This window comes from Mytilus trossulus, chromosome 2 (assembly GCF_036588685.1).
Source record: "Mytilus trossulus isolate FHL-02 chromosome 2, PNRI_Mtr1.1.1.hap1, whole genome shotgun sequence".
Taxonomy (NCBI): domain Eukaryota; kingdom Metazoa; phylum Mollusca; class Bivalvia; order Mytilida; family Mytilidae; genus Mytilus; species Mytilus trossulus.
The window spans coordinates 24,145,917-24,286,663 of record NC_086374.1 but is presented as its reverse complement, the minus strand read 5'-3'; the positions used below and the strand labels follow the sequence as shown (position 1 = coordinate 24,286,663).

Here is a 140,747-nt window from a genome sequence, read left to right as displayed (position 1 = left end):
TCTTCCTCTCTCCAAAGTTAGAAATGTTAAGTGATTATGACCACAGCTGTATGGTTCTGTGGGCCAGGTAGTGTTTATGCTCTAAATTTTCCATCAGAATGTAATAAAAAAAAAATATTACCAAGATTAAAATTATAAAGTTTTAATTTTATATTTGATAGAAGACAATACCAGTTGTGCATGTGGTTTTCATATTGAACCTATTAGTTGCATTAGGAATAAAATATCAATAATGTATGCCGCCAGTCGTCCAAATTACATACTTTGTGATTGATTATTAATAAAAACGTAGATATTGTAATTTCTCAATGGAGCTACTGTTATTTTTCTATATATAACGTAGTTAATAAGTGAATGATCTACTTATTAATTATACATCCTGAAAACATAGTAACACGAGAGTTTCTGTGGGAGAAATCATTCACATACATTAAAAAACAATATGGAATCAAAACATGATAATTTGAGTTGTTATTGCAAAAAATAGATTAGATAGTGTATTACAAAATGTTACTGGCTATTTAATTGTGAATGACGACATGCTTCTTTTTATTACGAATTCAATATTCTTTTCTATCGAAAAAAAAACAAGCGACAACTACTTGAGTATATGTTTTCTTGTTATAGGCACAGAATGAAGTGACTAGGTTATACATATCTGAAAACGCTCATTATCCTTTAACACTGGACAGTGGTGCTTTTGTTGTTGATGTTTTGTTATGTTTTTTTTCTTTTTCTCATGCATACAAAGATTAAGAAACTAAGTAAAGTTTCAAACCGGTCAAACTATAACCGTTAAAGAAAACTATGTTTCCTTCAAGTTTATTCATCATCAAACTATTTTTTTGAAAGATCTTAACCCTTCCCTTAAAATAAAATCGCAACGGAAAAAAATACTTATGAAACACCAGTCATAATCATTCCTGAATATCATTGCTTAACAAAATAAATACTATAACAAAGAGGAGACAAAGTGATTACTTGGTGTTACCGACCACTGACTGATAGATTAATTCAGAAGACCACTTTTTAGCTCACCTGGCCCAAAGGGCCAAGTGAGCTTTTCTTATCACTTGGCGTCCGTTGTCCGTCGTCGTTAACTTTTACAAAAATCTTCTCCTCTGAAACTACTTGGCCAATTTAACCAAACTTGGCCACAATCATCATTTTGCTATTTAGTTTTATAATTGTATCCAGTGACCCAGCCAATCAACCAAGATGGCCGTCATTTCTAAAAATAGAACATAGAGGTAAAATGTATATTCTGGCTTACATCTCTAAAACCAAAGCATAAAGAGCAAATCTGACATATGTAAAACTGTTTATTAGGTCAAGATTTATCTGCCCTGAAATTTTCAGATGAATCGGACATACCGTTATTAGGTTGCTGTCCCTGAATTGGACATTTTGAAGAAATTTTGCAGTTTTTGGTTATTATCTTGAATATTTTATAGAAAGAAATAAACTGTTAACATCAATAATGTTCAGCAAAGTAAGATCTACAAATAAGTCAACATGACCAAAATGGTCAGTTGACCCATTAAGGAGTTATTGCCCTTTGTCAATTTTTATTAATTTTCGTAAATTTTTGTAATCTTTTACAAAAATCTCCTTCTCTGAAACTAGACACTTAGACAAATTTAACCAAACTTGTCCACAATCATCATTAGGGTATCTTGTTTAAAAAAGGTATCCGATGACCTCGCCCGCGAACCATGATGGCCGATATGGCTAAAAGTAGCACAAAGGGGGAAATGCGGTTTTTGGCTCATATGTCTAAAACCAAAGTATTTAGAGCAAATCTGACGTAGATAACATTGTTCATTAGGTCAAATATATCTGAAATTATCAGACCAATCAGACAACCCGTTGTTGGGTTGCTACCTCTGAATTGGTAATTTTGATAAAATTGTGCAGCTTTAGGTTATTATCTTGAATATTATTATAAATAGAGAGAAACTTTAGACAGCAATAATGTACAGCAAAGTAAGACCTACAAAAAAGTCTACTGACCTAAATGGTCAATTTACACCTTAAGGAGTTATTTCCCTTTATACTCAATTTTAAACAATTTTCATAAATTTTGTACATTTTTGTAAATTTTTACAAATCATTTTCCACTGTAGCTACTGAGCCAAGTTCATTATAGATAGAGATAATTGTAAGCAACAATAATATTCAGTAAAGTAAGATCTACAAACCTATCACATCACCAAAACACAATTTTGTCATGAAACCATCTGTGTCCTTTGTTTAATATGCACATAGGCCAATGTAAGCGACATAGGCTCTTTAGAGCCTCTAGTTTTTTAATCCAGATATTATATTTTGTATTTTTGAGAGGTTTGGGACTTTGCAGGATCATAACTGTTTTGGTTTATATTCCCTTTTTTTAATGATCGACAGTTTGCTCACAATACATCAATTTCTACAATAATAATACGAGACTTGTTTTAAGACACTATACAGGCTGTCCTGCCAGTAAATGGACTCACTTCTGTGATGAAGATCAACAAATTCGTAATGAAACAATTCATTCAAATTATCAACCTTAATCCTCGGTCACACCTTAACGGATAGCTCGAACGGATGCATATTGGATAACTTTTTTTTCAATCCGTTCATGTTCGTTAGACGTCCGTCCATATACGCTGCATGTCCGTTTTGTCCTGTGGAAAATTTTGAGCGTTTTTAAAACTTTAAACGGACGTCCAACGGGTGAAATTTCAGTTGAACGTCAGGTAGGCGTCCGTTTTGTACGGTACTTGTTCGTTTCCGTTTTGTATCCGCTACGTGACCGTTATACATCCGTTGGAGGTCTGGCAGATAAATTCACCAACGGACTTCTAACGGACGTCTTACGGATACAACGGACGTTGAACGAATGTGAAACGGACTTCTACCAGACGTATAAAGGATAAAACGGATGATGAACGGATCTGAACCGATAATACCAAATAAATAATTTCGCGTCAGAAATACCAATTAGAATTTTTAAGGTTCATGAATTCTTATTACTCATAATCGTTCTTAGAGTAATGGCTAGTCTTCACAATCAAGCAGCTCTTATTCAGGTCAGACACTGCCATATAGCGGCATTTTGAAGACCAGACGAAAACCAGTTACACAGAAACATTTTGAACATTTATACGATTTACATGTATTATTCTTGTCGCCTTTAATATTTCCGTATATCTTATTCATCCGTTTTGTCCGGTACGCTTCCGTTATGTGTCTGTTTTATGCGGTACTCGTCCGTTGGATGTTCTTCAACATCCGTTCTGTCCGTTACGTTTCTGTTTCTCGTACGTTTCATAGCTGGTGTGCGTCCGTTGTGCATTTGTTACGCGTCCGTTTTATTTTCAGGCTTTAGTATCGAAATGAAATGACAATGATAATGCTAAGGTGAATTTATTAACAAAGAAAAATTGCTGGCCATCAAAAAAAATATTTATCTTATAAAAATAAGATACTTATAAGACAGCTAAAACTAAATAGCTCCTTTATCAATATGATCATCTGTATGTATTGATTCGGAAAAGATGGGAGCTTCAGTAATGATATTGTAAAGAACATATAGAGCCGCCTCTATCTTGTGGATCCATTTGAAATTTCGATGCCAACTACTTGCTAACATAATGCTGATGTTCTCTGTATCTTCATAGGGCAATAGTTTATTTTGATTCACACAGTCTTGTATTGTACTGTTTAAGTAAGTTATACGCAATAACGTCCAATGTATTATAAAAAGTCAAAGTATATTGGATTTTCAGAATACAATGCAAGAGGACGAAATATACCAGAGAGACAGTCAAACTCATAAATCGAAAATAAACCGACAACGGCATGGCTAAAAATGAAACGGACTAACAGACAAAAAAGAGTACACATAACACAACATTGAAAACTAAAGAATAAACAACACGAACCCCATCAAAAACTAGGGGTAATATCAGGTGCTCCGGAAGGGTAAGCAGATCCTGCTCCACATGTGGCACCCGTCGTGTTGCATATGTGATTACAAATCCGATTAATAGTCTAATTCGGTAGGTCTAATTCATGAAAGGGTAGGGGATTGTAGTTACGACGAAAGTAACATATCCGATATCATTTGTAAAACGGTTATTCCATAACAGTCAACCAACTCGTGATGGCGTCCGTAAAATTTACGAAGGGATGATTTCAACTTCGCCATTTGGAACTCTTGATTTAATAGCTTCCTTGTGAGCAACAACCCTCTATAAAGAAAATCATGAGAGAAAATGCAAGCACGGGCATATCGTTTCATTTGAGAGATATATACTCCGTATACAGTTGCTGCTGAATGTTGCTATTTAGAAATGGAAAGTTTACAATTGGAAAGCTGAAATCATCGCTTTTGTCATAAAGTTTTGTTTTCAATCGACCCCCATTGTCAATTTCTAGATGTAAGTCAAGATATGAGGCCGATTTAACTGTATCTGTTGTATTCTGTATATCTGGTTCAATGAGATAGATGCGTTTGACATAGTCACCAAATTTTGACCTATCTAGTGAAAGAACACCATCTAGAGGGGAAAGTAGAGTTAAAGGATATTGCTAACCTCTTAATGATAAAAAAAAAACAAGTCGGCAAGAAGAGAGGCACAATGCGTTCCAATAGGATTGCCAATAGTTTATTGAAATACACGTCCATTTTATATAGATTTCAGCCAAAATCTAAGTACTACGTCAAAAAGAGGAGGATTGACCACCGGCTGTAAAGAGGTCACTTGGAATAACACTACCACAACATGTTCTTATATTTTAAATTAAATCAGGGAAAGGCTTTGTCACTTTTTAATACCTTTATCCCTTTGATAAAAAGTATTTTTTGTTAATGAATATATTGCATTCAATGAAATATGAAATATATCTGTAAACACCTTAAGGATGTTCACCTCTGAGGAGTCAAACATTTCTAGAATTAAACCTTTTTTCAAACCTGATTTTGGGGTTTATAAGACTGTAAAAAAATGATTGGTGAAGAAAAAATCATATGGTGGTGCACTCTTTATTTCCATACTTTCAATAAAGATGAAGAGGACTAATCTGAATAAATCTAACTTAACAAAAACTATAAGTGGGTGTTAATATACGAATGTTTTATCATATTTGATGCCTTTTTTTTGTGTCAAATTTACCATGTTGCCAATTTTGTAAGTTTGTGATTTTTCCACAGTTTCTAGAACAAAATGCATATTATTTCAACTTTTTTGTTATAAATGATTAAAAAAAATCATATCTAAGAAATTTCAAAAGACGGAAATGATATGGGATGTAAATGATTCTTGTAAAATGTGTACCCCTCGCCATTGTTTTTTTAATTTTGGCTTAAAAGACTAACTTGATTGGTCGTAAAATTTGAAAACTGGATTACTCAAAAACTATTCAAAAAAAGACATTGTAAATACACATTTTTTTCACAGAGTTTTATTTGCTAATAATATTTTAAAAATTTATTGATCTTTTGCACTGTATCGTTTTGTAAATAATTCCAGAACGAGATTTCAACAAGACTGAATCGTTAAAAGAATACATCCTTACGAGAAGACAACAGAAAAGCACATCAAGGGAAGATGACAAAGAGGAAGAAAATTTCGTTCAGTTTTATAAGACAAATAGACTTTGTACAACTTTGTGAGGAAAAAATATACTGATTGGTATATTTCTAAAATATGAATCAATTTACGCTTTTAGCTGATCCTTCAATTTTGATTATCTGATTGATTGTTGCTTGCTTAATTGACAATAATGACCACGTGCGATAGTAAAAGTTGTCGAATTGCAAGACCTGAATTTTCAACGGAATCGAAGTTAAACATTTTTAATAACCCTTTCCAGTGAAAAACATACATAATATAAAAAAAATTAGCATGAACAAAAATAATTTCTTGCATTTTCAATCATTTAATCAACTATTATGTACAATTTGTATTATTTTAGTTTAAAACTGTTAATCTGTTCAAACTTCTAATGCGATACAATTTATTGACATTAGCTGCGTTCGTCACAGATACCCAAACTTTATCTGAAACAGCAAGTCTGCAAACATCGATCGTCAAGACATACCTTTTTAAAGACCGTAAACCAATTATATCATAAATGTGTATACTAATTCGGGAATACAAAGTAAAACAAAGAGTTAATATATACAAGAAGACAATGACTCAGTCACAAAAGGTTCACATAAAAGTATTTATTTTTCGTGCAACGTTTATTGCAGAAATTATTTCACGTTCAACGTGAAATCATGTTTTATTTCACGTTTTTTTCGTGCAAGCATCCCCCTTTACAACCCTCGATGTAGTATCGAATGGGTTATAAATTATGCAGACTCAATTTATAAAACTCCGATAGAGGTTAGATTTAATTCATCTAAATATGATCGGAACAGGTAAACACGTTGATTTATCAATTAGATTTTCATTACATTTTAGCGTAAAAGAGTCTGTTGTCTGAGTGGGTCTAATACTCACGTCAACTGAGCTGTCCACTAAACACACCTACATATATGGGCATATGGTTCTAACAAATGTTAAGGCGTTTTGAAAGCGACTTAGAGAATCAAAATGAAAATATTCATTAAACGAACAGTTAAATCCAGTTGTGAAATATATATTGATTAGGATCACCGTCGCCAATCCTCAAACATCACTATAGCTCATCCTAGAGCTTTATAGTGGAATATAGATACTGAGTTGTCAAAGGGATCAGAAACGGGTTAGTGTTACATGCCACTCCTTTTTTCTGTCCTATCATATTTATTATTTGTATTGTTAATGATAAACGTTAAATGAGAGTTTATGTTTCAATAACAGTTTTTAAAAGTAGGTATAGTTTCTTCTGAACAACAAAGAAAGGAAATCACATGTAAACTATTTTGAAAAAATAACTATTGAACTGTGATAAGCTTTGACTTTGTGAGTGTTCAGACATATTGTTACAAGCAAACTGAATTGCCATTATGTTCTATTTCGTAACCTCAACCGAACATAAAACATTAAGGTTTATGTACCCTTCTGTAGCCATTTTTGTACAATTTTTTCAAACCTCAATTGTATCAAAACTAAAGATAAAATGAATAATAGAAATGTGCCATTTAGTACATATTCCAAGGGGAAACTTGATGCAAAGCATTATTTTTTACTGTTTCATTGCATTTGATAGAAAAAGAGGACTTTGTGGCAAATAAATCACGATTTTTATAGAAAATCCACAGCCTTTAATACAGAGATTTTTGTTTTAAAATTTAAAACATAAATTACTCACTTGATTTTCTATGATGTGCTAGTGTTTATTTTTTACAAAAAGTTCTAAGAAACCTGTACACTCCAAAACACCTCGTACTGAGTCACTAAGGTCGAGCGCACCCTAAAAGGTGTACTTGATTTTGGCCATATTTATACTTGTCTTAACCAATAACTACATTTATAAACTTAAGCCAGTCGGTGGTCCCCCACTTATGAAAATTTCTAGATCCGCCAGTGCATTGACGACCTATTGGTGACCTTCTACTGTTGTCTGTTCTATGATCGGGCCGTTGTCTCTTTGACAAATTCCTCATTTCCATTCTCAATTGTATGTAGTGTTGTACACATGAGTGAATTGACAACAAATTCATTACGCCTATGGAGCTGTGTCAAGTGTATATAATGAGACATGTCAACAGGAGTGGATGTTACTAATTATTGACTAAGCAATAGAGGTTAAAATATACAAATGAAAAGAATATTATTAAATGTAAAATGTAATTCACATAATGACTTGTCTTCCATTCTCCAAAACTAGAATTGCCAATATTAGTTATTATAACCACAGCTGTTTTTTTCTGTGGACACAGTTGTGTTTTTGTTCTAAATTTTCCTTCAGAAAGTATTTCATAATGTAATAAAACAATTTTTACCCAAATCAAAATTAAAAAGTTGAGTTTTTTGTACTTGATAGAAGACAATACCAGTTTTGCGAGTGATTTTTATATTGAATGTAATAGTTGCATTAGGAAAAAACACATCAATAATGTATATGCCGCCAGTCGTCAAAATTACATACTTTGTGATCGATTATTCATTAAAACGTGGATATTCTTATTTCTCAATGGAGCTGCCGTTTATTTTTAATATATCTTATATAGTAAACTAGTAAATTGATATACTGATTAATAATACATTCTATAAAACACAGTAAAACGAGAGTTTCTGCAGGAGAAATCATCCACAAACTTTAAAAGAGCAATATGGGAATCAAAACATGATAGTTTGACTTGCCATTGCAGAAAATAGACAAGACAGTGCATTAACAAAATGTCTATTTAATTGTGAATGACGACATACTTCTTTTTATTACGAATGCATAATTCTATCGTTAAGAATAAAAGCTACCAGCGACAACCACTTCAGTATAGGGTTTTGATTGTTACTGGCACAGACGAAAGTGACGAGGTTTGCCATGTTTGTAAACGCTCAACATAACTCTTACACTGGACAGTGGTGTTTTTGTTGGTGATGTTCCCCCCTTTTTCTAACCACTTATGTATAAAAGGAAAAGGAAAAAAGGAAAACCACAATCCGGTAAACAAAACCCTGTTGAATACTATATGTAATCCATATTCATCCTCAAACTATTTTGAAAGATCTCAACCCTTCCCTTAAAACAATAGTGCAGCACAAATAAAAGCTTATGAAACACCAGTAATAATCATAACTGAATATCAGTGAAACCATACATGTAAATATCATACTTAAACAAATAAACAAAAATAAAGACTATAATAATATAGCAAAAAACAGGTAAACTGAGAACGCGGTGTAACCGACAACTTACTGATAGAAAAATTAAGTGGACCATTTATTTTTTTTGAGATTTTGGACTTTGCAGGATCAATTCATTCTTTTTATGGACTCTTTACAAAAAAAAATGATCGATAGTTTGCTTACTGTACATCAGTTTTAACGATAAAACTACAGACATTAAACGGGCTGACCCGTGGATAACGGACAGTAAATGGATCTTACCATAAGATTTACTTTTGTCATGAAGTCAACAAATTGGTTATGAAACAATTCATTTAAATTTGTAATTACCCTTTTGTGGTAAAATACATACATAATTTAGAAAATTAGCATCAACAAAAATAATGTCTTGCATTTTCAATCATTTAATCAACTATTATGTACAACTTGTTTTATTTTAGTTTTAAAACTGTTAATCTGTTCAAACTTCTACTGCGATACAATTTATTGGCATTAGCTGCGTTCGTCACAGATACCCAAACTTTATCTGAAACAGCAAGTCTGCAAACATCCTGCACCTGTATTGGGATTTTATTACCTGATGTTAGAATTGTCTGTATACATTTCTCCCTTGGTTCTTCCATTTGGTGATTAAAATGTATACACACTAATGATTGTTGTAAATTATTTCTAGGGATATCTAAATCTGTATAAAGAATTAATGATAACATTATGACGTAAATTCCATTTTTTTGAACGGTCAGTTCATGATGGTCCTTTGAATAGTCTATAAGTTCATTCTTCAGTGATATCCAGGATAAATTGGTAGATCCTTTGTAAGAAGTGTCTAATCTAAAATCTACAAAATCGGATTCTTCGTTATCATTGACAGTCGTTAATAATTTTCTCGCCGATTCATTAAAAATCCAAATCAAAGTGGCTACTACAGCTGTAGATATCAGAACTAAAATAATAGAAGTATGATATTTCCATTTAGAACGACAATTCGTAGTTTTTGAAGTTTCAGTTTTCTGTTTTTCAGAATGGGTTTCCTCTGCTAAATTATTTCTGACAGTCAATTCTACTGTTTCCATATAAACTGGACAGTCAAAGTTATTTCTCTCACTACTCACAGAATTTGACAATCCTTTTGTCTCTGCTATAATCTCAAACTTTTGCTGATCAACAATCATTTTCTCAAATTGTCGTTGTTCATCTGTCATTGGTGCCACTAAATATACTTTTGTCTTTCAAATTCAATGTCCCATGTGTTTTGCTTGTTGGAAAAGACTTGTCTGATAAAGTTCATCATTTCTCTTTATATAAACTATACAACTCTAAGCTACAATGCGCAAATGTCATCGATGTGTGGAGTATGTTATTCTTATTTCACATATAAAAATAGGATGGGTTATAAATTATGCAGACTCAATATATTTTAAAACTCCGATAGCAGTTAGATTTAATACATCTAAATATGATTGGAACAGGTAAACACGTTAATTTATCAATTAAATATTCATTACATTTTAGCGTAATAGATTCTGCTGCCTGAGTGGGTCTAATACTCACGTCATCTGAGCTATCCACTGACCACACGTACATATATGGGCATACAGTTCTAAAAAATGTTAAGACGTTTTGAAAGTGGCTTTAAAATGATATTAACAATCAATAGTTTAGAGAACAATTGAAGGTCTTTCCATCCATAAGGATCTATTTTGATATGAAAATAATAAAAATTGGTTTCAAATGTCATTTCAGCCTCAAATGACAGCTTACTATACGCTGATTCCAAAAATGTATGGTTTTATGCGAAAAGATATAGATAAGGGATTAAATCATTTACTTCCGGTTCAAACGATGTTTTTTCCGGTAAAGTTTGATAGTTTAATTGACACTGATTCCAAAAATATATAGTTCTAGGTACTTTTACATTAATTTATAAAAAAATAGCTACTTCCGGTGAACAAAAGGTCACTTCTGTTGGCTTTTGAAGGTCACATTGCTTCCAACCTTTTGCAAAAAGTCCAATGTCTATATCATCTATACATATGAGGTAAAAGCAAAGGTCAAAATTTAGAACGAATCTTTATTTTACCTATGACCTTGAGCTCAATTTCAAGGTCAGCAACCAAGGACCTCAAAATCAAAAGACTCTATGCCTCTACTTTATTTTGCTTAAGAGTTATATATCCATACAACTAATATAAGATATAAAAGGGGGAAAACTTGCATCAAATGTTTACATACCCTTTTTACTAAAATTTACGTGTTACAACATGTCGTAACTCACAATTGTGTGAAAATATTTTGTCGATATCTTATATGATTTCTGAAAATAATAGAATTAATTTTTTTTTGGGACCTAGGACCTTAAATCAAAAGACCCTAGGCCTCTATCACTTATGTTTTTTTTAGTTGGAAATACATTTCACTAATATCAAATATAAAAGGGGAAATAACTCTCATATCGAGTCTTCGTAAAGCTTCGGTCAAAATGAAACCTAACATCCGGAGGATATAAGGAGCAATTTAAAAAAATAAATTTGGCGCATTCTTTTACGGTTGCGGAGGAGATCTCATAACTAGAAAACAGAGTTTGGGGAGATAACTCTTACAAAGAAAAGTGTTCGGTCAAACAGGGTCAGTTTCAAAATCGTATAGGCTATGATATCATAAACCAAAAAACTAAAAAACATGTTTTGAAACATTTTTAAACCGCAAGAAAGAAATTAGGCGGAAGAAGAAAAAAAAAAAAAAAAAATTCACAGAACAATTGAAAGTCTTTCCACCTCGATAATTCGAACGAAATTTTATAAAAAAAACGATGTTAGAAAAAGTCACTCATTGTAGATGTAATTTGGTACGTCAAATCGATATAAAACAAATCAGATAAATAGGTACATGTATATGCAGAAGACTGAATTGTTTTATAATGAAATGGAAAGAATTTTTATCAAAGGTCAAAATCTAGAACGTCCAATTGACCTTTAACCTTGACCTAAATTTCAAGGTAATAGGTCAACTACTTGTATGGTTGTGAAGTAATACCGATTTCAAATACAAACGGGGAGAAAACTCATATAACAGTTGACCAAACAATTCAACTTAAATGGGTTGAAGTTGCGCCTGATCGTAAACAGTTATTTGGAAAACACATCATATCATTGACTGTTACGGTTTCTTTTGAATAAAGATAACAAGCAAACTTCAAAATTTAGAACATGACCTTGATCTTTGACTTTGACCTCAATTTCCGCCAAATGGACCAACGACTTTATATCAAAAGTCTTTAAGCCTCTATGACATAAAATGTGTGAAAGTATTCAACATATCGCCTATCTAAATTTTTCATAGGGGAATAACTCCCATAAGATGTCATTCGATCACTCCAGTCAAAATTGACAAAATCATTCCTAAGAGTAGACAAACAAGTTTGTGCAAACAGTTTGTTCAAATCTTTTACGGTTTTAGAAATATAGCAATAAAAAGAAAAAGGGGACGCAGGGAGATAACTCCAATAAGAATAATTGTTTGGTCACACAGGGTGAGTTTTGAAACCCCCATTACTGTACAACATCATCAGCCAAAAATCCATTCGATATTTTGTAAAACAAAAAAACATCTCAAACGACAGATAAAAGAAGAAAAATCAGAAGAAAAACAAAAGGTCTTTCCACGAAAAGTGGAAAGACCTAATAATCAGAGAAAAATCCAATAGGGTTTTCCACGGAGAGGTGGAAAGACCTAAATATTCATTAAACGAAAAGTTAAATCCAGTTGCGATATATATTTCGACTTAGATCACCGCCGCCAATCCTCAAACATCACTATCGCTAATCCTAGAGCTTAATAGTGGGGTATAGATATTGAGTGGTCAAACGGATCCAGAAACAGGTTACATGTCCCTCCTTTTTTCTATCTTGTCATATTTATTATCTGTATTGTTAATGTTAAACGTTAAATGAGAGTTTATGTTTCAATAACATGAAACACATGTTAACTATTTTGAAAAAAAATAACCATGGAAGTGTGATAAGCTTTGACTTTGTGAGTGTTCTGACATATTGGTACAAGCAAACCAAATTGCGAATATACTTACCAAATGATAGAGACCCCAAAACAAACGTACCTGATGCCTAATATTCACATGATGAAGACATAATCTTTCAATCAGTTTAATTGAGGTCTGGAGCTGGCATGTCAGTAAACTGCTAGAAGTCTGTTGTTATTTGCGTATTATTGTCATTTTGTTTATTTTCTTTTGTTACATCTTCTGACATCGGACTCGGACGTCTCTTGAACTGAATTCTAAGGTGCGTATTGTTATGCGCTTACTTTTCTGCATTAGCTAGAGGCATAGGGGGAAGGTTGAGATCTCATACACATTTTTGCGCCTGTCCCAAGTCAGGAGCCTTTGTTAGTCTTGTATTATTTTTATCTTTAGTGTCTTGTTTATAATTTAGAGTGTAGTTTGACGTTCCTTATCACTGAACTAGTATATATATTAATTTAGGGGAATACTGAAGGACGCCTCCAGGGCGTGAATTTCTCGCTTCATTGAAGACCTGTTGGTGACCTTCTGCTGTTGTCTGTTCTATGGTCGGGTTGTTGTCTTTTTGAACATTCCCCATTTCCATTTTCAATTTATTGTAGCGTTGTACACGTGAATTGACAATAATTCATTACGCCTGTGGAGCTGTGTTAAGCGTATATACCGAAACATGTCAACAGGAATGGATGTTACCAAATATTGACTAAACAATAAAGGTTAAAAATATACAAATGAAAAGGACACTATAAAATGTAAAATATAATTCACATAAGGTCTCGTCTTCCAGTCTCCAAAATTAGAATTGGCATAATAAATTATTATAACCACAGCTGTATTGTTCCTTAGACAAAGCAGTGTTTTTGTTCAGAAAGTATTTCATAATATAATTCAAAACATTTTTACCCAAATTAAAATTATAAAGTTGGGTGTTTTGTATTTGATAGAAGACAATACACGTTTTGCAAGTGGTTTTTATATTGAATCTAATAGTTAAAGAAAAAAACATCAATAATGTATGTGCCGCCAGTCGTCAAAATTACATACTTTGTGATCGATTATTCAGAAAAACGTAAATATTCTAACTTCTCAATGGAGCTGCCGTTAGTTTTACTAAATATAACATGGTAAATTAGTTAATTGCTATCCTGATTAATAATACATTCTGAAAAACACAGTAAAACGAGAGTTTCTGCTTTAAAAGAGCAACATAATTATAGGAATCAAAATATGATATTTTGACTTGCCATTGCAGAAAATAGATAAGACAGTGTTTTTAATTGTGAATGACGACATACTTCTTTTTATTACGAATGCATTATTCTATCTTTAAGAATAAAAGCTACCAGCGACAAACACTTGAATAAAGGGTTTTAACTTGTTACTGGCACAGACGAAAGTGACGAGGTTTGCCATGTCTGTAAACGCTCACATCCTCTTACACTGGACAGTTGTGCTGTTGTTGTTGATGTTTTCCCCTTTTTTCTAACCACCTGTGTATAAAAGGAAAAAAAAACTACAATCCGGTCATAATAAAAACTGTTAAAAACTATATGTTATCCATATTTATCCTCAAAACTATTTTGAAAGATCTCAACCCTTCCCTTGAAACAATATAGCAGCAGAAATAAAAGCTTATAAAACACCAGATATAATCGTTACTGAATATCATTAACACCATAAATATCATACTTAAACAGATAAACAAATTTAAAGACTATATAGCACAAAAAAAATGTAAATTGAGTACTCGGTGTGACGGACAACTTACTGATAGATTAATTCAGAGGACCAATTTGTTTTTGGACTTTTTGGACTTTTCAGGATCAAACTGTTCTTTTAAAGGACTCTTTATAAAAAAAAAAAGATCAATAGTTTGCTAACTGTACATCAATTTTAACGATAATACTATAGACATAATACGGGCTGTCCTGTGGATAACGGACAATAAATGGATCTTACCATAAGACTAACTTTTGTCATGAAAGTCAAACAATTGGTTATGAATCAATGCATTCAAATTATCAACCTTAGAATCGAAAATGAAAAGACAATAATAACACAAAGGTGATTCTGTTACCAAAAGAACAATTTGCTGGCCATAAAAAAAAATTTGTATCTCATAAAAATACGAAAAACATTTTTTTTATGAAACAGGAGTAATTAACAATGAAAAATAAAAAAAGCCTTTGTTCGAAAAGCCAATGGACTTCGTACAAATTGTAAACAACAACTTTGCCAGGAATGAAAGATACTGATTAGTATATTTATCAAAAAAAAATCAGTCTAAGCTGATCCTACAATTACGATTAACTAATTGGTTGATTTTTGCTTAACGGTCAATGTTGACAACATGTGGTAGTTATGATGACAGAGAAGTCAATTTAAGAATTTAATTTCAACAACAACGAAATTAAACTTTTTCAAGTCTATGCATCGACATCAAATTACAAAATTTCAAATTACCCTTTGTGGTAAAATACATACATAATTTTAAAGACATTAACATGAACAAAAATAGATAACTTGCATTTTCAATCATTTAATCAACTATTATGTATAATTTGTATTATTTCAGTTTTAAAACTGTTAATCTGTTCAAACTTCTACTGCGATACAATTTATTCGCATTAGCTGCGTTCGTCACAGATACCCAAACTTTATCTGAAACAGCAAGTCTGCAAACATCCTGCACCTGTATTGGGATTTTATTACCTGAGGTTAGAATTGTCTGTATACATTTCTCCCTTGGTTCTTCCATTTGGTGATTATAATGTATACACACTAATGATTGTTGTAAATTATTTGTAGGGATATCTAAATCTGTATAAAGAATTAATGATAACATTATGACGTAAATTCCATGTTTTTGAACGGTCAGTTCATGATGGTCCTTTGAATAGTCTATAAGTTCATTCTTAATTGATATCCAGGATAAATTGGTAGATCCATGGTATGTAGTGTCTAATCTAAAATCTACAAAATCGGATTCTTCGGTATCATTGACAGTCGTTAATAATCTTCTCGCTGATTCATTAAAAACCCAAATCAAAGTGGCTATTAAAGCTGTAGATATCAGAACTAAAATAATAGAAGTATGATATTTCCATTTCAAACAACAATTCGTAGTTTTTGAAGTTTCACTTTTCTGTTTAGAATGTGTTTCTTCTGCTAAATTATTTCTGACAGTCAGTTCTTCTGTTTCTATATAAACTGGACAGTCATAGTTATTTCTCTCATTACTTACAGAATTTGACGATCGCTTTGTTTCTGCCATAATCTCAAACTTTTGTTGTTCATCAATCATTTTCACAAATTGTTGTTGTTCATCTGTCATTGGTGCCATTATATATACTTTTGTCTTTCAAGTTTAATGTCCCATATGTATCGCTTATTCGAAAAAAACTTGTGTAATAAAGTTCATCATCTCTCTTTATATAAACTATACAACTTTAAGCTACAATGCGCAAATGTCTTCGATGTGTGGAGTATGTTACTCTTATTTCACATATACAAATAGGATGTAGTATCCAATGGGTTATAAATTATGCAGACTCAATATATTTTAAAACTCCGATAGAGGTTAGATTTAATTCATCTAAATATGATCGAAACAGGTAAACACGTTAAATTATCAATTAAATATTCATTACATTTTAGTGTAATAGAGTCTGTTGTCTGGGTGGGTCTAATACTCACGTAATCTGAGCTGTCCACTGACCACACGTACATATATGGGCATACAGTTCTAACAAATATTAAGGCGTTTTGAAAATGACTAGAAGAATTAAAATGATAATCTATACTATTAAACGAGAAGACCTCATTTTTGGTGTCGCTTCTCTTCTTTCTACAATAAATTAATCAACACGCCTCTGTGTCCTATAGGTACAGTGCATAGTGGCATTTGGCATCCATTCATATGATTATTCAGATTGAGTTATTTTTGAAGAAAAACGAGAAAAAGGCATCCGGATATGGTTCCGTCATTGGACGAAATTTTAAGTAAGGGTTCCGGTTTGCGTTTTTCTGTATACTTTGAACATACATATACAAAGAATAAAGTGTGTTTTCAAAATTCTATCTGCTATCATTTTCAAGTTAACTATCAACGGCATTCACAGAGTTTATTAAATAGAGAGGGTCTGTATACTTTATCAATGACCACTATGGATCGATTTGTAAACTTCGAATATACAAAGAATAAAGTGTATTTTGAAAATTCTATCTGCTATCATTTTCAAGTTAACTATCCACGGCAGTCACATAGTTTATTAAATAGAGAGGGTCTGTATACTTTTCTGTATACTTTGAACATACATATACAAAGAATAAAGTGTATTTTCAAAATTCTATCTGCTATCATTTTCAAGTTAACTATCCACGGCATTCACAGAGTTTATAAAAATAGAGAGGGTCTGTATACTTTATCAATGACCACTATGGATCGATTAGTAAACTTCGAATTGAAAGTAAATACACTATATTTATATAGTAATGAATGTTCATAATATACAGATAAGCGCTACAATTATTTATGTGAACTTTTGATACCTTTTCTGAAAATTTTACAAAATTCATTGATTACAAAAAAAAAGAAGATGTGGTATGATTGCCATGTTGAGACAACTCTCCACAAGAGACCAATATGACACAGATATTAACAACTATAGGCTACCGTACGACCTTCAACAACGAGCAAAGCCCATACCGCATACTCAGTTTTAAAAGGCCCGAACTGACAATGTAAAACAATTCAAACCAGAAAACAAGCGGCCTTATTTATGTACAAAAAAATGAACGAAAAACAAATATGTAACACATAAAAAAACAACAACCACTGAATTACAGGCTCCTTACTTGAATGTTCATAACATACTAAATGTATGTTCATATTAAAATTGATAGAGAACCAAAAAATGGGAATATTGGAAATAAAGGAGGAGGGATAAAAAAAAAAAAGCATTTTCCTGTCCCCAATAACCTATGACTTATACTTTTGCTGAAATTTTCCAGTCATTCAATGTTTTACAAAATTCTTCCAACAACACTTTACATACTTTAAACTACGCTCTGAATGACCGCGATTTCGCGGGTGTGTTCTAGTATTCATTAAACGAAAAGTTAAATCCAGTTGCGAAATATATTTCGACTTAGATTACGGTCGCCAATCCTCAAACATCACTATCGCTAGTTCTAGAGCTTTATAGTGGGATATAGATACTGAGTGGTCAAAGGGATCAAGACACAGTTTAGTTTTACATGCCACTCCTTTTTCTGATTTATTATCTTCTGTATTGTTAATGGTTGGTAAATGTTAAATGAGAGTATGTTTCAATAACAGTTTTTATAAGTAGGTATAGTTTCTTTTCACGGATTTGGCTATACTTTTTGGACCTTTTGGATTATAGCTCTTCATCATTTATATAAGCTTTGGATTTCAAATATTTTGGCCACGAGCATCACTGAAGAGACATGAATTGTCGAAATGCGCATCTGGTGCAAGAAAATTGGTACCGTTAATTTTATTCTTTTGAGCAACAGAGAAAGGAAATCACATGTTAACTATTTTGAAAAATAACCATGGAAGTGTGATAAGCTTTGACTTTATGAGTGTTCTGACATAGTGTTACAAGCAAACCGATTACGATTATACTTGCCAAATAATACAGATCCCTAAAAAACAAACGTACATGATGCCTGATATTCATATCATGAAGACATAATGTTTCAATCACTTTATTTGAGGGGTTGATCTGGTATATCAGTTAACTGCTAGTAGTCTATTGTTAATAATGTATTATTGTCATTTTGTTTTTTTTTCTCTTTTGTTACATCTTCTGACAACGGACTTGGACATCTCTTGAACTGAATTTTATTGTGAGTATTGTTATGCGTTTACTTTTCTACCTCAGCTTGAGGCATAGGGTGAAGGTTGAGATATCATAAACATGTTAAACACCGACGCATTTTTGCGCCTGTCCCAAGTGAGGAGCCTCTGGCCTTTGTTAGTCTTGTATTATTTTTATGTTTAGTTTCTTGTGTATAATTTAGAGTTGAATATGACGTCCATTATCACTGAACTAGTATATATATTTGTGTGGGGGCCAACTGAAGGACGCCTCCGGTTGCGGGAATTTCTCACTGCATTGAAAACCTGTTGGTGACCTCCTGCTGTTGTCTGTTCTATGGTCGGGTTGTTGTCACTTTGAACATTCCACATTTCCATTCTCAATTTTATGTAGTGTTGAACACGTGAATTGACAATAAATTCATTACGTATGTGGAGCTGTGTTAAGTGTATATACCGCGACATATTAACAGGAGTGGATGTTACCAAATATTGACTAAACAATAAAGGTTAAAAATAAACAAATGAAAAAAACACTATAACATGTAAAATATAATTCACATAAGTCTCCAAAATTAGAATTGGAAATATTAATTGTAATAACCACAGCTGTATTGTTCTGTGGACAAAGCAGTGTTTTTGTTCTAAATTTTCCTTAAGAAAGTATTACATAATATTATAAAACCATTTTTACCCAAATTAAAATTATAAAGTTGGGTGTTTTGTACTTGATAAAATAGTTTTTTTGCAAGTGGTTTTTATATTAAATCAAATAGTTATAAAAAAAACATCAATAATTTTTATGCCGCCTGTCGTCAAAATTACATACTTTGTGATCGATTATTCATAAAAACTTAAATATTCTAATTTTCAATGGAGCTGCCGTTAGTTTAACTATTTATAACATAGTAAATTAGTTTATTGATCTACTGATTAATAATACATTCTGAAAAACACACTAACACGAGAGTTTCTGCTGGAGAAATCATCTTCATACTTTAAAAGAGCAAAATGGGAATTAAAACATGATAGTTTGACTTGCCATTGCAGAAAATAGATAAGACAGTGTATTTACAAAATTTGTTTGGCTATTTAACAGTGAATTACGACACACTTATTTTCATTACGAATGCATTATTCTATCTTTAAAAATAAAAGCTACCAAGCAGCGACAAACACTCGAATATAGGGTTTTTGCTTGTTACTGGAACAGACGAAAGTGACGAGGTTTCGCATGTCTGTAAACGCTTAACATCCTCATACACTGGACAGTGGTATTTTTGTGGTTAATATTTTTCCCTTCTTTCTAACCACTTGTGTATAAAAGGAAAGAAGGAAAACAGTAAAACTGCAATCCGGTCATAATAAAAACTGTTAAAAACTATATGTTATCCATATTTATCCTCTAAATATTTTGAAAGATCTCAACCCTTCCCTTAAAACAATATCGCAGCAAAAATAAAAGCTTAAAAGTATTACATTTTAATTTTGTGTCGTTGCTCTCCTCTTATATTAAATGCGTTTCCCTCGATTTTAGTATGTTACCCCGATTTTGTTTTTTGTCCATGGATTTATGAGTTTTGAACAGCGGTATACTACTGTTGCCTTTGTTTATGAAACATCAGTCATACTTATTACTGAATATCATTAACACCAAAAACATCATACTTAAACAGGAAAACAAAATTTAAGACTATATAGCATATAGCAACAAAAAACATGTAAATTGAGTACTCGGTGTGACGGACAACTAACTGATAGATTAATTCAGTGGACCAATTTTTTTGGTGGAGTTTTGGGACTTTTCAGGATCAAACTATTCTTTCAAAGGACTCTTTACAAAAAATAATGATCGATAGTTTGCTAATTGTACATCAATTTTAACGATAATACTACAGACATTATACGGGCTGTTCTGTGGATAACGGATAGTAAATGGATCTTACCATAAGACTTTTGTCATGAAATTTGATAAATTGGTTATGAAACAGTTCATTCGTTTTGTCAACCTTAGAATCGAAAATGAAAAGACAATAATAACACAAAGGTGATTCTGTTAACAAAAGAACAATTTGCTGGCCATAAAAAAAAAATTATCTGATTAAAATACGAAAAACATTTCTTTATGATACAGGGGTAATTAACAATTAAAAATAAAACAAGTCTTTTCGTTCGAAAAGCCAATGGACTTCGTACAAATTGTAAACAACAACTTTGTGAGGAATGAAATATATTGATTAGCATATTTATAAATAAATCAGTCAAGGCTGATCCTTCCATTAGGATTAACAAATTGGTTGATATTTTCTTAACGGTCATTTATGACAACATGTGGTATTTTAAGATGACAGAGAAGTCAATCAGTTTTATATACGAACTGAATTTCAACAACAACGAAGTTTAACTTTCGAGAGTCTATTTATCGACATCAAATTACAAAATTTGTAATTACCCTTTGTGGTAAAATACATACATAATTTTAAAAACATTAACATGAACAGAAATAGATAACTTGCGTTCTCAATCATTTAATCAACTATTATGTACAATTTGTATCATTTTAGTTTTAAAACTGCTAATCTGTTCAAACTTCTACTGCGATACAACTTTTTCGCATTAGCTGCGTTCGTCACAGATATCCAAACTTTATCGGAAACAGCAAGCCTGCAAACATCCTGCACCTATATTGGGATTTTATTACCTGAGGTTAGAATTGTCTGTATACATTTCTCCCTTGGTTCTTCCATTTGGCGATTATAATGTATGCACACTAATGATTGTTGTAAATTATGTGTAGGGATATCTACATCTGTATAAAGAATTAATGATAACATAATAACGTAAATTCCATGTTTTTGAACGGTCAGTTCATGATGGTCCTTTGTCTTTGAATAGTCTATAAGTTCATTTTTCATTGATATCCAGGATAAATTGGTAGATCCATGGTATGTAGTGTCCAATCTAAAATCTACAAAATCGGATTCGTCGGTATCGTTGACAGTCGCTAATAATCTGCTCGCCGATTCATTAAAAACCCAAATCAAAGTGGCTACTACAGCTGTAGATATCAGAACTAAAATAATAGAAGTATGATATTTCCATTTAGAACAACAATTCGTAGTTTTTGAAGTTTCAGTTTTCTGTTTTTCAGAATGGGTTTCCTTTGCTAAATTATTTTTGACAGTCAATTCTACTGTTTCCATATAAACTGGACAGTCAAAGTTATTTCTCTCACTACTCACAGAATTTGACAATCCTTTTGTCTCTGCTATAATCTCAAACTTTTGCTGATCAACAATCATTTTCTCAAATTTTCGTTGTTCATCTGTCATTGGTGCCACTAAATATACTTTTGTCTTTCAAATTCAATGTCCCATGTGTTTTGCTTGTTGGAAAAGACTTGTCTGATAAAGTTCATCATTTCTCTTTATATAAACTATACAACTTTAAGCTACAATGCGCAAATGTCGTCGATGTGTTGAGTATGTTATTCTTATTTCAACTATAAAAATAGGATGTAGTATCCAATGGGTTATAAATTATGCAGACTCAATATATTTTAAAACTCCGATAGCAGTTAGATTTAATACATCTAAATATGATTGGAACAGGTAAACACGTTAATTTATCAATTAAATATTCATTACATTTTAGCATAATAGAGTATATTGCCTGAGTGGGTCTAATACTCACGTCATCTGAGCTATCCACTGACCACACGTACATATATGGGCATACAGTTCTAAAAAATGTTAAGACGTTTTGAAAGTGGCTTTAAAATTATATAAACAACCAATAGTTAAGAGAACAATTGAAGGTCTTTCCATCCATAAGGATCTATTTTGATATGAAAATATTAAAAATTGGTTTCAAATGTCATTTCAGCCTCAAATAACAGCTTAATATACGCTGATTCCAAAAATGTATGGTTTTATGCGAAAAGATATAGATAAGGGATTAAATCATTTACTTCTGGTTCAAACGATGTTTTTTCCGGTAAAGTTTGATAGTTTAATTGACACTGATTCCAAAAATATATAGTTCTAGGTACTTTTACATTAATTTATAAAAAAAAATAGCTACTTCCGGTGAACAAAAGGTCACTTCCGTTGGCTTTTTAAGGTCACATTGCTTCCAACCTTTTGCAAAAAGTATAATGTCTATATCATCTATACATATGTGGTAAAAGCAAAGGTCAAAATTTAAAACGTTACTTTATTTTACCTATGACCTTGAGCTCAATTTCAAGGTCAGCAACCAAGGACCTCAAAATCAAAAGACTCTATGCCTCTACTTTATTTTGCTAAAGAGTTATATATCCATACAACTAATATAAGATATAAAAGGGGGAAAACTTGCATCAAATGTTTACATACCCTTTTCACTAAAATTTACGTGTTACAAAATGTCGTAACTCACAATTGTGTGAAAATATTTTGTCGATATCTTATATGATTTCTGAAAATTATAGATAACAAGCCAAAATCCAAATTTTGACCTTTGACCTTAATTAATTTTTATTTTTTGGGACCTAGGACCTCAAATCAAAAGACCCTAGGCCTCTATCACGTATGTTTTTTTTAGTTGGAAATACATTTCACTTATATCAAATATAAAAGGGTAAATAACTCTCATATGGAGTCTTCGTAAAGCTTCGGTCAAAATGAAACCTAACATCCGGAGGATATAAGGAGCAATTTGAAAAAATAAATTTGTCGCATTCTTTTACGGTTGCGGAGGAGATCTCATAACTAGAAAAACAGTGTTTGGGAAGATAACTCTTACAAAGAAAAGTGTTCGGTCAAACAGGGTCAGTTTCAAATCGTTTAGACTATGATATCATAAACCAAAAAACTAAGACACATCTTTTGAAACATTTTTAAACCGCAAGAAAGAAATTAGGCGGAAGAAGAAAAAAATTAAAACAAAATTCTTCACAGAACAATTGATGGTCTTTCCACCTCGATAATTAGAATGAAATTTAAAAAACTATGTTAGAAAAAGTCACTCATTGTAGATGTAATTTGGTACGTCAAATCGATATAAAAAAAATCATATAAATAGGTACATGTATATGCAGAAGACTGAATTATTTTATAATGACATGGAAAGAATTTTTATCACAGGTCAAAATCTAGTACGTCCAATTGACCTTTAACCTTGACCTAAATTTCAAGGTAATAGGTTAACCACTTGTATGGTTGTGGAGTAATACCGATTTCAAATACAAACGGGGAGAAAACTCATATAACAGTTGACCAAACAATTCAACTTAAATGGGTTGAAGTTGCGCCTGATCGTAAACAGTTATTTGGAAAACACATCATATCATTGACTGTTACGGTTTCTTTTGAATAAAGATAACAAGCAAACTTCAAAATTTAGAACATGACCTTGATCTTTGACTTTGACCTCAATTTCCGCCAAATGGACCAACGACTTTATATCAAAAGTCTTTAAGCCTCTATGACATAAAATGTGTGAAAGTAGTCAACATATCGCCTATCTTAAATTTTCAAAGGGGAATAACTCCCATAAGATGTCATTCGATCACTACGGTGAAAATTGACAAAATCATTCCTAAGAGTAGACAAACAAGTTTGTTCAAATCTTTTACGGTTTTAGAAATATAGCAATAAAAAGAAAAAGGGGACGCAGGGAGGTAACTCCAATACGAATAATTGTTTGGTCACACAGGGTGAGTTTTGAAACCCCCATTACTGTACAACATCGTCAGGCAAAAATCCATTCGATATTTTGTAAAACAAAAAAACATCTCAAACGACAGATGAAAAAAGAAAATAATCAGAAGAAAAACAAAAGGTCTTTCCACGAAAAGTAGAAAGACCTAATAATCAGAGAAAAAACCAATAGGCCTTTCCACGGAAAGGTGGAAAGCCCTAAATATTCATTAAACGAAAAGTTAAATCCAGTTGCGAAATATATTTCGACTTAGATCACCGCCGCCAATCCTCAAACATCACTATCGCTAATCCTAGAGCTTTATGGTGGGATATAGATATTGAGTGGTCAAAGGTATAAAGAAACAGGTTACATGTCACTCCTTTTTTATCTTGTCATATTTATTATCTGTATTGTTAATGTTAAACGTTAAATGAGAGCTTATGTTTCAATAACAGTTTTTAGAAGTAGGTATAGTTTCTTTTGAGCAACAGAGAAAGGAAATAAACTATTTTGAAAAAAAATAACCATGGAAGTGTGATAAGCTTTGACTTTGTGAGTGTTCTGACATATTGGTACAAGCAAACCAAATTGCGATTATACTTACCAAATGATAGAGACCCCAAAACAAACGTACCTGATGCCTAATATTCACATGATGAAGACATAATCTTTCAATCAGGTTAATTGAGGTCTGGAGCTGGCATGTCAGTAAACTGCTAGAAGTCTGTTGTTATTTGTGTATTATTGTCATTTTGTTTATTTTCTTTTGTTACATCTTCTGGCATCGGACTCGGACGTCTCTCGAACTGAATTTTAATGTGCGTATTGTTATGCGCTTACTTTTCTGCATTAGCTAGAGGCATAGGGGGAAGGTTGAGATCTCATACACACAGGTTTGCGCCTGTCCCAAGTCAGGAGCCTTTGTTAGTCTTGTATTATTTTTATTTTTAGTGTCTTGTGTATAATTTAGAATGTAGTTTGACGTTCCTTATCACTGAACTAGTATATATATTAATTTAGGGGCTAACTGAAGGACGCCTCCAGGGCGTAAATTTCTCGCTTCATTGAAGACCTGTTGGTGACCTTCTGTTGTTGTCTGTTCTATGGTCGGGTTGTTGTCTTTTTGAACATTCCCCATTTCCATTTTCAATTTATTGTAGCGTTGTACACGTGAATTGACAATAATTCATTACGTCTGTGGAGCTGTGTTAAGCGTATATACCGAAACATGTCAACAGGAATGGATGTTACCAAATATTGACTAAACAATAAAGGTTAAAAATATACAAATGAAAAGGACACTATAAAATGTAAAATATAATTCATATAAGGACTCGTGTTCCAGTCTCCAAAATTAGAATTGGCATAATAAATTATTATAACCACAGCTGTATTGTTCTGTGGACAAAGCAGTGTTTTTGTTCAGAAAGTATTTCATAATATAATTAAACCATTTTTACACAAATTAAAATTATAAAGTTGGGTGTTTTGTATTTGATAGAAGACAATACACGTTTTGCAAGTGGTTTTTATATTGAATCTAATAGTTACAGAAAAAAACATCAATAATGTATATGCCGCCAGTCGTCAAAATTACATACTTTGTGATCGATTATTCAGAAAAACGTAAATATTCTAATTTCTCAATGGAGCTGCCGTTAGTTTCATAAATATAACATGGTAAATTAGTTAATTGATATCCTGATTAATAATACATTCTGAAAAACACAGAAACACGAGAGTTTCTGCTTTAAAAGAGCAACATAATTATAGGAATCAAAATATGATAGTTTGACTTGCCATTGCAGAAAATAGATAAGACAGTGTATTTACAAAATTTGGTTGGCTATTTAATTGTGAATGATGACATACTTCTTTTTATTACGAATGCATTATTCTATCTTTAAGAATAAAAGCTACCAGCGACAAACACTTGAATAAAGGGTTTTAACTTGTTACTGGCACAGACGAAAGTGACGAGGTTTGCCATGTCTGTAAACGCTCACATCCTCTTACACTGGACAGTTGTGCTGTTGTTGTTGATGTTTTCCCCTTTTTTCTAACCACTTGTGTATAAAAGGAAAGAAGGAAAAAGATAAAACTACAATCCGGTCATAATAAAAACTGTTAAAAACTATAAGTTATCCATATTTATCCTCAAAACTATTTTGAAAGATTTCAACTCTTCCCTTAAAACAATATCGCAGCAAAAAAAAAGCTTAAAAGTGTTACATTTTAATTTTTTGCGTTTCCCTCAGTTTTAGTATGTTACCCAGATTTTGTTTTGTGTCCATGGATTTATGAGTTTTGAACAGCGGTATACTACTGTTGCCTTTGTTTATGAAACCTTAGTAATACTTTTTACTGAATATCATTAACACCATAAACATCATAATTAAACAGAAAAACAAAATTAAAGATTGTATAGCAAAAGAAAACCATGCAAATTGAGTACTCGGTGTGACCAACAACTTACTGATAGATTAATTCAGTGGACCAATTTTTTTGGTGGAGTTTTTGGACTTTTCAGGATCAAACTATTCTTTCAAAGGACTCTTTACAAAAAATAATGATCGATAGTTTGCTAATTGTACATCAATTTTAACGATAATACTACAGACATTATAATGGCTGTTCTGTGGATAACGGACAGTAAATGGATCTTATTATAAGACTAACTTTTGTCATGAAAGTCAAACAATTGGATATGAAACAATTCATTCAAATTATCAACCTTAGAATAAAAAATGAGAAGACAATAATAACACAAAGGTGATTCTGTTAACAAATGTACAATTTGCTGGCCATAAAAAAATGTTTATCTCAAAGAAATACGATAAACATTTCCTTATGATACAGGGGTAATTAACAAATAAAAAAAAGGTCTTTTCGTTCTAAAAGCCAATGGACTTCGTACAAATTGTAAACAACAACTTTGTGAGGAATGAAATATACTGATTAGTATTTATATAAAAAAAATCAGTCAAAGCTGATCGTTCAATTAGGATTAAGTAATTGGTTGATATTTGCTTAACGGTCATTTATGACAACATGCGGTAGTAAAGATGACAGAGAAGTAAATCGGTTTTATCTACGAACTGAATTTCAACAACAACTTTCGAGAGTCTATTTATCGACAGAAAATTACAAAAATTTGTAATTACCCTTTGTGGTAAAATACATACATAATTTTAAAGACATTAACATGAACAGAAATAGATAACTTGCATTTTCAATCATTTAATCAACTATTATGTACAATTTGTATTACTTATTTTAGTTTTAAAACTGTTAATCTGTTCAAACTTCTACTGCGATACAACTTATTGGCATTACCTGCGTTCGTCACAGATACCCAAACTTTATCTGAAACAGCAAGTCTGCAAACATCCTGCACCTGTATTGGGATTTTATTACCTGAGGTTAGAATTGTCTGTATACATTTCTCCCTTGGTTCTTCCATTTGGCGATTATAATGTATACAAACTAATGATTGTTGTAAATTATTTGTTGGAATATCTACATCTGTATAAAGAATTAATGATAACATAATAACGTAAATTCCATGTTTTTGAACGGTCAGTTCATGATTGTCCTTTGAATAGTCTATAAGTTCATTCTTCATTGATATCCAGGATAAATTGGTTGATCCATGGTATGTAGTGTCTAATCTAAAATCTACAAAATCGGATTCTTCGGTATCGTTGACAGTCGTTAATAATCTTCTCGCCGATTCATTAAAAACCCAAATCAAAGTGGCTATTAAAGCTGTAGATATCAGAACTAAAATAATAGAAGTATGATATTTCCATTTCAAACAACAATTCGTAGTTTTTGAAGTTTCACTTTTGTTGTTTTCAGAATGGGTTTCTTCTGCTAAATTGTTTCGGACAGTCAACTTTACTGTTTCCATATAAACTGGACAGTCATAGTTATTTCTCTCATTACTTATAGAATTTGACGATCCTTTTGTTTCTGCTATAATCTCAAACTTTTGTTGTTCATCAATCATTTTCTCCAATGGTCGTTGTTCATCTGTCATTGGTGCCATTAGATATACTTTTTTCAAGTTTAATTTCTCTTGTGTTTTGCTTGATGAAAAAGACTTGTCTGATACAGTTCATCATTTCTCTTTATATAAACTATACAACTTTAAACCACAATACGTAAATTGTTCGATGTGTGGAGTATGTTACTCTTATTTCACATATATAAATAGGATGAAGTTTCCGATGGGTAATAAATTATGCAGGCTCAATATATTTTAAAACTCCGATGGAGGTTAGATTTAAATATGATTTGAACAGGTAAACAAGTTTATTTATCAATTAAATATTCATTACATTTTATCGAAATAATGTCTGATGTCAGAGTGGGCATACTCGCGTCATCTGAGTTGTGCACTGACCACACGTACATATATGGGCATACGGTTCTAACGAATATTTAGGCGTTTGGATGTGGCTAACAGAATAAAATGATAATATTCATTTAAAGAAAAGTTTAATCCAGCTGCGAATTATATTTCAACTCCGATCATCGTCGACAATCCTCAAATATTTCCATCGCCAATCCTAGAGCTATAATATAGTGATTTATAGATACTGAGTGGTCAAAGAGATCAAGACACATGTTAGTGAAACATGCCACTCCTTTTTTTGTCTTTTCACATTTGTCATCTGTATTGCTAAATAGTAAACTTAAAATGGGCGTTTATGTAACATTAACAGTTTTTAGAAATATATAGGTATATTTCCTCTAAACAACAAAAAAAGAAAATCCCATGTAAACTATTTTGAAAATAAATAACCACGGAAGTGTGATAAGCTTTGACTAAATGAGTGTTCTGACATTGTTACACGCAACCAATAGTGCAATAATATTTGCAAATATTTTAGAATAAAAAAAAACGTAATAGTGTACAGGTGAATTAAAAATAAATTCGTTACACCTTTAAAACTGTTTTAAGGTTTGACTGTATTCAAGGTTCTGACATTACAAGCAAACCAAAGTGCGATTATGTTTGCCAAATTATACAGACCCCCCAAAATAACATAGTATTGTCCACGTGAGTTGACAATAAATTCTTTACGCCTGTAGAACTGTGTTAAGGTTTGACACAACTTTTTGGAATTTTGGATCCTCAATGCTCTTAAACTTTTTACTTGTTTGGCTTTATAAATGTTTTGATATGAGCGTCACTGATGAGTCTTATGTAGACGAAACGCGCGTCTGGCGAACTAAATTATAATCCTGGTACATTTGATAACTTTTACACCACTGGGTCGATGCCACTGCTGGTGGACGTTTCGTCCCCGAGGGTATCACCGGCCCAGTAGTTAACACAATGGTGTTGACATGAATATCAATAATGAGGTCCTTTTTCTAAATTTCCTGTGAACAAAACTTTGAATTTTCGAAACACTAAGGATTTTCTTATCCCAGGCAAAGATTACCTTAGCCGTATTTGGCACAACTTTTTGGAATTTTGGATCCTCAATGCTCTTCAACTTTTTACTTGTTTGGCTTTATAAATATTTTGATTTGAGCGCCACTGATGAGTATTATGTAGACGAAACGCGCGTCTGGCGTACTAAATTATAATCCTGGTACATTAGATAATTTTGACTGTAGTCGGTGTAACGACATTACAAGCAAACCAAAGTGCGATTATGTTTGCCAAACGATACAGACCCAAAAACAAACATAGTACTGTACAAGTGAATTGACAATAATTGTATTACGCTTGTGGAACTGTATTGAGTTTTGACTTTATTATTGTTCTGATAATAAGAGCAAGCTAAAGTGCGATTATGTTTGTCTAACGATACAGACTAAAAAACAAACGTTGTATTGTACAGATGAATGACAATAGATTATTTACGCCGCCGATGCACACTTTACATTAAAATTGTGATATTCTAAATAAGGTAACAGTCCAAGCACGGACAAACAAGCTGAACAGAGTCTGTTATTGAGAACTGTAAATGAATCTTTTCCACAGATTTTTCTCTTATGGTTCTTTTTATTTAATATTTTGTCAGTTCTTTTGTCCCATTGAAAAAAAACACAACTTTTTGTAGGTCATAAGTCCTTTAAATATTTATCACTCATTAGTTGATTGACTTGAGTAAAAAAAAACATCTTCTATATAGATAGAATTACATATGTTATTTAAAAAATGCATTTGATGTTATATTCATTCATTAATAATGATATATTTTCAATCTGTTCACTGATCTTAACTAGTGTCAAGCTATCCAGCAATTCTCATCCTGCAATTCTGTTTATAAAAATCTATCCTGCAATTCGTCATCCTGCAATTGCGTTTGGTAAACTACTTGAGCGACAATTTTTTTTCCTTTAAAATCATAGTTTTTGACTTTTTTGTTCACTGCAAGATTTATATAGAAAATCAATAAAGTTTTATATCCCCTTAACACATTTGCAAATTTCTAACTCATATTTACAGTTTTGTAATTAGCATTTACCATAATATCATGATGACAATTCAATTATCTGTTAAGTTCAGGATGTGATAGACGCATGTTTAATCCACATTTGTGGTTTTCGAAACTTAAAATAACGACCAAGAATAGAATTTTGATGTTAAAAAAATTTGTCATGATATACTAAACTAGTACCAACAACACAACTTCTTTTTAAACAGGGTCACCTCACTTGTTCAAACCCATTGCCCCGGTAGTTCTTTATGGCTAGGGATTATACACTCTGCTCTAATAAATAGCTATTGGGTAGTACTACAACGAGGGGGCAAATAATTTCTGGGGTAAGCATTCATAAAGGACGAAAATTGCGTCCGAAATACGGAAATAAGCCTTAATTCGATAAAATACACATTGGGGGCGCCCACTTTCCGACCCATTGTCTCGGTAATTCTTTACAACTAGAACGGGATAGTGCTAAATCAATCTTATATTTTTCTTTGCTTGCCATACATTGATTACAAAAAATAAACCCACCGTCTTATTGAATTTAAACGCAATTAACTTGCACGAAAAAATCGATTAGCACTTTTTCTGCTTTGTTTTACAAGACTTATTCTATAATACAGATACTATCAGGTATTCATCTAACACAGGCATATTATTATTGTTTAGGAACTATTTTACAATATGAGTGTCAAAATGTATATATAGTGAAAAGGTTATTTATTAACACTACATTTAGATATAATCTGATGCGAATATACGAATCTTTAAAATGTATTATGTGTTTCATGAAGATCTAGCACATTAAATGACATTAAGGTAGTCTAAGTGATACGGAACGCACGATCGGAATAATCTGTTTGCTGTCAACGAAATAATGAACAGTGCCAAATGTTGGTACTGTATGATATGTGGTTTTCTTTTTAAAATAAACACTTTCTCCTTTTAAATACGTCTCTTATTTTGGTGTCTTACATATTTGTTAAGTTTAAACTAATAGTAATGTTCAGATTTGTTTGTATCTATAATAAATTCTTTCTCCTTTAAATGCAGACGGATAAAAGGTCCGCTGAATTATGTCCTCGTGTAAATGACGCCCTTAGGTATAAATGTAGGGGATTTGTCATCAATTAATTTGAACGAAAATATAGTTCCCTTTTTTGTTCAATCTTAATTACAATTTTAATTTGGCTAAATACCAAAGATATTAACCAAATTGCCAGGCAATTTAATATTTTTTTTACCTATTGCAACGATCATTTATCTTAATATATGCGTGTGTGTTGACTGGGGTTGGATGGTAAAATTAAATAGGATTTTCAGGGAAAATAGGATTATAAAAATGACCTGACCGTATGGGTTATGCAATGGTGACCTGATATAACCTGCCCATGCACAGTAATAGAGTGATGACAGTTGCTGATCCAGAACTTTTTTTTAAAAAGAAGGGGGGTTACTGACTGTCTTGATAGACCCGCTACAGTCATGCTTAAGTGATTTCCGCTAAAACAATTTTCCCATGAAAGGGGATTTGGACTGGATCAGCCAATATTTGAACTGGGTAACCTGATCACGCACAGAAGTAATACAATGCTGACCTAAGATAATCTGAAAATATTTGTGAAAGCTTGTCTAGAGTAGTATGCCTATGTAAAGTATTACAGTCATGACAGTGGTGACCAGAGTTTACCTGAACATGTACAGTATTTTAATGGTGATCTGAGGTAACCTGGTAATATTTGTGTTTTATAAAACTGTTTTTGGACTAAAAGGTTACCTTTGAATAAAATTACGATGTACTGTAAATGCAAATTAGGCCTGTGGTAACCCTAATAGCAATGATATTGTAAAGGTGACATTAAGGAACCTAGTCTAATTTTGCATTACAAAAGTATATTGGGTAACACGATCAAATACTGTATTACAGTGACATTAGGTAACCTGACCATGCAAATAAAATTGAGAATGAAAATGGGGAATGTGTCAAAGAGACAACATTCCGACCAAATAAAAAAACAACAGCAGAAGGTCACCAACAGGTCTTCAATGTATGCTTCGCAATATTGACCTCAAATAATCTATATATATACAAGTGTATTGTAAAAGTGGCTTGGGGTAACACGACTATGTACATCTACAGTATTGAAATGGTGATCTGAGGTAACCTGACCATGTACACAAGAGGTAACCTGAAAATATGAGTGTTTTGTAAATCTGTCATGGGTCACATGACCACGTACAGTATTGTAGTGGTGACCTGATGTAAGTTGAACATGTACAGTAATAAACAGATGACCTAAGGTAACCTGGAATAATTTCTGTTTTGTTGAGCTGCCATAAATTAATATATATGACCATGCACAGTGTTGTGGTGCTGACGTAGGGTGTGCTGACCTGATGTAGCCTGATCATGTACAGTAAAACATCAACCCCTCTCTTTTTTAACACGATACAGTAAAACAGTGTTGACCTTAGTAAACCTGAAAGTATTACTGTTTTTTAAGCTGACCTCAATTAACATAATCATATTCAGTCATTATGAGTCTTACTTCATACTTGAAAGAGGGACGAAAGATACCAAAGGGACAGTCAAACTCATAAATCTAAAACAAACTGACAACGCCATGGCTAAAAATGAAAAAGACAAACAGACATACAATAGTACACATGAAACAACATAGAAAACCAAAGAATAAACAACACGAACCCCACCAAAAACTAGGGGTGATATCAGGTGCTCCAGAAGGGTAAGCAGATCCTGCTCCACATGTGGCACCCGTCGTGTTGCTTATGTGATATCAAATCCGGTAAATAGTCTATTTCGGTAAGTCACATTCATGAAAGGGAAGGGGCTTGTAGTTACGACGTGAGGAACTTACGAAGAAAGAAAAGAAGTTAGCAGTATCCTTTTACTTTACATTCAGCTATATATATTGTGTTCTCTTACGAAATAATTCAAAATTTAGTGACTCTGTTGAACGCATCTATCCCGGCAAACTAGAGATAAAAATACAACAGATTCAGTTAAGTTTGTCTCATATCTTTAAATACATCTAGATGTTAACAATTAGGGTCGGTTGAAAACAAACCTTTATGATAAAAAAAGATGATTTCAGCTTCTCAATTGTAAGCTTTCCATTTGTATGTAGCAACATTCCAGCTGTATACGGAGTATATATATATCTCCTAATTAATACGATATTCCCGGGCTTGTTTTTTCCTATCATTATTTCTTTGAAAAAGGGTCGCTACTCACACGGTACCTATTAAACCAAGAGTTCCAAAAGTTGAAAATATCCTTTCATAAATTGTACGAACGCCCTCACAATTTGGTTGACCGTTATGGAATATCCGTTTCACATATGAGATTTTAGGCCTTTTAGAAAGCTTATCCCAGTAGTTCGTTATTCTCCAGATGTATTATTATACAATAACTATTCAGTAAAGCACAGCCTATAAATTGTAGCCATTAAGAACTACCAAGACAATTAGTTGGAAAGTGGCTGACCCTAGAGCGTATTCTATCGAATTTGGCTTTAATTTCGTGTTACGAACGAGATATTTGAGGCATTTAAAAAAGTTTACTCCAAAAATTCTTTACCCTCCCCATGTGGTTCAATATAATAACTATACATTGAAGCAGAGTATATGATCCCTAGTCAACTAAGACAATTGGTTGGAAAGTGGGCGACCCTAATTCGCTTTTTATCGAATCTCGCTTTGATTCCTTATTTCGAACGATATTTTCGGCCTTTGAAAAAGCTTACCCCAGTAATAATTTACCCACACAATGTAGTACTATATAAAAGCTATCGATTTAATCAGAGCATATAATCCGTAGCCATTAAGAACTACCAAGACAATTGTCTTGAAAGGCTAGCGCGTATTTTATCGAATTTGGCTTTATTTCCGTGTTTCGAACGATATGTTGGGCCTTTAACAAAGCTTACCCCAGAAATATTTTACCTCCACGATGTAGTAAACTATAATAGCTATTTATTAAATCATAGCATATAATCCGTAGTCGTTAAGAACTACCAAGACAATTTGCTGAGAAGTTGGTATCCATAGCGCGTATGTTATCGAATTTAACTTTAATTCCGTGTTTCGAACGATATTTTTGGCCTTTCAAAAAAACTTATCCCCAAAATTATTTACCCTCTCGATGTAGCACTATATAATAGATATTCAGTGAAGCAGAGTCTGACAATTGGTTTGAAAATTGGTGACCCTAGAGCGTATTTTATCGAATTTGTTTTTTCTCCGTGTTTCGAACGAAAGTGTCGGCCTTAAAGAAAGCTAACCCCAAAAATTAAATACTTTTACGATGTAGTACTACATAATATCTTTTCAATGAAGCATACTCTATAATCTCTAGCCACTAAGAACTTCCCAGACAATTGGTTTGAAAGTAGGTGACCCCAGAGCGTTTTTTTATAGATTTTGACTTTAGTTCCATGTTTCGGCCGAAATTTTTTGCCTGTAAGAATGCTTACTTTAGAAGTTCTTTATCATCCAGATGTAGTACTATCCAATGGCTATTTATATACGCATAGTCTATAATTCTTAGCCATACGGGTCGGAAAGTGGAAACCCTGTGCATATTTTAGAATTTGGCTTTATTTTCGTGTTTCGAACGAAATTTTGGCCCTTTAAGAAACCTTACCCAAGACATTCTTTACTATACCGATGTGTTACTTTATATTATAAAAGCATTGAATAAGAGAATATAATTCCTAGCTGTAAAGAACTACATAGACAATTGGTTGGAAAGTTAGTGACCCCAGAGCGTATTTTATACAATTTGGCTTTAATTCAAAGTTTTGGACGATATGTTCGGATTTTATAAGAATGATTACCCAATAAATTCTTCACCCTCCCGTTGTAATGTTATCCAGTACCTGCCTATTAGAGCAGAGTTTCTAATTCCTAGTTATAAAAAATATAAAGAACTACCAAAACAATGCCAGAGTCAGAAAGTGGTTACTCGTATTTTTTTAATTTGTTTTTTTTACGTGTTTCGCACGAAATTTTGGGTCTTTTAGAAAGTTTACACAAGAAGTTGTTAAACATGCATACATGTACATACGAATCATATCTAGGACTGTAAAAATATATAACTCTATATAAATCGTCATGATTTTTCTAATTGTAAATTCTAGTTATAAAACTGTGAAGATGAGTTACAAATTTGTAAACCAAAGTTAAGAATGCGAATTGGATATATAGAAAAAAATACTTTTATTTTTATATTTCTTTAATAACAAAACAAGTTACTGGTAAAAACCATTATTTTGAATAAAAATAAAATTGTCACTCAAGTAGTTATTACGAACGCAATTGCAGGATGACGAATTGCAGGATAGCTTTATTGCAAAAGAATTGCAGGATGAGAATTGCTGGATAGCTTGACACTAGTCTGATCTTAGAATAAAAAGTTATTTTTTCATCATTGTTCCTTTTGAAAGTGATTTTGTGTCAGCTTGACAAATTAAAACTGAAAAATGACGATGTTTGAATTAATAAAGGTTTTCATGGGGCACTAGCTACGAGAAATATTAGAAAAAAGTTGATTTTTTTGTTATTCAATCAGTAATGAAAGTAACATAGTGAAATAAGATTTCGATTGTATGGTTCAATTTTGTCAAAATAAGTTTAGAAACATCGATGATCAATTATGCACTCGCAAGTTTCAATGTTGACAATCTTTTCCTATTAATTAATGAACATTGAAGGTCTTATGAATATGAATTCGTATTCATGAGACCTTCAACGTAACCCCTTGTCTAGAGATAGATTACACAGTAATTAAGATGAAAAGATTGTCAACACTGAAAGTGAAAGAACAGTAAATCGTAGGATTGACTAACTCGATCTATAAAACTCATCCTTATACAAGTAAAAAGAATGATTAACATATTTTCTAACCTATAATATGAAATTTGACATACCTGGAAAAATCCAATTGCACGAGTTCTTTATCTATTTATATTTGTGTGTATAACGCTTTTATGACAATCGGCAGTCTTTGAAGTTCAACTCGATAGCTAATAGATAGTCTGCATGAAACGATCATACGTATTATCGAGCCAATGTCTTAATAATTGTTTATTTTATAGTTTTTATATAATTTGTAAATCAGATATGAAAATTTTAGTCAAATCGCTTAACGTAAATGCCCTTTTAAATGTATTCTAAACAAACTAAAAAAAAAAAAATTAATAGAAAAATGCTGAAAGTGGGTTTTTTCAGGTCTCAACTATTTATAATTTAATCCGTGTTTATATTGAACAGATTGAAAGTATATTATTGATAATGCATCATCTCATGCATTTCTTAGTTAAACTTGTTATTAATTAATACTAGCTAGTAAATGAGTGGTAGATTTCTCTGAGAATAAATGTAAAGGTTACAATAAATAAATCACGCAGAGAATAATAGCTATTGTATTTATTGAATGGGACAATAGAACTGATTAAATAAATTGAATATAAATGTCATATAACCCGAAATAATTTAAACATAAACATATAAAAAAAATAGATAGCGAACTCGTGCCACTAAATTTTTCTATGTCTGTTTGATTTCATGGTAAATGTTTAAAATATACCTTAATCATCGTTTTTCCCTGTACAAGAATTAGTTGTTGTGCATCGAATCAGTCAATCAAATATTTTACCCTTGTTTCACTATCAATGTTAACATTCTTTTGCCATATAATAACTGAACATGCTACATCATACGTAAACCATTTCTAGTTAAGGTGTTAGATTGAAGTTCACACGAAAATTGATTCATTGAGGTCGAAATATTTACTTACAAGCGATTAGTTTATCAGCGATGGATCTTAGCATATTTTGACGAAATTGAACCAAACTGGCTTCTAAAAGGATATTATTATTTCACTATCAAGTTCACTTTCATTAATGATTGAACAAAAAATAGTCATTTTTGACTATTTTTATTTTTTTTATCTTGTAAGTAGGTAATCGACAAATTGAACTACACTCTTTAAATGTCACCTTTAACTAAGATCGGGAAACCGAGAGTCAGTTCTTGCATATGTATTAAAAACCACATTTAAAGAATTATATAGATAAAATAACACATTATAAATGAACCCAGATGTCCATTACTAGACTATTAATATACTTCTGATAATACGTTATAAATATTGTTAATAAGGTTTATGACCCCCTTCTGTAGCCATTTTTGTGCGAACTTTTCAAATTGCAATATTATCAAAACAACATATATGACATATATTATGAATAATTGAGATAGACCATTTTGTAAATATACCAAGAGGAAACTTGATGCAAAGAATTGATTTTTACTGTTTCCTTGCATTTAATAGAAAAAGAGGACTTTGTGGCAAATTTACCAAGCTTTTTATAGAAAATCCAATTTTTGTTTAGTATTGAATCAACAGTATATAATCCTTAATACAAATGGTACAAATGTAAGTAAACCTCAAAACTCTGTCAGACCTTTTTGATCATAATTTCAATACTTTTGGGGCAATTAACCCCAAACTCAATCCAAGTCTGTTCTTTGATGACATGATAGACATGATAGCATCATACGTACGTAAAAACATTACAGATAAAAAAAAAAAAGAGGTCATGATATGCTTATTGTTCTTAGCCAGATAATTATAAAACAAACTATACAGAATAAAAGAAGTAAGGGAATTTTGAGTTATTCTTTGAAGTATAGAAAAACAAATATAAGAAAAAATTGGTTGTTTCCCCCTGCATTCATTTTTATAAAAATGTTAAGATGAATGATTAAAAAAATCATTGGAATGTTTTGATATTTACCAAATTATGTAGAAAGGCTACATTTTACAAGACAAGACAAGACAAGACAAATTATTACAACTTAGGCACACGTATGGTGCTACAAGATGACATAAGACATAAGACATTAGACATTTTATTTCACTAAAGCCCCCACATGGGGTATGTTAGTACAACATTTTTTAACAAACAATAAAAGTGTGAACATATTTACATTAGATCAACATGGTTAACAAAGGTGCAATAATAGTATATATAATTAATACAGATATTTGACAGGAAGTGCAAATTATAGTAACATGAGTAAGCACATGTATTAAAAGGTTTTAATAACACTTTTGCAAAATTTTGCAATTCCAGTAAGTGTAAATAAATCTGATGTATTCATCAATTCTTTAAATTTTAAAACATTTGGGTTTTTACATATATTTAAAGGTAAAAATTTAGCTCTAACATTGTTGAAAAAGGTACATTTGAATAAGTAATGAAACTCATCACCAAGTTCATTAGCATTACAAAGATTACAATCTGAATGTCTTTCAGATCTATCAATATTAAAAAATCTGCCCGTTTCAATGGGCAATTTATTATTAAGGCAACGGAATTTACATAAAAACATTCTTAGAAAACTGTTCAGATGGTAACACCGATAAATATTTCTCAAAACAAAAATCAGACTTGTCTATTCTGTAATTAAGACATTTTGCAGAATTCATAACATTATTACTCCAGTTCAACATAAATTTATCAATTAAACATTTCTTGACATTCTTACTAATATCATCAGATTTAGCAATTATTTTATCATCCCACATCAAATTAAATCCACATTCATATAAAGCATTTTTAATTTCTAACAAACATTTAGATGAATGAGGAAAAGATTATGTGAACAAATAGAGTTATTCCTCTTTGAACAGGTTCTCTATTTTTTTTTTTAAAACATATTCCGGAAAAAATCGGAATTGGTTTGAATTAGTTTGATCGTTCGAGGATGTTACATTAGCGTTTTAATTACCCGCTTTAATTTATTGTATGTTAAGCTGATAAATGAGTCTAACAAATTAAATATTGATTGCCCAACCTTTCCTTGGGTAGAGAAACTTTACCCAACAAATAGCGACATGTTGTCTTGGCGTAACATAAAGCCTAAATCATTTGTTGATGCCATGTCCATGTTATATTTCATGATCATGGTGCATTCAGCTTACTTGTATGGAGAATTTGCAATTGCTCCATGGATGAAAGAAACGTACTCAATGGGAACGTTAAAAAATATCGTGTACCAGATCTTTGCATTGTTTTTGTACCTAAATGTCATGGGAAATGTCTACAAAATTATAGAAACCAACACATCAAGTGTGGGGAAAATGCTGCCAACTCTTCTCAAGCCAGGTAATCAACTGATCAACGTTTCTATACAGGTCAAACATTTACAATATAAAAAGAAGATGTGGTATGATTGCCAATGAGACAACTGTCCACAAGTGACCAAAATGACAATAACATTAATAACTATAGGTCACCTTACGGCCTTCAACAATGAACACAGCCCATACCCCATAGTCAGCTATAAAAGGCCCCAATATGACAATGTAAAACAATTCAAACCAGAAAACTAACAGCCTTATTTATATAAAAAATGAACAAAAAACAAATTTTTAACACATAAACAAACGACAACCACTGAATTACAAGCCATTATCTGTATCACATGATACATTGTATATAAACATGAGGCAGGTGTTTACCTGTAAAAGGTACCGGGTCTGTTAGCCCTGATAAAATATTTGCTCTGGGTCTGTTCGCCCTGTATCCTTTCATTTAAAGTCTGTTCACTGTGGGTTGCTTCTCCCTACTTACAATTAAAAATATTTGTACTAGGGTTTTTACTTTTAATTAATTTATTCGGATATTTAAAAAGAATATGAACAGTAGTCAGTACTGTGAATGAACGAATAACACCGTTATTATCTGAATCACACTTGTAATGACCAAATAACACTTGAAATTTTAATATCAGAACATATTGGCTTTCAAACATTGATCATGACAGTCCAAGGTCCAGGTACAAGTCAAATTGGCACCCATAGAAAAAGAGCTAATTTAACCTGCTGCCAATTTGACTAAAATTCTGTGGTCTAGGACCTATAATATTTAGTCGGACTACTGAGTTGTACCTGACATTTTCAAATTGAAGAAAAACATATATTAGAAAACCACAAACCTTCAATAGCATGAATAGGAAAACTGACAATCAATTAAGATTAGAGTAAAGTGCACCCGCACAGGCAGGGTTCAAACTCACAACCTCAGTGTTGACTGGCAAGTGATTACAGTAGTAGAAGTTGAACTACTTAGACCACTGAGGCCCCCACAATATTATGAAGAGAATGCAATATGATGATTGCTTAGAACTTTTCTATAAATACTTAGGAAACAATGGGAAAGTTTTTTATTATGAAATTTCTATAAAATGTTTATTTTTGTCAGAATAGTTAAAAATGTTTTGATATTTTTTTAGGCAACAATGGGAAAGTTTTTTATTATGAAACTTCTATAAAATGTTCATTTTTGTCAGAATGGTTAAAAATGTTTTAATTTTTTTTAGGATGGACTTTTTGCTATGCCTGTGAAGCTAATTCACCACCAAGATCATTCCACTGTATGACCTGCAATAAATGTATTCTGAAGAGAGATCATCATTGTATGTTTACAAGTCAGTGTATCGGCCACTCTAACTATCGCTATTATTTCTGGCTGGTATTCTATGGATGGTGTGGAACAATGTTCTGTGCTATAATGACTGTCCCTTATGTTTTGACTTTGCTTGATGGATTTTCAATATGGAAACTACCCTATTTTATTTTACCCTTGTTTTGTTTTATGTTACAATATATATCATTTTTTACAGCCATCTCATCATTTATAACATTACTGTCGGTTGTTTTCTCATGTGCATTGATAGCTTTGTTATGCTGGCATTGCAGTCATATTTATAAAGGACAGACAACTTTTGAAAGTTCACATCGTATTTATGACTATGACCTTGGATGGAAACAAAACATAATTGAGTCATTTGGAACAAAATGGTATTTAACATGGATATGTCCTTGGATTAACTCCCCTTTGACGGGTGATGGAATAGAATTTCAAACAAAGGCCAATCATCAACATTCCAAAGATCAATGAAATGTATTTTTAAGAATCAAAATTTAAGATTGCCTTTTTAATTTTTTTATAGATATATTATAATGTTGATGTACTTAAAAGTCACTTTTACAAAATTGAAGAAAACCACTTATATGTTTTGCTTACATGACTTATGTGAAAATGTAATTATAATACTTTGCTGTTGTTCCATTGTGATGATTCATAATTGCAGACTGATTTCCAGATAAAATAATTATTGACTAGATGCAAAACATGTAGATGTCAGAATTTGAGTGTTTTAGTCCTTCGCAGGTTGTTTACACAGTTTAATGTGTATCCTATTCTTGACTCAATATTTGATCATCTAAGTCATCATCAAGATCTATCTTTTGATGGATGAGTGCTGTAATTTTGTTTTTTGTATTTTTATAAAGTTGCACATTTTTTGTCATAATGGTATTCATAGATGTCTATCTCAGTCTTGTATACATGTAAGTTGTTAGACTGATAACATGTAAATTGCTGCTGTTTTTTCATAACTTTAGTATTTTTTAACCATAACTTATATCTATATCTACATGTACATGTATTTAGAAAGTTTTCTTGCACAAACTGAAATGGACCAAACAAGTGTTTTCATTGGCTATTTTTAATATTCAGCATTTATTTTTCCTCAGATTATGGAACTTTTTTTTTTAACATTATAACACAAATGTAAGCAATCATGTAACGGTTCAGATGTGTCCTAGTCTATCTCTATATGCAGTGTTAATGCTTCATTTTTGCTGAAGTATGTGACTGATATTCTAAACAAGGATACTATAAATTATGTTTTTACCATTTATAGCAATATTTATTCCAGATTAAAATCCCTTAAATTGTCTTACAATAGTTAATTTAAATTAATGGTTTAAATATGAATGTTGATTTTCTATGGACAAGTATTTAGTTACCGTCAATACTGTCTATACTATTCTATAGAATGTTGTTCCAATAAAATGTGTAAATTGTGCCAACTTGAACTGTCTTTTTTCATGAACTTGATTTATATACATTATCTTATCCCAATTGTTCTGTATGTTTCCCTGTTTTGATGACCTATATTGCTCATAACCATATGAGCTAGAGCAAAAGGGAATGACTTTTGCTGACTTATTATTTTTACAAGGCTGTTTTTGGTCCTATTTTCCATGTTTTTAAAACAAAAACGTGAAATTACAACAACAACTGTTCTTTTCATTGTTTTAAAAGAAGATGTGGTATAAATGCTAATGAGACAACTCTCTATCCAAGTCAAAATATAAAAAATGATAACAATTATAGGTCAAAGTACAGCCCTTCAACAGGAAACCTTTTCTCACACAGAACATCCACAGGCAAACAACCAATAATTGTTAAATGTATGGATATAGAGTCTTTTTAAAAAGCCTACACAAATCAAATCATGGTCATAAATCATCAGAATGAAGTTAGTTTTCCCAAGCTTTAGCCTTTGATGCAAAATATTCCTTTAAGCACAAAAGTTTCTAATTTTTATATTGGTATTATGTTGTCATCAACATCGTCTGAAGACAGTTGGTTTCCGGATAAAAAAAAATTGTATAGGTAAATAGAAATCTATGTTATTTAAACACAAGGTTTATAACCACAAAAAAAGGGTTGGGATTGAGATTGGCCACAACAGTTTAGGAATAAGGGGCAAAAAAAGAGCCCCAAATAAGAATTTTTATAGTTTCCAGACAATAACTTTTGTTTTAGTGTTTGAATCTCTCTGAAATTATAACACAAGTTTCTATACTACAAAGGGTTGGTTAGAATTGAATTTTGGGGTTATGACTCGAACCAATTAGGATTAGGGGCAAAAAAGGAGAAAATAAGGGTTTCCTGGTTAATGGACAATTAAGATAATTTAAAAGCAGTGAAAGGGAGGCAATCCAAACCCATTTAAAGAACAATGATATCTATGTTTGATTCCCTCCCTTACACTGCTTTTAAATCGTCTTACTTGTCCATTAACCCTTGTAAATTATGTATTGTGAAATTTTGTATTGTCTTGAGGTGATTAGCTGTTAATATATTTTTAGAAGTTACTATTTATTAATATTAATTTTAGCCTTTAGTCATGAATATGTATGTCATTTTCTATTTTAAGACATTTATGATGTATTTAAACCTTATGATTATGTCCTTTTCTTGAGAGAAATAATTATTTTTCAGGAATAATAGAAAGGGGGGGGGGGGGGGGGGAAATTGGAGTGTAAATAAGAATTTGTAGGGGGGGGTCTCATTTCAGATTTTAAAAAGAAATTTCTTCAAATATTTTTTAGCGGGTTAATATTTAACAGCATAGTGTACTGCACAAAAGCAAAAGTCAAATCATATAACTAATTTTAAGTTTTTTGACTACAGTAATTCTTTGTCAGAAACTTTTTATGTGTCAAATATTTAAATACAACCCAAATTCAGACCTGTATCAAGCGTGAATGTTGTGTCCATTTTTGCCCAAACTTTTCAAGGTTTGACATCTATGGTGGTATCAATCTGTGCTTAGCGAAGCAATTTATTATTATTGTAATAAGGATGTTTCTTTTGTATTTTTGATAAGTATACAGTTAGATACATAATAATATTATGCCTATATTTTAGATTTTGAACTTGTGTAAATTTTTGCTTTTTTAATAGTTAATTAAATTGTATTAAGGATTGCTGAGGTTTGGAATGTTTGTTATATATTATACTTCATTCCAAAAATAAATCCAGTTTGTTTGAAGTCATACACCCAATCCTATTTTCAATCAGGTCATGGTATATGTATAGGGTCTATCATGACGCATACATGTACCATATTGTTTTCTTCCATCGTCAGAAATATACTAATAAGGATAGAAGCTTGTACTGCTAGAGATCCAAACTAGATTCACATCTCAGATTCCAGCATATTTGATTCTTTTGTTTTCAGACATTTATGTTCTTATCCTTGTGCATGTTTCCTAAATATGTTTCTTTGAATTAAACAAAATCTGGCATTTTGCCCCAAATCTAAAAATGTTTGGCCTTTTTAGAAATACCAGGTGTCCTACCAGTCTTGTTATCACTCTTACAGGAACAATTCTTGAAAGATTAAAATGAAATTTTTTTGAAGGTTTATATCAACAATGTCATGGACAAGAAAATAAGTGCCAAACAACTATTTAAATAGGAGTTATTTTCCTTGGAAATATAAACTATATATTGAACATTGCATTGTCAGAGCTCCATACAAAAATTGTGATGTGTTGATTGATTTCAAATGAAACAACTATAACTTGGGGTCTTATGTCGTGGATATATGCAATTATAGGTAATGATATGTCCTTCAACAATGAGAAAAATCTGTACAGGATAGTCAGCTTTTAAAGGCCCTGGCACGAAAATGGAAAACAATTCAAATGTGAAAACTAACAAGGCAATTTAACCATATCAAATCTTACTGACATGAACCAACGAGAACCACTTAATTACAGGCTTCCATCTTGGGACAGACACATAAAGAATGATGCACGTGTAACAGAGACGCGCAGCTGTTATGATCTCCCTTTTCTAAACACAGAATGACGCAAAATGAACTATACACATGGAAGAAAGTATTGCAACACCTTGATTTTTGAAAACTTGAAAAATCAGTATCTTATTTTGGATGGAATATGATAAAATATTTGTAAAATAATATTGAAACATAGTTAATGATAACATTGGCTTTAAAACGAACAAAAAATATATGAAAAAAAAGGTTTTATCGAACCAAAATGAAGTGTTTTTTGTACAAAAAAATGCATTTTACAAGTTTTACTGTAGTCGAAATTTACAATGTCAGACATTTCAAAATTTTTCTTAAGTTGATTGTTCACATCATGGTTGATCGCTATACGCCAAAGAATTAGTACTTTGTGCGCAGCTTCCATTCAAACGGATAACAGCATCTTAACGTCTTCTGATTCCTGCCATAAGTCGACTCATTTGTTGCTAAGCTCGCAGCAACCATTCTTGACGAAGGGTATTGTTTATTTCATGACCTGTTTGAACTGGGGTGTCCTTTCGTGCACTTAACGCCCAACAGTGTCCCATATATGCTCGATATGGTTCAAATTCTGGCTATGATAGGGCCAAGGAAAATAAACCGAATTCCATTGGAAATGAATGGATCTTCCTCCACGACGTTAATTTCCAACTTTGGCTAGCTCTGCACAAAAGTGAGTTAAATCAATATTTTATAAGCATAATAGTGGTTCTGCTTATGTTTTCTGTTGGGTTGTCTCTTTGACATTTTCCCCATTTCCATTCTCAATTTTATAGATTATTTAATTTGTGATAAATATCCAAAAGTGAGCTAATTTTATATAATTTAGCCTTGTGATACAATTTCTTGAAAAAGTATCAAAGCAGCAAAATTGAGTTCTACAACATATGGGTCAATATCAAATGTACCAGGGAAAATGTCCAATTATTCTGGAATGGCAAAACTTGAATTCGCTAAAATGTAAGTGGGCTTTCTTTAAATTACACTCATGCAAAATAAGGTCTGTAAGTGGGAAACGCTTGGGGTCAGATCATATGGGGAAGATATATTTGGTTGTCAGAACTTAAAGAAGTATAAAATATCAATTATGTAACTGTGGTTTTGCTTTGTAAAAAAAATTTCATGGAAACAATGAGTCAAATATCTGAATTTTTTAATAAATATTGTTACATCTCACTTATGCAAATTTTAATGTTGATGAGTTTCAAATATTTAAAAATCCTCTTGTTACTTCACTTTGAGCCCATAATCTGTTTTAAGTTTCATTTATTCAATCCTGCATTAGTTCAAAATGTCTGCTAATAATCACTTGAACCACCTGGATTACCATTTTGGTCATGAATCTATGTCTCATAACAAATTTCATATAAATTGCTGATTCTAGTTATCAATATTTCTATCTCCAGAGAAATTATTCTTCTAACAGGATGTGTTGTGTACTGAAATGAGAGAAAAAAATTGTTATTAAATTAAGTTTGTTAATTCAGTTAGAACTTAATGAAGAATGATAATTATAATAATAATACATGTATATTTGTATTTCATTGTGTTATTTCCATCAATGACCCCAATACCATCTGCACATTCAATGCGACAAGTCATTCTCTTATCTAAAAACAATGTTTGGATTTATTAAAACACTTAATTTGCATGGATATGATGCACATCATATAAGAGTTAATTCCCTTATATTGTTCTTTTATCATAAATTAAATTTAAATGACTGTTCCCTTCATTCTTGAAATTAGGTTTTAAATCAAAATGAAACTACAAATGTATCTTAGATTCTTGACATTTATACAGCTTGGATAACAGAATGAAAAATCTTAAAAGTATTAAAAGTACTTGGCTTTAAAGTCTGTGTGTGATTCTTTGACCTATATATCTTTATACAACCAGGGGCGTAGCTAGGTATTCAGCCAACTGTAGGCACCAATCGGCAGGGGGTCTGGGGGCCGCTTAAGGCCCCCAGTAGGGTCAGGGCAGATCCGTTTGGCTGGAAAATAATCATTAATCTTTTTTTTATTCTTATAAACCTACACCCTAGCCACACAAACACATACACACAGTTCTGTTCTGTTCATACCATCGTAACAAAATTCAAGAAATGCATATTTCTTTACTAGTATCCTCTACTGTAAAATCCCTACCGGGTTAGGAATTTGGACAATTTTTTTTTTTACAATAAATACATACAACAGGGAGCTAGGTCCTGTAATAGGTATCGTCCAGAACAAAGGTCTGGAAATTTGAAAATGAGGGATTATTGGAAAAGAGCAGAAATTCTGCCTTTGAGTAGACCAACTACGAACTCCCCAAAGAGTGGCATTCTCTCTACAACTAGGCATCGGATTTAATGTCCCCATTTTGACCTAACCTGACTGCGTATTTATACATCCTGCACAGCCAAACGGACAACCAACATTGGCAAGTCGGGTGAGGGCAAAATGGAAAGCTAGTTGAAAACTAACAACTAATTAAAGTAAAACACTCATGTGTCTAAGTTGAGGTTCATTCAAGTTTTTGTTGATAGAAGTGAAATGATCTGAACCAACTAAGTTCTAGTTTATAGATTCTATATAAGGTAAAAACATAATAACATTCATTTCTTTCCAACATTCCATTCACTAAGAACAAGAGACTAGTGTGCACTTGACATTCGATAATCAAAGAGTTTTGAGAACTTAACTGGCGTTCATCTACAGATAACGTTGTTTATCATTTTTTATTTTTTTGGATAAAAAAAAAAAATTTGTGAAAAATTATGTGTAGGCACGTGCCTAAAGTGCCTAACGGCAGCTACGCCCCTGACAACTTTCATGTTTGACTGTAATAGTTTGCATACCATGTCTATTATGTTTTTGTTTCATATTTGTGGGATTGAAATCATAGTGCATTGTAAATAACCTACTGTTTTTCCTTAAACAGACACTTTTGAATTACTTACAATTTGTTAAGGCATTTTAATGTAATCTAGTCCTATTTATTTTTTTTCTATTTTCAAAATCATTCTGCTTTCAACATTACTGGTCGTTGACATTCCATTTGTTTACTGTTTTCTTGTTGTATTTATATCATACATTTACATGAAAAATGTCCTCAGTCTGTTTTAAATTTTTGATGCATGGTGAATATTTTTCTCCATCCTGTAAATATAAAGCAAATGAACATGCAATTACTATTAGTAAAATCAATTAAATATTAAATTATTCAAAGCAAAATTATTAAACTTTGCTTTGTTATTATCAGCACATATACCAAATGATAATAAATGTATGCCTCCAGCATTTTTGCTCAATTCATATAAAAGTGTAAAGAAAATATTTCAAAGTCTTGATTTTTTTTTTTAGGTTAAACATCTTAACATGGAGCAAATTTATTTTTAAATTAACTTTTAGTTATCATTTTTATATTAAATTATATTATCTGATTATAATAATAGTGTAAATAAATTTCATAATATTTACAATGCCAGCTTAAATTTTATACATGTTCATTTTGGGGGCATTCACAACCCAGTTTTTCTCAATTTAAATCCTGGAACCACCATTGTCATGACTGTATCAACATGTTTTATTTGAAAAAAATGGTTCAGATATAGGGAATCTCAGAAGCATGACTTGAGTCCCCTGCCCCCTTTAGGTCAGTTATGTGAATGCATGTGTAACCTCTTAAATGGGTGATTGGTTAATTTCAATGTGTAAATTTCTTTTAAAATTTCAGAGATATATTTTATATCATGGGAAAGAAGAGCTTGGATAGAGAACCCCCATTGTTAGTACAAATAATTATGACGCCTTGCAGTAGGAAGGTGTTCCAGAACAAAATAAAAACAGCCTTATCAGACGTCATAATTATTTGGACTACCCCATTGGCATTTTCAGAAACAAGTGCGCTTTTAGTTTGTATTTATGTTCATAAAAGATTTCATAGTTAATACTTAGACCAGGTATAAAATAGCCAACAGTTAAAGTGAATTTGTCTTAGAACATGGAATTTGGGTTGAATTTGAGACGTTCAGCACGTTACATGTAGCCTCAGTGCCACACACCCCCCTTTTTAGAGAACATACATTTGGCATAAAACATGCTCATCCGTGCTTTAAAATTTGAACCATTTTGTTCCTGATTTGCAGTTACGGGTTAACAATGTTCTATTATCTTCGCACAAAGTGATAGGGTTACCTATTTCTAGGGAGATCGTGAAGAACACTTTACCATTTTGAAAACGGATGTTGACTAATTTTGTTGGTATAATATTTCCGGAGACAAGGGCGGATACCCATGACCGAAATCCGAATGTAATACACCTATGATTGGTGTAAATAGTGGATTAAATATATGAAAAGGAAATGATGAAAACTGGGATTTTAATTTTCATGTGTTCATATATGATTTTACACTTTTTTGCCGTTTAAATCATTTGATGGGATACGACCTCTTTGGAAAAAAATGACTGATATCATCTCATAATAAACCTTTACCTTTGCTGTTGTGTGGCATAAAGTTTAAGCATCCAAGAATGTCTTAAATGCAACTTTCCAGCGTGGAATGCTAAATCCAACGTCAAATAATGGCCGCCATTACGTGTTGACAACGTCGACTAGTGAACCGTATCACTGAGCGCCGAAATCCTTACTCAGGCGCTTCCGGTTGTCCTACTGGCAATCTGCACAGCACGAGATGATCAAATAACCCGAACGACGTATGAGTGCTGTGCTGATTAAATTACATATACCGATTTGATTGACCATTAACTGTTTTAACACATGACGCAATCAATTTACGTGAACGTTTTAGAAATGTTGACGTTATTCCGCAATCCACGGATTCAAGGAAAGTTTTTTGTAGGATATATATAGAGAAAGGGGAAAATACGACTTTGGTATTAAAGTTTTGAATTAACATTTTTTTTAATATTTAGACTCATTTTTGTTTTATCGTTTCCGTTAAATTCATTCCCAATTTTTATTTAATTGATGACGATAACGATTAAGACTTCGGTGACAAATTGTGTACTTTCAAATCGGTGAAACATTGAAAAAAAAAACATACCTGCAAGGGTTATTGAGTTTAAATTAGATTATTTGCTTTTAAATTTCTTTCCCTCAATGATTTGCTTAGAGAGAAAAAAAGAACCGATGAAGATGTTATATTAACTAAATTTAAAATGTTAAATATCTCTTTCAAAACCTTTGACTATGATGTTTGTACGAAAATTACCTGTCGTACTTTCAAGTCAGAAAGCGGATTCGGGTGTGGGGGCGAACAGGTCGTTTGAGCCTTCGACTTTAGTCGAAAAAGCGAGATAAAGGGATCCTACATTCCGTCGGCGTAGCTTGCATGTATGCTCAGATGCCCAAGCCGTCACATCATTTTGACAAAAAAAAATAGCAGCAGTACAACTCAGAAGTATCCAAATGTAACAAGGCTGAGGATATGAGTATAACGTCCAGTAATTTTCGAAGCAGTATGCCTAGTCTTTCATTCAGGATAATTAAGTTTATGTAAACCGCAGAATAGTATTTCAAGTTAACTTTTGTTCGTAAAAAAGTCTACGTTATCGGCTAATTAAGGCAAGCGGAGAGGGTGATGAAAGCATACCCGTGGACATGTTTCCTCTGATATTGAACTTAGTGGAGTGATGGCTTCTAATCTGAATATAGCAACTAACAACTAAAACACCATATACTGATATCGTTTCTTGTGACATGGTAAAAGACGTGATAAAAAAAATCAATTTGTAATATATCGTGATATTCCTAGGCTTATCAATTTCCGTTTCTATCTAGTAGGTTCAACTACTTACTTTATTTTCAAGTTATGAACAAAGTTCCAATGTTCCCCGCCATGCACTTTACATGTCAAACTAAGGTCAAAGTTGTGAACAGTACAAACAATCGAAAAAGACGAATAAAGAAACCATGGTGGAATGACAAGCTAACAAATAAATGGAACATTGTTTGCACGGCAGAAAGGGACTATGTAACTTGTTGACAAGCTTACACAAAAATATAAGCGTCAGTATTGGTACCGCTGTCAGGAAGAGCTGGTTAATTTTAGTGACAATGATACGAATCAGTTTTGGCGTAGAATTGGTCAAATTGGTATTGGAAACGAGAGACAGATGCGTATTCCGAATGAAGTTACTTTGGATGATGGAACTATATCTAACAATTTAGAAACTGTTTTAAGTAAATGGAAAAACAGTTTTCACAGTTTATTAAACCCAAATGTAAATGCAGATTATAATAAGGTTGATAATTGTATGCTTAAAGAAAATATTATTTGTATTGATTTAGGTAAGGAAATTACTATTGATGAGGTCCATAAAGTTGTAATGAATGCAAAAAATTGTAAAAGTGCAGGAATTGACCTTATTCAAGCTGAGTTTTGTAAAAATATCTCTATTATTTCTATTTTACATAAATTATTTAACTTATGTTTCAGTTCTGGTAATGTACCAAATATATGGAATAAGGGAATCATAACCCCAATACCAAAATGTTCTACATCAGATCCTAGAGACCCCTTATCTTATAGGGGCATAACTCTAGCTCCATTCACATACAAGATGTATTGTAGTATTTTAAATGAAAGATTAGTCAAATGGTTAGATGAAAGGGAGATAATTAACGACGAGCAAAACGGTTTTATGAAAGGTAAAAGTACAATTGATCATATAAGCACTATAACATCAATAATAGAAACCAGGAAAAAGTGTAAATTATCAACATATGTAGCTTTTATAGACTTTAAGAAAGCATATGACTCAATTAATAGAGTTTTTTTGTTAAAAAAAACTAGAAAATCTAGGTATAAGTTCAAAGTTTATGTATTCTTTAAAAGCTTTATACTCTAATGTAGAATGTAGTGTACGTATTAATGGTAATATGACTGACTGGTTTAATGTTGATTCTGGATTGAAACAAGGTTGTGTTTTATCATCTATAATGTTTAATATATATATAAATAATTTGGTTGATGACATTAATGCTTTGAATATTGGTATTAACATAGATGATGAAAAATTAGCTATATTGTTATATGCTGATGATGTTATTTTAATGGCAGAGAATGAAGAAGATTTACAAAAAATGTTGAATGTGCTTAATACATGGTGTCTCAATAATGAGCTGACAGTTAATATAAATAAATCTAAGATCATGCATTTTAGAAATCCAGCTGTTCTACAAACTAAATGTATTTTTTCTATTGGTGGTAATAGTATAGAATGTGTAAAATGTTATCAATATTTAGGCTTATTACTTACTGAATATTTAGATTATCAGTTAATGGCTAAGGCAGTAGCGAAGTCAGCCAGTAGAGCATTAGGATTATTAATTGTAAAGAGTAAAATGCATGGTGGTTTCCAGCACAATTTTTTTTCTAAACTGTATGATACAATGGTATGGTCAGTTATTAGTTATGGCGCAGGTATTTGGGGAACACGAGACTTTTCCTGCATAAATGCAGTCCAAAACAGGGCCATGAGATTTTTCATGGGTGTTGGCAAATACACACCAAATGATGCCATAGCTGGTGATATGGGCTGGAAACCTCCATGCGTTAAACAATGGTCAAGTGTCTTGAGACATTGGGCTAGGTGTTCCATAATGGACCCACACAGGATAAATTTTAAAATTTTTAAGTGGTCTATACGAAAGTGTAATACCAGAATTAAAAACTGGAGTTTTAGAGTTATAGAAATGTTAAAATTGTATAATTATGAGCAATATTGTAATTTTGAATCAAATGTTTTAAACAAAAATTGTATTAAAAAAATTGAGGAGGATGTATTTGATAATTTTAAATCAAACTGGTGTACAAGAGTTGCTACATATGCAGAGGGAAGTAAATTAAGAACTTACAAATTGTTTAAAAATAACTATTGTACTGAAAATTATTTGCAAAATATTATATCTTTAAAGAACAGAAGTTCATTTGCTAAATTTAGATGTGGGGTAGCTCCACTAAAACTAGAAACTGGAAGATATGAAAAGAAAGAAGTCCACGAGAGGACATGTTTTAACTGTAGCTCTATTGTTGAAGATGAAATGCATGTCATTTTAAAATGCCCATTATATGTGGATCTAAGACAAATCATGATACATGAAGCTTTACATTTTAATGAACATTTTAACCTTTTATCAGATAATGAAAAATTTATATTTTTATTTAGTAATGACAATGTTGCTGCTATAGTTGCCAAAACCTGCAACAGCATTTTATTAAGAAGAAATAGTATTCTATTTCACTAGTTTTTAAAGAAACAAATGTTTTAATATCATTTAGTAAAAATGTATATTGTGTCAGAATTTTTAATTCTAAATGTGTAAAAATATGTTTATATGTATATAGTATATCTTAAAAGTCTCTCGTAAATCTTTTTAAGATTGGTACATGCAATGCAAATGTTTTAATGTTTTAAATCTATGTATGTGAATCTCATTTTATGTTTGTATGTGGTGAGACTATAATAAAATATTGAATCTGAATCTGTCATATTTTATCTATCAAAGGGCAAGGAACAAAGGAATAACTAAAACAAACACTTTTTTCCTTTCGATATCTTAAGAGAAATAAAAGCTTCACAGCAAATGAAATGGGATTACCATTACCATTTATATTTCAAAGGGTCATAACTGGTTAAAAATATTTGATTACGACTTATTTTCAAAAAGTGTCAAAGACATATTGCTGATGATATAAGTTTCACTAAATCTGGCAAGAATTGTACACATGAGAGTTCTAACAAGACCGGACGGTCGTACGACCAGTTTTGTTATGTCTCCTGCAACACGTTTAGCTAAGTACTAATAAACAAAAATCAAAAACCCAAGGTTGTAGACTCAACTTCCTGGAAAGAAAAGTCACTTCAGTTCCTATACTCCGAATGTGCCGCTGTAATGAAGTCCGTTTTTAATATGTCAAATATTAGATTGAGTGGTTAAATATAAGTAAATGAATTGGTGAGTATTTTGAATTTTAACAAAAATCTAACTAGTGTCGGATTCTGGGGGAGTACGTGTGCTTAAATAAAAAATAATTTTCTGCATAAAAACGTTCAACAGAAACATCCACATCATTCCAACCTTGGCTACGCCACTGGGCGTCGTTGTCGTCGGCGGCGTCCATAAATATTCACTCTGCGGTTAATTTTTTTTTAATTTTAATAACTTTCTTAAACTATCCTGGATTTCTATCAAACTTGGATAGAAGCTTGTTTATGTTCGTAAGATAGTATCCAGAAGTAAATTTTGTGAAAATAGAATTCCATTTTTTCCGTATTTTACTTATTTTACTTATAAATGAACTTTATTTTTTCTGACAGGAAACATTACATTCACTCTGTGGTTAAAGTATTTAAAATTTCAATAACTTTCTTAAACTATCCTGGAATTGTACGAAACTTGGCCAGAAGCTTGTTTATGATAAGAAGATAGTATCCAGAAGTAAATTTTGTAAAAATAGAATTCCATTTTTTCCGTATTTTACTTATAAATGGCCTTTTTTTCTGACCGGAAACATTACATTCACTCTGTTGTTAAAGTATTTAAAATTTTAATAACTTTCTTTAACTATCCTGGAATTGTACGAAACTTGGCCAGAAGCTTGTTTATGATCAGAAGATAGTATCCAGAAGTAAATTTTGTAAAAATAAAATTCCATTTTCCCCGTATTTTGTTATAAATGGACTTTTCTGACAGGAAACATTACATTCACTCTGTGGTTAAAGTATTTAAAATTTCAATAACTTTCTTAAACTATCCTGGAATTGTACGAAACTTGGCCAGAAGCTTGTTTATGATAAGAAGATAGTATCCAGAAGTAAATTTTGTAAAAATAGAATTCCATTTTTTCCGTATTTTACTTATAAATGGCCTTTTTTTCTGACCGGAAACATTACATTCACTCTGTTGTTAAAGTATTTAAAATTTTAATAACTTTCTTTAACTATCCTGGAATTGTACGAAACTTGGCCAGAAGCTTGTTTATGATCAGAAGATAGTATCCAGAAGTAAATTTTGTAAAAATAAAATTCCATTTTCCCCGTATTTTGTTATAAATGGACTTTTCTGACAGGAAACATTACATTCACTCTGTGGTTAAAGTATTTAAAATTTCAATAACTTTCTTAAACTATCCTGGAATTGTACGAAACTTGGCCAGAAGCTTGTTTATGATAAGAAGATAGTATCCAGAAGTAAATTTTGTAAAAATAGAATTCCATTTTTTCCGTATTTTACTTATAAATGGCCTTTTTTTCTGACCGGAAACATTACATTCACTCTGTTGTTAAAGTATTTAAAATTTTAATAACTTTCTTTAACTATCCTGGAATTGTACGAAACTTGGCCAGAAGCTTGTTTATGATCAGAAGATAGTATCCAGAAGTAAATTTTGTAAAAATAAAATTCCATTTTCCCCGTATTTAGTTATAAATGGACTTAGTTTTTCTTCACAGTCCAGTTAATATTACATACAGTCTGCAGTTAAAGTTTTTAAAACATTTTTAAGGTTCTTAAACTATAAAATTGAGAATGGAAATGGGGAATGTAGCAAAGAGACAACAACCCGACCATAGAAAAAACAACAGCAGAAGGTCACCAACAGGTCTTCAATGTAACGAGAAATTCCCGCACCCGGAGGCGTCTTTCAGCTGGCCCCTAAACAAATATATACTAGTTCAGTGATAATGAATAGCCTGTTTTCTTTTACCAAACTTGGACAGAAGCTTCTGACAATCAAAAGATAGTATCAGAGGAATGTTTTTATTGATTTCAAGTTTTTCATCATTTTTGTTGAGTGTGTGATTAACAGCAAAAGTAGGCGAGACTGGGTTCGCGGAACCCTTTCAAATGTTTACAAAAGTAATGATTATGCTCATTGAAAATGTAAAAGACCGACGAGATAGAGAGAGACAAAATCTCTCTGATTTTTAGGTCATCAATGCTTTTTTATTTGGCATTTCAAACTTTTTGTATTCAAATGTCACTGATGAGTCTTTTGTAGATGCACTGTTTGGCATCCACAATTATAATCCTTGAAAAGGGTTCCTTTCCTAAAAGTAAGGAGTCAAGGACTACCTGTTTAACCACTGCAACTACCGAAGTGGAGATCGCACATTAGGAAAAAACAGCCTGATACGACCACAGAGATCAAACCCTGAACAGTTAGGGCACTGAAATTTTAACACAATATTCAAGCTTGATTATGTCTGAATTTGGATTGTGATCAAATTTTGACTTAAAATGAATGTGGTCAAAGATCTTACAAATCTATTCCCCAACACTTTGCAATTTCTTCTTGAAACTTTTCAAAACATTAAAATTTGCTTGTTTTTTACCCCTTTTTAGCTCACTTGGCCCGTAAGCTTTTCTCTTCACTTCGAGTCCGTCGTTGTCGTCCGTCGTCGTCGTAGTTAACTTTTTTTACATTTTAAACTTCTTCTAGAGAGCCACTGAATGGAATGAAACCAAACATGTCATGAATGTTACTTATTATATGCTGACCAAGTGCTGTTACTGAGTAGCCGATCCATCATCAAAGATGGCCGCCAGAGGGGGACTTAGTTTAACATAGGACCCTATGGGAAATGCATACAAATTACTTCTTTTAGAGAACCACTGAATGGAATGAAACCAAACATAGCATGAATGTTCCTTATTAGAAGTTGACCATGTGTTGTTACTTCGTAACTGATCCATCATACAAGATGACCGCAAGCGGGGAACTTAGTTTAACATAGGACCCTATGGGAAATGTAAACAAATGAATTCTTCTAGAGAACCACCGAATGGAATGAAACCAAACATAGCATGAATGTTCCTTATGAGGTGCTGACCAAATGTTGTTACTTTGTGGCTGATCCATCATTCAAGATGGCCGCCAGCGGGGGACTTAGTTTAACGTAGGACCCTATGAGAAATGCATACAAATGACTTCTTTTAGAGAGCAGCTGAATGAAATGAAACCAAACATAGCATGAATGTTCATTATGAGGTGTTGACCAAGCGTTGTTACTTTGTAGCCGATCCATCATCCAAGATGGCCGCTAGCGGGGGACTTCGTTTAGAACCCTTTGAGAAATGCATACAAATGACTTCTACTAGAGAACCACCGAATGGAATGAAACCAAACATAGCATGAATGTTCCTTATGAGGTGCTGACCAAGTGTTGTTACTTTGTAGCTGATGCATTATCCAAGATGGCCGCCAGCGGGGGACTTAGTTTAACATAGGACCCTATGGGAAATGCATACACATGACTTCTACTAGAGAACCACCGAATAAAATGAAACCAAACATCGCATGAATGTTCGTTATCAAGTGTTGGCCAAGTGTTGTTACTTTGTAGCCGATCAATCATCCAAGATGGCCGCCAGCAGGGGACTTAGTTTAACATAGAACCCTATGGGAAATGCAAACAAATGACTTGTTTTAGTGAACCTCGGAATGGAATGAAATCAAACCTTATATGAATGTGCCTTATGAGGTGCTTACCAAGTGTTGTGGTTACTTTGTAGCCGATCCACCATCCAAAAATAGCTGCTAGCAGGGGACTTAGTTTAACATAGGATACAAATGGAAATAAATACAAATGTCTTCTTTTAGAGAAACACCGAATAGTATGAAACCAAACATAGCATGAATGTTCCTTTCCTAATGAGGTGCTGGCCAAGTGTTGTTTTTTTGTAGCCAAATTTTATCTTTTTTTATATGATTTCAAAAACCAAGGTAGTCAGGTGAGCGATACAGGCTACTACGTTATCCCTAATTCCTCAAATGATGGCACCGATAACCCCAAAATGAATAGCAACCTTCTGGTATTGAACATTTTGGTGCAATTTTAGAACACTCGAAATACTTATACAAAAGTTATTATCCTGAAACAGAAAATGCTTGCCGTTTGGGCCCGAAACGGCTGGAACCATCATCCTCAAATATATCCCAATCTTCCTTATGTGTTATTATTATTGAACCTACTTAAAACATTTCATAGCGATTATTCACTTAAACTAAAGTTATTGTCCGGAAAACAATTGTGTCTTTGGACGACATCACTGGTAGCAATATACGAACATAAAAATAAACAGTTTGCGGTCGTATAAATATTCAAACCCAAACAAATGGAAAAGAGAAAAGGTTAGATTGATATTTCCTGTTCACTAGGTTCAAATGTATGAAGATGAGAATTGTTCGCTCCTTGAGGTACACATAATGTGTAATTCATGTAGATACAGACTAAGGTCAAAAATATTCACTCACAAACCACTGCGTTCCAAACCAAACAAACATTTCCAGAAATAAGATCATTTGGTATGAGTGTCAATGAGACAACGTTCCGTCCAAGTCACAATTTGTAAAAGTAAATTATTATAGATCAAAGTACAGTCTTAAACACGGAGCATTGGCTCACAGCAAACCAAAAAGGACAAAAAAATACTAGTGTAACCATTCAACCAGGAAAACCAACGATCTAATCTATAATAATAATTTTATTTGCAAAAATACACCCATATGGGTCAAGCAAACACAAATACAACATTTAATACAGACAGTGAAGAATTACAAATATAAACATAAAAAAAAAACCAACATAGTTATAAATGGTAATTAATGTAGCCTTTGATGGACATGGACCTCATTTTCGCAATTCTAATGATTGCTTTATAAAGTCACCAATTTCTGTCAAAAGCTCAGATTTAGGATTTAAAAGTTGTTTTAGCTTTAAAAGTGGTTGATAATTTGTAAAATCAGGATTTAAATCATTAATCTTTAAAAATAAGCAATCTCTTAAAGTTGAGTTTAGTTTGCAGTATAGTAAAAAATGGTATTCATCATCAATTTTATTACAAAGTTTACATAACCTTTGATCTCTGGGTACATTTTTATATCTTCCCATTTCAACTTCTAGGTTGTGGTCACTAACCCTTAATTTAGAAATTAATTGTCTGGTTTTAAAATTTGATTCTTTTAATAAATAATTTTCAATTTTTATCTCAGATTTTAATTGACTATATAGAAATAATTTCGAACTGTCTGTTATAGAAGAAAGTTTATTCAAAACTTTTTTTGTATAAAATTCATGTGATACCTGTTTAAACTTCATCTTTAAGGAATATTTAATTTTATTGTATGGTTTATCACAAGTTTCAAAATCTTTAGCATTTAATCCAGTCTCTTTAAAAATATTTAGAGCAAATGTATACCAACTATGAAAACCATCATTATGCAGGGACTTATTTAATTCATAGGCTTCTTTTAACAGAGGATTAATATCATTGGTATGAAATCTACAGAAATATAGCATAACTTGTGGTTTAATAAATGAAGCCATAGAAAATCTGCCCAGTTCTGTTTTGGCTGAAATATTACATGCAGTTTTTCTAAGTCCTAGGACAGATTTACAGTATTTATTATGAATCATTTCATAGCAAAATTTATCTTCTAACGACAAAGTATCACAAACAGAACCATGTTGTTCTGAACGTTTCAAAGATTTAAACATGGATAAATAATCTTCCATAAACCATACCTCACTATTATATAATAAAACAGGTCTTATTAAGACATCAAAAAGTTTGCATGATAAATTAACAGGGATGGATTATCTATATAAAAGAAAACGATAAACACTCATGAATCACATCAGCAACTACTGAACATCAGATTCCTGACTTAGGACAGGTGCAAACAAATGCAGCGGGTTTAAACGTTTTTATAGGTACCACGTTAACTTCAATCCTACTTTATTAATTTACGCTAAAGGTCATGTTTCGTCTTTTGTGTTTTCTTACAAGGTACTGCATTTTGTCTTTAACTTAGTCAATGACTTATACGTTTACGTCCTTGCCTAAGTGCATTGTATTTTAAGGGAAGTTCAGTGAACCAATGACAAACATTCTAAACACAGCATCATTCTGTTAAGTGTCTGGTTGCCGTTTAGTGCTGTTTCTCGTTTATTGTTTTGCATATTTTTTTCTTATGTTGTGTCGTTACACCAATATTCCAGCTTATTTGTAGAGATGGCGCCTTCAAACATGTTTAACCCCTCTATATTCTGAATAACTAAGACAGGAGCCTGTAAATAAGTGGTTGCCGTTTGTTGCTATTAATCAAATTGTTTTTCGTTCATTGGTTTGTACATGTACATCAGGCCATTAATTTTCTCCTGTGAATTGTGTACATTTGTCCTTTTGATGTCTTTTATAGCGGTGTGTTATTTGATCACGATTCTTGAAGGCAGGACGATGATCTGTAGTTGTTAACTACTTTGTCCTTTCTCTGGTGGAGAGTTGTCTCATTGACAATCATTTACATTTTCCCAATCGTTTGATAAAACAACCAAAATTTTCACGACTCCTATCGTGCTACTTAGCCACCGTTACTTATTCTTTTATCATTTTACTAAGTTTTCTCACGAAATATATCGAAAGACAGTCGTGTAAGATTGGTTGCCATTTACTAGTATATTGAAAATTGACAGTAATTTTTTGATGTACAATTTATATTTCATAACACGTTTGATCAGTCTGCAGCTACAATGTATGATTTCTCTACTCTCTATATATACTTCTCTACAACTTAATCGTATCATGCAAACATTTATTTTTTCTTGGATCTCTTCTATTTGTTCAACTGTTTTTTCTACCAGCAAAACAACATACTTAAATCACAAATACCAGCCTGCTGCAGGATTCTGGAATAAAATAAAAAATTTAAAAAACCTATGTGGATTGGACATGTAAAAAAATATCAATTTAAGTTAATTTTTCGGCTTTAAATTTATTAAAATTTTCGAAATTTAATTACCATGTTCTACTAGTACTCTTTTCTTTATTTACCATTCCGTGTTCACTTGAGTGAGCATTTGTTTTTCAATCGAACAATATTTACTCAACATTGGGATGTAACCGACTAATATATTTAAATGTCCAACTGAACTTTCACCACGATAAGTGTCCCGATAAAAAGAATAAACTGTTGTCCGTCATGAAAAACTGTTAACATTTGTGATGTAATGTTTCTTTTTCATATAATCCATATTAGTTGTCTCGATTGAACAAACATACTCTACCCAGCTGTGACACTAAAGCTAGCTTATAAGTAAATGAAATCAAACATTTATTGGCAGTTATCCATCTTACACGCAATGTATCATCGCTATATTTTTAGAGTTCTTTGTTTTATATATCAAACGTAAAAATGTGTTCTTGTGTGCAACTGCAGAGATTTTCCCTAGTAGAATTGTAATTAAACAGTTATGTACAAACGCCATTCAAATCATTAGTGCAATATTTAAAGTACATCAATATGGAAAGGGATACAGACAGCCTCAGAGGGGTAAGTCAGTATATGTGACGTTTTATCAATGTTTTGTTTACACTTAGACTATTAAATGTGTTATAGTAATCAGAGAATACCTATCATTCAAAACCATGTTCAGTAGAGAAAACTTTCCCTCTTGCAATCTAATTAAAGTTCATTGGGGTGACATATCAGAACTGGATCAATTCAAGGATTTGATTTTAATTGTCCCTCTTGGGAACAGTCTTACGTCTTAAAAAGTGTCAAGTCCGGAAAGGCATTATCTGGAATAAATACAACTTATAGTTTTTTTAGACATAACGTGCATATACAATAAAAGTATTAAAGCGATAAACAAAGTACTACTCGTCTACTGATTTTGCCCGGCCACGAAGGCGTCACTTTTGCTTTTTTTTTTAGTTATTTTTGTTCGATTTACAAAAGGGGTATGGTCACAGTCTTTGCAGTTTATCAAATCGAAATATTGTTCATTACTTTTGCAGGCGATTTTGATAATCATACAGTAACACATATATAGTTTGAATACCCTTCGTGGTCCATTTCACGGTGTAGATTAAAAGTTAAACCTCAGTGAGTTTTGATAAAATCATTAGAAAAGTTTGATAGAACCTGTGACCTGAGACTACTATAACACATATTATGTTATAGTAGTCTCAGCTATGACATACAAATGCCAATAATATATTAGTTAGTACTAGTATACTATTCCAATCCTAAACAGCATATATATAGTGTGGTTAGAAATGCAATCATAGCGTTATAATTGTTAAAACGCAAGAGTGCAACCTGTATTGTGACCTGTAATGTCAAGGTTGGGCTTTTTGTAAATTTCCTGTGTCAGCGTTGAAATAAATGCAAACGGGGAGTTCAAATTTCCAATTTCGGTGACTTCACCTCTCTTACTGCTAACCATGAATCCCGCTCTGATGCCACAGGGGTGGATAGAGCCATTTTAAAAAAGGGGGTTTCAACTCGATGTCCCAATTCAAATGCATTGATCGGTTAAAAAAAAAAGGGGTACAACCCCCGGGACCCCCCCCCCCCCCTGGATCCGCCAACGGATCATGCGGATCCAGTTGTTTTTACAAAAGAGGGGTTAAAACTTATGTCTCCATTCAAAAGTCACTGAGTCAGAATCAGAGCCTAACAAAATTATAACAGTACATTAGTATAGAGTATACATTTATGGAGAGAGAAGTTGAAGACGAAATTCATTTCAGTTTTGATTCAATCCTATAATGACAATGTATGATGCTTATAAACGCCGGGAAGTTGTAAGCTAACGGCCTACTAGTATTTTGATAAATTAAAACCAGAGACATATAATATTGTATATAATGTATTATATGTCTCTGTTAAAACTAAAAGTTAAATAGAACTTCAGACGAAAAATAATTGAAAAGGCTGTTAAGCGATGAAGATATTATAAACACCATTTATATAATTCATAAACTTTTAAAACAACTGTCGAAAAAAAGAGATGCACCATAAGACCATTAACCTGGAGAATAACAATTCCACACAATACTACTGACTGAGAAATATAATAAAGGGGGCGGACTTTATTATATTTCTCAGTAGTATTGTGTGAAATTGTTATGTTCCAGGTGGAAACCGGTTTATTGCGGTTGGGTTTTATTCACCAGGGTTTATTTTTTACCTAAATACATGTAAGTGACTGTGTATTTGATATGTTCAATGTTTTAATCAACTTTCATTAAATCATGCCTAAAAACCAAGGATTTATATACAAATTCTTGCTGAAACATGAAAAAATCACACAATAATAGAAACTTTTGCACTTTACAATAATATAAGGCTCGCACAAAAATCAGCTGATATATGTAAACAAAGAAGCACATGTCAGATTCTAAATTTAGAAACAAAATAAAAATGACGAATCGACTGAATAAATAAAGTCACGTGACACTATGCGTATACTAAACAGCTGCATGGTGATAATTTTTGCTCTTACTGTGATTGTTGATGTGAAATCAATAACAATAATTGATATTAATTGAAATGTGAATGTTTTTTGCACCAAACATTGATTATAGAACTGTTTGAAATCACCCGTCAATCGTTGGTAAGGTTTGTATCCATGTTTTTCTGTAAGTGCCAGAATAAATAATTCTGTCAGCGAACAAAAAACTGTGACAATATGACATCTGTGAAAGTCCAAGTGGTCTTGATGACACTGGAAATAAAAAGAAACTGATCTATTTAATTTTAAATTACTAAAGACGTTTAATATAATGACTGGCACTTATTCCTGACATATATATTCATAATTCAGGCAAAAAAGGGGGGAGAATTGTTTACAAAAATTATGTAGAATAAAGGCAGATATGTATATTCTTCCCTTTTCATTTATCATGTAGTTAATTCAGCACCTGATGTAGTTATTTCGTCACCCACTGTTAACAAATGCCAATCTGAGACACATGTCTGTGTTGAGCAAGTTAAACACAATGTTTTTTTTTTATCTTTATGTCTTTTTTTTAAATCTAGGCACACTTGTTTTTTATGCCCCCGACTGTGGTGGATTTGGAAGCCTTGTCCCTCAATACATCTGTCAGTTCGTGCATATTAACGTATGCAAGTATAAGAAAATTATTGTTTTGTTTTTAACTAATTGCTAAAATGCGATAGAAGTTAGGAGCTGATCATTTTGTTACGTTTGGAAGATGTGTTTTTTAACATACTGTCAGCATTCCAATGGGAACAAATTGTGCCCCTCAAATTGCCGACTTGTTTCTTTATTATTATGAGGCTGACTTCATGCAGGAACTTCTTGGGAAGAAAGATAAGAAGTTAGCAATATCCTTTAACTCTACTCATCCGCTATATATACATGATATACATTGATATAGATGATGTTTTTTCACTGAATAATTCAAAATTTGGTGACTATGTGGAACGCATCCATCCCATCGAACTAGAGATAAAGGATACTACAGATACAGTTAAGCCGGCCTCATATCTTACATCTAGAAAGTGACAATGAGGGTCGTTTGCATACAGGGTATATATCTTCCAATTGATACGATATTCCCGTGCTTGCATTTCCTATCATGATTTTCTTGGTAGAGGGTTGCTGCTAACAAGGAAGCTATTAAATCAAGAGTTCCAAACGGTGAAGTTGAAGTCTACCCTTCTTTAATTTTACAGACACATCACGAGTTGGTTGACCGTTATGGAATAACCCTTTCACAAATGATATCGGATATGTTCCTTACGTTGTAACTACAATCCGCTTCCCTTTCATGAATGTGACCTACTGAGTTAGACTATTTACCTTATTTGTTATCACTTAACCCTTTCCTCCATAATGACGCCTTTTGACGCCACCCCCCTTACTCCATAATGACGCCTTTTGACGCCTGTGTTGTACCTCAGTTGAAACACTTTGACTACAAAGTGTCTGCAGTTGACTTAAAAAAATTTGTATCCAATATGAAAAGGAATATCATAGGAATATCCGACTTAAATTTATTTGATGAAATAGTTGTTTTTCGCAATGCCTTAATACTTTAAAGCATATGTTCAGCATTTTATTAAAAAAATCCTATGCGAATCAAGTATGCAAAAAAAAAAATTCAATGGAGGAAAGGGTTAAGCAACAAGACAGGTGCCAATTGTGGAGCAAGATCTGCTTACCCTTCCAGAGATCACCTCTAGTGTTTGGTGGGGTTCGAGTTGTTTATTCTTTGGTTTTCTATGTTTTGTCGTGTGTACTATTGTTTGTCTTTTTCATTTTTAACCGGATTTTTGTGACAAAAAATGTCGGTTATTAAATTGGGGATGCTCGGTGGGCGGGCGGGCGGTCGCTCGGTCGGGCGGGCGGCAATCAAATGTTGTCCGTGCATTAACTCATGAACCGTTCAACCAAAGCTTTTAAAATTTTAATATGTTGTTACTGACAACTAAATGAAGGTCAAGTTCAATAATGGCTATTTTGACTTTTACCGTTCAGGAGTTATGGTTCTTGAAAGATTGAAAAATGGCGTTTCCAGTCGTGTCCGTGCATTTACGCATGAACAGTTCTACCAAAGCTTCCCAAATTTTAATATGTTGTTACTGGTGACAAAATGGAGGTCAAGTTCAATAATGAAGATTTTGACTTTTACCGTTCAGGAGTTATGGCTCTTGAAAGATTGAAAAATGGCGTTTCCAGTCGTGTCTGTGCATTTACGCATGAACAGTTCTACCAAAGCTTTCCAAATTTTAATATGTTGTTACTGGTGACAAAATGGAGGTCAAGTTCAATAATGAAGATTTTGACTTTTACCGTTCAGGAGTTATGGTTCTTGAAAGATTGAAAAATGGCGTTTCCAGTCGTGTCCATGCATTTACGCTTGAACTGTTCTACCAAAGCTTCCCAAATTTTAATATGTTGTTACTGGTGACAAAATGGAGGTCAAGTTCAATAATGACGATTTTGACTTTTACCGTTCCTGAGTTATGGTTCTTGAAAGATTGAAAAATGGTGTTTCCAGTCGTGTCCGTGCATTTTCTCATGAACCATTTAACCAAAGCTTTTCAAATTTTAATATGTTGTTACTGATGACAAAATAGAGGTCAAGTTTAATAATGATGATTTTGACTTTTACTGTTGAGGAGTTTTGGTTCTTGAAAGATTGTAAAATGGTGTTTCCATTCACGTTGTTGCATTTACTCACAAACCATTCAATCGAATTAGCTTTTCAAATTTTAATATGTTGATACTGATGACAAAATAGAGGTCAAATTTGATATTGACGATTTTCACTTTCACCAATCATCAGTAATATTAATGGTTCTTGTGACATTGCCAGGACACAAATAAATGCTAATAAATCCGGTTTGCTGTCGTTGTGACAGCCTCTTGTTAGCCATGACGTCAGTTTATTTTCGATTTATGAGTTCGACTGTCCCTTTGGTACTTTTAGTTCCTCTTTCACAAAACATTACAATGAGAGGGGATAGGACCTTTATCAGGACTGAGGGATTGGGTGTATTTTAGCTCAGGATTTCGGGATTGACCCTTTTTGGGATTTTGGATTTATTATTTTTTTTTGAATTTCTGGATGTCGGGATTTAATTTGTTTAAATATGATTCTGTGTTTTTAACCTGGGATTTAGGGATCAGGACCTCTCCTTTTTTAATTATGGAATTTGCCTAATTTTGTGTTGAAATTTTTGATAAATTCCATGTTTATTCTGTATTTTAATGTTCTGTGCTGCACACAACACGCTCTATTACAAAGAAGATAACACATTTTCAATAGACTGTACTGTGCTGCACACATCACTATCTATACAAAATTCACTGTGTGGAAAGTGTAATGCACCACTCAAAACATTATAATGCAGATTAAACATGGAATTTGTCAAAAGTTTTAAACACAAGAAATTACGCAAATTCCATAATGAATTTGTAATTCCAAGTTCAAATAATAGCCTGTTAAAATATAACCAGTAGAAAATGGCTGATTTTATCAGATCTACACAAAGCAAAAAACATCTAATAATAAACACAGACATGACATGCCAACATATCCAAATATCCCACAACAAAAAACTCATCAAATCAATTTACAAAGCAGAAATACATCTAACAAAATCACAGAGTGAATGTCCCTAGGTACTTATTCATCCTCACAACAAGAAAAAAACTAATTTAAGTTCTGAAAGTACTCACAGTTACTGACAGCTAGTTCAAAACCAATAACAAATTATAAAATAATCATGTATCCAAAAATGAAATATCAATCAGTACACATCCAGCATACAACAGATTTAGTGTAAAGGCATCATTAACAGTCAGAGCAAAGCATGACCTTGTGCAATGTCACGATACAGGTATCCACAGATTTTAGTAAGTGTGAAAGTGTATGTGTTAAACAATAAAATTAAATATGGTTTCAATTTCCTGACAACAGAATCAATATTCATACCAAGAAAAAACAATACTTAAAAGATCTAATTCTGTATGTTTTCCTCCTAATTCCGAGGCAACACCTCCAAGCTTAACCTCTCCTCTTATTTTCATTTTTGACTAATTCGCTTTCAAACTCTTTTGATATTTTGCAGATCAAGAACTTTACTAAGAATGAGATGGGATTTGTTCACCAGTATAGATTGTTATTGTGGAAAAACTTTACATTGAAAAAGAGAAGTCCAGTAAGTTACTATATTATTATACACACAAAAATTGTTCAATTTTAAATATTAAACTGTAAATTCAGACATTTTTGCATTTGCTTATTCTTGCAATTAGTTGTCCAAGAATAAAAAAAAGTGAAATTAGTTCTTGTGATTTTACATTGTTTTAGAAAACATTGAATTATAATGCTATCAAAATTTAAGTTACTTTTTGTAAAACCTTTGAATTTTGGTACATGTATTAGTAAACACATTACAAAAATACATGATATATATCAATTTACAGTGTTTGATAGTGAAATTTTTAAGCTGACATGTTTTAGAGAAATAGGTTTATAATGTTATCAGCTTATTACAATGTATATATATGTGAGCTTAAGTTATGACTCTATGATCATATATATCTGACCTGCAACCCAGGTTTTGCAGGCAACTTTGTGATCTGACATATTTTCAGAAACGTTCAGACATTGTCAGTTACAAAAATGTGATACTGAAAAAAATGACTTCATGTTTTGTCAGCAGTTTGATAGTAATTAGTTGTAAAATGTGAGAATTTTTTGGGACCTAACAAACACCAATTTCCTGTTTGCAGATGAATGAATTTTTGAAAATCATTTCATCACACTTTCTCAAGTATAGAACTGAGCAGAGTTACATTATATCAAGTCAGGAGCTTGGCAGTTATGAGTTGTAAATTGTGTGCTTCAAGGATCTGTCAAGACACTTACTCCCTGTTTTACAATACTAGAACTCTGATTTACGAATTTGGATATGCTATACATTGCAATGGGGCTTTCTTGTTGTTTTGTAAAAACAAACATAAACCACACTTCAAATCCATGAATACAGTGTTGTCACTTTTCATGTATGTGTAGAACAGTGAATATACTGAGAAGACCTTTCTACATGTTTGCTCATGATAAAAATCTATGTTTTATAAATATGTATACGAAACATTTTTGCAAGTTTACTCTTGTTGGTACAGTAGTTTAAATACTGTTGATGATAACATAACTGAAGATAAAATAAGTATTTCTATGAAATGTTAATAAGTTAGATTGACCCACTTTTGTTTGATTCAGAATCAGCTGATATAAAAAAAGTTCAGTGTACTGGTGACAGCTTGATTATGGGAAATTGCTCCCTTATAGGATGTGATTATTATTCTTTTGTATTTAATTGTATAATGAGTAATTACAGAAGTACATATGAGTTTGTGACATATGACTGTTATTCCAGTTGAACTTTATTTATAGACTGTGATCATCATGACAATAAATTGTTTATAAATAATGTATGAATCTCCATACAATTATAACGTAAGGTTCCATACCTTAAAAGGTAGGTTTGGATTGATTTTGGGGCCCTAACTGCTTTGGAAAAGTGGTCAAAAACAATACTTTTTAACATTTGGTATAGAATTGCTTATTTCTTTCCCATTTTCAATTGGGTTTTATTCAAAGTCTTTTATTCTTTCGATTCTTTAATGTTTGGTTTTTGGACAATAGATTGAGTATAACTGAAGGATCTCTATGACATTGTACCTTAAGGTTCCATACCTTTAAAGGAAGGTATAGATTGATTTTGTGGGTTATGGTTCAAACTGTTAAGAAATAAGGGCCAAACAATTAGGATTTTCTGGTTTCCAAAAAACTTGAGTATTAGTCTATATATCTCTATGGAGTTGTACCACAAGTTTAATACTTAAAAAAAGGTTTGGATCTATTTTTTGGACCCTGGCTGTTTTGGAACAAGTGGCAATAAACAATACTTTTTAACCGGATTTTTGTGACAAAAATGTCGGTTATTGATTTTGGGATGTACGGCAGGCTGTCGGCCCAGCGGATATGGCGGCAATCAAATGTTGTCCGAGCATTAACTCATGAACCGATCAACCAAAGCTTTTAAAATTTTAATATGTTGTTACTGACAACTAAACGAAGGTCAAGTTCAATAATGGCAATTTTGACTTTTACCGTTCAGGAGTTTATATGGTTCTTGAAAGATTGAAAAATGGAGTTTCCAGTTGTGTCCGTGCATTAACGCATGAACTGTTCTACCGAAGCTTCCCAAATTTTAATATGTTGTTACTGATGACAAAATGGAGGTCAAGTTCAATAATGACGATTTTGACTTTTAACCTTCAGGAGTTATGGTTCTTGAAAGATTGAAAAATGGAGTTTCCAGTTGTGTCCATGCATTCAACCAAAGCTTTTGAAATTTTTATATGTTACTGATGACAAAATAGAGGTCAAGTTCAATAATGACGATTTTGACTTTTACCGTTCAGGAGTTATGGTTCTTGAAAGATCGTAAAATGGTGTTTCCATTCACGTTGTTGCATTTACTCATGAACCATTAAATCTAAACTTTTAAAATTTTAATATGTTGATACTGACTACAAAATCGAAGTCAAATTTGATATTGATGATTTTCACTTTCACTATTCATCTGTAATGGTTCTTGTTATATTGCCAGGACACAAATAAATGTTAATAAATCCAGTTTGCTGTCGTTGTGACAGCCTCTTGTTTAAGATTTGATATAAATTGCTTATTTCTTTCCCTTTTTCAATTGTTTTTCTTGAATTCTTGGGATTCTTTAACATTTGGTTTCTGGACAATAACTTATTTCTTCAAATCCTGATATGGTTATAATCAAATACAAAGTGTGTGTTTTTTTAGCCTTTTTCAATACCACCAATTTTCAGAACTCATAAAATTCCATATATTGATTTTGTTGTGAGTCTCACACTAAGCATGCTTTCAAATATCCTACAGAACACCAGAAGAAACTGAAAAGTTGATTGAACATGATGTGCAAAAAGATTCATTGCAAAGTAAACTTGGTCGTAAAAATTGAAAATCTTTCATTCAAAACTGATCGACATTTAATAATTCATTTATTCATTTATCTATTTTTATACGCCCGTAAAAATTTTGACGGGACGTATTATGGTATACACATGTCCTGTGTCCGTCCGTCTGTCTGTCCGGCGTAAACATGTCGCACCGTAACTTGAGAACGACTTATCCAAATTTCATGAAACTTAATATAATTGTTTCTTATGATGGTCAAATGATCTGTATACTTTTAAGTGAAAATTAGATTTAAACTTTTTGATTTACGGCACTAATATTAATCTCAAGATCTGTATACTTTTTGATGATGATTCAAAATTTCATTTTTGAGTGATTGAGTATTTTGTAAAAAAAGGGGGAGCGTTTTTTTACATTATGTGCCGTATCTCTATAACAATTTATGATTATTGCTTAAAACTTTACACACTTCTTTGTTATATTGGTCTAAAGATCTGTGTACTTTTTGGTGATGATTCAAAATTTTATTTTTGAGTTATTGAGTATTTTGTTAAACAGGGGAGGTTTTTTTTACATGTCACGCCGTATCTCAAAAATGATTTATGATTATTGCTTAAAACTTTACACACTTTTTTGTTATATTAATCTAAAGATCTGTATACTTTTTGGTTTTGATTCAAAATTTTATTTTAGTGATATTTAGTTTTGTGTAAAAAAAAAAAAGAATGGGGGGTTTCCCACCGTGTCTCAAAAACTTTATATGGTTATTGCTTAAAACTTTCTCAGAAACTATTTATGATTATTGCATATAACTTTCACATAAGACATCGGGCGTATCATGCGCTCATGGCGCAGCTGTTTATTTCTTTTTTTCACTGCTGCTTGGTCCAGACATTGACCACTGTCTTGTTGGAGTTGACTTAGGTAGCAATACACAGTTAGGAGTTTAGTTTCGCATTATGGCCCCTGTGGATTTTTCAAATAGGAAAGTTATTGTGAAATAAAATTCATTTTTAGACAGATGAGTGCTAATTTAGCCTTCAAAGGTGGTTTATAAGAGCATCAAGATTATTTTTTTTCATGTTTTATGGGCTGTTTTCTGTTTGACTGTCCGTATTTTCATAGCTAGACCGGCCATCGGTCCAGAAATTAATGTACTGTTTACAAACACTCTTTTTCTACACGAAGTTTTTGACGCAATTTGACAAAAAAATGAGATGAAAGACATATGATTTTCATTGGATTTGCTGAATGATATATGTACACAGTTTCAGAAAAGGTATTACTTCAAGCAATTGAAATTCTACTTTTAGTCAAATTTTGGGGAAATATGTGACATCTTTCACCCCCTTTTTGCAATATTTTATAACAAATAAATGCAGATTGTTGCCATGGATACACCAAAAAGAAATTATATTTTACCATTTTATAAACTGGAAATAAAATCTATGGAAGATTCTGATTACATACATATGCCCATATATGACACAAACAGTAAGCTTTATATTGCAAGAAAGCAATGAAAAGGGAATGGTAAAATTCATAAGGGCAAATTTTAGTATTTTTTCCTAACTGTTTATTGCTACCTTATAGCATACTTACCAAGCTCAGAATTGTATAATTTAAGACTTTTCATGCCACAAATCTATTGATATTTAGATTCAAAATCAACTTCTGAGTAAATTAAGTGTTTAACAATGACAATATGTGTCAATTTTATTGTTTACAGTCCTTAGCAACCAAAATTACACATTTTGACACTAAGCTTTTATTTGTTCTCTGTCGGCTTAACGCATGCTTCTGATGGATTGGACTGCATGTAGTAGCCCAAGTATTGAACGCGTTGGTTTTTTTCTTGCGAATATATCATATTATTGTTTTTATCAAGATTTCATGTTACATTTTGGCATATATTATATGTATAGTTAAATCTGATGTAAGAAATTGATTCACTATCACCAAGTTTTTTTAATCAAGTCTTTGGTATTCAATAAGCATAAAGATTAACATTTTTATGCTTAAAATTGCTCAATTTTGTACAATGGTGCATCATCAGAGATCTTATTATGATATTCAACATTAAAAAACTGACAAAAGAGGTACAATTTTTAAGATTTGGCTAAAAATTGAGGTAGAGACAAGATTTTACACTTTGACTTGGCACCTTTCTTAAAATCAGTTTTTGTCGCGTTTCAGTGTCAACTGCTAACCTTCATAAAATATTCATTACTCAACCTATTTTCAAAAATAAAAGGTCAATTTACTCGTTTTAGCTAGCAGAACTCAGAAAATAAGTTAAAAGGGAGAATTTGAAAAAAATATTTACTATTAAGGTAGCAATACACAGTTAGGAGTTTAGTTTCGCATTATGGCCCCTGTGGATTTTTCAAATAGGAAAGTTATTGTGAAATAAAATTCATTTTTAGACAGATGAGTGCTAATTTAGCCTTCAAAGGTGGTTTATAAGAGCATCAAGATTATTTTTTACATGTTTTATGGGCTGTTTTCTGTTTGACTGTCCGTATTTTCATAGCTAGACCGGCCATTGGTCCAGAAATTAATGTACTGTTTACAAACACTCTTTTTCTACACGAAGTTTTTGACGCAATTTTACAAAAAAATGAGATGAAAGACATATGATTTTCATTGGATTTGCTGAATGATATATGTACACAGTTTCAGAAAAGGTATTACTTCAAGCAATTGAAATTCTACTTTTAGTCAAATTTTTGGGAAATATGTGACATCTTTCACCCCCTTTTTGCAATATTTTATAACAAATAAATGCAGATTGTTGCCATGGATACACCAAAAAGAAATTATATTTTACCATTTTATAAACTGGAAATAAAATCTATGGAAGATTCTGATTACATACATATGCCCATATATGACACAAACAGTAAGCTTTATATTGCAAGAAAGCAATGAAAAGGGAATGGTAAAATTCATAAGGGCAAATTTTAGTATTTTTTCCTAACTGTTTATTGCTACCTTAAGGGTTTGGATGGGGTTAAATGATTAAAGAATAATGCCCTTAAAAAATGAAGATTAGAGAATAACGGGCAAAAAAAATGAAGATTAGAAAAATGTGTGGTCTAATTTTTTAAAGATTAGAGAAAAAAGGGGTGAAAATTAAATGTTTACAGAATAACAGACCCCCCCATCCAGACCCTCATGACATAGCAGAACTGGGTTTAGATTACTTATATATTGAACATAAAAACTACTGACCAATGTTTTCAAATAGGATCAATGATTGATTATTAAAAATTATCAAAGTGGGATACTGTCATACTGTATATAATTTATTTTTTGATTTCACCTTTTGAACGAAAAGGGGATAGTTGGCAGGTATGCTTGGGGTTCTTTGATATGATGAATATAACCATGTATTTAAATTTGAATATTGGACCCTGTTATAACACTGGTCCACATTTGGGTCCAAAGATCCAAAATTTAATGTTTAAAAAAAAAATTAATTGCTCGGTTCCTTTGATACACTGAATCTAATCATGTATTTAGATTTTGGATATTTGACCATAATAGGTGAATTTCCAATTTAAAAATTGTTTAGTTCTTGCACCACATTCATTCTGTGTCAGAGACTATCATGACTATGTTATGTCAGATATTTAATCAGAGTCCTGTGTCAAGCTTGAATGTATTATCCCTAAATATGCTAAATATAGCTACTTGCCCCAAATGTAATTATAACTGTAAGAGGTGACCATCAGGGTGGCTTACTACAGGTATATGATATGTTGTTTGCTCAGTGTTGAAGGCCATGCAGTAAACTATAGCTGCTTCCATCTACATATTTGGTCTGAGATGGATAGTTCTCATTGACAGTCATACCAAATCATCATATTTGTATTTGTACTGTGCTGCTCATTTTGTTTGAGTGTAGAGATTTGATAATGCATTAAAACCAAAAAACACCATCTACCTGGTTTTATTCTGTACAATTAATTGATCATCAATATGTCATTAAATAGTTTTAATTGATTCCATTTACAATGTTAAGTCTTCACCCGAACATTGATTTGTAAAAGTACATTACATAATGCCATAGTAACAACATTGTACATATAACTGGCTATATTGACATTTTAACAAACTGCTATTCATTTAATACACTTTTAATTACATTTCCATAATAGAATTAATAGCAATCTTTAAGGCAGGCAAATATCTATATTTATATGTACATGTTAATTCTATATATAGTCTTAACAAGAAATATCTGAACTTGTCACTTTCATTGTTCAGCAGGGAATCAAGCTTTACAGAACACAGATGTCTGAACGAAGTCACAGACATTTAGTAATAAATCAATGATTTGAATTCTAGTTGATACAAGTTTACTGAAAGGTCAACATTACACTAACTTCAGCAGTTAAAAGGATACATTCACTGTTTTTGACATGATCGAAATAAAAATATGAACTGTTATAACTGACCCACAGATATATTTTAATGATGTTAGTGGGGATTCCCATGGGTGATTATTCTAGTTTGCCATCCACCAGATCACATAAAGAAACCTAAAGTATTAATATATCTTGATGCTGAGGTGTCTTTATTTTGACTTGAGGTTCATGGCTGTATGATTCATACTTTTTATGATTAATAACATTTTATACAGAAATAATTGAAATTGATGATTGCATTTTACTATTGTGGTCAATATTTTATAGACAGCAATATAAGTGCTGATCTAGACGGGGCTGTTTCAGGTTGGGAGTGGAACTTGGGATCCCCCTCTCCTTTCCCTCCCCCCACAATCAATGCATTTGAACTATTTTATGTCCTGCCTCCCTCCTAGGCCATGGTCATTAAATTTTGAACTAGTTTTCTGCTTAAGTTAGTTTGTTAACAAAATCTTACCATAATCAACAACATTTTCTAGTAAGTTAAATTAATGTCTGTACATCTCAGTATGTCAACTTATTCCAGTTCCTACGGACTAGTTCATGGTCCAGTGACTTTGAATTAATTACATGTAATAATGTTGCTGTCCCTCAGATTGGCTTTTTATGCCCCATTTATGGGCATTAAGTTTTCTGGTCTGTGCGTCCATCTATCTATTCGTCCTTTTGTCTGTCTGTCAGTCCGTTCCTCTGCCTGTTTGTCCGTCCGTCCGCCTGTCTGTCTGTCCCGCTTCAGGTTAAAGTTTTTGGTAGAGTTAGTTTTTGATGAAGTTGAAGACCAATCAACTTGAAACTTGGTACACATGTTCCCTATGATATGATCTTTCTAATTTTAATGCCAAAGTTGAGTTTTTATACCATTTTCACAGTCCACTGAACATAGAAAATGATAGTGCGGATGGGCCATCCGTGTACTGGGGACACATTCTTGTTCTGAATTTTATGCAGACATGCAAGACATACCTCTGTGTCAACAGTTTATTTAATCTTGTTCTGTGCATATACTGCATGAATTTGTGTCATGAATGGATATCCCATAGCCTCTCTTTTCTATAATATCATACTTTAGAATCAAAATAGTTCTCATTTCAGACAGTGGACATATGGGGAAGACCTTTCTGCATGTTCACTCTAACATGATAAAAAATCATGTTTTAAAGATAGGCAAAACATTTTTGCTAGTTTACTCTTGTTGGTAGTTTAAATACTGTTGGTGATAACATGTCTGAAGATAAAATAAGTATTTCTATAAAATGTAAATAAGTTAGATTGACCTTCATTTGTTTGATTCAGAATCAGCTGATATAAAAAAAAAAGTTCAGTGTACTGGTGACAGCTTGATTATGGGAAATTGCTCCCTGATAGGAAGATAAAAAGTGATTATTAACATAACTTTGTTGTGATTACATGAATAGGATGAAGTTTTATTGATTAGAAGCTGAAAAAATTTAATTACCTGCCAATTGAGAGGGGGGATAGGAGGGATCCTGATCCCAAAATCCCGGGCTTAAAAATATGAAATCCAGAGATCTTCCGAAAAAAGAATTCCCAGATCCCGAAAGGGTCAATCCTGAAATCTAGAGCTTAAAAACACCCAATCCCCGAGTCCTGATAAAGGTCCTATCGGCCTATCCCCCCTCAATTGACTTTAACTTTTTAATTTGATTTATAGAATACAAAAATATTTGCCAGAAATACATAAGTAAGGTATAAAACAACAAGCATTGCATGAAAATATAATTTACATTTAGTTAGTATTTGGGGACTAGAAGTCATCTAATTACCAATAGAGATGACATATGTAGGCTGCAGATGATCCTATGACCTTATATAAATATGAATTTACAGACGGACAGACAAGCACATGCAATACATCTAGATCTGTTTGGTTTCATGACATTAAAAAAAATATATGAAAAAATATTTTTCTTGACTCTGATAAGTTTTTAATATAAATTTCTTACATAAACCCATTCTTTTAAGTAATTTGAAAAGGAAAAAAAACATCATTTGCTAGAAAATGTTACAGGCAGTTCTGCTTATAATTAACTTTACCATTTTTTTTTCAGTTTGTTTTGTTGTTTGAAGTATGCATTCCATTAGTATTATTCTTAATCCTCCTGTTGATCAGAGAGAGACAACCACCAGTTCCAGTCAGAACAGGTAAGGAACAAGATACACATTAAAATTGATGGTTCATTTAACATTATAGAAAGGAATACACTCTGTCCTGCCATTTATTATTAGTCTATGACATAGCATACATTGTTTCAGACAAAAACAAATCCAAATCTAAATAAAAAAATACAATAAGGACATTAAGGAGATGTGAAATCATTGTCAATGAGACACTCATTTACCAGAGACAAAAGGAAGAAAATATAAACATTTACAGTTCACCTGACAGCCTTCAACAATGAGCAATACCTGTACCATATAGTTCATAACAAAATGTGAGATAATTCATGCTAGATAATCAATGGCCTGATTTATGCAACAACAAAACAAAATAACTGACTTTAGGAAAGCACACAAAGAATGTAACAAGGTGAAAAATGTCTGTGAGCTTTCAATTCTCCCATAACCTTGGTCAGTGGTGTAACAGCTTAACATTATGCTTTACTCAACAGATCAGCATGAAGCACAACAAACATCTTACACAAAGACAAAAGACACAACATATTACTCTAATTAAAGTCATTATATATATAGTTACTGAAAGTTTATTTTAACCTTATTTTTAAAGACAGACTTTTGAACATTGATTGCATACAATTGATTGACTTTCCATACACCTCAATCTCTGGCATTGCTTATTATTGGGTGTTCCTTGCCTAATAAAAAAGAAACATCTTTTTTTTTTCTTACTTGATCTGAAGAATAAAATAATTTTGATCATACCAAATGATTCAAACGATCTTTAAACAAAACAAAAAGTTGAATGCAATATTCTTCGTTCATTCAAAATGGTGTTTTTTCACCCCTTGGCTATTTTTATTCTAGAGATCGATTTCTTTTTTTCATAAAGTTATTATACAGACTGTCATTCTATAATAATTACATGCTCAACTTCAGTCCAACTTTTCTAAAAACTTACTTAAAACCTAAGGGTTTCAGTTTAGCTGCTCAGGAGCATGTTCCTACACTTTTCATAAATGTTGAAAGCCAAATATGAAAAAAATGAATAAGAGAGGTAAAAAAATAATTGTGAATTTTGAATTTGATAATTATTTCATGACAATTAGTATTATTAAACTATACGGTTCGATTATATTTTTATTCTAGGTCACCAGTCAGCATTCCCTTTAGATTATATTTTTATTCTAGGTCACCAGTCAGCATTCCCTTTAGATTATATTTTTATTCTAGGTCACCAGTCAGCATTCCCTTTAGATTATATTTTTATTACAGGTCACCAGTCAGCATTCCCTTTAAATTATATTTTTATTCCAGGTCACCAGTCAGCATTTCCTTTACCATCAGCTGGAATTATTCCAATTATGGAAATGTTTTGTGATGGAGCTCAGAGAGATGAATTTGGTTTCCTTACTTTTCCACATGCTAAGTATGTTCAAATTATAGAATAAAATTTTTACCAACAACTGTTCTATGCCACTGTCTATATCTCAAGTTAACAGGATCTGTTATTTTACTGATACATCATTATACAATACATGATAGAGTAATACAGACTTATTTTATTTTGTCTGCACTCTGCAGATATTCAACTAATATTGAATGTGTAGTCACAGAGCAAGTTTACACTTGTTCTGGTTCAACACTCTTTTAATGAATTACTGCCAAAGGCTTGAAGAAACATGGTCAATTTAGCTTTAAAGTTAAATCTATTTAAACAAATTCTCTAATATTAAAATTTTATGTTGAATCTTACAACAACCAACAGCTTTTGCTATCTTTTTTCAAAGCTCTTCATATTTACAGGTATATGGACTTGCTGTTATAGTTTATACAACAAGAAGAGAAAATAATACAGAATTTTGATTGTGTAGCACACACATGACAAGAAAACTTTAAAAAAAAAATGAAATGGATATCCATCTCAATTGTTAAGTTGAAAGTATATGAGATTGTATGACTGTGTTCCCTTCTGTCATGGTTCATTGCTTTTGGAATTTTTGCATAGTATGCATGTCATTGTTTATGAATAGTCACCATGCATGTATGAAAAGTTCAAGGCAGTGGCGGATCCAGAGGGGGGGTTCCGGGGGTCCGCACCCCCCCTTTATTTTGGCCGATCAATGCATTTGAATCGGGATAATTTTGCACCCCCCCCTGCACCCCCCCTTTGCCCTGGGCTAGCACCCCCCCTTTCGAAAATTCCTGCATCCGCCACTGCAAGGCCACAATTATCATGACACTAGATATTTGAAACAATCCTTTTTATAAAAAGTCACATTCAAGATTTAGCTTATAATTCTTATTAACTCAACTTATTTTATTTTCATGGTGTAATTTCAGAACTACAGAATTTTTAAACAGATTACAGACAGTAGCAGAAAATCATCATTTCTTCCAGGAAGGTTACTCTCCATCAGAAATGGATGACCTTCCAGATACCTTCAGAAGTATTATAGACAATACTGCAGATATTCATGATACATTTCATAGTACTAAAAGTGAGTTACTAACACACAGTACTATATACATATTGTATGTAGTTATTGATGAACTAGTACATACTTGTGTTTAGGTGCCAGCTGAAGATCGCCTCCAGGTTCGGGATTTTCTCACTGAATTGAAGACTCATTTGTGGCCTTGGGCTGTTTTCCACTCTTTGATCGGGTTGTTGTCTCTTTGACATATTCCCAATTTCCATTCTCAATTTTACTTGTACTAGTTACAACTATATTTGAATTAAGGACAATCCAGCAAATCATTAATCTGTGTACACATATAAAGACAGATTGTTTTTATGTAGCCACTTATGTTTTGTATTATAGAGGGAAAGATAAAGGACATATATGAAGTAGACATCAATGTGACAGCAACCCATTAACATAACCAAAATAAACAAATGGAATTGTCTAGAAGGTTTCCACATTGATCTACATTTTATGCATAAATGGTTCTCACTCAGCTTTGCACTTCAGTTTTCATATAAAAGTTAATTAGATAATTTATTTTTTTGGAGTGTACAATTATTAAACTGTAATAAAAGTCTCATACTTCTTGAAATTATGGTCACCTTAGTCTACATGTTATAATGGTTAGGCTTTCTTCAGTTTCTATTAAGGTCAAGATTTTTGCAACAACAAGCAATAAATTGTTGATGATTTATCAATGCAGAGACTTTATTTCAGATAGTTACAATGTAAAAAATAGACTTTTCTGAACAACGTTTTATTAATGCATCCTATATTTTTGATTGTAGATTTAACAGTATATTCTGTGTTGACTGACAAGGATGAGTTTGTAGACTTTCTTCATAATAACCTGTCTATTCCAATAGAAGACATCAATTCATTGTTAAATTCTACAGTAAATATACGCAAAGTGAGTAAATATACGCAAAGTGAGAAAATATATGCAAAGTGAGTTAATCTACATGCAAAATAAGTGAAAGCACCTGTAAAATTTGAAGTTATAAACATAGAAGTTATTCTTTCATCATGTCACATTTTAGATTTCAAAATTGAAAGTATATAAGTATTTGAAAAAGAAAGAGAAAAATCTTTTATAACAACATTTAACTTCTAAAAATTGGTTAAAAATTGACAAATTTTCCTTGATTTCCTACTCATTCAAAAAAAAGTGTCAAAAAATTACAATACTGTTTACAATTGCTGATTAAAACTTGATTGATTGACTGTTGGTGTTTTAACGCCACTTTTAAGCACAAAAATTGGGCTATATTGTGGTGGAAGCCAGAGTGCCTGGAGAAAACCACTGATCTTCGATAGGAAAACTGAAAATCCTAGTCACTTGGCCGCTGAGTCCCAGTTTAAAACTTGACATCAATCTTGACCTCTGTAAGGAGTGAGCGAAAACATAAGTGTAAATAGGTATTATTATATTGTGACTTGTATGTGATTCTTGACTTCAGCATTCTTTGTGAAATGTTTCACTTCCAAACATGATTTCTATTGATTTTTAAAAGGCACACACATTCAGTAACCTAGGCTCTGATAATTTTAGAACTGTTATCATATTATGTCTCCATAAAATTATGAAATTGACATATCTTATTATTCTGCAGATTTACCAACTTCTGTTTGGATCAGACATACTTTATACAGAAGAGGGATATAAAGTGAGAGTACGACGTGAAGTAGACACAGGGTTCACCCATGATCTCAGACCATTTACCATACTTCATCATTTGACTAAATATTTACCTACACATCAGGATTCAAGTATTGAAGATACTTTACACAATAGTGCTATTCAAAAGTTGATAAATCATATAATGGATCCTGATCTTCTTTTAAATGATACATTTAACTTGCCAGCCAATGAACTTGCTCAAATTCTTAAGGTATTATATTTAAGCAGATAAAATTATTGTGTGAAATTTCCTGTTACAATATTACACTTTGACCTGTTTGTTAAGCAGTTAAGACGTTCTTACCTTACAAATTATAAATGACTTGTTTATCATGTCTTTTGTCTTGTGAAATCGCTGTATTTGTTTTTAAAAAGACCAATTATCTGTGTGTGGGATTGTCTTTGAGTATCAATTTCTGTAGAAATTCCAAAAAGAAATTATGAGCAACCCACTGAATCATGCTATTGTGAAATAACTCTAATAAAAAATTTGAATCTGCAAAAAAAACTGTCTCCTATAATATATTTGTTTCAACATAAGACAGAACTTCAATCAAACCATATATGGAATAAACACTGTAAAATATGTTATTATCAGCTTTAAAGCTTATAAAGATATTCTGCATCATATAAATAAAATTGAGAGTGGAAATGGGGAATATGTCAAAGACACAATAACCAGACCATAGAGCAGACATCAGCCAGAGGTCACCAATTGGTCTTCAATACAGCGAGAAAGACTGGACTTTTACTAAAAAAACAGTATTTTGTTTATGAATCCACAGAGATTTTATATGTGGAAAACAGATACAACATCAAAACTACCATGCAATTTATAATTATGTTTTATAAAAATGAGAACGGAAATTGGGAATGTGTCAAAGCGACAACAACTCGACCATAGAGCAAACGAATATATCAAATACATTTTGTGATAGATAATGATAAGTTGTCATTCATTGTGAATATTGTTGAGATTTCATGGAGGTAGTATAATAACTCCATTTGTGTAAGATGAATATTATTTAACTATTTCAGGGGATCCTATTGTCTCCTACTAATTTACATCAAATTAGCTGTGATAATAAAGAATTTTTACAGATATTTATTCAAGATTCGTCTTCAGATAAAATTCTTATGGTAGGTATATTTAAGCATTGCTACTCAGTTATTTATTTTTATCAGAAATATTTTAAAGATGTGATGTAATGAATGAGTTGTTCAGGTAGAGGCTAAATTCAAATACTAATTTAAATATATACACCAATGAGACAACACAAACAAAAAGACATCTTTAGGAATAGATATTATTAAGTGATGTTACCCAATGTCAAGCATTGAATTGACCAGAAAGGTTGTGAATCAATAAGATTACAAATTATTCCAGGTCAAACATAAAATTCTAAAAAGAAACACAGAAAACTGTGATATATCAAAATGGTTGATAAAGCACTGAAAATTTGAATTGAACACAAAAGTTACGCCTTGTAAATCTGACTTAAACCTTGTTGCTAATTGGTTAAATTATATTTGTTTATTTTAGGAGGAACTACAAAAACGTTTATGTAATATGAGTATAGATGAGTTGAAAAGTTTATCATCAGAACTTCAGAGCCAAATAAATGAGACAGAAATGATAGAAATTGTAAGTTTGTATGGTTACTTGATAGTCATTAGAGAATAAAATGATAAAAATAGCAATATATGATATGATATTTTATTGTTACAAGATTATTTATTAACCCAAGTGTTTTAATTAGTTTTGTTAGCTTATTGAGATATATAACAATATATTATGTTTTTACACAAATGAAAACTGGTATTTCTATACTAAGTCTTATATGTTTGTCTAATCATATATTTTTAGTATGGATCATAATTATATTTTCAGTTTCATTTGGACAGTTTTAATATAACAAAAGAAATACATGACATCCAGGAATTTATGGCAAAGGTAAGATTATTCTTCTTTAGGTTTATAAGTCACAAACCAAATAAAGGATGAGGTATAATAAGAGCCTTTATTTCGCCCCTGAAATTTCAAAAATAGTAAACTTATTCAAGTCTTACTAGTAATGTCAATTAACAAATGAACTGAAGTGTGATGGTCTTTTATTTGTTTCAATCTGACTAATACACAATGTTGAAGTGAGGATTTCAAATGCAATGACTATTTATCTTGAATTTTTAAATTAAACAGTTTTATAATCTTTATGATGTACAAAAAAAACCCCGGAAAATATCCTTCTAAAAAAGAAATTGACTTCTACATTGACATGTTTACATGAAAAACATTTAAATATGTTTTGTGTTATCAATAGCCCTTCAGGTTAACCACTATCACACTTTGGGCTTTGGCACGATCAAAAACACACCAGCATTTAACCTTTTCACATCAGAGTACCATAGCAGGTCATAATCCTACAAATAGAGAGTTTTAAAATTGTATTCAATTTGCTGAGAGCTGTACACTTGCCAGATGTTTTTAACATGTACATTCTTACAGGACAACTGTTGATTTACAAGACTTGTGTTACAATATTTCCATACATGACATGTGTTTCTGTTATTAGACTTTTTTACTCATATTTAAATATATTTTTTTCTCTCCACTATATATCAGTCTGCACAACTTTATATTTGTATTTTATCCTGATGGTTACAAAAGCTATGAATAAAGTGATAAATGTTAACATTTTAGAAGATTATGGCTCCATTACCACTGAGGTTTTTAAAACCTTCTGAATCAAGATTTTTCACAAAGTATTAAATGTCACTAAAATTTGTAGACTTCACAATATGAAACTTCTTAACAATGCTATCAGATGCTAGTTAAAAATTATAGTCCTCAAAGCTCTAGTTATTAAAACAAAATAATGATAAAGCTTTTATTTCAGCTTCAAAAGTTTTATGAATTTGAAGTGACGTTGACAGAAATGGCCTACTTAGCTGATTATCTTCCACAAGATGCTTGTATAGATGGTAACAGTACTACCGCTACAACCCCCGCTATGAATACGTCAACAACAGGGAGGCCACCTACTGGTGGAGATAGTAAAAAAGGCGATTCACATGAGGATGGCAAAGGAGGTCATACAGGCAATAATGATCCGGTAAATACTGATTGAATTTCTGTAAATTCATAAATTATTGTGAGGTTTTTAGAAATGCAAATATTACAACTAGGTCGGTATCGCAATAATAAGAACTCACATTTTGATATCTGGCAGATATAACGATATGCAGATTTCCCTGTCTGTTCCAAGGCAATAAAAAGATTCCTTTTGCTCTTACTTTTTAACATTTCTAGCGCATTTGTTCTTGGGATAACATTAAATGACAATGAAATCACACAAAAGGTATCCTTTGAATTAAGCAGCTAAGCAAAAACCTCCAACAAGATCATTGATATTAATTCAATTCAATTCAAATCTTTCTTGCCATAAAACTACATATTTATAGTATGTGACACAACATAACAAAATGAAAATAAAAAATAACAATAAAAAATAGTAAAAAATTGGGGTAAAGTTTTCTTCAATTTTCATAAATACTTATGACAGGGATGTTAAAATATAAATGTGAATGAGAAAACAAAGATAAGTAAGGATGGTAACATTGCATAGATTGTATAATGTTAAAGAAAATAAATAAGCAACACAAACAACGAGGAACAATAATCCAACACAATAGAAGTATATGACTTTGTTATAGAATGAAGGTACATGGGAAATGTTTATTTTGTAGACAAAAACTAAGATGTATGGAATGTTACATTTATGGAATGTAGTGCAGAAAACAATATGTGGTAAAGAAACACATGCTCACATAAATCCTGCCAAGAAATCAGCGAAAGGTGGTGGAATTCAACATTTTGATCTCAGTAAGTCTGGTTTTAATACCTTATACTTTACAGTTCTTAAACATTATTTTAATGTAGACCTTTAATGTGTCATAATGAAGAAAGTTATGCTATATAGATGTATTTGTGAGTTTCCGATAAAATAAAAACCTACATATTAGTTGACCTGATGCATTTTAATTTGAGTTGACAGTGTTGATATGTTGCTGTCTCACTAATGCATTTTGTGTTACATATCTCATAGCGGGGGACATGAAATACTGGAGGTATGTCTGTCTGTCCATATTAAATGTTATTCAAACTTTAAAAAAATTAGAAAATGTCTATCTAAAAGTTTAGATGTGGTTTGATTGCCAATGACACAACTCTCAACAAGATTTTAAACTAACAACTGCAGGTCACTGTATGACCTTCAACTTTGAGCAAAACACATACCAAATAGTCAGCTATTTAAAAAGGCCTTTAAGGTCAAGTTTCAGTAAATGGGCTTTGTCACAGATTTCAGTAAAATTTGGCATACAACTCTGGCTCGATGAACTTCAACTGAAAATCGAAAAAAAAAATGCATTTATCTCAATTATCATTTGAAATATTACTAATTGAATTCTTACAAAATGGGTGAACATTTGTATAGAAAGCACATAAAATCGGCAAAAAACCTTCTAAAATTTGTCTTAAAATCGCAAAATCTCTTATTCTACTCCATAGATTTTTCTTAAAAAACTATATGTTGTTGATACATAAATTTCTGTTATAATGATATAAAATAATCATAGGGTCACCGACTCCGTTTTTTGTCTAACAATCAATTTGTTACCTTGTTGGTAGTGAAAAAACGTCAAAAATCAACGTTTATCGGCCTGCAACGCGATAACGTTACGATTATTTCGACGTTTTGTTGGATTTTTTCACAAAGAACGCAACTTTGAATGATAATTACCGTAAAAACGAAGTCGGTGACCCTATCTTTATTTTGCATCATTAAAACAGAAATTTATGTATCAACAACATATAGGTTTTTAAGAAAAATCTATGGAGTAGAATTAGAGACTTGGCGATTTAAAGACAAATTTTAGGTGGGCTTTCGCCGATTTTATGTGCTTTCTATACAAATATTCACCCATATTAACAGAAATCAATCTGCAATTTTTCAGATAATAAAAGAGATAAATGTATTATTTTTTCGATTTTCAGTTGTAGTTCAATGAGCCAAGGTTGTATGCAAATTTTTAGCAAAATCTGCGACATAGCCCATTTACTGTTCCTTGACCTTAAATGAAAAAATGTACAATAGTTCAGACAAGAAAACATAGCGGCCTAATTTATGTACAAAATAATGAACAAAAAACAAATATGTTTTACAGCAAAAAACGACAACTATTTTAAGCAATGAATCCATCAAGTGATTGAATAACTATAATTTCTCCATATAGGTGATCTAGATGCATCCTCAACACAACAGAATCATTTGAAGATCTTAGTCCATGTACTGTTCAGTAATCCTAAAGTACTGTATGCTCCAAATAATACAGCTGCAGATACCATTATTACAAAGGTAGGAATCTTAACTGTACATTTACTATCACTTGGTATGTAAGAATCTAAACTAAAATTTGTCTTAAAAACAAAGATAAACAACAGACATATATATTCTTTATCCAAACAGCCTTTATATTGTAATCATATTTTGCAATATACCACCAAACTTTTGTATCCTATGTATTTCTGATCATGAATCCTATATGAAAAATTATACCAGTAAGCTTAAATATTTTAAAACTATATGATATGGCACTAGTTTTGTGTTTCTTTTTTCATGAATTTCTAACAGTATTGATACTTCTACGGACAAATACTAACTAGTTGTTGTTTTTTCATTTTCTAGGCTAATCAAACATTCCAGTTGATTCAAGAAGTTAATATTTATGCCAGAAGATGGCAGAATGTTTCAGCAGAACTCAGAGCTTACTTACTGGAAAATAAAACAGAACATAATCTGATATCTATAAGACAAGTGAGTTATTTATACAAGGAATAGTCTATAAAAATACAACATTAATACACATACAACTTGGAAGAAATAAAGTTTGCATAACATGAATGGCACAATTGAAGTCCATAAAAGTTAATGAAATGGAGGCAACACAATAGCATGATAAGTAATTCACATTATACCTTAATTGCTAACATGAATTTAATGTGTATATTTCATTACAATGTCACATTTTATGTCAAATGAGAATTGTTTGGGTTTTTTTTAGCGAGGGGACATTAAGTTTTACCCATGTCCATCTGTATGAGTGTATTTCCCAAAGTTGGTTTTTGCTCTCTAACTTAAGTTTGCCTCAATCAAATGTTATGAATCTTATACAAAATGCCAATTACCACTAAATACAAACCCGGTTTTAATTTTGGTGGCGTCACTTTTACTGTTATAAAGAGTTATGCCACTTTACAAATGGAAAATTTGCTAAATTTTTGTTTCCATTCTCTAACTCATCAAAACTATAATCCCCTTCCCTTTCATGAATGTGACCTACTGAATAAGACTATTTACCAAATTTATTATCACAAAAGCAACCCGACAGGTGCCACATGTGGAGCAGGATCTGCTTAACCTTCCGGAGAACATGAGATCACCCCTAGTTTTTGGTGGTGTTCGTGTTGCTTATTCTTTAGTTTTCTATGTTGTGTCATGTGTACTATTGTTTGTCTGTTGGTCTTTGTCATTTTTAGCCATGGCATTGTCTGTTTATTTTCGATGTATGAGTTTGACTGTCGCTCGAGAACTTTCGTCCCTCTTTTAATTTGCCTCAACCAAATGTTATTAAACTTACACACAATGCTTGATACTACAATATACATATCAAACTGAATTTTGATGCTGTCACTTTTACTGTTCTAGAGTTATGCCCTTTAACAAATAGAAAAATTGCTGAAACATTTCAAAATATCAATCAAGCATTTTTTTTTAAATTGGAGTTATCTTCCTTTGTCCAAGAATGGTAGTTGAATCACCTAAAACCAATGCTTTATACAATCTTCTTTGAAAACAGGAGTTATCTTTCTTTGCCCAGAATGTAGTTGAATCAACTACAATCAATGCTTTATACAATGTAATATTCAATTTTACTACCAACTGATAAATAAAAACAATCTTTACCATTCAGTGCTTACAAAGGCTTTGATAAACCATTCTAGGGTTATGCCGCTTTACAACTGTTACTGTTCTCTTAACTTAAGTTTGTCTCAACTAAATTTAATGAAATGTGTATATAATGCTTATTACCTCTAAACTCAGTTTAAAATAATTTTTTTACAGTTCTTGAGTTATGTCCCATTATCATGTTATATGATAACTGGGCATCATCTATGTCCCTATGAACACATTCCCTAATTTTTCTGAATGTTATCCAATAAAATAACTTTTTAAATTTACTTATTCTTTGAATTTTTCAGATGCAACAAGAAATCAATAATACACATGGACTAATCCCAAGCTATATTAAATCTTCCCCATTAATGACCAAGTTTTTACAACGAGAAGTACCAGATATAAGCCACTTTCTTCATCAATTAGACTCCATTGATAATGCAGCATGCAGCTGGCTGTCACTCATATCCAATTTTACTTTGGATGTTTTCCGTGGGTTTGCTTCTGAAGAAGATTTAGTGAACTACTTTTTAACCAAAGCTTATCATGAAAATGTCACAACAGTAGCAGGTAAGATTTTCTGAAAATGTGTCAGAACAAAAAAAAGATTTTTGAAAAAGAAATTAAACCAAGCTAACAGAAATTTGTTGAATACAGGTATGACTGAGCAATTGTTCAAAAAAATTGAGAGGTCCACATCTGATTTGATATAAAAATTGATATTATGAAATGATACAACTCTTATAAAAAGCCTGATCTTACTATGGATCATATTGTTTACAAGAAAACAAAAATACTCAGGAATGGATAAATGAATGAAGGGTATTGTGGTGTATAGTTAGAGATTTCTTAAGAATAAGTTGTACATAATATCTGCTCATATGTAGTTATCAAACTTTTTAAACATTTATAATCAGCATTTTTCAAAACTTGGTTAACCATGAGCTATTGTAATATATGTTCGTTTCTTTGTCACAAATGCATCTAATGAACATCTTCTGACAACACCAATACTTTTGAATAAAAATAAACTTAAATCTGCTTTAGAAGACTCTTAAATGAATTTAAACGATATTAACATCTAATTTCCTTATACATTGTAGTAGACTTCACATTCATGCATTTTCATTTTCACATTTCTTTTATATTTATGTCACAGTAAGAATAAAAAAGATGTGGTATGTTTGCCAATGAGACAACTGTCCACAAGAAACCAAAATGACACAGAAATTAACAACTAAATGTCACCCTATGGCCTTCAACAATGAGTAAAGCCCATACAGCATAGTCAGCTATAAAAAAAGCCACAAAATGACAATGTAAAACAATACTTAGAGAAAACTAACAGCCTTATTTATGTACAAAAAAAGAATGAAAAACTAATATGTAACGCATAAACAAATGACAACCACTGAATTACAGGCTCCTGACTTGGGAAGAGTCCATTATCAATGATGTAATTTAGCAGATAGTCCTCAGGTGAACCTGGCCCAGCTCATGCATAATAAAGAACATGAAATTGGTCTATTATAACTTTTATCAACCTTTTTCAAGACCACAAACCTTTGCTTGATGTGAGAATCTCATGTTGATCCCATGTAGACCAATTTCATGTTCAACAATTTCATGTTCAACAATGAGTAAAGCCCATACAGCATAGTCAGCTATAAAAAAAGCCACAAAATGACAATGTAAAACAATACTTAGAGAAAACTAACAGCCTTATTTATGTACAAAAAAAGAATGAAAAACTAATATGTAACGCATAAACAAATGACAACCACTGAATTACAGGCTCCTGACTTGGGAAGAGTCCATTATCAATGATGTAATTTAGCAGATAGTCCTCAGGTGAACCTGGCCCAGCTCATGCATAATAAAGAACATGAAATTGGTCTATTATAACTTTTATCAACCTTTTTCAAGACCACAAACCTTTGCTTGATGTGAGAATCTCATGTTGATCCCACAACAGATATAGGAATTATGTATCCATAGATAAAGAATTTATCTTTAAAAATAAAAATATAAGTAAAGGTTATTAAGTTTATGCTTAGTTTAGAATGGAAAATAGCTGATTTCATACATTGCATGAAATAAAATTGAAACTTGGTGTTAGTATATAATACATGTATTCCAGGTGTAATATTTGAAAACATGCCAAAGACAGGAGAGTTACCTGCCCATGTGACATTCAAAATACGACAAAATACATCTTTTACACCTACAACAAAGTTTGTCCGCAATAGATACTGGTTTCCTGGACCAGGTCCATGGACTTATCAATACTACCATTTTGGATTTGTGTGGATACAGGTATAGTCTTAAGACTGGTCAAGCAAACTGATAATCTAGCATAATTTGATTTAAATGAGATATGATATAAATGGTAAAGGGACAGCAACCCAACATCAAATAGAAAAGAAGACAGTAGCAAGTCTTCAAATGAATATACTTTCTGTCAATATAAGTGTAAAAAGGAGTCTTTGTCCAATGTAAACATTTCTGAAAGATTATTCTGAACTGTCTTTGAAGTATAAATCAATGATAGAACAAAAGTCCAAATTGTCTCTCTTAAAGGAAATTACCATGGTTTTATCATTTGATTACTTCATTATATGTTTCCTGTGCGTACTCTCTTATTTGTACTGTGTAGCATTGAAATACAATAGTATCAACAAATTACTTTTATATTGATAGGATATTATTGAGAGAGCTATTATTGATGTACAGACTGGAAGAGATGTTATAGAACCTGGTGGATACATCAGACAGTTCCCTTTCTCATGCTATAAATATGATAAGTAAGTATACAGGGGAGGTAATCCAGTAAATACATCATACAATTCCTCTTCTGCTATAAATATGACAAGTAAGAACTTGGGAGGTAGTCAGGTCAATACATCTGACAATTTCCCTCTTTACTGCTATAAATATGACAAGTAACTTTACCGAAGAAAAAGACGGAGGATACCAAGGAGACAATCAAATCTTTTAAATCAAAATAATTATTGCGAACCCTATTGAACCTTTCCATAGATTCACCTGATAGTTACCTGTCCATTTAAACTTTTGGCAGTTCTATTGTCCCATCTAACAAATACAACAGGTATTGTTCTCTGTATAGTTTATTCACTGGGACCTTTAAATTTCTTCTAAGAGAAATCTATCACTCATTGATTAATCTACCAGAGTAAAAAGTTTATCTGCTAAACAGAAAGAAATAACATGTTTCACATAAAAAAAAAATGCCTGTGATTTCGTGTTTATTAAACATTTATGATAATTTTTTCTATATGTTCAAAATAGATAATTATTTAATCACAAAAAGTTTGTTTTAAAAAAAAAAGTATTGTTCGTATGAAAGTTTGCATCTTTTAGTTTTTATTTAGGTATAGAATACTTTTAAGAAGGCCTTTATATATAAAAATCATCATTTTAAGGTTTTTTTTATCATTTTTTTTTGAAAATAGGAATAATGTGGATTTTTTTCAGAAATCAACTTTTATTAATGTTTGAATCAGTGTTTACATTCAACAGTTTGAAAATACAATACATTCAAACTCATATACAGTTTTAATATTAATAGTCAACATGTTTTTTCCATCAATTAAGCAGATAAATTTTTTACTCTGGTAGATTAATCAATGAGTGATAGATTTCTCTTAGAAGAAATTTAAAGGTCCCAGTGAATAAAAACTTGTGTATTATGTGCGCTTTTATGATGTTTTTTTACCAGATAGAGGGGATCGCCTGTATCCCTGGTACTTAATCACAATTTCCTAAGGACAGCAGCGCTAATTGTCAATTATGATAATTCAATTTGCCAAATAATTTGTGCAATATAGCATCATAGTTTTCAAACGACTCGTTCAACATTGGAACAGAAGTGATGATGCCCCTAAACGCCCAAATGATGTTCACTAAAACCAAAGTTTTTGACGGTAATGCATCAACTCGAAATTTGTCTATTCTGAAACTTAAACTCATATGAGAAGAATGCTTAATGTACTAGTTGAGAGTTAAAGCATTATACAAGTTTACCACGTTATTATTTATGATTTCAGATTTGTTTTTATGGTAGAACATGTTGTTCCTTTGTGCTTAACAATCTCCTGGCTTTATTCTGTCTCCATGTTAGTTCAAAGTATCGTGTATGAAAAAGAACAGCGTCTGAAAGAGGTAAAATAAATGTTATTAAGTGCAATCAATAATACTTCCTCATTTATTCTTGATGCAAAACAATTTACATGGCTATAAATATTATAGAAACAGCATATATCTAGTAAGATACTCCAGACAATGGATGAAGACTAGGACTTGCCTGATTATTGATTGAAATTCATAGAAGAGTAAATATATAAGTAATCAATATACTGTTTGCTTTATATGCAATTTTAAATCATATTTATAACACTAAGACAAATGTCAAGATACCAAGAGTGAAAATGTTTGCAGATTACAGAATCTGTTATACATCCTGACACTTTTCTATTGCTGAAATCTGTATGTTGACCTCTATATTTCCTTTGTTTTATGTCATTGTGTCACTTTCTCTTAACCCCACAACCCCGTTTCTTCATTAACCTATTTAGTGGGTTTTTTTAAAGAAAAAATTGGATCTCTGAATAAAGTATTTGAGTGTTGTAGTTTGATCATCATAAAAATCATAGAGTAAAAAAATAATAAACTTAATTTTTAGGTAATGAGAATGATGGGATTAAGTAATGGTGTCCATTGGTGTGCATGGTTTACAACCACATTTATACAGTTCTCCATTACAATGGCAGCCTTGACAGTCATGTTAAAGTTTGGTCATGTGTTGACGTATAGCAATCCAATTATTGTTTTCCTAGTCCTAGAAGTCTTTGCTGTAGCGACAATTTCATTTTCGTAAGTCTTTTTATTTCTGTTTATTCTTAGTTTTAGTTACACCATTTTATCAGAACATATATAGATCTATTCTTTCAGTATAACACATTATCTGTGCATTACATCAAATGCTTAAATAGATGCCAAAATTCAGTGCAGATTAAATAGTTTATTTCAAACACTTAATTTACACTGATCAATCACACATTCCTAGTTAAACAGTACCTATACAGCATATCACTAAATAAAAAAATAAACAGTGTTTGGTCCCTAAATAACATAATATAATACAATGGTTATTGTTTTTCAGGTTCTTGATAAGTGCATTTTATTCCAAAGCCAAAGTAGCAGCAGCTTGTGCAGGAATAATATATTTCCTGACTTACGTACCATACATGTATGTAGCCATCAAGGAAGACGTAGCGGGTGATGAAATATCAGCAGAGATCAAATCTTTTGTGGTAGGTTTAAAAATCTTAGTATTGTACATTTTAGAAATGCCAAATCACTACACAAAACCATGAAAATAAAAAGTGTGGTAACATATGTACTTTATACACAAACTACATGTATTCTTTGCTTTCTTTGGAAGCAATTTATTTCCAAGGTTCACTTGTAAAATAGATTTTTAGAGATTGACACTGGCTTGAGCCCCTTGAAATTTTACATAAATGTAATTCCTTTACCTGTTCAAAAAACATTAAATTGTTTTAGGTAACTTGTTCAGCTCTCACTCTGTTTTCTTTAAGATGCAACAGAAATGCTGCTTGGACATTAGTTATAAATGTTTGATGACTAAATTGATTACAATAACAGCTTTGCAAAATAATTTATCATGATAAATAATTTTTAATTCTTCTTTTAACTAAGGATTATGTTTCATTGTTCAAGAGGTTGTCAATTAATTTTACTATATCAAAATTTATAATTTCAGTCACTGTTTTCCACGGCAGCGTTTGGTCTGAGTGGTAAATATTTTGCTTTTTATGAAGAGGAAGGCGTAGGTGTTCAATGGTACAATATTCACCTGTCACCTGTGGAGAATGACCAGTACAGCTTACTGACATCAGTCCTAATGATGATACTAGATACATTCATCTATACAATACTGGCCTGGTACATAGAAAATGTATACCCAGGTAAGCTCAACTAAAAACCAGTACAGCTTACTGACATCTGTCTTATTGATGATACTAGATACATTCATCTATACAATACTGGCCTGGTACATAGAAAATGTATATCCAGGTAAGCTCAACTAAAATCCAGTACAGCTTACCGACATCTGTCTTATTGATGATACTAGATACATTCATCTATACAATACTGGCCTGGTACATAGAAAATGTATATCCAGGTAAGCTCAACTAATGGTCAGAGGGGGATATAGTTATGTTCTCTTATACATCTACACAATACTGGCCTGGTACATAGAAAATGTATATCCAGGTAAGCTCAACTAATGGTCAGAGGGGGATTATAGTTATGTTCTCTTATACATCTACACAATACTGGCCTGGTACATAGAAAATGTATATCCAGGTAAGCTCAACTAATGTTCAGAAGGGTGATAGAGTTATTTCCCTTTATACATCTACACAATACTGGCCTGGTTCATAGAAAATGTATATCCAGGTAAGCTTAATGGTCAAAGTGAGAGGCAGCGTTATGTCCCTTTATACATCTACACAATACTGGCCTGGTTCATAGAAAATGTATATCCAGGTAAGCTTAACTCATGGTCAGAGGGGGACAGAGTTATGTCCCTTTATACATCTACACAAGACTGGCCTGGTACATAGAAAATGTATATCCAGGTAAGCTCAACTCATGGTCAGAGGGGGACAGAGTTATGTCCCTTTATACATCTATACAAGACTGGCCTAGTACATAGAAAATGTATATCCAGGTAAGCTCAACTCATGGTCAGAGGGGGACAGAGTTATGTCCCTTTATACATCTACACAAGACTGGCCTGGTACATAGAAAATGTATATCCAGGTAAGCTTAGAGGTCAAAGTGAGAGGCAGAGTTATGTCCCTTTATACATCTACACAATACTGGCCTGGTTCATAGAAAATGTATATCCAGGTAAGCTCAACTCATGGTTAGAGGGGGACAGAGTTATGTAACTTTATAAATGGAAAAAATGCTAAATGTGTTGTTTCCACACTACATTTACTTTGCCTGAACTAAATTTTATAAAACTTATTCATAATGCTGATTACAATCTAAAAAAGAGACCAAATCCCAATATGGTAGGCATTACTTTACACTTCATGAGTTATCTCCCTTTATAAATGTATAAATTACTGCATATTTACACACAGTGACATCTGTGTTCCATTGGAATATTTTTCTTTTATATAGTCTTGACTTGATCCCAGCACATACACAATGTGTATGCAAAATATACTTCAAACAACTTTCTGCAAATAATAAATAGAAACAACCAAAATGAAAATTAAATCTGTGAGTATTATTTAATTTTAGGTCAGTATGGTCTTCCTAAGCCTTGGTATTTTGCCTTCACTAAAACTTACTGGTTTGGTGGAAGTATGAAGGCCACAGAGACTGACTGCTCTTGGAGACAGTGTTTTAAGCAAGATCCTACCTATTTATCTATCATAGAGGAAGATCAGGCTTGTGCTATGGCTACAAGAAGTCCTGGTAAGTATAATCAGTTGTTCTTAAAATACATTGCTCTATTTCGTGGAGTTTAAATATCCCTATTTCAAACATTCCCTCACAAACAAGATCAGAATAGAATAATTATGTAGAGGCTTAAAGTCCCTTTTGACTTTTTATCCAAATAGATCTAAGATATACTGTTGATTCATTATTGTTCTTCGAATAACCACAAATTTAAATTTTCAATGAGTTACGAATTTTCTATAAGCTTTGTATGCAGAGATTGGCAAAACCATGAAATCAAATATCCACGAAAATGCAAGTTTCCTCAATTTCGTTAATTGATACCTTTAAAAAAAAATTAAATACTCCTTTCCTACAAAAGATCTTATCTGCTATTTATTTTACAAAAAAAAGTTAAATAGTAAGAAGATTTATATTGAATACCTTAACAACACACACAGTGATAGTAAATAACACAGGTTGCATTGTGTAGGTCTCTGCTGATGTGTAGGTATATTAAATAATGTACAATGTTTGGGGAGGGCATGGTGATGCTAATCATCTATTTCATTGTAGTATGCCTGTCTATATGGATTTTGAACCTTAACTCTGAGTAATTATTTTATTTCAGATGATGAAAGAAAGTTTGAGAATGAGCCAGAACATTTAGTGTGTGGTGTACAGATAGAAAATCTGTCTAAGGTAACTAGACAATACAGTGATGGGTGAACAGGGGACAGAGGGTACCTGTTGTGTTTGATCAACACAGATCCTTGAAACTTGGGATTATTTGTGATAAATAGTGTCTGATCCTATTTGGTATATGTAATAGCTAATATAATATGATAAAGTGATGTATGATCAGCATTGATCAAAGTAGTTGGTAAAATTTTTTGATAAAAATAAATGTTTTATAGAAATTGATGCCAATGGCAAAACATGAACTGATATGTGAATAATAGAGGACTAACAAGCATCCTCTAATTAAAATTGGTTCCAGTAGTTTTTATTTTAATTATTTTAAACTGCTTGTTTCTTTTACAGTACTACAAGACTGGAAAAAAATTAGCTGTGAAGAATCTGAACTTGAATTTTTATGAAGGACAAATAACATCATTTTTAGGACACAATGGAGCAGGAAAAACAACTACAATGTATGAAAGAATAAATTATTATTTATTTTGATATCTAGAAAAAAAAATATGCTTTGAAGTATTTGAATAACAAAGTTTTATCATTGTTGAATTTATCTTCAACAAACCTTTTTCAATGAGCAAAATTAATGTTTATAAGGTATAAAGTTGAAACAATAAAAGATTGCTAGGTGAATTCTGGTTATTAAATTTTTAAAGCAAACATTTTTTTTTGTGATACATGCTTTTTTAATTTGCTTTATATAGCGATTCTTCTTCTATTGTTAGTTGGTTATGATATTTCATATGTTGGTAGATAATAAAAAAAAATATTATTACAATTTTAAAATTGTTTCAATAGAAGATAAGTAGCTCTAATTGTCTTTCTCAGGTCTATTCTGACAGGGATGTTCCCCCCAACAGCTGGTTATGCTCTTGTTTATGACAGTGATATCAGAACAGAAATGGATACAATTAGACAGAGTTTAGGAATGTGTCCACAGCATAATGTTTTATTTGACAAGTAAGTAAAACAATCATATTTTTTAATGGGCCAGCTGAAGGACGCCAACGTGTGCGGGAGTTTCTCGCTACATTGAAGACCCATTGGTGGCCTTCGGCTGTTGTCTGCTCTAGGGCTGGGTTGTTGCCGCTTTGACACATTCCCCATTTCCTTTCTCAATTTTATATATATCATCTAGAAAATCATCTAGAAAATATACATCATGCATCATCACTTATTTTTTTTGCCTGGATTGGAAATATAATATGATGATGTTGGCAGTCAGGTGGGCAAGCAGGGAATAGTAGGTACCTAATTTAGTTGCTGATTTCTTCCAACAGTTTTTCAACCCAGATCTATGAAACTTTACAGGGAGATAGCATATATGTTGAAGTACTTTGTTCAAAACAAATCAATACTAAGAGAACTTTTCATCATAATTTTTACTGTGCTTAATTGTCATTTTGATTTGACCCTAATTTATGGACTGTTAGTATATTGACTCTTGTACCACTGTGACACTTTGTTTTTTATACACAATTTTCAAATTATTTATTTATGCAGCATGAGGGACATTTGGCTACAGAGTAGCAATCTTTTTTATTTATTATTTCACTATTAAAGAATAAACTAAGTCTTTTTACTTTTAAAACATAGATAGTCATTGCCATACTTCAATCTAATATATGAAGAGGCAATTACAAGAAAACTCCAAGTTGAATTACAGAAAAACAAACGGGTAGATAAAGGTGTTATAAGTAGAAGATAAAGGAAAAAGGTGACAAATGGCATTATGCATTATGTTCCTGTCAACAGTTCTCAAATCATATGAAGTTAAAAAAGCTTTGCTCTAGGTTTTATACTTGAGGTCCTCTATATTAACGTAAATAATCTGAAACATTGTTCCAAATATTTTTTTTATTGCAGATTGACAGTTAAAGAACATTTATGGTTTTATACCAGTTTGAAAGGAATGAAAAAAGAAGATATTGAGACTGAAATGGAAACGTAAGTTCAATATGATTGTTTTTCTTTCTGATGAAATATGATAAAACTTTCATTTATCTGCACCTCCGTGCTTATACTTGTACATGATACAGATGTTTACTTAACTCACATAAAGTGTTTAGATAATATAAGTAGCTTTGTGTGTAGTAATACAATGGAAGAAACCATATAACAAGTGGAAGTTTCTACTCTGTGAAGGTAAACAGATATCTGTGATCAAGAATAAAATAAGTAGAAATTGGATTTACACTTTAGTGCTTTTGCAATACTCCTTAATATTAAGTTTTTTAAAACAATCATTATAAAAAAATTGGTGATACTAGTACCCATTTCTGCAGTGGTGATAGCTTCAGTCATGAAGCAATTGGAATATTCGCTTCCCTGTTAATATCCTGTTTGGTTTTGAGGAAATATTGTTTTACTCAGAACTTCTCTAGTCCTTACCACACTACTATAAGAAGAAAGTATAGAATGCAACATTTTTAACTTGTCAGATATGCTCTACTTTTAATTCATTTTTTAAAAGAAGACCTGTAAAAATATCTGCAAATTTCAACTTGAAAATGAAATGTTTGATTGTATTTTATAAAATTTAATATTAAAATTTGTAGATTGATAAATGACATAGATATATCAGCTAAATGTAACTCTACTGTTGACTGCCTGTCAGGAGGGATGCAGAGAAAGTTATCTGTTGCCATAGCTTTTATAGGAGGATCTAGAACTATAATACTGGATGAACCAACAGCAGGAGTGGACCCATATGCTAGGAGAGCAATCTGGGATCTCATTGTTAAATATAAACATGGTAACAAATTAATCAATTCAATATTTATAAGTGAAAGAAAACTTTTCATCAGTGGAATGTTCCTTGTTGGTTTTCCACGCATTATATAAATGGTATATGTTTGAAAGCAATATTGTTATCAGGATGTTTTGGACAGATATTCAAAACACAATATCCAATGAATATGCTTTGAACCTTTAACATATTAAATAAATGCCACTTCTATACCAAAAATGCTATCTTATCATGATCTATGCCCAAATTTATGTTTGATTTTTTATCTATTTCAACTTAGATCTCTGAGAAAGGTTCCTGTAAATACTCATGGATTTTTCTTTTAGGTGAATAGGTCATCAACTTAGCAATAACAGTTAATTCTAATAAGTACCTGTAATGCCAGAAATGTTGTAACCTCTAAGTAATCAGACATAACAAAAGTATTTCTCCATTTTGTTTGTTCAGTCTTTTAAGTGTAAGAGTCTATGATTCTCAACTATTAAATTTTATTCTATTTCAGGAAGGACCATTCTCTTATCAACTCACCATATGGATGAAGCAGATATATTAGGAGACCGTATAGCTATTATATCATCTGGTCAGTTAAAATGTTGTGGATCATCTATATTTCTAAAGAATACTTTTGGTGAAGGTTACCATCTACATTTGGTGAAATCAGAAGACCAGGATAATACCAGTCAAGATGGTGTGTTTAAAACTTACTTCCACAATCTTTATAAGATAAAATCACAAGGATTGTATTAACTCTTCATGTCGGGAAATTTTATTCTCATTTCAACTTATCGTGTATTCAGCACTTCAGTAAAATCCTTTATGCAGTGATTTTACAGTTTTTATGCCCCACCTACGATAGTAGAGGTCTGGTCTGTGACTCTGTTCGTTCGTTCGTTCGTTCGTCCGCAGGTTAAAGTTTTCGGTCAAGGTAGTTTTTGATGAAGCTGAAGTCCAATCAACTAGAAACTTAGTACACTTATTGCTTATGATATGATCTTTCTAATTTTAAAGCCAAAATAGACTTTTGACCCAATTTCACGGTCCATGAACAATGGAAAATGATAGTGCCAGTGGGGCATCCGTATACTTAGGACACATTCCTGTTCAGATTTGTCCTTTATAGTATGACAAAAAAAGTATTGAACAAGAGATGAAGACTGTGCATCGAGATGGCCTCACTAAGGGTTTGTGTCATAAAGTAAAGTTTGGGATCATACTTAAGTTTTAAAAAATGGTAAAAGAGAAATTTTGTACTTTTCAGACATTCTTTCTGACTGCAGTGATAACCAACCAGAATCATTATCCAGTAAATGTAACATAGATGAAGTAACATCATTTATCCAGAAATATGTAACAACAGCTTATCTTAAATCAGAATCCAACAGAGAGTTCCATTATATATTACCCTATGATGAAGCTAAGAAAGGAAACTTTGACAAGTTATTCTCAATGTTAGATGAGAATTTAAATAATTTACATATATCTAGTTATGGTGTTATGGATATGACCTTGGAAGAAGTATTTCTGAAGGTTACAGAAATGGCTGAGGAGGAAGGTAATTAAAGTATACAGTATTTCTCATCTTACATTTATTTAGTTTCATGCTTTTATAAAAGAAATTTAATGTCAATAACTGTGATAAAATAAACATGAAATAAATATCAATGGTAAAAGAAGTCCACTAGAAATAATTATAATCAAGAAGTTTTTTATTAGCTCACCTGGCCCGAAGGGCCAAGTGAGCTTTTCCCATCACTTGGCGTCCGGCGTCCGGCGTCGTCGTCCGTCGTCGTTAGCTTTTAGAAAAATCTTCTCCTCTGAAACTACTGGGCCAAATTAAACCAAACTTGGCCACAATCATAATTGGAGTATCTAGTTTAAAAAATGTGTGGCGTGACCCGGTCAACAAACCAAGATGGCCTCCACGGCTAAAAATAGAACATAGGGGTAAAATGCAGTTTTTGGCTTATAACTCAAAAACCAAAGCATTTAGAGCAAATCTGACATGGGGGTTTAATTGTTTATCAGGTCAAGATCTATCTGCCCTGATATTTTCAGACGAATCGGACAACCCTTTGTTGGGTTGCTGCCCCTGAATTGGTAATTTTAAGGAAATTTTGCTGTTTTTTGTTATTATCTTGAATATTATTATAGATAGAGATAAACTGTAAACATCAATAATGTTCAGCAAAGTAGGATTGACAAATAAGTCAACATAACCAAAATGGTCAATTGACCCCCTAAGGAGTAATTGTCCTTTATAGTCAAATTTTAACACTTTTCATAAATTTGGTAAATTTTTATTAACATTTTCCACTGAAACTACTGGGCCAAGTTCATTATAGATAGAGATAATTGTAAGCAGCAAGACAGTTTATTACAGTAAGATTTACAAACACATCACCATCACCAAAACACAATTTTGTCATGAATCCATCTGCTTCCTTTGTTTAATATTCACATAAACCAAGGTGAGCGACACAGGCTCTTAAGAGCCTCTAGTATTAGAAAATCTAGACAAAAGTTGATCCAATAAGCTTTACAAACATACCTTATTCATTATTTCAAAGGATATCTTCATTTTATCGCATTTATTTCATAGCTGCTAGAAAAGAAGATAGTCGAGATGAAACAGCTCCTTCTAGTGATACACATCATGAGACCCGGAATGATTTGCCTTCCAACATATCAGAACCCCATAGTGAATTAGAACTGGGTGATATATCAAATTTAAGTAGACGTGATAGTGACATTTCTGAGGATTTAACACCCCCATTAGGCCAAAGGAATGATGGATATAGTCGTCTAGTTAATATGGATGAAGATAATGGTAATTAGTCTAATTGATTTAAAACTGGAACATTTTAAGTAAAACTGGGTCAGTATCTGTTTTCATAGTTGAAACATGTGATATGAATGGACAAACTACACAATTTGAATGATATTAATATTTAATATACCGTATAGCGGGTTATTTTCGCGGGGTGCAAATTTTCGCTTATTTTCCCGGATAGAACAAAATCGTCAAAATAAATTCCGCCAAATTAAAGTTGTTTTTACAAAGGTATTAATAAAAGTTTTTAATCCGCCAAAATTATAACCACCAAAATAATAACCGCCAAAATATTTCGTATACCTTGGTCAATTAAAATCGCGAAATTTTACACCCACGAAAATAACCCGCTATACGGTATTACAAATGAAATTAATTGATATGTTATATGAGTTGATTTTTGTCCACTGTTTTAAATATTGATTTGATGTTTCAGATATTTTGGGAGGAAAGTTACGTCAGTTTGAAGGGAAAGGAAGTTATCAGCTAACCAAAAATTGGTTAAGACTGAATCAGTTCCGAGCAGTGATTGTCAAGCGCTTTCGCTATATAACTCGAAATGGCAGAGGATTATTTTCACAGATATTGCTTCCTGCTTTGTTTGTTTCCATAGCAATGACAGTTGCATTGTCAGCTCCCAAAGTAGATGATGCACCACAAATAGTGCTGGACACATCACAGTATTATAACCTAACCCAGCCTAAGGGAAATTTCATTCCATTTGCAATAGAGAACATTCAAAACTTTAACCAATTAACACATGTATTACATACTGATGCAGGACCACATGTTCTTGCAAATACATTCCGCTTAGCTTCAGGTGTTGGATCAATTTGTCTGCTAAAATCTGCATATAACAGTACATTTGATTATGATGTGAAGAGTATAAATGTTAGTATGGAAGACTTTAATCTCTTGAGGAAATATTACATCCCTGAATGTGGAGATGCATTTGTGTCAGGGATACATTTGAAATCTTATGTGCCTCAAGTACCAATTGTTGGAAAGGATGTTATGAACAGTGAATCACATTTAACAGAGATAAAAGGTAATTTACACTGAATAACATTATTTTAACTGTCTTATCTCTATATGGCTTTAGATATTTATTATTATTTTTATATATTAACCTTAATAAAAATTAAAATGATTCATACAGTTGAAGCAGAAAACAATATCTCAATAGTCAGGTCTAAATGTGGTTTAGATTAAAAAGTGAACAAAAAAACTTTTGATGAAGAAATTGAAATAAGGATTAGATTGATAAAATTGATAAATTAAAATGTTGTATTATAAAAGTCAGATATGTTTACTGTACTAATGTCTTTGATAGATATAAGAAGATGTGGAATGAGTGCCAATGAGGCAACTCTCCATCCAAGTCACAATTTATAAAAGCAAACCATTATAGGTCAAAATACTAATGTCTTTAAACCTGCCTTAATATGTATAGTTAATTTTAAGTTTTGATAAAATGATAGTTCATGTTCAAGTTACATATATTTTCCTATTCATGTCCTATATATTTCCATTAATATTCTCTAGTTTTAGATGCAATATTATGTAAGAACAAAATATCGTCATTGTATATACTTTATTATTTAGCTACATCACACAAAACAGCACATGTTCCTTACTACCCAAAATGCAGTTGTGCCAAAGACTCTTCTGGATTCATATGTGATTCTGAGGATACTTATACTAGGCCTCCACAGTTCCAAGTGGTCACACATGATTATATACAGAACATTACTGGATCAAATACAGAGGAATTCATCTTATATACTCAGGATGCCTTGTATAGATTACATAGGTATGTGTGAGGGGCTAACCTGTAATCAAATTGTTATTTAGATCATTTTGTGCATATTGCATGTTCTTTTAATGTAAAAATTCATTGTGATTCCACCAGGGGCTAATTTCATAAAAAAAATCTTTCAACAGAAATACAATGACCTTCATTTGACCCTTAACATTTGGTATTACCTTCATTTGAATACACTTAAAAAGCACAACAAATGGATTGCAAAGTCTTGGAGAGGCTGTTTAAAAATTTAAAGTAAAGGTTGATGTTATCTTTTGAGTTAGGATGGTTTTTTTTTGTAAATTGATAAAAAAAAAAAAAAAATATTTGAATGAGATATGAGCATAGATCAAAGCAAGCAACAAAGCATAATGTTATAAAATTCAAGCAGAATACAAACATCATACACACAGTTCATTAAAGAATCACTCATTGTTACCCAATAAATAATAAAACATTTTTATGACAGATATGGTGCCTTTTCATTTGGAACTAACAGAAGTTTTATCCCCAAAGATTTTGGAAAGAAGTCTCCAACTTTGTTTAGGAAGGTAGCTGTTAAAAATGCAGCACAGGTGAGAATAAAGCTGTTTTAGGAATAAATAGATTTGAAGCTAAACATCTTACAAAAAACTTTGTATTTAGTAAAGTGATAATGTAACATTAACCAACAATTTGAATTTGAATTTTTCTAAATATTAAAAGTAACTTGACTTTATCTAAATATTGAAAATTATTCCAAGATTCTCAGAATATATATAATCATTTTAAGGGCATTTTTTCACATGTGGATTTTTTTTTTATTGCAGGCAAGATACAACCATAAAGGATATCATTCTGTGGCTGTGTACATTAATGCCCTGAACAATGCCATACTGAGAGCCAATCTAGACCCTAAAACAAAAGGCAACCCAGCAGCTTATGGTCAGTAGAATTCTCTGTTGTTACATTTAGGCTTCGTCAGAGTTTATGTTCTTTAATTTAATGTTAGTGATTCCTAAGAATATAAAGCCATATTTTGTATTTTCATTCAAATAATGTATAACATTAAATAAGAGTTATTTTACTAACTGCATTATATTATTTGACCTAATATTATATATAAGCTGCGTTTGATAGAAATCAACATTATGTAAATGCCAAATACATATAAATGTATAAGAATTTGGTAGTTTTTTGTAGGGTTCTTACAAAGACTCAATTTTTGAACAGTTACACACTTTGTGTGGTGATTATTTCTACTCGAAATAGGTTAACAATTGTATTGATTTTCATTTGCACAAGGTCGATTTCTATCCAAGGCAGCCCATATAATATTAATCAGATCTGAAATCACACAGGAAGTCACCAACTAGATATTCTGAAATATACTTGATCATTCACTTCAAATAACTTAAATTGTTCACATATTGTGTTGCTGCTATTGTTTACAATAACGTTATAATTATATTCATCTAGGTATAACTGTCAATAATGTTATAATTATATACATCTAGGTATAACTGTCAATAATGTTATAATTATATACATCTAGGTATAACTGTCATCAACCATCCATTCAACAAGACAAACAACAAGCTCAACTTAGATTTTATGTAAGTTACTTAAAGCATTAAATTTTACAGGTACTTTGGAGATCAAATTTTATTTGAACACTAATATGGATTACCCTGTACAAAATGTTTTCTTCATTTTCACTGAGTGTGTGGGCTTGTTCTGTATATCATTTTCATTGATAAGTAAAAGATTATAAAGATTTAGAAAAAATGTTTGCAGTTATACTGTATCTATTGTCATTTGTCTATTGACCACACTCATTTGATTTCTGATGTCATGCTCTGTATGCAATACAAATGTCAAACTTTATCATCATTCTTGTTATGACGTCATGCTTGGTATGCGATACAGGTTTTGGTATGCGTTACAGGTTTAAGTATGTGATATGGATTTAGCTATGCGATACAGGTTTTGGTATGCGATACAGGTTTAAGTATGTGATATGGATTTAGCTATGCGATACAGGTTTTGGTATGTGATACAGGTTTTGGTATGCGATACAGGTTTAAGTATGTGATATGGATTAAGCTTTGCGATACAGGTTTTGGTATGTGATATGGATTTAGCTATGCAATGCTGGGTATGCAATACAGATTGTAAAAAATAACCTTTATAAGAAAATAAAATTACTGTATTTTGTACTAATGATAATGTATATAAAATACTATACTTTAGTAGTGAAATCTTCTAAGATTAAAAACAATTATTGTTATACATCTAAATGAAAACTATTTGAAAAAAGCTATAGTGAGAACCATTCTTTAGTAAGCAGGTATAATAATGTCTCTCAAAATAAAATGTTACACCTTTGACTTTTCTACATTATATCATTATGTTATCTTTTTGATACAGATTACAAGGTTCAGATGTATTGATCTCAATATTTGTTATCATCGCTATGTCCTTTGTGCCTGCCAGTTTTGTTGTCTTCCTTGTGTATGAAAGATCCATTAAAGCCAAGCATCTACAGTTTGTTAGTGGGATGGATCCAGTTGTTTATTGGATAGCTAATTATGTATGGGATATGGTACGTTTCCTGGTATAAGTATATCAAAATCTGTAAAAATGAACAAATTGTAAACAAATTTATATGCACAGAATTTGTTTTCTCCTTTATAAAAATCAGGAGGTGAAGTAGAGTGGGGTGCGGTGCACATATTCGACTGGGACACAATTTCGCAGTTTTATGATTTTGAGGTGTAATAACTTCCAAGGACGGCTGAAATGGAAGAAATATACTGGTAAATCATATTTTTATAACAAATATGATTATTGTTCAAACTGAGACAAAATTGCGGCACCAACCAAAAAGGACTGAAAAACGGACAACGATTTTCGGCAAATTTCCTGAATAAAAAACACGATTTCAAAAAAGCATTTCTAAGTGATTCTTGAAGCAATGCCCTAATGTTCAGTTCTTTACACCTTTGAAGTGTCTGCTATTCATCTATAAAGAAATTGATTTGATAAATAATGTTTAAAGCTGAGGTTATTTGGTTTTAAATCATGTGTAAAAACAGCGAATATATGTTTTCCATTGACAAAACATCAAGAAATTTCAAACCCACTTTAATCTAACTTTTCAGATGATTATTTTCAAACAAACACCTTTTCAAGCTTAAAAAAATTTTGCATTTGAAGTTATCTTCATATAGAAATATCAATTTACTTCAAAAACATTTAGACCTGAACATAAACTTTAGGAATTATGGAAAGATGTGGCATAAATGAGCACCCCATTCTATGATTTCCAATGAGACAATTATCCACCAAATTTCAAATGAAGTAGATGTAAGCAATTATAGGCAACTGCAAAGCCTTCAACAATGAGAAAAAACCCATTTTGCCTATTCTAGCAAGTAACCATGATTTATTTTTGCCCTTTTCTAATTTTGTTTAGTTGAAAAAGTATAAATGGCTATCAATGTTTTTCATATTCATGGCAATTTATATTCACATTATTTGTCTGATTTCTGCATACATTTAAAAGTTGAAAAAAGATTTAATATATCTTCACATGAATAATTGCTCTATTGTCCTCACTACTGAAAGATTTTTTTATGATCAAGATAGAAAATGATTTTTTTTCTATTATTGATCATGAGCTTTTTTACACTGTTTTCTATGCTTTCAGGAAAGAAAAGAAAATGTAGAATTGGTGGTGTGCATTTGTACATAATTTTATTATTGTTTTTTATTTTTTCCCCCCAGTGTAACTACATAATACCAGCTGTGTGTATTGTGACTATACTGCTGATCTTCCAGATACCTGCCTATACAACTACCAGTAACTTCCCTGCTGTGGTTTCTCTTTTCTTGTTATATGGGTACGTTGTATGTGTGTAAGACTTAATATATCATCAAATTTTCCAATCAATTATACAGTTCGATAATACATAAACAAAAAGTTTGAATTTCCTTTTACAAATGAGTTCCTATGTTTAATATCTGATCTATGAGACTTGTTGTCATGTTTGAAATCGTCCCAACACATTTATGTGGCTAATGACCATTTATTTTAAACAAAATAGTTACTTATGAAAACATTTTGTTAACCCATTTCATTCCACAAAAGCAACACTTTTCTGTATAATCAATACATCAGGCAAAATTGAAAAAAAGATAATTCTTTTAAATTGTCTGTACTTGATGTTATTTTGCAGTTGGTCCATTACCCCAGTAATGTATCCAGCCTCATTCTGGTTCAAGGAGCCAAGTACTGCATATATCTGGCTGATAGTGATCAACTTATTTACTGGAATTACATGCATTGTATGTAGCTTTCTGCTGGAAATCTTCTCATACGACAAGGTAATGTATAACAGTATCATTCATATGATTCTCTGTCATTTTGTTGTATATCCACAATTAAGAAGGGGAGGCAAGTCATAGGTGTACATTTCTCTGTGTCAGGAGTTTCATGTGAAAAGCCAATTATCTAGGAGAACAAACATCAAAATGAATAGCCAATTTCACCTTTATTATATCCCTGCTTTAAAAAAGGGGGGGTATACTGTTTTACCTCTGTCTGTCCTTCCATCAGTCCGTCAGTCCATCCTTCCATCAGTCCGTCAGTCAGTCTGTCCGTCCCATGAATATTTTTCGTCGCATTTTCTCAGGAACTACAATACAAGGATTTCTGAAATTTGGTTTCAGGATTTATATAAGTCAGCTATACCGTGTGATGCGTTTTCAGATTCATCACTCGACAACTTCCTGTTTACCGAACACTTGCATATTTTTAAACTATTAATATTATCCACTTGCGGCTTGGGTATCATCAGTGAGCAGTAGCTTGCAGTTTCACTTGTTTGAATCTTGGATATTTATTAGACAAATTTTTTTGTAAGATAGACTACTGAGTAACTCTTTTTAAATCAAATAAGGTTATTATAGTTTTTATTCATTTTGTGAGTGGTAGCCACAATACATTTTGTATTTCAGGACTTAGAAAAGGTCCATGTTATTCTTAAAGATGTCTTCCTGATATTTCCCAACTATTGTTTAGGACGTGGTTTAATGGATATAGCCTTCAATGAATATAAAAATGAATTCTACTTCAAAACTGGTAAATATTATTATAAAGTATATATAACTTGTTGTACTATCAACCCTGGTTTAGTAAAGCAGCACATATTTAGTGATTGTTGTGTTTGTTTATACTTACATCCATCCATCTCCACTGAGTTTTACATAATCTTTAGAATCTGATTCCATGGTGATCTTCTTATTTGACTGTTTGATTGAATTGATTTTGGGTATTCACATAGCAAATCATGAACTTTGCTTAATCTATACAATTGAGGGGATATGATTTTAAAACATTGTTTAATTTATATATTTATATTCCCAAAGAGAGAGAGGGTGCAATCAAAATTGTTGAAGGCATAACAAATTTCATTTTCCATTTTAGTAATTAACCTATTTACATAGTTTTCTAATGGTTAGGCCTCCTTCTCCTATTCTACAAGTAATAAATCAACTGTCTTTGGTGTATGGATGATTGTTGGATATCTGTCTTGGTCTTCAATAAGTTTTCTTGGTCATGTCTGTTTCTAAGATATTTTAAGCAATAAGCCAAAGGTTATATGGTGTATAGAATGATTGTAAGCTGTTATTATAAAATAAAAGAAGATGTGGTATGATTGCCAATGAGACAACTCTCCTCAGAAGACCAAAACGACACAAAAATTAACAACTATTGGTCACTGTATGGCCTTCAACAATAAGCAAAGGCTATACCACATGGTCAGCTATAAAAGGCCCCGAAATGTTAATGTAAAACAATACAAACGAGGAAACTTATGTCAATCTGGCAGGCAGGATGCATACTACCTTAAATTCATTTTCATAGTTCACTAGTTTTTGTAATAACTTTTTATACGACCGCAAAATTTGAAAAAAATTTCCTCCTATATTGCTATCACGTTGGCGTCGTCGTCTGCGTCGTTGTCGTCGTCGTCCGAATACTTTTAGTTTTCGCACTCTTACTTTAGTAAAAGTGAATAGAAATCTATGAAATTTTAACACAAGGTATATGACCATAAAAGGAAGGTTGGTATTGATTTTGGGAGTTTTGGTCCCAACATTTTAGGAATTAGGGGCCAAAAAGGGCCCAAATAAGCATTTTCTTGGTTTTCCCACTATAACTTTAGTTTAAGTTAATAGAAATCTATGAAATTTTGACACAAGGTTTATGACCACAAAAGAAAGGTTGGGATTGATTTTTGGAGTTTTGGTTTCAACAGTTTAGGAATTAGGGGCCAAAAAAGGGCCCAAATAAGCATTATTCTTGGTTTTCGCACAATAACTTTAGTTTAAGTATATAGAAATCAATGAAATTTTGACACAATGTTTATGACCACAAACGGAAGGTTGGTATTGATTTTGGGAGTTTAGGTCCCAACAGTTTAGGAATTAGGGGCCAAAAAGGGACCCAAATAAGTATTTTTCTTGGTTTTCGCAACATAACTTTAGTATAAGTAAATAGAAATCTATGAAATTTAAACACAAGGTTTATGACCATAAAAGGAAGGTTGGTATTGATTTTGGGAGTTTTGGTCCCGACAGTTTAGGAATAAGGGACCCAAAGGGTCCAAAATTAAACTTTGTTTGATTTCATCAATATTGAATAATTGGGGTTCTTTGATATGCCGAATCTAACTGTGTATGTAGATTCTTACCTTTTGGTCCCGTTTTCAAATTGGTCTACATTAAGGTCCAAAGGGTCCAAAATTAAACTTAGTTTGATTTTGACAAAATATGAATCGGTTGGGTTCTTTCATATGCTGAATCTAAAAATGTACTTAGATTCTTGATTATTGGCCCAGTTTTCAAGTTGGTCCAAATTGGGGTCCAAAATTAAACTTTGTTTGATTTCATCAAAAATTTAATAAATGGGGTTCTTTGATATGCCAAATCTAACTGTGTATGTAGATTCTTTATTTTTGGTCCTGTTTTCAAATTGGTCTACATTAAAGTCCAAAGGGTCCAAAATTAAACTTAGTTTGATTTTAACAAAAATTGAAATCTTTGGGTTCTTTGATATGCTGAATCCAAACATGTACTTAGATTTTTGATTATGGGCCCAGTTTTCAAGTTGGTCCAAATCAGGATCTAAAATTATTATATTAAGTATTGTGCAATAGCAAGTCTTTTCAATTGCACAGTATTGCGCAATGGCAAGAAATATCTAATTGCACAATATTGTGAAATAGCAAAATTTTTTTTAATTTGAGTTATCTTTCTTTGTCCAGAATAGTAAGCAAGAAATATCTAATTGCAAAATATTGTGCAATAGCAAGAATTTTTTTTGATTGGAGTTATCTTTCTTTGTCCAGAATCAACTTAAATCTTTGTTATATACAATATACAATGTATATTCACTTTTTACTACCAACTGATAAATTAAAATAATCTTTACCATTCAGTGATAACAAGCAGTATTTTTACATCTTAATATTTTATGATGTATTTAAATGAGTAGTTATTGTTGCAAACTCCATTAGAAATTTTAATTGAGATTAGTTTTGGAATAAGGGAAAGGGGGATGTGATTAAAAAAATTGGGTTCAATTTTTCTCATTTGAAATTTCATAAATAAAAAAAAAATTTCTTCAAACATTTTTTTGAGAGGATTAATATTCAACAGCATAGTGAATTGCTCTAAGAGAAAACAAAAATTTTAAGTTCATTAGAACACATTCATTCTGTGTCAGAAACCTATGCTGTGTCAACTATTTAATCACAATCCAAATTTAGAGCTGAATCCAGCTTGAATGTTGTGTCCATACTTGCCCCAACCGTTCAGGGTTCAACCTCTGCGGTCGTATAAAGCTACGCCCTGCGGAGCATCTGGTTTTTCTCAGATACAATTAGCCGGTCAGTCATATTTGATACATAGAAGATATTAAGGTGTAATGTCCATCTAACAAATTCCATATTTTCATGGCTAATAGATAAATTATATAATTCAGGCACTATCAGAAAAGCAAATGATACATATCAGCATGTGCACACTTGTTTAATATTTATATTAAATATTGTTTACAGGTCAGTATGACTTGATGAAGTCACCTTTGACCTGGGAAATCACTGGTAGAAATTTGCTTGCTATGGCAGTTGTTGGAATTTGTTTCTTTCTATTGACATTGTTGTGTGAATTCAGGTTTTTCATCAAAAGAAGGTAGGAACTTGTTGTTATTTTAACTGTTATTTAAGTGTCAACTTTTATAGGCAAAATTTGTCATATTTGCACTAAATTTAGGCCTTCGTTAGTCACGTTTGTAAGTTGGGTCACAATGCATTTTAGTTGCACCTGCTTACAATCTATTCGTCAGTTTTTCAACAATGTTTAAGTGCTACTTCTACATTATTGTTTGAGCTGGAATAAATTTTTCCATAGCAGCTAAATCATAAATTTTAATGTATATAACACATTATCATGAACATCAGAAAATCACTATTTTGTAAAATATTAGTTTATTTTTGCACAAATCTGAATGTTTTTAGATTAGTGTGAGGGTCTTAGTTTTCTAAGAGTGAACAATAATCATTTAACATATTTATACCACCGCTTTAAAAAAGGGGGGTATACTGTTTTACCTCTGTCTGTCCTTCCGTCAGTCCTTCAGTCCGTCCGTCCCATGAATATTTTTCGTCACATTTTTCTCAGGAACTACAATACAAGGATTTCTGAAATTTGGTTTCAGGGTTTATCTAAGTCAGCTATACCGTGTGATGCGTTTTCAGATTCATCACTTGACAACTTCCTGTTTACCTAACACTTGTATGATTTCACACATGATAGCCAAGTTGAAAATTTTTGTCACATTTTTCTCAGGAACTACAGTACAAGGATTTCTGAAATTTGGTTTCAGGATTTATATAAGTCAGCTATACCGTGTGAAGCGTTTTCAGATTGATCACTTGACAACTTCCTGTTTACCGAACACTTGTATGATTTTACACATGATAGCCAAGTTGAAAATTTTCGTCACATTTTTCTCAGGAACTACAATACAAGGATTTCTGAAATTTGGTTTCAGGATTTATTTAAGTCAGCTATACCGTGTGATGCGTTTTTAGATTCATCACTTGACAACTTCCTGTTTACCGAACACTTGCATATTTTTACACTTTTAATATTATCCACTTGCGGCGGGGTATCATCATTGAGCAGTAGCTCACAGTTTCACTTGTTTTTAGCTCACCTGGCCCAAAGGGCCAAGTGAGCTTTTCTCATCACTTGGCGTCCGGCGTCCGGCGTCGTCGTCGTCCGTCGTCGTCGTCCTGCGTTAACTTTTACAAAAATCTTCTCCTCTGAAACTACTAGGCCAAATTTAACCAAACTTGGCCACAATCATCATTGGGGTATCTAGTTTAAAAATTGTGTCCGGTGACCCCGCCAACTAACCAAGATGGCCGCCATGGCTATAAATAGAACATAGGGGTAAAATGCAGTTTTTGGCTTATAACTCAAAAACCAAAGCATTTAGGGCAAATCTGACATGGGGTAATATTGTTAATCAGGTTAAGATCTATCTGCCCTGAAATTTTCAGATGAATCTGACATTCCGTTGTTAGGTTGCTGCCCCTGAATTGGTAATTTTAAGGAAATTTTGTTGTTTTGGGTTATTATCTTGAATATTATTTTAGATAGAGATAAACTGTAAAAAGCAATAATGTTCAGCAAAGTAAGATCTACAAATAAGTCAACATGACCAAAATGATCAGTTGACCACTTTAGGAGTTATTGCCCTTTATAGTCAATTTTTAACCATTTTTCGTAAATCTTAGTAATCTTTTAGAAAAATCTTCTCCTCTGAAACTGTTTATTTTATTTGAAATTATTTGAAACTTGGCCACAATCATCATTGGGGTATCTAGTTTAAAAATTGTGTCCGGTGACCCCGCCAACTAACCAAGATGACCACCATGGCTATAAATAGAACATAGGGGTAAAATGCAGTTTTTGGCTTATAACTCAAAAACCAAAGCATTTAGAGCAAATCTGACATGGGGTTAAATTGTTAATCAGGTGAAGATCTATCTGCCCTGAAATTTTCAGATGAATTGGACAACCTGTTTTTGGGTTGCGGCCCCTGAATTGGTAATTTTAAGGAAATTTTGCTGTTTTTGGTTATTATATTGAATATTATTATAGATATAGGTAAACTGTAAACAGCAATAATGTTCAGCAAGGTCAGATTTACAAATAAGTCAACATGACCAAAATGGTCAGTTGACCTCTTTAGGAGTTATTGCCCTTTAAAGTCAATTTTTAACCATTTTTCGTAAATTTTATATATCTTTTACTAAAATCTTCTTCTCTAAAACTGCTGTGCCAAATTGATCCAAACTTGGCCACAATCATCTTTGGGGTTTCTTGTTTAAAAAATGTGTCCGGTGACCTGGCCATCAAACCAAGATGGCCGCCACGGCTAAAAATAGAACATAGGGGTAAAATGCAGTTTTTGGCTTATAACTCAAAAACCAAATAATTTAGAGAAAATCTGACATGAAGTAAAATTGTTAATCAGGTCAAGATCTATCTGCCCTGAAATTTTCAGATGAATTGGACAACCTGTTTTGGGGTTGCGGCCCCTGAATTGGTAATTTTAAGGAAATTTTGCTGTTTTTGGTTATTATATTGAATATTATTATAGATATAGGTAAACTGTGAACAGCAATAATGTTCAGCAAAGTAAGATCTACAAATAAGTCAACATGAACTAAATGGTCAATTGACCCCTGTAGGAGTTATTGACCTTTGTAGTCAATTTTCAATCTGCTTCCTTTGTTTAATATTCACATAGACCAAGGTGAGCGACACAGGCTCTTTAGAGCCTCTAGTTAAAAATTATGACCTAATTGCTTGCCAGAAGCATGGAAATTGAGTCTTAAATGATTGTATGATTGTCATACTCATAATGATACTCAACTTGCAATTCAACCAATCAAAACACTGGATTTGGAGGTTGGAGCACAAAAGAAAAGTAAAGAGTGAAGTTTTTACACAAAGAACCTTAGGATTATCTAAGTTGATGAATTATTTTCAAATTCTTCAGCCTGGTTTTAAAATTTAGCAGGTGTATAATTAGGCCTACTGATTTTGTACAAGTGCAGATTAAGGTGGAATTTCAGTCTGTTAATCACTGCTTTCATACATCAGAATCTTGCTTTAAAATTTATTTCTTAATTTAATGTTTCGACAATGTCACCTATGGAAATATTCTAATTTCCTGACAACTTTTGATTATGTTTATTTTTAATATTAAACATGAATTTATTCATTAGAAGGACAATATGTATGTATGCACAGCTTTTAAAATAACACATACAGAAATACTTACTTGTCACTTGAAACAGTAGCTGTAATAGTTTTTTCTTCTGAAAGTCCCTCAATTTTTAGGATTAAAAAAGAAAGAGTACTGTTTTATGCACAAATGTTTGTTTTGCAAAATTAGAATTTATATTTCTCTTCTCTATTTGATTAATTGTTTCTTAGAAACTGTTGATAGTCTTTCCTAGATTTTTTATCTTCCACATTTAATGTGTTAACATGTTATAGCTAATGGATGTTGTTTCCAAGCTTTATATTGATTTTAAAAGAAAACACTTTTATTGCTAATTGAACTTTGAAACTTGTTAATAGTAGACCTCAATTTCTGCATTCTTGGTTTATAAAACAGTGGTAAACAATCTGTGTATATCTTAATAAAATGGCAAGTCTAAGAGAGAAAAAAAATTCATATGTAATATAGAAGATTTTTTGCGTGTTCAACTTTTTCAAATAAGGGGAAATAACTCATAATATGTAAATTTAATAAAGGCATGTTGTGAATTTATTTTTTGTAGCAAGAAAAGAAATCCCATGATCCTCAACTTTCTTTTGATTTTCTGAAATTAAAGCATGCATCTTCTCATCTTTTACCTTAAAATTCTATCTGTAAGCTTTTTTTCTGCCACAAAAAATTGGGTTTTCATGTATTATCCATAAACACAAAATCTGTGATACAAGAGTCCAATCTAGAAAATGATAATTAAATTTTACTATAATGCCACAATAAGCATGAGAACAATCTTATGATGAGACAGTTTAACGTATCTCAAAACCGGTAGGATTAGGAAGGGCAGATAACTCTTACTTTTGCCTGTGGAAGGTTGAAACATTTGCTTTGGTCATATTAACCAATAATTATGATATGTTTAAACAGGGCCCTAAAACATTTGGACTGTGACCTGATTTTAATGCTAAAGATGGTTAAATAGGCTCTTTAAAATATAACAAAATCTAATTTAAAATTATAAATATTCTTGTGTATCTACAAAATGTACATCTATTTGAAAGGTTTTTTAGGATAACTAACTATTAACATTATGATAGTTCCCATTTACCTGATTTATTCATGATGAAAGCTTTATTCAATACAATGGATACTGTAGAAAACATGTTCTGTACAATATTTAAGGAATGACTGTAATATTTTTTTGGTCTATGAAGAAATAACATAAAAAAAATTTGGTGCACACTGAATAACGCACGTAGAGGCTTATTTTACAGTGTGCACCACATTTTTTATGTTATTTCAAATAGACAGAAAAAATATTGCAGTCATTTCTTTTTATTTTATTATAAATTCCATTATAAACCGTAGAAACCATGAAAAAACGTTGATGAAGTCACAGTCACATGACTAAATTATGTCTGTGGGCTGATAACAAAATAACGTCATCCAATCAGAAGATGCATAACATCCATAATTAAATTATTGTCATATATATTTTGCATGTTTAATATTTTCCAGGGTTGTATCCTCAAGTATTTGGGTTTTTAAATGTTTTAAAGGAGTCTGTTCTGTATGGGTAGGTCAATACTATTAGCTGTAGTTATATGATATCACTTATTCAGTATATCATTGTTTTGTTTACTGTTATAAGTCAGGTACGCCATTCCTCTGCCATGCCTTCCTGTGACGATGACGAGGATGTTGCAACAGAAAGAAAACGTGTCATGAGAACATCAGGACGAAACGATATCTTACGTCTAGAAAATCTAACAAAGGTAATTACTTTAAAGATGGAATCTTTACATCCACCCATCTTTTAAAATTACTTAAATAATGTGTATTATTACTTAAGGATTAGTTAAGAAAAAATAAGAAATCATGCATCTAGTTGTAACTAACATGAAAATAAAGAGCTTTTAAAATGTACATACCAGCAAATAAATCATGATTTCAGGTGATACTCGCATGAAATAAGTGTAAACAAATTATGCTTTCCAACAATGACTGAAGTGAAAAAAGTATGTAGAAATTATGCATTTCAACAAAAGCAACAAAGATAAATGAGTAAAAATCATGCACTCAACCTTAGGCTAACTTGGGAAAAAGAGTTAAGGATTCCAAAGCCATTTGGTTGTATGAATATTTATCCAATGTATTTTTATTTAGGTTTACAAAACAAGAAAGTTGGGACACCATTTAGCTGTTGATAGACTGTGCCTTGGGGTACCTGCAGGGGAGGTAGGATTACACTTTTTCAAAGTTAAAGAGTCCAAAAAACTCGAAATTAATTTGATATGGAATTTATTTGAAGCCCCTGTTAAACTGAATTATTGTTTAAATTACTGTTTTAATGAAAACTTGCATGATATATCTTGATAAATTCAAACCTTTTTAGAGGGTGGTAAACGGGGGTACTGAACACGGAAACACGTGAAATAAAAATCGCAAAAACGTAGCACGAAAAATTAAAATCGTGAAAAACGAAGCACGAGAAATAAAATAGTTAATATTCAGGAAAAAAGTACCAGCAGTTATTACTCAGTCGTTCTTAGAGATCATGCATCCATTATAAATGGACATCTAGACCTTTCAGTCACCTTCTAGTGTCTGTCACTGCATCTGATTTGGAAAAAAATCAATATTTATAGTGATTTGATGTATCAAATAACTACACTTCACAAATTTTCGTCACAACAAACGACGGTACAATGCCGGCTGATCTCAGGTATTTTGTTCATTATAGAGTCATTAGATTGACAAAACTCTGTCTGCTGTGAGAAATAAGTGAAACTGTTTACTCACGTAGTGGTATATTAACCACATGTGGATTCTAAAAAACACTCTAAAGAGCTTCTGGATCATTTAATTCTCGATCTTGTTGTGAAAATAGTTCCGCCGTTTTTTTAAATTTTTATGTGACTAGCCTTTCCGACCTCTTCTAATTTTCATATGAATCAGTGTTCCTTCAGAAACTTGTCAAAACAAGATAAAAAAAGTAAGGTAATTGAAAAAAATCAAATTCAGATGTATTGATGATGTTCTTTCGAATAACAATCAAAACTATCTTGATTTAGTTCCATTTATATATTCTCCAGAACTAGAAATTAAAGAAACAACAGACCCTGCTTCTACCGCTTATGTTTAGACTTATGCCTCGTGTTTTACATACACGGTCACCTCAGTACCAGAATCTATGACAAACGAGACGAAGTTATCAATTTCCCCCACCTTAGTAGCAATATACCAACTTCACCTGCACATGAGATATGCATTTCCCAAGTTTATTCGGTATTCAAGAGCATGCAACAACTAGTCAGACTTTGTTAACCGTCACTAGTGTATGGACAGAAAAAGTTGGTTAACCAAGGGGTGTCAAAGAAAGTCTCATCCTTTTTAGCTCACCGGGCCCGAAGGGCCAAGTGAGCTTTTCTCATCACTTGGCGTCAGGCGTCCGGCGTTAACTTTTACAAAAATCTTCACCTCTGAAACTACTGGGCCAAATTTAACCAAACTTGGCCATAATCATCATTGATGTATCTAGTTTTTTGTTTTTTGACCAGGCAAACCAACCAAGATGGCCGCCATGGCTAAAAATAGAACATAGGGGTAAAATGCAGTTTTTGGTAACTCAAAATCCAAAGCATTTAGAGCAAATCTGACATGGGGTAAAATTGTTTATCAGGTCAAGATCTATCTGCCCTGAAATTTTCAGATGAATCAGACAACCCATTGGTGGGTTGCTGCCCCTAAATTTGTAATTTTAAGGAAATTTTACTGTTTTTGGTTATTATCTTGAATATTATTATAGATGGAGATAAACTGTAAACAGCAATAAAGTTCAGCAAAGTAAGATTTACAAATAAGTCAACATGACCAAAATGGTCAGTTGACCCCTTTAAGAGTTATTGCCCTTTATAGTCAATTTTTAACCATTTTTTGTAAATCTCCATGATCTTTTACAAAAACCTTCTCCTCTGAAACTACCGGGCCAAATTAATCCAAACTAGGCCACAATCATCATTGATGTATCTAGTTTAAAATTTGTGTTTTTTTACCCAGCAACCAACCAAGATGGCCGCCAAGGCTAAAAATAGAACATGGAGGTTAAATGCAGTTTTTGGTTATTACTCAAAAACCAAAGCATTTGGGGCAATATGCGCAATTGTTATTCCATAGGCAGTAATGGTAACGTTTTCTTCTGTTGCTCAGCCCATATCGTAAACTTGTATATGTATGATGGCTTGTTTTGAAGCTGAGACATTTTTACATATGTGGTTAAATTTTCGGGGTACGAAGTGTGATTCATTTTTCCGTAATTTAGCAAACCCCGAGTATCCTTTTGCGATGTGGCTCCTCATGGTAAAAAATCCCAATTTTAACACAAAAAGTTCTTTGAAATTTTAATACTTTGAACACATTTCATAGCTCCATGGTTTTTACACATTTATTCTGTGTTCCCTTACTTTCTAAATTAACACTTATGGTTCAGCCCAGTCATTTGTTTATCATAGAAATGTGTCAAATATCACTACACAGAGATTTTTTGTTTACACATGACTTTTGTGTTCCTCATTCCAAGACGCATTAGGGGTATTGTCCCAATATAAGATGGGGCAATATGCGCAATTGTTATTCCATAGGCAGTAATGGTAACTTTTTCTTCTGTTGCTCAGCCCATATCGTAAACTTGTATATGTATGATGGCTTGTTTCGAAGCTGAGACATTTTTACATATGTGGTTAAATTTTCGGGGTACGAAGTGTGATTCATTTTTCCGTAATTTAGCAAACCCCAAGTATCCTTTTGCGATGTGGCTCCTCATGGTAAAAAATCCCAATTTTAACACAATAAGTTCTTTGAAATTTTAATACTTTGAACACATTTCATAGCTCCATGGTTTTTACACATTTATTCTGTGTTCCCTTACTTTCTAAATTAACACTTATGGTTCAGCTCAGTCATTTGTTTATCATAGAAATGTGTCAAATATCACTACACAGAGATTTTTTGTTTACACGTGACTTTTGTGTTCCTCATTCCAAGACGCATTAGGGGTATTGTCCCAATATAAGATGGGGCAATATGCGCAATTGTTATTCCATAGGCAGTAATGGTAACGTTTTCTTCTGTTGCTCAGCCCATATCGTAAACTTGTATATGTATGATGGCTTGTTTTGAAGCTGAGACATTTTTACATATGTGGTTAAATTTTCGGGGTACGAAGTGTGATTCATTTTTCCGTAATTTAGCAAACCCCGAGTATCCTTTTACGATGTGGCTCCTCATGGTAAAAAATCCCAATTTTAACACAATAAGTTCTTTGAAATTTTAATACTTTGAACACATTTCATAGCTCCATGGTTTTTTGTCGAGCCTGCAACTTTTGTTGCAGAAAGCTTGACATAGGGATAGTGATCCGGCGTCGGCTACGGCGGCGGCGGTGTTAGCTCACTTCTTAAAAGCTTTATATTTTAGGAGTTGGAAGACCTGGATGCTTCATAATTTGTATATAGATGCCTCATGTTACGAAGTTTCCATCAGTCACATGTCCAATGTCCTTGACCTCATTTTCATGGTTCAGTGACCACTTGAAAAAAAAAGTTCAGATTTTTTGTAATGTTGAATTCTCCCTTATTATAAGTAATAGGATAACTATATTTGGTATGTGTGTACCTTGCAACGTCCTCATGCCCATCAGACAGTTTTCACTTGACCTCGACCTCATTTCATGGATCAGTGAACAAGGTTAAGTTTTGATGGTCAAGTCCATATCTCAGATACTATAAGCAGTAGGGCTAGTATATTCGGTGTATGGAAGGACTGTAAGGTGTACATCTCCAACTGGCAGGTGTCATCTGACCTTGACCTCATTTTCATGGTTCAGTGGTTATAGTTAAGTTTTTGTGTTTTGGTCTTTTTTTCCTATATTTTATGCAATAGGTCTACTATATTTGTTGTATGGAATGATTGTAAGGTGTACATGTCTAGCGGGTATGTGTCATTTGACCTTGACCTCATTTTCATGGTTCAGTGGTTATAATTAAGGTTTTGTGTTTTGGTCTGTTTTTTTTATACTTTATGCAATAGGTCTACTATATTTGTTGTATGGAATGATTATAAGGTGTATATGTCTAGCGGGCAGATGTCATTTGACCTTGACCTCATTTTCATGGTTCAGTGGTTATAGTTTAGTTTTTGAGTTTTGGTCTTTTTATCTAATATTATATGCTAAAGGTCAACTATATTTGGTGTATGGAAATATTTTATGATCTTTATGTCAGTCCTGCACATTTTATTTGACCATACCCTTAATTTTACGGTTCATTGCACAGTGTTAAGTTTTTTGTGTTTCTGTCTATTTTTTAAAAACTATAAGTAATAGGTTAACTTTATTTAATGTATGGAAGCATTGTTAGCTGTACATGTCTGCCTGGCATGGTTCATCTGACCTTGATCTCATTTTCATGGTCCATAAGTCTTTGTTTAGCTGTCTTGGTTAATGTTAAGTTTATGTGACAGTTGTAATAAAGTTTTATACTTAGGACTATAATCAACATAATATCAATGATTAGTAAAGAAGGCGAGACATTTCAGTGTGTGCACTCTTGTTACACATTTATTCTGTGTTCCCTTATTTTCTAAATTAACACTAATGGTTCAGCTCAGTCATTTGTTTATCATAGAAATGTGTCAAATATCACTACTCAGAGATTTTTTGTTTACACATGACTTTTGTGTTCCTCATTCCAAGGCGCATTAGGGGTATTGTCCCATTTAGAGCAAATCTGACATGGGGTAAAATTGTTTATCTGGTCAAGATCTATCTGCCCTGAAATTTTAAGATGAACGGGACAAGCCGTTGTTGGGTTGCTGCCCCTGAATTGGTAATTTTAAGGAAATTTTGCTGTTTTTGGATATTATCTTGAATATTATTATAGATGGAGATAAACTGTTAACAGCAAAAATGTTCAGCAAAGTAAGATTTACAAATAAGTCTACAGGATCAAAATGGTCAGTTGACCCCCTAAGGAGTTATTGCCCTTTATAGTCAATTTTTATCTATTTTTCGTAAATCTAAGTTTACTTTTACAAAAATCTTCCTTTCTGAAACAACTGGGCCAAATTTTACCAAACATATCCAGAATCATTATTAGGCTATGTAGTTTAAAACTTGTGTTTTGTGACCAGGCAAACCAACCAAGATGGCCGCTACGGCTAAAAATAAAACATGGGGGTAAAATGCAGTTTTGGCTTATAACTGAAAAACCAAAGCATTTAGAGCAAATCTGACGAGGGGTAAAATTGTTTATCAGGTCAAGATCTATCTGCCCTTAAATTTTAAGATGAATGGGACAACCCGTTGTTGGGTTGCTGCCCCTGAATTGGTAATTTTAAGGAAATTTTGCTGTTTTTGGATATTATCTTGAATATTATTATGGATAGAGATAAACTGTAAACAGCAAAAATGTTCAGCAAAGTAAGATTTACAAATAAGTCAACATGACCAAAATGGTCAGTTGACCCCTTTAGGAGTTATTGCCCTTTATAGTAATTTTTTATCCATTTTTCGTAAATCTTAGTCAACTTTTACAAAAATCTTCTTCTCTGAAACTACTGGGCTAAATTTTACCAAACATAGCCAGAATCATAATTAGACTATCTAGTTTAAAAATTGTGTTTTATGAAAGGGCAAACCAACCAAGATGGCCACTACCGCTTAAGGGAATACGATACAGTAGCAGGGGCAGATAATAACGTTTTCAAAACTGTTCGTGTTGTTTTCGCGATGTTAGTAACCAGGACGTTGTAATTTCGCGATGTTTCTAATAAAAACGTTAATATTTCGCGAAGTCGCTCTAAAAGAAGTCATATTTTGCGGAATATTCGATGACGTCATTAATTTCGATTGTGTGAATTTCGAAAAAGTACCTGCTAAAAAAGTGGCCATGCCGTTTCTAAAATACGGAGAAATCCGCCGAAAAGCAGTGAGATTAAAGGAAATACTTTAGATGTACAAAAATAAATCAATGCAAATACAATTTTGCATGACGAAATTGAAGAAATGTTAATAGACACAGAAGAGAGTACTGACAGTAAAACATGGAAAGACGGAAGAAAAATTGTGGAGCTTTTTAGTCTGGCACTGAATAACTGCCCAAACAGCACGGCCGAGCGGAATCTGCTCAGCGTAGAGAAAGAAAAAATGCAAGGAATTGGGTCTATCTTACTATTCGTTGCTTAAACTGTAACATACTGAAAAACATTTTACCAATAACACAATTCGTAACAAAACGACCTGCAATAGCTAATTATGAGTATTGGTAGCGGCTTAACGTCCAGTGGCAAATATTTAATTGCACATTTATGACATCCAAACATTATTTTAATGAAACTTAAAGAAATGAGTAAACGTATGAACCCGTGATTAATGAGAAAAATTTAACAAAATATGATGGCCGAATCGGGTCTGGTGTTGAAATCCATGCACATAAGTCATTACTACGGCGTGTTGTACAGCTGTGCAATATTTTTCATGACGAGAACAGTTATTTTCATTTATTGATTATGAAGTCGAAATATGATAATATCTTGAATTGAAAAACATCCGATTCAAAATTATTAAGTTTGTGTCTTTTTTTTTCTTTTTTTTTTTGTTTTGCATTTGACAGCCTCCAAATTTTACGGAGAATTGTCATTGTAAGGCCAAATCAAACCGACTATCAATGAAATAACAAAACCGACTGCATGTGCGAGACCCTCATTGGTGGACAAGTTTGTATAACACACATATTCGTAAATAAAATAATAAACAAAGAGAGTGTCTCATCCTTTTCTTGACTTGAAATTGGCACATAAAAAAAAATGCTGATTTTAAGTGATATTTTTAAAAACATATAGTATTGTATGTGTATGTAGAAAATCTGTCAATAAAAATCTGTTAAAAAGATTTCAAAAAAATATATTGGTGTTGTTTTTGGTTTGAATTTAAGCAAAATATAACCAATAGATACAGAATTGTCACACGTTAGTTATTATTTATGTATATGAAACTGGATGTAATAGACCAAAAGAAGAAAACGCCCATTCACATGCTGGTAAAAGGGCTTGTAATTAAATGGTGTTGTTTGGTATTGTTCATCATATTTGAATTTGTTCATTGTTTTGTACTTAAATCAGGCCGTAAGTTTCCTGTTTGAGTTGTTTTGCATTTGTCATGTAGCTATATAGGGGACCTTTCATAGTTTACTATGCGGTATGGGTTTTACTCATTATTGAAGGCCGTCCGATGTCCTATAGTCGTTTAGCCATTTGGTCTCTGGTTAAGATTTGCCTCATTGGTAATCATACTATGTCTTCCTATTTGTATAAGTATGTCCCTATTGTACTTCAATGTATTGAGAGATAAAAATAGAAGTATCGGCAAATGTACACTTATTGCAGACAGACAGATCAGAAAGTGTAAACACGTTAAAACTCGTCGTATAGTTAGACGATCGGACAGACGAGCAAAGTGTTTTCACGGGGGTTTCATTGGGGGGTTCCGATCCTGGATCCCTCTTATTGTTTTGTCAGATTCTCGTATCCCGCTTACACTATGTACGTAAGCAATTCTCATTTTTTTTTTGTGATTTCCCTGGTCCTGCTAGACCTCATTTCCCGTTTTCACGACAAAATAATTTGATTTTCACTTGTCACTCTTACAAAAAATCGGCAATACCACGTCACGCTTCGACCCCAATGAGACACACTTTAGATATAGCTCTACTTCTAGACAAACAAGTACGCCAATATTCATACCTTTACGCCGTAAAAAAGGTTATGTAACTTATCTATTGATAAAGATCCTGGATCCCTCTTATTGTTTTGTCAGATTCTCGTATCCCGCTTACACTATGTACGTAAGCAATTCTCATTTTTTTTTTGTGATTTCCCTGGTCCTGCTAGACCTCATTTCCCGTTTTCACGACAAAATAATTTGATTTTCACTTGTCACTCTTACAAAAAATCGGCAATACCACGTCACGCTTCGACCCCAATGAGACACACTTTAGATATAGCTCTACTTCTAGACAAACAAGTACGCCAATATTCATACCTTTACGCCGTAAAAAAGGTTATGTAACTTATCTATTGATAAAGACATCGTGCAATGTTATTCTCTTATATCGGCTGCTGTACTTCCTATGAACAATTATATTACAACCTCATTTTCGGTCAATTGAGGCAATAATGGCATGAGTTAAATTGTACAAATGAAACCAGCTCTTTATACTATAAAACAAGAAGTATTGCTTATAATTAAAATTTGAGAGATGATTATCTTCTGAATGTAAAAAAAATCAAAATATGTCGGGACCTTTTTAAGTCCTGTTGACGATACGGTATCGGATTTGTCATTGTTGAAGGTAATACTGTTATCAATTTATAGTATCGCCTCACTTAATTTATAGTTGGTTCACTTGTTGTCATGTCAATAATGTTGTCTATCCTCTTACTGTACATGAAGCAATTTAGAACTTATGTTGGACGGAGATGCACCTGTATACTTCTATCTGATTTTCTTTTTTGCCGTACATCTGACAAATCAATCTGATATAGAATCCTTTTTTATACTTTTTTTTTTATTATGAAAAGGATCCTGTCCAAAGTTCGTTTCGTAAATGTTTAGCACAAATGTTTTTCAATTTTATGATTAACCATCTTATAATTTTTTATGATAAGTAACAACGCTTTGAAAAACACCTGCATATACTTGACAGCGAATTCGTGTACGGCGGGAATGAGTACACGACGTGGTTGCGATTAAAACTTAATTTAACGTTATTTAGCGCCATACTGACAGACGTCGTAAAAAATTAAGGTTTATGGCTATTATTGAAAAAACAAGCACATGGACCCCATTTTTTTTCTTTTGCAATCAATCAAGTACTGTTTCAAGAATACTCCGCCAAAATTTCAGGAAAAATTCAACGATCAATTTTTTTCTGCACTTCCGAAAAGACGCAAAAATATGGTAAATTTCTTTATTTCGGATATAGCACTCTAAATCCGGAACAAGATGATTTGATATAACCTTAAACTTATTTCAGCAGGTTGATGCCACGGATCAAGGGAATATTTTACAAAAAACCCGATGAAGTTATGACTTTTCGTTCAAAAGTATCGTTACTTTCTTTAAAAGTCATAATTTATGAAATTTCAGGGATTTTCTTCCAAATATGCAATTTAAAACCAAATTATCTCAAAAAGTAAGTCATAAAGGTACTTTTTTCTTTTCATATTTGAAAAGTACACATTTAAAATTGACCTTCTATCAAAATTTTAAGAAAAAATCAACGAGGGATCTCTACTGTATCGTATGCCCTTAAAATAGAACATAGGGGTAAAATGCAGTTTTTGGCTTATAACTCAAAAACCAAAGCATTTAGAGAAAATCTGACAAGGGGAAATATTGTTTATCTGGTCAAGATCTAGCTGCCCAGAAATTTTAGATGAATCGGACAACTCATCGTTAGGTTGCTGCCCCTAAATTGGTAATTTTAAGGAAATTTTGCTGTTTTTGGTTATTATCTTGAATATTATTATGGAGAGATAAACTGTAAACAGCAATAATGTACAGCAATTTAAGACTCAAAAATAAGTCAAAATGTCCAAAATGGTCAATTAAGAAGTTATTATCTTTTATAATCAATTTTTAACAATTTTCATAAAATTTGTAAATTTATACTAACATTTTCCACTGAAACTACACGGACAAGTTCATTAAAGATAGAGATAATTGTGAGCAGCAAGAATGTTCAGTAAAGGAAGATGTACAAACACATCACAATCACCTAAACACAATTTTGTAATGAACTGTCTGCTTCCTTTGTTCAATACACATATGCCAAGGTGAGCGACACAGGCTCTTTAGAGCCTCTAGTTTTCTAAAAAAAATTGGAAGGTACCAAGACCTCAGTGTTGATAAATATTCCCGGGCGGTATCAACTTCACAAAAAGGTCTTAAAAGAGAAATGTAAATTCTGTTTATTTAACATTTAAAATTTAGGTAATATAACATCTTCCTCGGTTCTTTTTTTCTCTAAGCATATCATTGAGGGAAAGAAATTCAAAAGCAATTAAAAACCAATTGTTCAGAGAACAATTGAAGGTCTTTCAACCAATAAGGATCTATTTCGATATCAAAATATTAAAATTCAGTTGAAAATGTCGGTTCCTATGGCTTTATGATATATAACTATGAATTTCGAGCAAAGGTCAAAATGTAGAACGTCCAATTAACCTATGACCTTGACCTCAATTTCAAGGTCATAGACTAAATATCTTACATCAAAATACACTAGTTCCTTAATATGTATGGTTCATGAGTAATATCACTTTACACATAATTCTAAATATAAAACGGGCAAAAACTCCCATTTATTGTCTACACACCCTTTCAATCAAAATTCATAAGTTACGACATGTCGCAACTAACAAATTAGTAAAAATAGTTTGATGATATCTTATATAAGGTTAATTAAAAAAAAGTAAAAATAAGCCAAAATCAAAATTTGGAATTTGACCATGACCTAATTTTCATTTTTTTGGACCAAGGACCTTAAAGCTAAAGACCCTAGGTCTCTATCACTTATGGTAGTGATAAATGCATATCACTTATATTATATACAAAAGGGAGGATAACTCTCATATGGAGTTTCAGGATAGTTTCGGTTAAAACTAAAATCCTCATCCTGAAGATGTAACGAGCAATTTGGTAAAATAAATTTGTCGTAATCTTTTACGGTTGCTAAGGAGTAGTGGCCAAGGTAAAATTTTTGGTTACGCCATTGTCAATTTTTAAAGCGTATAAACTTAACGATATCATATTCCAAATATCTAAGCGACATCTTTTGAAACATCAATAATATGCATGAAAAAAGTTAGGCGGAAGAAAAAAAAAAAAAAAGAATAATAATCAAAACCAAACCTATAGGTCTTTCAACCGAAAAGGTTGAAAGACCTAATTAATCTAATTTAAACTCAATAACCATTGCAGTTATTTTTCTTTTCATACACCAATTTGAAAGTACACAATTTGTCAAAGTCTTAACCGTCACCAATTAAATAAAAATTGGGAATAAATTTAATGGAAACGTTAAAATAAATATACCATTAAATCGCAATTTTTGTGTGAGTCTAAATATGAAAGAAAATTATTGATTTTAAACTTACCAAAGTTGTATTTCGCCTACAAGAAACTTTCCTCGGATCAGTGGATTGCGGAATAACGTCCACATTTCTAAAACATTCACGTAAATTAATTGCTTCATGTGTTAAAACAGTTATTGACCAATCAAATCGGTATATGTTATTTAATCTGCACTCCTACGTCGTTCGGGTTATTTGGTCATCTCGTGCTGTGCAGATTAAATGGCATATACCGACTTGCTTGGTCAATAACTATAACTTGAATTTCTCGGAGTACAGTTGTTTTTTGTGGTTTTACTTTATGACGGACTTTTAATTACATACTAGAATTTCAAAAGTAAAAATTCCCAATGGTAGCAATATCAATCACCTTCGATTAGATAACACAAGTTTCAGAAGATATTATAATACACTGACTGTATTAATTCCAATATACTTTTTAATAAAACGCGGGACAAACACGAGAAATAAAGAGCACCGACATGAAACACGGAAAATAAATATCGGGAAACACGAAGCACGCACATCGAACCAAACACGAGAAAACGAGAAATAAAACAACAAAACACGAAAAACACGTGAAATAAAAAGGCCGAAAACGCTGCACGAAAATAACCCTTTACCACCCTCTTTTTATATACCTTATGAAGAGTAACTATTTTGTATTTCCATCCATGAAATATTTGCTAAAGTTATTATAAACTAATTTTAGTGTTTTGGTCTTCTTGGTGTAAATGGAGCTGGAAAAACAACAACTTTTAAAATGTTGACAGGGGACATAACTCCTTCAAGTGGAACTGCTTATCTTGGCAGATTCAGGTAAATTCATATGTATGACATACAGTCAAACCTGCCTTCACTATCACCTCAATTTGATTCTCAGATTCAGTCAATTAAAAGAATATTGGAGTTAAGTATATTTGATTTACATTAATGTTTCAGTACATGTAACTTACATTCAATACATATAAATTACAAATGTTTTCAGAAAACAAATTTAGATTACAAAGATGTTTAGTACATTCTGATAATAATGGTAAACTTAGATAATAGAAGATTTGGTTTAAATGCCAATGAGACAACACTTTATCCTAGTCACAATTTGTAAAAATAAACCATTATTGGTCAAAGTACGGCCTTCAACACAGAGCCTTGGCGCACACCAAACCGCAAGCTATGAAAGGCTCCAAAAATTACTAATGTAAAACCATTCAAATGTGAAAACCATCAGTCTTATCTACATACAGTAAATTTAGATAAAAAAAATGTATTTAGACCATTTGAAAAAAAATATAATAATTGGTACTATTAGTCAAGAAAGATGTTCTGTACATTTAGATTATAAAGATGTATGGCACATTTAGTAAATAAAGTTTTTATTACTTGAAAAATACATCAGAATGAAAAGTAAGTGCATTCAGAGGTGCTTTTCTATCAAGTCAACTTAATCAAGAACACTCAGACTTCAATGTTGGGTCCTCAGTGTTTTTGGTCTGTACCTTGGATACTATAACCAACAGGTTTATAACTATATTTGATGTATGAAATGCTTATTAAATGTTCATATCTTTCTGGCAGGGTTTATCTGGCCTTTGACCTCATTGTTCATTGATAATATTAAGTTTATGTAATACTTGTAGTAAAACCTTTTCCCTAAAAACTTTTAACACAAAATGAAGTGGGGTTAGTAAATGATCAAGGCAATTGAGTTTGTGCACTCTTGTGAATGTATTTTTATAATGATATTGATGTTATACATTTCTCTATCTAGTATTTTAAGAGAATTACTACAAGTACAGCAGAGTATTGGTTATTGTCCCCAGTTTGATGCTCTGTTTGATGAATTAACAGGAAGAGAACATCTACGATTGTATGCCAGACTTAGGGGTATTCCTCCGACTGAGGAAAACAAGGTAAGATTAAGGAAGAGAACACCTACGATTGTATGCCAGACTTAGGGGTATTCTTCCAACTGAGGAAAACAAGGTAAGATTAAGGAAGAGAACACCTACTATTCTATGCCAGACTTAGGGATATTCCTCCGACTGAGGAAAACAAGGTAAGATTAAGGAAGAGAACACCTACGATTGTATGCCAGACTTAGGGGTATTCTTCCAACTGAGGAAAACAAGGTAAGATTAAGGAAGAGAACACCTACGATTGTATGCCTGACTTAGGGGTATTCTTCCAACTGAGGAAAACAAGGTAAGATTAAAGAAGAGAACACCTACGATTGTATGCCAGACTTAGGGGTATTCTTCCAACTGAGGAAAACAAGGTAAGATTAAGGAAGAGAACACCTACTATTCTATGCCAGACTTAGGGATATTCCTCCGACTGAGGAAAACAAGGTAAGATTAAGGAAGAGAACACCTACGATTGTATGCCAGACTTAGGGGTATTCTTCCAACTGAGGAAAACAAGGTAAGATTAAGGAAGAGAACACCTACGATTGTATGCCTGACTTAGGGGTATTCTTCCAACTGAGGAAAACAAGGTAAGATTAAGGAAGAGAACACCTACTATTCTATGCCAGACTTAGAGGTATTCTTCCAACTAAGGAAAACAAGGTAAGATTAAGGAAGAGAACACCTACTATTCTATGCCAGACTTAGGGATATTCCTCCGACTAAGGAAAACAAGGTAAGATTAAGGAAGAGAACACCTACGATTGTATGCCAGACTTAGGGGTATCCCTCCAACTGAGGAAAACAAGGTAAGGTTAAAGAAGAGAACACCTACTATTCTATGCCAGACTTAGGGATATTCCTCCGACTGAGGAAAACAAGGTAAAATTAAGGAAGAGAACATCTACGATTGTATGCCAGACTTAGGGGTATACCTCCAACTGAGGAAAACAAGGTAAGGTTAAAGAAGAGAACACCTACTATTCTATGCCAGACTTAGGGATATTCCTCCGACTGAGGAAAACAAGGTAAGATTAAGGAAGAGAACACCTACGATTGTATGCCAGACTTAGGGGTATTCTTCCAACTGAGGAAAACAAGGTAAGATTAAGGAAGAGAACACCTACTATTCTATGCCAGACTTAGGGGTATTCTTCCAACTGAGGAAAACAAGGTAAGATTAAGGAAGAGAACACCTACGATTGTATGCCAGACTTAGGGGTATTCCTCCAACTGAGGAAAAAAAGGTAAGATAAAGAAATAGTCTTTTGTGTAATTGACGAGTATGCCACTTTTGTTTCAAGGACATATGGATCCTACATTTCAGTGGCCACAAATATTCACTCTGTATAGTATTCAAAGGTTGATTTTGTAAATAAATTCTGTTTATCCATATTTTAATTTACTTTACTTTAACTTTTTTAAACTATCCTGGATTTCTTCCAAACTTGGAAAGAAGCCTGTTTATGATCAAAAGCTATAGTATAAATTGTCATTCAAAACAGTTTTGAAGGTAATACCTGGTGATTTTTTATGCCACTTGATATGTGCTAAGAAAATAATCTTTCATCTTTGTATGCCAGGTTGTAGAATGGGCAGTAAGAAAACTATGTTTAACAAAAGATGCAGATAAGCCTTCTGGGACATACAGTGGTGGAAATAAACGTAAATTATCCACAGCAATAGCCCTTATTGGTCATCCACCAGTTATATTTATGGTAAGTTTATAAATTGTATGAAATGACAGTTTGTGTTCAGTTTGAGATGAAGGGAGACACATGTTGTTGATAATAGTATAACATGAACATGGCCATTTGAAATTTTCTTAAGGTTCTAGTAATGGTGACATCTTATACAACAGTTTCATCATACTCTTACCTTATTGAAAACTTCCATTAAACTTTTGATACACAACATTTGATTTTGAAGTTTTTAAGTTTGCCTTCAAATTGGAATAAAATACAGAAAAAAAAGTATGATACATATGTTACAGAATAAATTGTGAAGTTTCAATGATATGCACCCCTAAAGATGGCACCCTTCATAAGAGTATCCAAGTAATCACGTAATCACAAATGTTTTGTTAATAAAATCATATAATCATTACATATCTTTAAAAACAAGATAATCCAATAATCAAAAATACAATCCTAGATTATCAAATTATCAAATAATCATCAAAAATTTAATCACTATAAAAATGACCAGGTAATTACATAATCAAAAACCCCATGAAAAGGCTCAAAGATAAACACTTAGTTATCCAGACATTAATAGTGGTTATGATCATTACAGGATGAACCAACCACAGGAATGGATCCATACTCCAGAAGATTTTTGTGGGATCTGATATTAAGTCTGGTAAAAGATGGTAGATCAGTTGTGCTTACATCTCACAGGCAAGTATAATACTAAAGTTTTTATGTTAATGGCAATAAAAGGTAACCATGTGACCTTCCACAATGAGAAAACCAATACAGTATAGCTCACTATAAAAGGCCAAGACATGACAAATATAGGTTCATGACCAATATCTGTTGTTATCATTAGTGAGCCAGGATTCAATTTTAATTCTTTCTGAACTATTGATGAACTTGATTACCATCCTAGTTTATATATATATTTGAATCATTTTTATTCTTTTTACAAGAAAAAGTAAAAGTTTATTCTTAGGTTTTACATCTATTTGACATGAATTAAAAATTTTGCAGTCAGCTAAATGGCAGACTGACCAATAACAGGAATCACTGGAAGATAAGGCAAGGTTAAAGTAAAGTTTATATTTGATTTGGATTTGGGTGTAATTAAAAACTGTACATTGTTCCTGTTATAGTTAACATTAGATGTGGTACACTTGCTTTTATACCCTAAGATTTGACATACCAGTAAGTATATTTTTTGCCCAATAAGATTTGACATACATGTACCAGTAAGTATATTTTGTGCCCAATAAGATTTGACATACCAGTAAGTATACTTGATTAAACTTTGATGTTTTTATAATATTAATAAATCGCTATAAGTTATGTCCTATTGTATTATAGTATGGAGGAATGTGAAGCTCTGTGTTCACGTCTTGCCATTATGGTGAATGGGAACTTCCGATGTCTGGGTAGTATACAACATTTAAAGAACAGATTTGGTGATGGATACACATTCTCTATTCGTCTAAAGGGACCAAATTATGAAAGATCAAAACAGATGGTGGAAAATTATATTAGAAGAAATCTTTCTGAAGCTGTTCTTAAGGTATGTCATGAATCATATCATACAATTTTCAAGGGGGGAAATCCACAATAGTATCCCCAAAGTCTATGCTGGCCATTCCTTTAATGAATGATTTAAAATCAGAACTGACAGTAGCTGTTACAGCAAAATAGAAAATATTTAGTATTTGAAATATGAATTCTATTACAAAGTTAAAATTTTAAAAAAATCAGGTTCAGCATCAGATTTCACATTGTTGGAGGTTAAAAGATAGAATATATTCTCAGATTACAGATTGTTGGAGGTTAAAAGATAGAATATATTCTCAGATTACAGATTGTTGAAGGTTAAAAGATAGAATATATTCTCAGATTACAGATTGTTGAAGGTTAAAAGATAGAATATATTCTCAGATTACAGATTGTTGCATCATCAAATTAAATGAAGAAGCAAATTCATATTTTTCATGATGAAAGAGATTATCTATTAACTGAGCATATTAACCATAAAAAAAAAACAATCTTGTTATGAATAAAAAGTGCTCCTAGATATACATCAGTAAAACAGCAACCCTTAAAACAGTAAAACAAAAGGCAAGTACAGTTTTCAACAATAAAATGTTGTCAGAACCCTCATGTTACCTGTCAATTTTTATTTCACCTGGCCCAAATGGCAATGTGAGTTATTTGTATTGCTTTGCATCTGTCCTGTGTTATGCTCCATGGTGCCACTAGTCAAGTTGTTCTTTGTCTATATAACATCAATCACTGTATTGGGTGAAATTATGGAGTGTTACTTTTCCATGAATGTTTGTCCTTTAATTATAGGAGCACCACTTTAACATGTTACAATATGGTATTGGGATAGATCAAGTGACTGTGGGAGATATCTTCAGAAAGATGGAGGAAATAGAGAAAGACCTGGATATAGAAGATTATTCTGTTAGCCAGAATACGTTAGATAATGTAAGATCATACACTCATTTTTTACTAAATAATTGTTTAATTTGGAAAAATTTCTCTAGAAGTAAAGATGAATAATCTTTGTCGTCAATCACTTGCAAAGATCTTGTTCAGTTTTTAATTAACATTTATTTTGTGAAACACAAATATTTCATAATAAAGTTCTAAGTTTTATAAGTAGGTAAAGAACACTTTATGTGTAATTCCATCGTGAACACCTTTGTTGTCATTTTTTTTGCTTTAATCTGTGTGTTTTGCATAGTTAAACATGTTAATATGTGAACTGGTAATATGGGACTACATCCTCCTATACTCTTGTCAAAATACACCTTATGAATTTCATCTTATTTTATGATCTGATTGATATTTCAGGTATTTATAAATTTTGTAAAACAACAAGTTGAACTTGTTGAGCAAAATGATTCAGTTAAGAAGATAAGAGGTCATAGGTCAACTGGTAGAACTACCATAGAGGAAGAAGAGGAGGAAGATGACCCATTATTGGACATTGGCTCAAATGAGGATGGATTAGGCAATGACGATGATGCTTGTTTTGTTTTTACTGAAACAGGGGTGAGTTTACTCCAATAAGGACTTCATTCACTTAATTCTTATCTTTTCTGAAACATTCTTTTTGTAAATAATGTGGGGTTAATACAGTCATAAACTATTGAGCTACGAACTATATAGTTGCTTCCATTCACACCATTTGGTCTTTGGAGGATATTTTTCTCATTGGCAATCACACCACATCTCCTTATCCTTTTGTGGTTTACTATTATTATCGGTCTTGATTTACTGTCGAAAGAAGAAGCTATTAATCTAGCTTATTTAGCCTTACAAAATCATGAAAAACATTCTTTCTATGCCCCTGCCATAGAGCAAGGGTCATAAGTTTTACCCTTGTCTGTTTGTACATCCCAAAACATTGGTTTCCATTCTCTAACTTTAGTTTGCCTCAACCAAATGTTATGAAACTTATAAACAATACTTATTTCCACAAAACACTGATCAAGATTGAATTTGGGCAGCGTCACCTTTATTGTTATAAACTTAAGCCCTTTACAAATAGTAAAATTGTTTCCATAAGTTGGCCTCAATTAAATGTTATGAAACTTATTCACCATGTTTATTACCACAAAACACAGATCAAGTTTTAATTTGATGGCGTCAGTTTTACCTATCTAGAATGCCCATTTACAAATTGAAAAATTGCTGAATTTTCTGAATTTTCGCTTCTGTTCCCTAACTTAAGTTTGCCTCAACCAAATGTTATGAAACTTGTGCACAAAACTCAGATCAAGTACAAATTTGGGTAGCATCACTTTTACAGTTCTTGAGTTATGTCCCTTTATAACATTATATGCAAGTGAGGGCATCATTTGTGTCGCATAGACACATTTATCATTTATTTAAAATGGAAGAAAACGTTCACACACAGACACTCACAAGATGTTTAATTTCCTTATTATCTTCTTTGCAGACACGGTTAACTTTGATGGACATCGATTGAAGAGAAATCAACTCTGATCTCTAAGATAACATGACATAGTTTGATACAGACACCATAGGTTTATGATATTTGATGGATTATAGTCATTTTTAGACATTTATTGTAAAACATGAATTTGTTATCATTTTGTCTATTAGTATTTCACATTCAATATACTAATTTCATGTTGTGTGTGCCAACATTTAAAACATGTGGTGCAAGTGAAAGTTTTAGTTTACTTTAAGAAAAATAGTTTAAACATCACAATAGTTTAATATTTCTAAGTAATTTATTATGAGTTTTTACTATATCATTTTGAAAAACTCTGGTTAGTTTTATTAAAACAAAGAAAATTTCATGGAAAATAAATTCAGGTATAATTTGATGAATGTCATTCTTTTGAGCCATAAACATGATAAACCTTCACCAAACTGTTGTCTATGACATATCATTCATTTTTGTATTGTGTTTACTAAATCATTGAATTTACATATTTTATTTGATTGTGTAATTATAAGATATTTCTCACACAATTATAATCTAGAGATAGAACATGGCATTTTATTTATTGCACAACTACATGACAAATTAATTTATATTATGTGGAGGTTCATACACACTTTTAGTCTCTCTGGAGTCATTAATTCTACCACACAGAGCAATTCATGTCGGGCATTAATAGTGATTTATCCCAGCAATATACATGTGTATGTCAATGCTTTATACCAATATGGCACTACCACAAGGTATCTCTTGCCAAACATGATGTGTTAGTACTTATCTGTAATATTTCTTGAAGCAGTTTTTTCATATAATTATATATTTTTTTGTTATATTCAATGACTTCTGTTAAACTGATGTTTTTTAAATGATCTTAGTGAAAAATGTAGCCATTAAGAAAAAAAAAGAATCATTTATCTGTTGTGATGTTATATTTGATGTTTGTCTGTGATATCTTATTTTTTATGTATTCTGTGATTTTCTTTTTTTCTACTTCTTCTACCGATCTCATATTATTATATATTAAGTACATTTTAAATGTATTTTTAAGCAATTTCTAGAATAGTTAAAATATTATTAAAAAAAAGCTCCCAATGAAACCTGTTGTTTTAACATAACCAGTATATATCTCAGACTTTCCCTTGGGCATTGCATCCTTAGAATTAAGAAAAAGGATTGACAAATATTAAATAAGTCAGGTATCTATATTAGTACTGATCCTGGTCAAGAAAAAGTGCATGTTATTGCAGGTAATGTAGTCTGAAACAGTTTCTTTGGTTTTTTTTTCCAAAAAACGTCTTTAAAGAAATTGCAATTTAACAAATTAAAATTTTCAACTCACTTTACTACCAAAGAGAGTTTTGTTGGATTTATAACACGTTGTATTTGATCACTTTGATGTAACTGTTCATTTATTTGATGGTGAGAAGTAAAACATTATATTTGTTACATTATTGTTAATATTCTGTCTCAGTTTATTTATTGTTTATTTGTTTATTATTATAGTTTATACTGCTGTGCTACTTTGGGCAGTTTAAATGTCTAGAACATATAAATAATTTCTCTTTGAAGATAATTTTAAAATTTATTCAAGATGCTTTAACAAAGTGAACTGTACTTTCCATAATGACTATTTCTTCAACAAATATTTTTGAAATATCTGTTAAACCTTACAGCTGACTTAACATTTCAAATTATTGACAGTCACTTTCTGTAGATAAATTAAAATAAAAATTCACTTTTATTTTGCTCAATGCATTTTGCATTAGAAGTTGAAACATATTTATAGTGTGAAGTTATATGATATTATATTTTTACTTTATTGATTGGTCATATATGTTATTTGAAATAAACTTATAAGATAAATGATTGAATGTAATGTCAGCCATGTAGTTGAGAGGAAAAATAAAGAACTGAAGAAGGCCATTGGTCGAAACGTCTTGAAAAATTGGTTTATTTAAACAATTATATAAAGTATGTTCCCTATTGGAATTTTGAAAAAAAGGAGATAAATAAAGGTCAAACCTTTAGTATTGTTTGGATTACGAAATGTTACCCAGTATTATTTTAATAGGTTGTAATTTGTGTTGTTTGTCTTTTGTTTTTTTACCATTCCACAACTGTGATGGAATAAATCATGAAAATTTTGTTACTTAACATTGTAAATCATTTTAATGTTTCAAAAATTGAGTGCTTTTGAATCATGTAAATCAGTATAATTTGAAAATTAATGCACTTTTTTAATGATTTGTTTTTGTTCATACCTGCTTGAAATATCATGTACTTTCTTCAAAGTTTGAAAGAATGGGACACACAATAGCAATAGAAGTCAGTTTCGATAAACACTAATGATTTGTTAAATTAAAGGACATGGTATGAAATAGCTGTGTAAGTCATGTCCTATCAGTCAAAATGTATAGCATTAATATATTGTTTTTGTCATACATTACAGTTTTGTTGATAAATCTGTCTTTCAATTGAAATATTTTTACATTATACTTTTATTGATAGATGTGTGCTATGTGGTATATATATATTTTCAATAAATATACCTAATGAAGTAATGCTCTGTGTTAAATACTTTACCTCACCATTCAAGTCAAGCAACTGAAGGATATACATGTAGAAACAGAAACAGGTTGTCTTAGTTGATGTGGTTCATAAGAAATTTTTGTGTAGATTTAACCATTGTTGTTCCTGTTTGAATGGTTTTACACTACTCATTTTTGGGGTCCTTTGTAGCTTGCTGGTCTTTTGTGAGCCAGTGCTCCTTGTTGAAGGCCGTACTTTGACCTATAATGGTTTACTTTTACAAAGTGTGTCTTTAATTGAGAGCTGTCTCATATGCACTCATACCATATCTTTTTTTTTTTTATCTATTTCTGTTCAACATGGTTACCACTGTATTTTTGTAGATAAAAAAATAGTAGCAAAAATACTGTATGTAATCAAAAAGATAAAGCCATAAAAACTAACAAAAGCAAATGTTAGATTAATTGTTCCCCTTTAAGTGTCTATAAAATTGAAAATCAATATTGTAAACCCTCTGGTTCTCTTTTTCCATTTTGACAGGGTTGCACACAAGGAAAATTTGTCAAATAAAAAGACAATGGCAAGTAGGCCAAGAAAAATGTACAATGCAATGTTCACTGATTAACATAAAACAATGTTTACCCTTCAGTGCTTACAAGCACTTTGATTAATGTTCTTCAGTTTTGACTCTTTATATGATATGCAAGCAGGGACATCATATGTGTCCCATGGACAAATTCCCCAGTTTTAGTTATGAGTAGTAAGACAACTATACTCGATAAAAACAATACTTACAATTGAATATGTGTCCTTTACACAGAGATTAGTTGACCTTATACCATGGACAAGTGATCAATGTTTATATTTCCTTATTAAGCAATTTTTTGGTAAAGTTTGCATGAAAAGCAACCAAACCCTATTGTACTGTCTTGATATATATATATATATATATAAGATAAGATAAGATAAGATAATTTTTATTAACCAATCATGGTGCCCAAAATTTGAGCTATACAATCAAATGAATGAATTACAAAATAAAGCACAGAAAATGATTAGAATGATTAAAGTACATTTAGACAACAAAAAACAAAAACAACACATGAATACACATTTACACTAATTAACCTGATATAAACCAAGTTATTGACAAAACATAGTTGTTATGGGTGCCACTGTGACCTGGAGAAATAACATAATTCTTTATAGTACTAGGTCTATGGGAGACAACTCCTGATCAATTTTATTTCCTATATATATCTATCTATATTTTTCTTCTATTTATTTCTTTTTTTTTTAAACAACAATATTTTCTATAATTTTCTTTCGTTCTTCAAAAAGGGAGTGCAATAAATAAGATAAGTTTGAAGTTACAAACAAATCTTCAGATGAAAGAATCCAAACAAATTTCATTTCATCAGATAATCTTGAAAAATTTTTGAATTTGGAATTTAAATTAGATAGATGTTGAGATCGAGTATCTTTTAGAACAGGACATTTTAAAAGAAAATGTAGTTCGTCTTCAACTGCGTTCTTACATAGCTTACACTTTCTGTCTTTAGCTTTAATCCCAAAATACCTCCCTCTTTCGATTTCAAGATCATGACAGCTAGTTCTAAATCTTGTGATTATTTGCCTGTCTTTTTTTTAATTCATTTTTAAATATGGTTCAAACATAAAAATATTTTTAAATTTTCTGTAAGTTCTTAATTTATTGTCAGATTGTAAATAAGTACACTTCCCAGAATTGCTTTCTAAACTAGCTAACCAGCTTTCTTTAAATTTAATAGTTAAAGATGTTTTTACCTTTTTTAGAATATGGTTTTGTTTAAAGTTTGACTGGTTAACAAATAGATATTCTAAGTCTAGAAATTTAAATATATGTTTAATACTTCCTATCCAAGATTCCTGGTTATGTTTGTCCATAGAATGAGACAGATTTATGGCTTCCCTTAGAATAATATTTGAAGGTTCAATATCTTTCATAAGATGGATCCAATATTTTATCATATTCATTATTACATTATACAGTGTAGGGAGTGAACCTAGTTCTCCTCTACATGCCATATTTGAATTTACAAAGCTTAGATATATATCTATCAAGGTGTATGACTACTTTTGACATGCACAAAATATTATGGCGCATACATTTTAACATTTCGAGAAATTTATCAATATATTCAA

At 32.0% G+C, this 140,747-nt stretch overlaps 2 protein-coding genes and 2 long non-coding RNA genes across 6 annotated transcripts; 2 read left to right on the top strand and 2 right to left on the bottom strand.

Annotated features, from left to right (window-relative positions):
• Positions 1-39,622: 39,622 nt before the first annotated feature.
• Positions 39,623-43,988, top strand: LOC134706802 (probable palmitoyltransferase ZDHHC24). Its single transcript, XM_063566094.1, has 2 exons — positions 39,623-39,989; positions 41,206-43,988. Exons 1-2 carry the CDS (start codon positions 39,719-39,721, stop codon positions 41,784-41,786), a joined length of 852 nt encoding a protein of 283 aa, XP_063422164.1. The 5' UTR covers positions 39,623-39,718; the 3' UTR covers positions 41,787-43,988.
• Positions 43,989-46,439: 2,451 nt separating this feature from the next.
• LOC134704981 (uncharacterized) lies at positions 46,440-49,624 on the bottom strand. The gene is made up of 3 exons (XR_010105450.1): positions 49,488-49,624; positions 48,251-48,449; positions 46,440-46,742 (listed from the first exon to the last, which is right to left on the bottom strand). It is a non-coding gene; the product is annotated as an uncharacterized LOC134704981 (long non-coding RNA).
• Positions 49,625-60,900: 11,276 nt separating this feature from the next.
• LOC134706801 (uncharacterized) lies at positions 60,901-61,893 on the bottom strand. The gene is made up of 2 exons (XR_010105665.1): positions 61,733-61,893; positions 60,901-61,008 (listed from the first exon to the last, which is right to left on the bottom strand). It is a non-coding gene; the product is annotated as an uncharacterized LOC134706801 (long non-coding RNA).
• Positions 61,382-138,595, top strand: LOC134706800 (ATP-binding cassette sub-family A member 2-like). 3 transcript variants are annotated; one of them, XM_063566091.1, is made up of 50 exons: positions 61,382-61,652; positions 67,713-67,802; positions 77,109-77,202; positions 78,493-78,604; positions 79,519-79,676; positions 80,432-80,553; positions 81,257-81,535; positions 82,363-82,464; positions 82,868-82,969; positions 83,216-83,278; positions 84,222-84,437; positions 85,072-85,207; positions 86,620-86,741; positions 87,072-87,200; positions 88,646-88,910; positions 90,481-90,656; positions 91,041-91,144; positions 92,408-92,522; positions 93,043-93,233; positions 93,523-93,673; positions 94,147-94,351; positions 95,706-95,882; positions 96,478-96,548; positions 96,891-97,000; positions 97,371-97,502; positions 98,409-98,489; positions 99,101-99,297; positions 99,794-99,979; positions 100,550-100,843; positions 101,891-102,118; positions 102,558-103,169; positions 103,727-103,934; positions 104,395-104,500; positions 104,735-104,849; positions 105,460-105,520; positions 106,335-106,509; positions 107,694-107,809; positions 108,146-108,293; positions 108,927-109,050; positions 112,034-112,166; positions 116,924-117,047; positions 117,439-117,510; positions 129,176-129,282; positions 130,235-130,376; positions 131,954-132,088; positions 132,666-132,769; positions 133,415-133,619; positions 134,405-134,542; positions 134,912-135,112; positions 136,023-138,595. In XM_063566091.1, the coding sequence occupies exons 1-50, from the start codon at positions 61,623-61,625 to the stop codon at positions 136,050-136,052; spliced, it is 7,494 nt and encodes a 2,497-aa protein (XP_063422161.1). In that variant the 5' UTR covers positions 61,382-61,622; the 3' UTR covers positions 136,053-138,595. The 3 variants fall into 3 exon arrangements, with proteins under 3 accessions (XP_063422161.1, XP_063422163.1, XP_063422162.1); XM_063566093.1 differs by lacking the exon at positions 61,382-61,652 and adding an exon at positions 63,577-63,723; XM_063566092.1 differs by lacking the exon at positions 61,382-61,652 and adding an exon at positions 63,577-63,728.
• Positions 138,596-140,747: the final 2,152 nt, after the last annotated feature.

Bases quoted from the DNA above. Each gene is read 5' to 3' on its own strand.
- LOC134706802 (XM_063566094.1), top strand. From the start codon at position 39,719: ATGTTGTCTTGGCGTAACATAAAGCCTAAATCATTTGTTGATGCCATG. The intron at 39,990-41,205 runs GTAATCAACTGA...AATTTTTTTTAG, and splicing joins GCCAACTCTTCTCAAGCCAG to GATGGACTTTTTGCTATGCC.
- LOC134706800 (XM_063566091.1), top strand. From the start codon at position 61,623: ATGGAAAGGGATACAGACAGCCTCAGAGGG. The intron at 109,051-112,033 runs GTAAATATTATT...TATTGTTTACAG, and splicing joins TGAATTCTACTTCAAAACTG to GTCAGTATGACTTGATGAAG. The intron at 117,048-117,438 runs GTAATTACTTTA...ATTTTTATTTAG, and splicing joins GTCTAGAAAATCTAACAAAG to GTTTACAAAACAAGAAAGTT.